General features: G+C 52.1%; 1 long non-coding RNA gene and 1 pseudogene across 1 annotated transcript; one reads left to right on the top strand and one right to left on the bottom strand.

The window, feature by feature from the left end:
- The first annotated feature begins 4,724 nt into the window (after positions 1-4,724).
- On the top strand, positions 4,725-8,090 carry LOC139279450 (uncharacterized). The gene is made up of 2 exons (XR_011596478.1): positions 4,725-4,810; positions 7,289-8,090. It is a non-coding gene; the product is annotated as an uncharacterized lncRNA (long non-coding RNA).
- A 12,453-nt stretch (positions 8,091-20,543) lies between these two features.
- Positions 20,544-72,589, bottom strand: LOC139279627 (D(4) dopamine receptor-like; annotated as a pseudogene).
- Between the last annotated feature and the right edge of the window lie 71,590 nt (positions 72,590-144,179).

A 144,179-nucleotide genomic window follows, 5' to 3' on the forward strand; every position in this document is an offset into this window, starting at 1 on the left:
CCCCCCATTCCCCGCACTGCCCCCCATTCCCCCGCACTGCCCCCCATTCCCCCGCACTGCCCCCCATTCCCCGCACTGCCCCCCATTCCCCCGCACTGCCCCCCATTCCCCCGCACTGCCCCCCATTCCCCCGCACTGCCCCCCAATCCCCCGCACTGCCCCCCAATCCCCCGCACTGCCCCCCACTCCCCCGCACTGCCCCCACTCCCCCGCACTGTCCCGTACGGGGCTCCCCCCACTGCCCCCCACTGCCCCGCACTGCCCCCCACTCCCCCGCACTGCCCCCCACTCCCCCGCACTGCCCCCCACTCCCCCGCACTGCCCCCCACTCCCCCGCACTGCCCCCCACTCCCCCGCACTGCCCCCCACTCCCCCGCACTGCCCCCCACTCCCCCGCCCTGCCCCCCACTCCCCCGCCCTGCCCCCACTCCCCCGCCCTGCCCCCCACTCCCCCGCCCTGCCCCCCACTCCCCCGCCCTGCCCCCCACTCCCCCGCCCTGCCCCCCACTCCCCCGCACTGCCCCCCACTCTCCCGCACTGCCCCCCACTCCCCCGCACTGCCCCCCACTCCCCCGCACTGCCCCCCACTCTCCCGCACTGCCCCCCACTGCTCCGCCCCCCGCACTGCCCCATACTTGCCCCGCCCCCGTACTTGCCCCGCCTTGTACTTGCCCATTTAAAAAGCTCTGCTTTCAGGCAAAGTCAGGTCTTTCAGTGTTTTCAAACAGCTGTTTGCCGTTGGATTGTGCGATGACCTGAGTGATGATATTCTGAATGTAACTGTGTACAAGTAGGAGAAGCAGTCGGTAAATGAGAATTAATGTTTTAAAAAAAACATTGGATGCGTTGCTTTGGTTTTATTGTCCACCGCGTTTCTCAGAAAAATGGCGGCAAAATCGCGTTAACATCACCGTGTGGGGAAATCACCTTAATAACACTGTGTTGGAAATCACCTTAACATCATCGAGTGGGGAAATCACCTTAACAACACCATGTGGGGAAATCACCTTAACACTGTCGTGCCCACTATAAATTGTGGAGACTGTATTCTGAAACCTAATAATTGCGAAATTAACTCATTAATATTGCATCATATTTAGGTAGAAATAAAAACAAAAAATGCACAGCGAGCTGCTGAGCGTCTAGCAGGTTAATGATTTGTGATTCTTTACTCGGTGATCATTCATATTGGAGCCAGGAAGCAGCCCTCCCTCAGCTGCTGCTCACAGCTCCCCGCCTCCCAGTCTCATCTGATTTACTTTGAAATTTTAATTAAACTATTTACAGGAAACAATCTAACATTGAACATAAGAGCATAAGAAATAGGAGCAGGAGTAGGCCATATGTATCCTCGAGCATGCCCGCTCCCCATAACCCCTTATCGGTTAAGAAACTGTCTATCTCTGCCTTAAATGTATTCAATGTCCCAGCTTCCACAGCTCTCTGAGGCAGCTAATTCTACAGATTTACAACCCTCTGAGAGAAGAAATTCCTCCTCATCTCAGTTTTAAATGGGCGCCCCCTTATTCGAAGATTATGCCCCCTAGTTCTAGTCTTCCTCATCAGTGGAACCATCCTCTCTGCATCCACCTTGTCGAGCCCCCTCATAATCTTATACGTTTCGATAAGATCACCTCTCATTCTTCTGAATTCCAGTGAGTAGAGGCCCAACCTACTCAACCTTTCCTCATAAGTCAACTCCCTCATCTCCGGAATCAACCTTGTGAACCTTCTCTGAACTGCCTCCAAAGCAAGTATATCCTTTCGTAAATATGGAAACCAAAACTGCATGCAGTATTCCAGGTGTGGCCTCACTAATACCCTGTATAACTGTAGCAAGACTTTTCTGCTTTTATACTCCATCCCCTTTGCAATAAAGGCCAAGATTTCATTGGCCTTCCTGATCATTTGCTGTACCTGCAAACTAACCTTTTGTGTTTCATGCACAAGTACCCCTAGGTCCCGCTGTGTTGCAGCACTTTGCAATTTTTCTCCATTTAAATAATAACTTGCTCTTTGATATTTTTCTGCCAAAATGCATGACCTCACACTTTCCAACATTATACTCCATCTGCCAAATTTTGGCCCACTCACTTAGCCTGTCTATGTTCTTTTGCAGAATTTTGTGTCCTCCTCACACATTGCTTTTCCTCCCATTTGTATCATCAGCAAATTTGGCTACATTACACTTGGTCCTTTCGTCCAAGTCGTTAATATAGATTGTAAGTAGTTGGGGTCCCAGCACTGATCCCTGCAGCACCCACTAGTTACTGATTGCCAACCCGAGAATGAACCATTTATCCCGACTCTCTGTTTTTTGTTAGCCAATCCTCTACCCATGCTAATATATTACCCCCAACCCCATGAACTTTTATCTTGTGCAATCTTTAATGTGGTACTTTGTCAAATGCCTTCTGGAAATCCAAATACACCACATCCACTGGTTCCCCTTTATCCACACTGTTTGTTACATCCTCAAAGAATTCCAGCAACTTCGTCAAACATGACTTCCCCTTCATAAATCCATGCTGACTCTGCCTGACCGAATTATGCTTTTCCAAATGTCTTGCTACTGCTTCTTTAATAATGGACTCCAACATTTTCCCAAACACAGATGTTAGGCTAGCTGGTCTATAGTTTCCTGCTTTTTGTCTGCCTCCTTTTTTAAATGGGGGTGTTACATTTGCAGTTTTCCAAGCTGCTGGGACCTCCCCAGAATTCAGGGAATTTTGGTAAATTACAACCAATGCATCCACTATCCCTGCCGCTACTTCTCTTAAGACCCTAGGATGATAACCATCAGGTCCAGGGGATTTATCAGCCTTTCGTCCCGTTATCTTACTGAGTACCACGTCCTTAGCGATTGTGATTGTGTTAAGTTCCTCCCCCCTATAGCTCCTTGACTATCCACTGTTGGAATATTGTTAGTGTCCTCTACCGTAAAGACTGATACAAAATATTTGTTCAGAGTTTCTGCCATCTCCATGTTCCCCATTACTAATTCACCGGTCTCATCCACTAAGGGACCAACATTTACTTTAGCCACTCTTCCTTTTTATATACCTGTAGAAACTCTTGCTATCTGTTTTTATATTTCATGCTAGTTTACTTTCATAGTCTATCTTCCCTTTCGTAGTCATTTTTTTGTCATTCTTTGCTGACTTTTAAAAGCTTCCTAATCTTCTGCCCTCCCATTAGTTCTGGCCACTTTGTATGCCCTTGTTTTTAATTGGATACCATCCTTTATTTCTTTAGTTACCCACGGATGTCCATCTTTTCTTTTATACCCTTTCCCCCTCACTGGAATATATTTTTCTTGAGAGTTGTGAAATATCTCCTTAAATGTATACCACTGTTCATCAACCGTCCTACACTTCAATCTATTTTCCCAGTCCACTTTAGCCAACTCTGCCCTCATACCTTCATAGTCTCCTTTATTTAAGCTTAGTACACTGGTTTGAGATCCAACTCTCACTCTCCATCTGAATCTGAAATTTAACCCTGCTATGATCACGCATTCCAAGGGAATCCTTTACTAGGAGATTGTTTATTAATCCTGTCTCATTACACACGACCAGATCGAAGATAGCCTGCTCCCTGGTTGGTTCTATTACATACTGCCAAGGAACCCGTCCCTTATGCACTCTATGAACTCTTCCTCAAGACTACCTTGACCAATTTGATTTGTCCAATCAATATGGAGGTTAAAAATCACCCATGATTATTGCTGTTCCCTTTTTACAAGCCCCCCACTATTTCTTGGTTTATGCTGCGACCAACAGAGTTGCTATTGTTAGGCGATCTATAGACTACGCCCACCAATGACTTTTTCCCCTTATTATTCCTTATCTCCACCCAAACTGTTTCAACATCCTGATCATTTGAGCCAATATCATTTCTCCTGGGTGAGTTGCACAGGTGGGAACCACAAACACCAACAGTTATGGCCCTGGGTGTGTTCATACCTTCAGCAGGGGCCTAAGAACTGGCTGAAATACATCCAAAAGCAGCGGTCAGCCACTGATGATATCCTGAACTATACTCGCGGTGCACAGACAAATACTTCATGGGATATGAGCTCAATCCTAACTTGTGCCTTCATCGAATCTAAATATTTGCAGCCCACACATGTAAATAGGCATCTTTTAATCGCCCTTCCAATGCTTCCTTTCCTTTGTGGTCAGAATGTAAGGGGAAGCTCAATAAACACGCATGGGAGAAAGGAATAGAAGGTTATGCTGATAGGGCGAGAGGTGGTGGGGTGGGAGGAGCCTCGTGTGGAGCATAAACACCGGCACGGACCAGTTAGCCAAATGGTCTGTTTCTCTGCTGTAAAATCTGTGTAAAATACACTTTGTTGTTGTGGTGCATTTGGCCAAATAAATTTCTAACACAGAACACGAGTCAGGGGCAGGGTTATGAGAGTCCAGGGAATAAGCCTGGGGACTGAGAACAATTGATGCATCATACTGTGTGAACCTTCGCCTTGCCGCTAAACATTTCCTGCTGTAATTACCTGGTCGGGTTTCATTCGCCTTTTTCTGAAGAGGCTGGGCTGCTTTTCACGGTGTGTATCTCTTTACGTTGCATTCCATTTACATGCTCGTGAAGAAAATAGTCTCTTTTGTTGAAATGTAGTTCATGGTTTGGACCAAACATATGAACAAAGTTCCTAGGCACGTCTGTAACTGGTCTTTTTTTCCTAACTGATTGTTTACAGCAAACCTGTGTGAACTGTGGTCGTGAGGCGATGAATGAGTGTACCGGCTGTCACAAGGTTCATTACTGCTCAACATTCTGTCAGCGAAAGGTGAGCATGAAAGACTTGCATTTATATAGCGTCTTTCACAACCTCTCCCCGTCCCACAGCGCTTCACAGCCAATGAAGTACTTTTGGAGTGTAGTCACTGTTGTAATGTGGGAAACGCGGCAGCCAATTTGCACACAGCAAGCTCCCACAAACAGCAATGATCAAGGCCAGATCATCTGTTTTAGTGATGTTGTTTGAGGGATAAATATTGGTCACGACACCGGGGAGAACTCCCCTGCTCTTCTAATAATGCCATGAAATCTTTTACATCCACCTGAGAGGGCAGACGGAGCCTCGGTTTGACGTCTCATCCGAAAGACAGTGACATGCTCCCTCAGCACTGCACTGGGATTGTCGGCCTAGATTATATGCTCGAGTCTCTGGAGTGGGACTTGAACCCACAATCTTCTGACACAGAGGCCAGAGTGCAACCCACTGAGCCACAGCTGACACCTTCTTTACTCCAACAAACTTTATAGTACAGATTGGACCTCTGTGGCCCGGCATCCTCGGGACCTGACCGGTGCTGGATCAGGCAATTTTCAAAACCACAGGAGGTCACGCTAAGCCTGGGCTTACCGGTACCTGAACACAGCGCTTGGGCTCCTGAACACCTCCGCCACATTCCGGCTGCGAAACTCGGGCCTCTCTCTCTCTCTCTCTCCCTCCGAGCTGGTTTGATGCTGGGTTTTTTAAGGTCGTACCCCCACTCCAAGCAGGTCGAAACAAGGAGGGGCTGTCGGGTCCCGATCCCAAAGTTGGATTTGCGCGGTTTCTGTGTGCAGTCCAGTCGCAGGGTGTGACGCTGTTGGGACCAACAACCTGGAAGCGTTCTGTGCATGTGTTGTGCAGAAGGCCGCTGCACAGCATTTAGTCGTTGTCTACAATCACTCCTCACTGAACAGCCCAGGAAACCGGGATGCCACCCACGCCGGGAATGATGTTTCCGGATTAGAGAGTCCCGAACTGCAGAGGTACAACCTGTAACAGTGTTAGTATCAATTACCCAGGGTCAGGTACAACACGGGTTAGATACAGAGTAAAGCTCCCTCTACACTGTCCCAGAGACATGAGTTTAAATCCCACCATGGCACCTGGGGAATTAAATTTAAATAAATCGGGAATTAAAAGCTAACATCAGTAATGGTGACCATCAGACTACCGGATTGTCGTAAAAACCCCTCTGGTTCACTCATGTCCTTTAGGGAAGGAAATCTGCCGTCCTTACCCGGTCTGGCCTATATGTAACTCCAGACCCACAGCAATGTGGTTCATAGAATGATTACAGCACAGAAGGTCATTTGGCCCATCAAACCCGTGCCAGCTCTCTGCAAGAGCACTTCAGCTAGTCCCATCCCCCACCCTTTCTCCGTAGCCCGACAAATATCTTTCTTTCAGGTACCTTTGGTTCTTCTGCCAATCACCTTAAATCTGTGTCCTCTGGTTCTCGACCAATGTGAACAGTTTCTCTCTATCTACTCTGTCCAGAGCTCTCATGATTTTGAACACCTCGATCAAATCTCCTCTCAACCATCTCTGCTCCAAGGGGAACAACCCCAGCTTCTCCAGTCTATCCATATAACTGAAGTCCCTCATCCCTGGAATAATTCTCATAAATCTTCTCTGCACCCTCTCTAAGGCTTCCTAAAGTGTGGTGTTCAAGAATTGGACACATTACTCCAGTTGGAGCCGAACCAGTGTTTTATATAGGTTCAGCATAACTTCCTTCCTTCTGTACTCTATTCCTCTATTTATGAAGTTTAGGATCTCGTAAGCTTCTTTAACTGTTTTTTCAACCTGCCCTGCCACCTTCAACAATTTGTGCACATATACCCCCAGGTCTCTCTCATGCACCTCCTTTAGGACTGTACCATTAGTTTATATTTTCTCTCCTCATTCTTTCTACCAAAATGTATAACTTTGCACTTTCCTGTGTTAAATTACATCTGCCAAGTGTCCGCAGAAGACATAGACAGGCGAGCGAGTGGTTAGGATCTGGAATTCACTGCCCAAAAGGGTGGTGGAGGCAGAATCAATTGTGGCTTTCAAAAGGGAGTTAGATACGTACCTGAAGGAAAAGAAATGCAGGGTTCCGGGGAAAGGGGGGGGGGAGTGGGACCAGCTGAAGTGCTCTTGCAGAGAACCAGCACGGGCTTGACGGGCCGAATGGCCTCTTCTTGTGCTGTGACCATTCTGTGTGTTGCAGTTGAGTAGGAACTGTGTTCAAATTCCCAGCTACAATATCATGTGGGACCCTTACAGGCAGCAGAGGAGGTGAAGGGTCTGTGTCGGACCCACACAGTCCAGCTACACTATCCTGCTGACCTCAGATTGTGGCAGGTGATGTTTTTTTTAAATAATGTGGATTAAACAAGTGGCCTTGAATGTTTCAGTGCAACAAAAGCTGAATGAAGCGATTCCCCGAGCTTCCAGTCAGGCTGATCAGACTGCTGATTGTCTCCATTGATTTTCTGCTAGGACTGGAAGGACCACCAGCACGTGTGTGGGCAGCCGACAGCAATCACTGTGCAGGCCGAGGAGGTGCAGGTGACAGAGGTCGATGTGGAGAAAGTTAAAGTCTGAGTCTTCTCTCCGAGTGTCCAATGCATTGACTGTGGAGAGCGGGATGATGGAGAGCTACAGCTCCAGGCTGATCCAGGCTGCGAGGATAGCGAGCTCCTGTCTGGCAGGCTGCACCGTTCATCGATCGATACTCGTGGTCTCAGGGAGGGTTGCTGACCCCTCGCCAGCGAGTGTTGTGTGCCCAGGGAAGTGTGGTGAACCCGTGGGTACACATTAGCTACAATATCGCCCACTCGATGTCTGACTGCAGAAACTGCCCTGTAGAACCGTCAGGGTCTGAGCAACAATCAGGCCCTTGGCTCACAGCACGGACATTGTAGCCTTACCTCTATTTGTTTACTGTTCCTTGATCTTATACAGTGTCTCAGATACTGGCCATTGACTGGCACCACACGCTCACTGACACGCACACTGACGCATTCGCTGACGTGCTCGCTGATGCGTTCGCTCACACGCTCGCTGACTCGTTCGCTCACACGCTCGCTCGCTCACACACACATCGGCTCACTCACACACACTCGCATACACTCACACACTCACCGACACTCTCTCTCACACTCTCACTCACTCACTCACACTCTCTCTCACACTCTCACTCACTCACTCACTCTCACACTCTCACACTCTCACTCACTCTCACTCACTCTCACTCTCTCTCTCTCTCTCTCTCTCACACACACACACACACACACACACACACACACACCATACACACACCACACACACACACACACACACACACACACATGTTCCAAGCAACGTCCCGTTCTCTCGAGGTCCTGTGTAGTCCGCGAGCAGCTTTTCAAATGGCAGAAAAAATGTTGATGGTCCATGCAGCCCATTAAAGGGACCGCACACACAAAACAATTGCGAGGAGCATTGGCTCCGAGTACATTCTGCATATGAAGATGGGGGGGTCTTGTCCGGGCAAACGGGCGGTTGGGGCTGGGTCCTGCGAGGGTGAAGGGAGTTCTAATCCGGGGGAGGGAGGGGTCTGGTCTGGCGAGGTCTGGTGAGGAGGGGCGGGGTTTCTGGTTGGCGCGGGGCCGGTGAGGCAGATGGCGACTAGGCAGAGTGTCAGTGGTGGGGTGATTGTGTGTTTAGTGATGCTGAACTCCTGGCTCTGAGTTTTGCGGGTCAGGATTGCAGATCAGCGATTCTCTATCCCTCTCCCATCGATGAACCAGGTCCTGCAGTGCCTCAGTGTAAATGAAGCAGGGTTCAGTGGTGCTTTAACGAATGGAGATGGGGAGGTTCTGTAAGCAGGAGGAACACGATGTTGTGCAACAGCCTGATCAATAATTAATGGGTTCACTCCATCAGTGTGACCCCAGACCAAGCCCAAGGCACATCGTCTCCCAAATGCAATATGCCAAAAATTTTGATATCAAAGATTTGAATTTCCAGCGAGCTACATTTTTAATTCCAATGGAAGTTCGCGACTGAGCAAATCAAGTAGTGAAGAACAGTGTACAATTCAGACACAGATTGCATCAGTAACCGGGCAGAATCTGATTAGGCAGGGCACGAGAGAGTTAAATGAAATCAGGAGCAGTTTTGGGGGGGAGATTAATCACTACCGATTAAACACTAGCTGTTTCTGCAATTTCACACTTGAAGGTTTACAAAAATATTGGTGTGGATTACCTTTACTTGTTCAGGCATTAACTGGATGATTTTATTTCTTAAACCAGGGAAACTGTGTTTCCAAACGCTTCTCACGTGGAGCTGTGAAATTCACAATGAATGGAACGTCTCCGAGAGATTTACGCAAAATTCCTCCTTTCTGGGAGTGTGAGCCTAATTTGTCAGCGTAAATGAGTGCTTGTAAATAAGGGTGAGCTGCCATGGGGACGGGGTTGTATGTGCAGGGAAAGTGTGGCTTGCAGTAACGGATGCCCCTCCCACTAAGTATTACTTTTGATAAGATTGGGGTTCTCCGATGTACTTTATACAATTCCTTGCAATCTCATTATCAGGATATTCTGGTATTTTGTAAGATTTCTGTACTTTTAATTCGAGCAAAGCATGCTTGCTGTACACGTTCAGTAAACGATGATGGTGTTTTATAAAAGCTTTCTCGCTGCCTGACTATTTTCTCCCCTGTTTATCTCAGAGTGTGATTCCACCATCTGGTACTGTCTCTGGGGCGGGGGGGGTGGGGTGTACCTTGGAAAATGGGCACGCTCAGTGGCTCGGAGGTGATGAGTTGTGTATCCAAGGTGCGCTCCCTTCGAATCCCAGGTCACAAAATCAGCCTCGTCCTGGAGTATTCCATTCAGTTCTGGGCCCCGTCCCTCAGGAATGATATATCGGCCTCGGAGGGGGAACAGAGTCACCAGAATGATACCGGGGCTAAAAGGGTTAAATTATGAGGACAGGTTGCACAGACTGGGCTTGTATTCCCTGGACTATAGAAGATTGGGGGCGATCTAATTGAGGTGTTTAAGGTGATCGAAAAAGGTTTGCTAGGGTCGATAGAGAGAAACTACATCCTCTGGAGTGGGGAGTCCAGTACAAGGGGGCATCACCTTAAAATTAGAGCCAGGACGTTCAGGGGTGATGTCAGGAAGCACTTCTTCACACAAAGGGTAGTGGGAATCTGGAACTCTTATTCCCCTAAAATGCTGTTGAAGTTGGGGGTCAATTGGAAATTTCAAAACTGAGATTGATAAGATTTTTGTTGGGTAAGGGTATTAAGGAATATGGAAGGTAGGTTGATGGAGTTAAGATACAGATCAGCCATGATATTATTGAATGGCGGAACAGGCTTGTGGGGCAGAATGGCCTCCTGTTCCGATGTGTGAAATCTTCTTTGGAAGTCTTTAAGTTTATGAAGAGGCTTGATAGGATAGATGTAGAGAAGATGTTTCTTGTGGGGGAGACCAGAACTAGGGGCCATCAATATAAGATGGTCATTAATAAATCCAATGGGGAATTCAGGAGAAAATCCTTTACCGGGAGAGTGGTGAGAATGCAGAACCCGTTCGCACAGCGGGTGGCTGAGGCGAATAGTATCGATGCATTTAAGGGGAAGCTGGATAAAAACATGAGGGAGAAAGGAGTAGAAGGAGATTCTGATGGAGTGAGATGAAGAGGGGTGGGAAGAGGCTCGTGTGAAGCATAAACACCAGCATGGACCTGTGGGGCCGAATGGCCTGTTTCTGTGCTGTAACATTCTGTGTAAAGGGATCATGTGCTGGCAATTCCCCAATGTGAGTTTTGCCCCAATACCCACCTGTAAAGCTTACAAAGGCAGATGTGGAATGGGTGATCATTAGGCAGTGCAGGGGTCCCCTGCAGTCAACCCCGCTCCAAACCAGATATACCGTTTTGGGTACTGTTGGGGGTGATGGCCCATCAGGGGAACGCAGCAGCAGCCAAGTTCATGGCACCATGGGTGGCTCTGCTGCACAGAGGGCAGGAAAAAGAGTGGGAGAGCTATAATGGTAGGGGATTCTATTGTAAGGAGAATAGATAGGCGTTTCTGCGGCCGCAGTCGAGACTCCAGGAAGGTATGTTGCCTCCCTGGTGCAAGAGTGAAGGATGACTCGGAGCGGCTGCAGGGCATTCTGGAGGAGGAGGGTAAACAGTCAGTTGTCGTGGTGCATATAGGTACCAACGATATAGGTAAAACATGGGATGAGGTCCTACAAGCTGAATTTAGGGAGCTAGGAGTTAAATTAAAAAGTAGGACCTCAAAGGTAGTAATCTCAGGATTGCTACCAGTGCCACGTGTTAGTCAGAGTAGAAATTGCAGGATAGTTAAGATGAATACGTGGCTTGAGGAATGGTGCTAGAGGGAGGGATTCAAATTCCTGGGACATTGGAACCGATTCTGGGGGAGGTGGGACCAGTACAAACCGGACGGTCTGCACCTGGGCAGGACCTAGGGGAAGTGTTTGCTAGTGCTGTTGGGGAGGGTTTAAACTAATATGGCAGGGGGATGGGAATCTATGCAGGGAAATGGAGGGAAGTGAAGCAAAGGGTAGAAAGGAGATAAGGAAAAGTGGAGGGCAGAGAAATCAAACGCAAAAATCAAAAAGGGCCACATTACAACATAATTCTAAAAGGACAAAGGGTGTCAAAAAAACAAGCCTGAAAGCTCTGTGTCTCAATGCGATATGATGTAATTGGGATTACGGAGACATGGCTCCAGGGTAACCAAGGCTGGGAACTCAACATCCAGGGTTATTCAATATTCAGGAAGGATAGACAGAAAGGAAAAGACGATGGGGTAGCGCTGCTGGTTAAAGAGGAGATTAACGCAATAGTAAGGAAGGACATTAGCTTGGATGATGTAGAATCTGTATGGGTAGAGCTGCGGAACACCAAAGGGCAGAAAACGTAGTGGGAGTTGTGTACAGATCACCAAACAGTGGTAGTGAGGTTGGGGACAGCATCAAACAAGAAATTAGGAATGCGTGCAATAAAGGTACAGCAGTTATCATGGGTGACTTTAATCTACATATAGATTGGGCTAACCAAAGTGGTATGGTTTTCTAGACCAATATGTCGAGGAACCAACTTGAGAGCTGGCCATCCTAGACTGGGTGTTGTGCAATGAGAGAGGATTAATTAGCAATCTTGTTATGCGAGGCCCCTTGGGGAAGAGTGACCATAATATGGTAGAATTCTTTATTAAGATGGAGAGTGACACAGTTAATTCAAAGATTAGGGTCCTCAACTTAAAGAAAAGTAACTTTGATGTATGAGACGTGAATTGGCTAGGATAGACTGGCGAATGATACTTAAAGGGTTGACGGTGGATAGGCAATGGCAGACATTTAACGATCACATGGATGAACTTCAACAATTGTACATCTCAATCTTGCGTACAAATAAAACGGGGAAGGTGGCTCAACCGTGGCTAACAAGGGAAATTAGGGATAGTGTTAAATCCAAGGAAGAGGTATATAAATTGGCCAGAAAAAGCAGCAAACTTGAGGACTGGAAGAAATTTAGAATTCAGCAGAGGAGGACAAAGGGTTTAATTAGGAAGGGGCAAATAGAGTATGAGAGTAGGCTTGCAGGAAACATAAAAACTGACTGCAAAAGCTTCTATAGATATTTGAAGAGAAAAAGATTAGTGAAGACAAATGTAGGTCCCTTGCAGTCAGAATCAGGTGAATTTATAATGGGGAACAAAGAAATGGTAGACCAATTGAACAAATACTTTGGTTCTGTCTTCATTAAGGAAGACACAAATAACCTTCCGGAAATATTAGGGGGCCGAGGGTCTAGCGAGAAACTGTGTTAGGGAAATTGATGGGATTGAAGGCCAATAAATCCCCAGGGCCTGATAGTCTGCATCCCAGAGTACTTAAGGAAGTGGTCCTAGAAATAATGGATGCATTGGTGATCATTTTCCAACATTCTATAGACACTGAATCAGTTCCTATGGAATGGAGGGTAGCTAATGTAACCCCACTTTTTAAAAAAGGGGGGAGAGAGAAAACGGAATTATAGACCGGTTAGCCTGTCATCTGTAGTGGGGAAAATGTTGAAATAAATTATTAAAGATGTAATAGCAGCGCATTTGGAAAGCAGTGATAGGATCGGTCCAAGTCAGCATGGATTTATGAAAGGGAAATTATGCTTGACAAATCTTCTAGAATTTTTTGAGGATGTAACTGGTAGAGTGGATAAGGGCGAACCAGTGGATGTGATGTATTTGGACTTTCAAAAGGCTTTTGACAAGGTCCCACACAAGAGATTAGTGTGCAAAATTAAAGCACATGGTATTAGGAGTAATGTATTGACGTGGATTGAGAACTAGTTGGCAGACAGGTCCTTTTCAGAATGGCAAGCAGTGACTAGTGGGGTACTGTAAGGTTCAGTGCTGGGAACCCAGCTATTTACAATATACATTAATGATTTAGACGAAGGAATTGAATGTAATATCTCCAAGTTTGCTGATGACACTAAGCTGGGTGGCAGTGTGAGTTGTAAGGAGGATACTAAGAGGCTGCAGGGTGACTTGGACAGGTTAGGTGAGTGAGCAAATGCATGGAAGATGCAGTGTAATGTAGATAAATGTGAGGTTAAACACTTTGGTGGCAAAAACAGGAAGGCAGAAAATTATCTGAATGGTGACAGATTAGGAAAAGGGGAGGTGCAACAAGACCTGGATGTCATGGTACATCAGTCATTGAAAGTAGGCATGCAGGCAGTGAAGAAGGCAAATGGTATGTTGGCCTTCATAGTGAGAGGATTTGATTATACGAGCAGGGAGGTCTTACTGCTGTTGTACAGGGCCTTGGTGCGGCCACACCTTGAATATTGTGTACAGTTTTGGTCTCCTAATCTGAGGAAGGATATTCTTGCTATTGAGGGAGTGCGACGAAGGTTCACCAGACTGATTCCTTGGATGGCAGGACTGACATATGAAGAACAACTGGATCAACTAGCCTTATATTCACTGGAATTTAGAAGAATCAGAGGGGATCTCATAGAAACATATAAAATTCTGACGGGATTGGACAGGTTAGATGCAGGAAGAATATTCTCGATGTTGGGGAAGTCCAGAACCAGGGGTCACAGTCTAAGGATAAGGGGTAAGCCATTTAGGACCGAGATGAGGAGAAACTTCTTCACTCAGAGAATTGTTAACCTGTGGAATTCTCGACCACAGAAAGTTGTTGAGGCCAGTTCGTTAGATATATTCAAAAGGGAGTTAGATGTGGCCCTTACGGCTAAAGGGATCAAGGGGTATGGAGAGAAAGCAGGAATGGGGTACTGAAGTTGTCTGATCAGCCATGATCATATTGAATGGTGGTGCAGGCTTGAAGGGCCGAATGGCCTACTGCACCTGTTTTCTATGTGTCCTGCACAGTGAGATTCCCATGGCTTTTCTGGGTCTGCCCATTTCCCATTGATGTGAAACCACTGTAACTTGGGTTTAAGCAGCAGAATCACTTGGAGCTCTTGTCGAGCCTGCAGTCTCCAGGCTGAGCATTGCTTCACTCTCCAATAACACCATAGACATTTTTTATTGTACTTGTACTGAATTATTATATCACAGACACCTATCTGGACCAAGAGGGCAGCGGGACCTAGCACTCAGAGCCTCGGGGATTCAGACCGCTGGGCCCTCCTGGAGATTGAAGGCAGGATGTGCAGACCCCTGGGTGTGTGTGCCACAGATCACACGAAAAATGTAACTTATAGCAGCTGGAGTTCAATGATCTCACCAGATGTGGCAAGGTAAGCACACTAGGCACCTCTCCTTCCTTGGCCACCCTGAACAGCAGCGCAGTCTTCACCCCCACAACAACAGCCGATGATCTCTTTTGACAGCTCTGGAGAAATGGGACAGAGACTGGATAGGAGCTGTGCCTGACCACAGACTCTCAATGGTGGGCAAGGAAGCTGGAGCTGGTGCAAAACTGAAGGCTAAATGTCAACGTATCAAGCAGACTAGCAGTTTCATAGTGTTCACTGTATTTTACATCAAGATGCTCCGTGATTAAACTTTGAAAATGAATCATGTTATGGATATGGTTATTAAAACTGTAAAAATGGAGAAGCGATGAGTTATATCCCACTGAAAGATGATCAATTATATCACACGATAGTGAAGGCCGGTCATAGATTCAATCCCCACTCCAGAGACTTGAGCACATGAACCAGGCTGACACGCCAGTGCAGTACTGAGGGAGTGGTGCACTGTCGGAGGGGCAGTACTGAGGGAGTGCAATACTGAGGGAGCGCTGCACTGTCGGAGGGGCAGTACTGAGGGAGCGCCGCACTGTCGAGGGGCGGGGGGGGGGCAGTACTGAGGGAGCGCCGCCCTGTTGGAGGGGCAGTACTGGGGGAGCGCCACACTGTCGGAGAGGCAGTACTGAGGAAGCGCTGCACTGTCAGAGGGGCAGTGCTGTGGGAGAGCTGCACTGTCAGAAGGGCAGTACTGAGGAAGCGCTGCACTGTCGGAGGGGCAGTACTGTGGGAGTGCAGCACTGTCAGAAGGGCAGTCCTGAGGGAGCGCCGCACTGTCGGAGGGGCAGTACTGAGGGAGGGCTGTACAGTCAGAGGTGCCGCCTTTCATTTGGGACGATAAACCGAGTCCCTGTCTGCCCTCTTGGGTGGATGTTATAGATACCATAGAACTATTTTGAAGAAGAGCAGGTGAGTTATCCCCGTTGTCCCAGTCAATATTGATCTCGCAACCAACATTACTAAAAACAGACTATCTGTTCATTATCACATTGCTGTTTGTGGGAGCTTGCTGCGCAGATTGACTGCCACGTTTCCCACATTACAACAGTGACTACACTCCAAAAGTGCTTCATTGGCTGTGAAGCATTTTGGGATGTGCTGAGGTTGTGAAAGGTGTTATAGAAATGCACGTTGCTGTAACTTAATACCTTTTAACGAGAGCAGCATGTTTCATTGAGTTGTTGCAGATTGTGTGAAGTATCGATTATTGCGGCTCATGCCCTTGTACGGGCCAATTAATTTCCACCATTAATCCCCAAATGTGGCAAATCCCCACCCTTTAGGGTTAGCAGAAGGTCAGAGAATATCACGGTAGGAAACAACTTTAATCATCTATACAAAACAGGGAGACCGCACGCTATGTGTTGTGTTTCTGTAAAGCATGCACTCTCATGTTCCACCACCAGGGAGCTCATCCCCTGAAGTCCCAAGGGATCCCAGCATCCCTTGGGAGCACTGTTTATAAGCTGGCCCCGAAGGCCTGTTCCTCTCTCTGGAGTGTCTTATTAAAGACAGAGGACATTGTTACTTTAACCTCCCTGTGTGCAGCCTCATCTGTGTTAGGAACACAATAACTGGCGACGAGAATATGAATCCAACGCAAAGATGCAGCAAACTGTGGGCGTCCTGGAGAAGTTCTCGGAGGGTGAGGACTGGGAAGCCTATGTCGAACGGCTATACCAGTACTTTGTAGCCAACGAGCTGGACGGAGAAGGAAGCGCTGCAAAGAGGAGAGCGGGGCACCGACCTACAGCCTCATGAAGAATCTTCTGGCTCTGGTGAAACCCATAGATAAGTCGTATGAAGAGCGGTGTACGCTGGTTCGGGAGCATCTCAACCCGAGGAAGAGCGTGCTGATGGCGAGGTATCTGTTCTACACGTCTCAGCAATTTGAAGGTCAGTAAGTGGCGAGCTACGTTGCCGAGCTAAGGCGACTTGCAGGACAATGTGAGTTTGATGGCTACCTGGAGCAAATGCACAGAGACATTTTTGTACTGGGCATTGGCCACGAGACCATCCTACGAAAATTTTTTACTATAGAGACACCTACCCTCAGCAAGGCCATTGCGCTAGCACAGGCGTTTATGTCCACCAGTGATAACACCAAACAAATCTCTCAGCACACAAGTGCGAGCAATGTTCATAAATTAACTGGAACTGTGTTTGCGAGCAGAAATGTACAGGACAGAAACCACGAGTCTGCAACTGCCAGCAGGCCTCAGGTGACCCAGATGACTCAGAGTTCCCAATAAAGGATGAATGCAAGACAATTCACACCTTGTTGGCGTTGTGGAGGCTTCTATTCAGCCTATTCATGCCGCTTCAAAGGGTATGTTTGCAAGAGCTGTGGAACAATGGGGCACCTCCAACGAGCTTGCAAACAAGCTGCAAGCTCTGCAAAATCTGCTAAGCACCACGTGGCAGAGGAAGATCGGTCCATGATGAATCAAAGCAATTTCGAGCCTCAGAGAGAGGAGGCAGATGCTGAAGTACACTAGGTGCACACATTTTCGATGAAATGTCCACCTATAATGCTAAACGTAAATTTGAATGGCTTACCCGTTCTGGAACTGGACACTGGCGCTAGCCAATCCATCATGAGTAAAAAGATGTTTGAGAGACTGTGGTGCAACAAAGCATTCAGACCAGCCCTGAGCCCCATCCACATGAAACTGAGAACGTACACCAAAGAGCTTATCACTGTCCTGGGCAGCGTCAAGGTCACCTACGAGGGCATGGTGCACGAGCTGCCATTCTGGATTGTCCCGGGCGATGGCTCCACACTGCTTGGAAGGAGCTGGCTGGGCAAAATCCGTTGGAAATTGGGTGACATCCGAGCGCTATCACATGTCGATGAGGCCTCATGTACCCAGGTTCTTAACAAATTTCCTTCCCTTTTTGAGCCAGGCATTGGAAACTTTTCCAGGGTGAAGGTACGGATCCACTTGGTCCCAGAGGCACGACCCATTCACCACAAAGCGCAAGCGATATCTCACATGATGAGGGAGAGAGTGGAAATCGAGCTGGACAGGCTACAACGCGAGGGCATCATCTCCCCAGTTGAATTCAGCGCGTGGGCCAGTTCGATTGTTCCAGTACTCAAAAGTGATGGCACGGTCAGGATTTGCGGCGATGATAAAGTAACTATTAATCGTTTCTCGCTACAGGACCAATACCCGCTACCTAAGGCAGAAGACCTATTTGCGACGCTGGCAGGAGGCAAGACATTCACCAAGCTCGACCTGACTTCGGCCGACATGACGCAGGAGCTGGAGGAGTCTTCGAAGGGCCTCACCTGCATCAACACGCACAAAGGACTGTTCATCTACAACAGATGCCCGTTTGGAATTCGGTCGGCTGCAGCGATCTCCCAGAGAAACATGGAGAGCCGACTCAAGTTGGTACCACACATGGTGGTCTTTCAGGACGACATATTGGTCACGGGTCGGGACACCGCCGAGCACCTACAAAATCTGGAGGAGGTCCTCCAGTGACTGGATCACGTTGGGCTGCGGCTGAAGAGGTCGAAATGCGTCTTCATGGCAACAGAAGTGGAGTTTTTGGAGAGAAAGATCGCGGCGGACGGCATTCGGCCCACAGGCGCCAAGACAGAGACTATCAGGAACGCGCCCAGGCCACAGAACATCATGGAGCTGCGGTCGTTCCTGGGACTCCTCAACTATTTTCCTACCGGGGTTAAGCACCCTTTTAGAGCCCCTACATGTGTTATTGTGCAAAGGTGAGAACTGGGTATGGGGAAAAAAAACAAGTAATTGCTTTTGAGAAAGCCAGAAACATTTTATGCTCCAACAAGCTGCTTGTTTCGTATAACCCGTGTAAATGACTTGTGCTAGCATGTGACACGTCGTCGTATGGAGTCGAGTGTGTATTACAACAAGCTAACATTGCGGGGAAGTTGCAACCTGTCGCCTATGCTTCCAGGGGCTTGTCTAAGGCCGAGAGGGCCTACAGCATGATTGAGAAAGAGGCATTAGCATGTGTGTTTGGGGTAAAGAAAATGCATCAGTACCTATTTGGCCTCAAATTTGAGCTGGAAACCGATCACAAGCCCCTCGCATCCCTGTTCGCTAAAAACAAGGGGATAAATACTAATGCCTCAACCCGCATACAAAGATGGGCATTCGCGCTATCAGCGTATAACTATTCCATCCGCCACAGGCCAGGCACCGAGAACTATGCGGATGCTCTCAGTCGGCTACCATTGCCCACCACTGGGGTGGAAATGGCACAGCCTGCAAACTTGTTGATGGTGGCGCAGCCCGCAGACTTGTTGATGGTCATGGAAGCATTTGAAAATGATAAATCACCTGTCATGGCCCGCTAGGTTCGGACTTGGACCAGCCAAGTTCCTCTGCTGTCCCTAGTAAAAAACTGTGTACTGCATGGGAGCTGGGCCAACATCCCCGTTGAAATGCAAGAGCCAATCAAGCCATTCCAGCGGTGAAAGGATGAGCTGTCCATTCAGGCAGACTGCCTGTAACAGCGTAGTGCTACCAAAAAAGGGCAGGGAGACGTTCATCTCGGATCTCCACAGCACACGCCCAGGTATTTAAATGATGAAGGCGATTGCCAGATCCCACATGTGGTGGCCCGGTATCGACTCTGTCTTAGAATCCTGTGTATGGCAATGCAGCGTGTGTGCTCAGTTGAGCAACGCGTCCAGAGAGGCACCACTAAGTTTGTGGTGCTGGCCCTCCAGACCATGGTCGAGGATCCATGTCGATTATGCGGGCCCGTTTCTCGATAAAATGTTCCTGGTGGTGGTGGATGCTTTTTCAAAATGGATTGAATGTGAAATAATGTCGGGAAGCAGCGCCACTGCCATCATTGAAAGCCTGAGGGCCATGATTGCCATCCATGGCCTGCCTGACATACTGGTCAATGACAACGGGCCATGTTTCACTAGTGCCGAATTTAAAGAATTCATGACCCGCAATGGGATCAAACAGGTCACCTCGACCCTGTTTAAACCAGCCTCCAATGGGCAGGCAGAGCGGGCAGTACAAACCATCAAACAGAGCCTTAAACGAGTCACACAAGGCTCACTCCAAACCCGCCTGTCCTGAGTACTGCTCAGCTACCGCACAAGATCCCACTCGCTCACAGGGGTGCCCCTGGCTGAGCTACTCATGAAAAGGACACTTAAAACCAGACTCTCGCTGATTCAACCCAACCTGCAAGATCAGATAGAGAGCAGGCGGCAGCAACAAAATGTAAACGATGGTCGCGCCACTGTGTCATGGGAAATTGATCTGAATGACCCTGTGTATGCGCTAAACTATGGACATGGTCCCAAGTGGATCACGGGCACGGTGATAGCTAAAGAAGGGAGTAGGTTGTTTGTAGTCAAATTAGACAATGGACAAATTTGCAGAAAGCACCTGCACCAAACGAGGCTGCGGTTCACAGACTGCCCTGAACAACCCACAGCAGACACCACCTTTTTCGAGCCCACAACACACACCCAAAGGATCAACGTCACCATCCTGGACCAGGAAATCAAACCCAGCACGCCCAACAGCCCAGCAAGGCCAGGCTCACCTAGCAGCCCTGCAGGACCAACAACACGCCAGCCCAGCGAGGGCACAGCCAACACACCAGAACAGACATTTGTACCGAGGCGGTCCACCAGGGAAAGAAAGGCTCCCAACCGCCTCACCTTGTAAATAGTTTTCACTTTGACTTTGCGGGGGGGAGTGATGTTGTGTATCTGTAAAGCATGCACTCCCATGTTCCTCCACCAGGGAGCTTATCCCCTGAAGTCCCAAGGGATCCCAGCATCCCTTGGGAGCACTGTATATAAGCTGGCCCCAAAGGCCTGTTCCTCACTCTGGAGTGTCTTATTAAAGACTGAGGTCACTGTTACTTTAACCTCCCTGTGTGCAGCCTCATCTGTGTTAGGAACACAATACTATGTATCGTTCCAGTAATATGGAGGTGGCCGCCAGCAACAGGGGTGCAGGACCTTGCGGAAGAAGTTCCTGAATTCCATGTTGAAGATGGTGTAGATGATGGAGTTGACGGACTGTTCTCATATCTCAGCCACGTCACGATGCTGATGAGGTGAGGAGAGATTTTGCACGACTCACGGGTTACTCTCGTTAAAACGGAGTCCAGCAAACGAGAAAAGCACCTGAAATAAAAAGGAGGAGAATTGCTGAAGGAATTCCGGAACATTCTCATTGCCATTGTTTGCTTGGAGCACTGGCAAACCACCTGTGGCATTGCTGACGGTACATTGTGGACAGGAAGACCAGACCAGGGATTGACCAATGGAGGATTTGCTGCTAAAGACTAACTGTTATGTCTGAAGCAAGAGTCAGACTGAACACTGTGAGCTCAAAGTAAAGTGTGACCGCAGTCTTTTATTGCAGGTCTCCTGAGTGCCTCTCCATCGTGTGAGGCCTTTTAAATACCTGTGCTCCCAAGGGATTATGGAATCCCTTGGGACTCCAGGGGATGAGCCCTCTGATGGCTGTACTGAGCAAATACAAGTTTACATATATGACAACACTCCCCCGCAAAGTCAACAGTGTAACTATTTACAAGCTGAGTCAATCTGGGGCCCTGGTTGATTGTCTCGGTGTGAATGCTGGTATTGGTGTCTTATCTGTTGGGCACTCGGTGGGCAGCTATGCAACTGGCCTTGCTGGGCTACCTGGTGTGGTGAGTCCAGCTGGGCTGCTGTGGATGATGGGTTCTGCTTTGCGGCCAACCGTGGTGCCAGTTGCCATTGGTGTGTAGTTTGGGGGTCAAAGAAGGTAGGGTCCAAAGTGGGTTGCTCAGGATAGTCCGTGAAACTGAGTTTGATTTGGTCCAAGTGTTTCCGGTGAATGAGTCCATTTGAAAGTTTGACCCAAAACACCCTGCTCCCCTCTTTGGCCACGACAGTGCCGAGAAGCCACTTGTGACCTTGTCCATAATTCAATACAAATACAGGTTCATTGATTTCAATCTCGCGTGACACATTTGCGCTATCATGGTGTGCACTTTGCTGAAGCCGCCTGCCCTCTACCTATTCATGTAGATCAGGGTGAACTAACGAGAGCCTTGTCTTAAGTGCTCTTTTCATGAGCAGTTCAGCAGGTTGGATCCCAGTGAGCGAATGGGGTCTTGTGCGGTAGCTAAGCAGGACTCGGGATAGGCGAATCTGCAGTGAGCCTTCTGTTACCCTCTTCAAGCCTTGCTTGATGGTTTGCACTGCTCTCTCTGCCTGACCATTGGATGCTGGTTTAAACGGGGCAGGTGTAACATGTTTGATCCCATTACGGGTCATGAATTCTTTGAACTCAGCACTGGTAAAACATGACCCGCTGTCGCTCACCAGGACATTGGGCAGGCCGTGCGTGGCAAACATGGCCCGCAGGCTTTCACCTGCTAGCCGACATTATATCACATTCAATCCATTTGGAGTACGCATCTACAACCACAAGAAACATTTTACCCAAGAACGGGCCTGCATAGTCGACATGGACCCTAGACCACGGTCTGGAGGGCCAAGACCATAAACTTAGCGGCGCCTCCCTGGGTGCATTGCTTAACTGCGAGCATGTATTACATCTGTGCACGCAGGACTCTAAGTCCGCATCGATACTGGGCCACCACACGTGGGATCTGGCTATCGCTTTCATCATTACGATGCCTGGGTGGGTACTGTGGTGGTCACTGATGAAGGTGTCTCTGCCCTTCTTGGGAACCACTACTCGATTGCCCCACAGAAGGCAGTCTGCCTGTATAGACATTGCATCTTTGCGCCGCTGGAACGGCTTTATCTCTTCCTGCATTTCTACTGGGACACTGGACCAGCTCCCGTGAAGCACACAGTTTCTGACTAGGGACAATAAAAGGTCCTGGCTCGTCCAGGTTTTAATCTGCCGGGCTATGACGGGTGATTGCTCACTCTCAAATGCTTCCATATCCGTGACTAAATCTGCGGGCTGCGCCATTTTCACCCCCGTGGTGGGCAATGGCAGCCTACTGAGAGCATTGGCGCAGTTTTCTGTGGCGGACGGCGTAGTTGTATGCGGACAAGGTGAGCGCCCATCTCTAGATGCGGGCCGATGCATTAGTATTTATCCTCTTACTCTCGGAAAACAGGGATACAAGTGGCTTATGGTCAGCTTCCAATGGAATTTTAGCCCAAACAGATATTGATGCATTTTCTTTACCCCATAGACACACGCTAACGCTTCTTTTTCAATCATGCTGTAGGCGCTCTCAGCCTGAGACAGACACCTGGATGCATAAGCAACCAGTTGCAATTTCCTAAAATCATTAGCTTGTTGAAATACACACCCGACGCCATATGACGATGCATCACATGCTAGTACCAGACGCTTACATGGATCGTACAACACAAGAAATTTGTTTGAGCATAACAATTTTCTAGCTTTTACAAAGGCATTTTCTTGGCTTTTACCCCATGCCCATTCGTCCCCTTTACGCAGTAAGATGTGCAGTGGTTCTAATAGTGTGCTGAGACCCAGTAAGAAGTTACCAAAGTAGTTCAGAAGTCCTAGAAACGACCGCAGCTCCGCACGTTCTGTCACCTTGGTGCGTTCTCGATTGCCTCCGTCATCGAATCAGTGGGTCTGATGCCGTCCGCCGTGATCCTCCTCCCCAGGAACTCCACTTCAGGCGCCAGGGAAACGCACTTCAAGCATTTTAACCTGACCCCCATGAGTCGACTAAGAACCTCCTCCAGGTTCTGCAGATGCTCGACTGTGTCCCAACCTGTAACCAAAATGTCGTCCTGGAAGACCACGGTGTGCGGGACCGACTTCAGCAAGCTTTCTATGTTCCTCTGGAATATAGCTGCCGCTGATCGAATTCCAAATTGGCATCTGTCATAAATGAAAAGACCTTTGTGTGTGTTGATGCAGGTGAGGCCCTTCGATGATTCCTCCAGTTCCTGCGTCATGTAGGCTGAAGTCAAATCCAGCTATGTGAATGTCTTTCCTCCCGTCGGCGCTGCAAAGAGGTAGTCGGCCTTTGGTCGTGGGTATTGGTCCTGAAGGGAGAAATGATTGATAGTTACTTTGTAATCGCCACAGATTCTGACGGTGCCGTCTCCTTTGAGGACTGCGCCAATCAGACTGGCCCACTTGTTGAATTCGATCGGTGAAATGATGCCCTCTCTTTGCAGCTGGTCTAGTTCGATCTCTACCCTTTCTCTCATCATGTATGGTACTGCTCTTGCCTTGTGATGAATGGGTCATGCCCCCGGAATTAGGTGGATCTGCACTTTTGCTCCTTGGAATTTCCCGATGCCTGTTTAAGACCTGGACACACGAAGTGTCGTCAGCGGATGATAGCGCTTAGACGTCGTCCCAGTTCCAGTGTATCTTTCCCAGCCAGTTCCTGCTGAACAGCGTGGGACCATCGCCCGGTACCAGCCAGAGTGGTCGCTTGTGCACTGCTCCATCATAGGAAACCTTTATGGTAGCACTGCCGATTACGGGAATCAGTTCCTTTGTGTAAGTTCTTAGTTTCATGTGAATTGGAGTTAAGACTGGCCTTGAGGCCTTGCTGCACCTCAATTTCTTGAAAGTCTTTTTGCTCATGATGGACTGGCTTGCGCCCGTGTCCAGCTCCATTGACACCGGGAGTCCATTTAGTTCAACATTCAGCATTATCGGGGGACACTTTGTGGTAAATGTGTGCACCCCATGTACCTCTGCCTCCTTGGCCTGAGGCTCTGGTTCATCGTGATCTGCCATGGATCTGTCCTCCTCTGCAACATCGTGGTTTGCAGCTAGCCTGCACATATCTTGGAGGTGTCCCATTGTTCCACAGCCCTTGCAAACGTACCCTTTGAAGCAGCATGAATGGAAACGATGATAACCCCCGCAACGCCAACAAGGTGTTAATGGCCCTGCATTCATCACCCTTGATGGAGGACTCTGAGACATCTGCGGACGTGCAGCTGTGTGACCTGCCCTGTACGTTGCGATTTGAAAACAACATCACCTTGTTCACAGTACTTGTAGCAGCAATCGTGTGCTGAGAGATTTGCTTTGTATTGTCACTGGTTGCAATGAACGCCTGGGCTATCGCTATGGCCTTACTCAAAGTTGGGGTCTCTACAGTCAAAAATTTGTGAAGTATGGTTTCGTGGCCAAGGCCAAATACGAAAAAGTCTCTGAGCATGTGTTCCAAATGTCCTTCAAATTCGCAATGTCCTGCAAGGCATCTTAGCTCGGCGACATAACTCGCCACTTCCTGGCCTTATGACCTTTTGTAGGTGTTGAACCGGTACTTCGCCATCAGAATGCTTTCCTTCGGGTTCAAATGCTCCCGGACCACTGTGCACAAATCATCGTATGATTTCTCCGTGCGTTTCGCTAGAGTAAGCAGATTTTTCATGAGGCCATACGTTGGTGCCCCACAGACGGTGAGGAGAATCGCCCTTTGTTTGGCAGTGTTCTCTTCTCCATCCAGCTCGTTGGCCACGATGTATTGGTTGAGTCGCTCCACAAAAATTTCCCAATCATCTCCCTCCGAGAATTTCTCCAGGATGCCCACTGTTCTCTGCATCTTTGGGTTCGCTATCTGTATCTCGTCGCCAGTTGTTATGTATGAAGAAAGAGTCAGACTGAACACTGTGAGCTGAAAGTAAAGTGTGATCTTAGTCTCTTATTGCTGATCTCCAGAGTGCCTCTTCAACCCGTGAGGCCTCCTTAAATACCTGTGCTCCCAAGCGATTATGGGATCCCTGGTGGCTGTACAGAGTAACCATGTGCCCCAATACATATTCCAAGCCTAACTGTTGAATATTTGCTGTGTGGGTTCATAAAGAGGCTGCAGATAAGCACCATCTAATGAAATGTAAGCAGTGGACACTGCTAGGATTTGCGGAACTCCCTCCCATTTCACCATTGAAACATAAAATTCAGCGGGGATTGATTGGGTAGATGCTGAGAGGCTGTTACCACCCTGGCTGGAGTGTCAGGATAAGGGGTCGGCCATTTAAGACTGAGATGAGAAATTTCTTCACTCAGAGGTGTGGAAATGTATTTTTATCTAAGCTGATACCAAACGGTATTTGTGTGCCTTTTGATTAAAATGGAGTCCTGGCCCTTCCAGAACTTTCTGCATTTTAGCAGCCAGCTTATTTTAAACAGCTAAACCTGCTGTTAGATGACTGATGGCCATCAGACAGCTAGGAGACAAGTCATGCTGAGACAAGTAACCCCCATGGTGCTCTCCTATTGTCTACACTACAGGAGTTCCATGTCACCCCACCCTTATCTTCTAGCCATTATCTCTTTCCTTTACCTCATCCATTTGAAGCAAACAGGTAAACTGACCAGGAAATTGGATAATCCTGATACAATACAAGACAGGTGATAGCCCATTACCTATGACTCATGGAGTAATGGCCGTTTGGCTTTCTGATAACCCTGACAAAAGGAAATATCTTGACACCATTTCAGTACCAGGATATAGTAATTAACTCTTTATCTGTATTCACTGACTGTGAGACAGAGCAATACACAGGGAGAGGCCAGAACTTGGGTTTTACTGTATAAATATCTTGTGAAGCTGTACCATTGCGGAGGTTTCATTTTGCCCTTGACTGAGTGAAACCTACCCCTTGCGAGCAAGTAAATTAAAAGGGAAACTTCCATCGGAGCTGTAAGTGTCGGAGTCATTCTTTTCTGAGGTCGAGATTTCGACAGTTATTGGAGGTTCCACCGAGATGCATACTCTCTGTTCTGTGAGTAAAACGGATACAGGCATAGTGCCTCTCCAGTGAAAGGCTTCGGTGGCCAAACAAGGTGAGCCTTTGCTCACAAGAGGTTTCTTCACTGTTGAATCGCAGATGTAATCTGTTGTCCACAGCTGAGGTACTGCATCTACAAGACTCGGCATTTAAAAGTTAAAGGTATTTTTTTTATAACCATTTCTTTCTCAGCTCGCCAGCAGAAGAGAACAGGTTCTGGAAAAAATCTCGAGACAGCCCGGGGAAGGTTTCAGTAGGTAAAAGAAAGCGCTAGTCGATCGAAAAGGGTTCCAGGTTCTTATATGATAAGATTTTTATTGTTTTTAATTCGGAAGGGGTTCTTATGTGATAAGACTATTAAAAGAAAAGAAAAAAGAAAGCGCTAATAATCGATCGAAGGTTCTTATGTGATAAGATTTTTATTGTTTTTAATTCGGAAGGGGTTCTTATGTGATAAGACTATTAAAAAAAAAAGAGCGCAATCGATCAAAGAGTTTGGGTACGGAACCTTAAGTTTTATCAGCTGTAATTAGGATAAGTTAAGGACTCGGTCTGTAGTGGCGTACAACGCAGACTGAGAATTTGTTTAGAGGTTATGATTTGTGTACTCACGGGAATATTGTTTGTTGTCCTTGTATTACTGTTGGTTGCAATACCTTTGTGAGTCATTGCCATTAGAGAAACGGGAAGAGTCACTAGGGAAAATTGTGATTCGGAAAAAAAAAAACCACAAGGATTGATTAAGAAAAGAAACAGTAACTGATTGATCAACTACGGTTGGTTCGTGCCAACATATCTCACACACCCAGACTGAGCCCGAATTAAGAGCCTTTTCAGGCCACGTAACGGCCAGGAGAAGTGGGCGTAGAGAACTCGGTTGGCCGAAAGGATTGTGAGATCAGAAACTGTGGGAAAATCTTAATCATCCAGAATGGGTGCCGGAGCAAGTTAAAACACCACAAAAGGCACACCAGCCTATGTCATGCTCCAGAATTGTGGTCAGTCTTCAATTGACCAAAGAAACAAAAACGGTAAAGTGGACTAAGGGTGAAAACAGGCCATTTCCACCCGATGGGTCATTTAATTTAGAGAGAACAACTTGTCTCCAGGAGTGTCTTATAAACAGAGATCCAGGTAAAAAAAAAAAGGAAAGTAATAGAAAAGTCCTGGGTTCCGATTCTTCAAGCCCATGTAAAATTAACAGAGGAAGTAAATCAAATGAAAAAAAAAGAGAACCTGATAGTGACTTATGAAAAAAAAAATGAAGCTAGTAAAAGAAAAAGCTTTATTGAATGGAGAGAGACTTGTGAATGTCTTGTCTTTGAATGAGAGTGCGTGAATGTCTTGTCTTTGAATGAGAGTGCTTCTGTCTTTTTTCCTTGTGTCTGGAAACCTGTTTGGAAAAGTTGTGGAGCTGCCTGTTTGTTTTAGCTCCACCCACTTTTTCAAACAAAGTGAAGTTTTTTAACCCTTCATAGTGTTGTCCTGTATGTGGGAAGTTTAAGACATTTTAAGTTAGAAGCGCAGGTGTGGATTTATTCGGATGAGAGGTTACGGAGCTAGGAAATGCACAAAGGATAGGTTTGTTGAGACATGGTCCCGGTGGTTAAAAGTTGTAATGCTTTTTTTTTAAAAAGCCTTTGTGGGTCTCTCGAGGTGCAGGCTGGGGGAGTACACTCTCATTGTCCTTGGTGTAAAATCTTGGTACAAAAGCTTCTAACTCAGTAGGGGGAAATTTTTTTGGATAAAGAGTGGCAGTACAATAATTGAATTGGGATTTTGAGATATTTCAGGTGATCTCCTTGATCAACATTTTGAGTGTATTGGAAAAATCTTGGGTTTGGAGGCCTTTTAATAAGATTAGAAAACAAGTACTTTACATTCTGTGATCTGTGAATCACTATAAGCATAAATGAGAAGTCCGTGTAACACACAGATTTGTCCAGTTCAGAAGCCCACATAAATGGAGGTTTGTCCATGACCTACGAGCTGTGAATGAATCTACTATATTCTCACAATGCTTAAAGGATGTGGAATGAAGTATCCCGGAATGCTTTCCAGAACCTTAAGCAGTCCCTCACTTCAGCACCAGCCTTGGGATTATCAGATTACACTAAGCTATTCAACTTATTTGTGCATCACAAGTCGGGTTTTGCACAATCTGTTTTGACTCAGTTACATGGGGACAGGCAGCGACCGGTAGTGTATTTCAGTACCCAACTAGACCCAGTGGCACCGGACTACCAGGATGTCTTCCTTCATTGGCAGCAGCTTATTATGCTATGCAACAGGCTCAGACAATAACTCTAAATCATCAGACCATTTTATATATCCCACACTCTGTCGAGATTTTACTTACTAAATGTGCCACCCAACACCTAACCTCCGCAAGAACCACCAAATACGAGGTCGAACTGTTATCAAATCCGAACCTTGTCATCAAAAGATGCACTACCTTAAATCCAGCCACTCTACTCCCCACGGAAGACGACGGTGAACCCCATTCATGTGAAATGGTAACCGAATTAGTGACTAAACCACGTATCAATCTAACAGATGTACCAATGTGTAACCCTGATCTAGTGTACTATGTTGACGGATCAGCCTTACGAAATGATAGGGGCCAACCTAGAGCGGCTTATGCAATTGTAACTCAGTTTAATGTTGTCGAAACAGCCTCTCTTCCAGACTCCTTTTCAGCCCAACAAGCCGAATTGTTTGCGTTAACTCGAGCCTGTATTCTGGCTGAAGGACACACAGTTAATATCTACACTGACTCCAGGTATGCTTTTGGGGTATCACATGACTATGGACAAATTTGGAAGATTCGCGGGTACCTGACTTCTTCAGGAACCCCTATCAAAAATGCAGAACAAGTGGAAAATCTCCTGCGAGCCATTCAATGCCCCTTAAAACTTGCCATTATCAAATGCCAAGCACATACAGGCCAGTCGAATGAGGTGGCACTTGGGAATGCCAGAGCTGATAATGCAGCTAAGTCAGCAGCTCTGTCGAAAGGGGGGATGCAGGTGTCATTGTTCCCACTAAGGAAAAATAATTGCTCAGACCCGCCACCCACTATTAATGACGTGCTGGCCTTTCAGACACAGGCCAGTACGGAGGAGGTGGTGACCTGGACGAAGGATCAATGTTATAAAAATCCAGAGGGAATATGGGTTCACCATGACGGCCGCGTGGTGGCCCCTAGATCCTTACTTCCATGGATTGCCCGATGTGTTCATACATTCACACATGCAGGCAAAGGGGGATTGGCAGATTATATTTTGGCAACTTGGTATGCACCAGGTATTTCGGCAATTGCAAAACAAATCTGTGAAAATTGTGTTACCTGTCAGACAATGAATCCGGGTAAGACGGAAAAAGTAGAATCTGCCTCCCACCCAAATCCAGTCGGGCCTTTTGTACATTTACAAATGGATTTTATTGAATTACCTATGTGTATGGGATTCAAGTATGTTATTAGTTATTGTAGATGTGTTCTCTAGATGGATTGAAGCCTTTCCATGTAAAAAGGCCGATGCCACTACTGTTGCTAAATGTTTGTTAAAAGAAATTGTACCGCGCTTCGGAATCCCTGCTAAGCTTTCCAGTGATAACGGGTCACATTTCACGGGAACTGTCATAAGAGAAATGTGTAAAGCTTTACAGATTAATCAACGTTTTCATTGCAGTTATCATCCACAATCAGCTGGACTTGTTGAAAGATATAATGGAATGCTTAAAAATAAGCTGGCAAAACTATGCAATGACACTGGACTGAAATGGACAGAACTGCTGCCCTTAGCTTTGATGGTAATGCGATCTGCAACCAACAGAACAACAGGCCTGTCACCACATGAGATAGTTATGGGACGTCCCCAACGACTACCTTTTACAGCACCATTTACTGCAAAACAGATGGACATCCACAAAATGGAGGAAAATATGTTGAATTATTGTATTGCACTAACCAAATGTATTTCCAGCTTTCATTCACAGGTAAAGGAAGCCCAAGTCAAGCCAGCGGAAGGGAAGTGTCATAACCTGGAGCCAGGGGAATTCGTTTACATCAAGATTTTTAAAAGGAAAAGCAGTCTACAGCCAAGATTCGAAGGACCATACCAGGTCCTGCTGGCGACCAATACTGCAATCAAGGTAAAGGAAAGACCAACATGGATCCACGCATCCCATTGCAAACGGGCACCCGACCAGGAGGAAGGGACGAAGGAATCAGAGGAACAGAAAAAGGAAGACTGAATAAGGAACTGTATGGACTATGGGGACTGATGGTGCTGGGCTTGACAGGGTTTTACTTCGCATTATTGATTACACCAGGGGTACAGACCCACCACCGAAGGGAATTGCACGTAAACGTATTTATGGCACTGAGTCATAGGTATGCTCAAGAAAGAAACTTGTCGAGTTGCTGGATATGTTCCCATGTACCTGTCCACTCCAGTGAGGGTATTCCCCTGAGATCTGTCCCCTTTAACGAATCAGAAATGGTAGAATGGTTGACAGTGCAAAACAGGACAAAACTAACTAAGGGGTCAGAAACAAAGGAGCAAACAGAATGGAGGTCGGCAGGGTATAAACTTACAGCCTTCCAGGGATGGTACCAGCCCAATTATGATAATAACCATCAGCCTCCCTTCCTAAGCATTACTCCCAGAATAAGAAATCCTGAGGGTATAATATGCCGAGTGAGTAATGAGACAAAAGGACCAGAAATGGGACGCAGCAAGTGTTCCCAAATGATTAAATGGCAAGCCACAACTAATCCCACTGAGAGAAAGATAGCAACCGTTGGCTGGACAACGGTCCATAACAAAGCCCCAGGTGAAGGGTGGGAAGGTGAGACCACTCGAGTAGGGACAGTGCGAAAGGACCAGGAGCTGACGTCCTATAATTGCACCTACTTTATTTGTGGCCATAAAGCCTACCCATGGTTACCAGCCAACTGGACAGGGTCCTGTTACTTAGGATATGTGGTACCCCTTATCAGATCAGTAAGGACTCTAAGGGAGGCCTATGGAAGCCACAGATTTAAACGGGATTTAACGTGGCTAAACGGAATATTCAAGGTAATGGTGCCACCCTATGGAATAGCATCGACCGAATGGCAGTTACGGGAACTGGCTAACTTAGTAGAATCAGTAGCCAACGCAACTTCCCAAGCCTTTGAAGGGATAAATGACGAAATGGTAGCTATTCGAACAGTGGCTCTCCAAAATCGTATGGCCTTAGATTATCTCCTAGCCAAGGAGGGAGGGACATGCGCATTAATAGGTGAAGAATGCTGTACATATATCCCAGATAAATCAGAAGATATCGGCAGTCTAGCTGAAAACATCAGGATGGTTGGGAGCCCTGGGGAAATCTGTGGTACAGGGTTTGATCATATTCCTGCTGATAGTCTTCGCCCTGTATCTATTATTTGTCGTCATTAAGTGTTGCTGTGCCAGGGTTGGAGAAACTATGTTACCTACCGAGACCACGGCTAGAGTTATGGTCGCAACAACTGCTGAAGGCTCTTGTGTAGAAATGGAAATGGAGAGACTGTACAAGATCAGAATGGATTGAGTTGTCCTTGTGAAGGACAAAATGGGGGAATGTGGAAATGTATTTTTATCTAAGCTGATACCAAACGGTATTTGTGTGCCTTTTGATTAAAATGGAGTCCTGGCCCTTCCAGAACTTTCTGCATTTTAGCAGCCAGCTTATTTTAAACAGCTAAACCTGCTGTTAGATGACTGATGGCCATCAGACAGCTAGGAGACAAGTCATGCTGAGACAAGTAACCCCCATGGTGCTCTCCTATTGTCTACACTACAGGAGTTCCATGTCACCCCACCCTTATCTTCTAGCCATTATCTCTTTCCTTTACCTCATCCATTTGAAGCAAACAGGTAAACTGACCAGGAAATTGGATAATCCTGATACAATACAAGACAGGTGATAGCCCATTACCTATGACTCATGGAGTAATGGCCGTTTGGCTTTCTGATAACCCTGACAAAAGGAAATATCTTGACACCATTTCAGTACCAGGATATAGTAATTAACTCTTTATCTGTATTCACTGACTGTGAGACAGAGCAATACACAGGGAGAGGCCAGAACTTGGGTTTTACTGTATAAATATCTTGTGAAGCTGTACCATTGCGGAGGTTTCATTTTGCCCTTGACTGAGTGAAACCTACCCCTTGCGAGCAAGTAAATTAAAAGGGAAACTTCCATCGGAGCTGTAAGTGTCGGAGTCATTCTTTTCTGAGGTCGAGATTTCGACAGAGGGTTGTGAATCTTTGGAATTCTCTGCCCCAGAGGACTGTGGATGCTCAATCATTGCATATATTCAAGGTTGAGATCGCTAGATGTTTGGATTCTAGGGGAATCAAGAGATCTGGAGATCGGGTGGGAAGATGGAGTTGAGGTTGATAATCAGCCATGATTTCATTGAATGGTGGAGCAGGCTCGAAGGGCCGTAAGGCCTATTCCTGCTCCAAATATGCTCTTATAAACCAATCTTCTTCCCACTGACACACCAACACCTTTCAGCAACTGCTGCAGCTGGGAATGAGAGCTGGATCGTTCCCACATAGCAAATCTCAGGCTGCGATTCTCAGTGTATATTGGTCCAATGATGCTCTGATCTGGGCCAGTGTTGGCAAGGTTACAGATTCCTCCCCCCTTCCCTTCCTTGTCCTCCTCCATCTCAGTACTTCACATGGTCTACATCATCTTCCTTCTCCATCACCTCTTCCCCTCCATGGTGCTATTCCCACTGATTCAAACACAGCTGGAGAGAGTCTCCAGCAATGGCTTCTCTTCCTGCCCTGCACAATTACCTCTGGAGTCCCCCAAAGCTCAATCCTTGGCTCTCGTTCCTTCCTGGTTTACACGGCGTCACCTGATGACACACGTTTCTCCCTCTCCAGCATTCCCCTGCAACCTGTCCTGTCCGACATCACATCAGGAATGCAACTAAATACCCTCCTGCTCAACACCGGGGAGACTGCAGACATCATGCCATGGACTTTGCTACTTCTCTATTACCTCCGTCCTCCTCCCTGGCCACACACTCAGACCGACACACGCCGTCGAATCTGGGTTCCACTCTGCGTTGTGTTTCAAACCCCACATCCTATCCATTCCAAGGTTGCTAGCTCCCATCTCTCCAACACCTCCAGCCTCCGCCCTTACCTTACCCTCCTGCCTCATGAACACCTGTTTACCGTTACACCTGATATCTCGTTCCCAGTCTCCTCCCACCATCAACTCATCTGCCTGTCCCCTGTCCTCGCCGACTTACACTGGCTCCCTTTCACCCAATGCATGAAATTTAAATTCCTCCTCCTGACTCAGGTCTCCACTGCCTCATTCCACCTCAACCTCACACCAACGTTAGCTTTGTGGCCCCATCCCACACACTTCCCATCTTGTCTATTCTGCTCACCCTCGCTCCACTCTCACCCCACCCTCGCCTTGCCCCGCCCCACCCCCACTCTCGGCCCACCCTAGCCCCGCTCCATCCCTGCCCTCACCTCACTCCCTGCCCTTGTCCCACTCCCTGCCCTCACCCCACCTCCTGCCCTCGCCCCACCCCCACTCTCGCCCAACCCTCCGCTCTCGCCCCACCCCTGCCCTCGCCCCACCCCCTGCCCCACCCCACTCTCGCCCCACCCCCCACTCTCGCCCCACCCCCCTACCCTCGCCCCACCCCCTGCCCTCGCCCCACCCCCACTCTTGCCCACCCCCCACTCTCACCCCACCATTATGGTGGAGCAGTTAATTTCCTCCACCCAACGCTCTGGAAATCCCTCCCTAACATAACAACATAAGAAGATAAGAAATAGGAGCAGGAGTCGGCCATTTGGCACCTTGAGCCTGCTCCGCCAATCAATAAGGTCATGGTTGATCTGATCATGGACTCAGCTCCACTTCCCTGCCCGCTCCCCATAACCCCTTATTCCCTTATAGCTCAAAAATCTGTCTATCTCCGCCTTAACTATATTCAATAACCCTCCTCCTCTGCAGCAAACATTCTTAAATTCTCATTCTCATTTTCAAACCCCTCCATGGTCTCGCCCTTCCCTGTCTCTGTAATCTCCTTCAGCCCCACAATCCCCCGAGATCTCTGCGCTCTCCAATCCTAGTCTCTTGTGCTTCCTCAATGCCAACTTTCAAAAGGTAATTATTTGTTTTTATCCATTCACGGGTATCGCTGGCAAGGCATTGGTCACTAACATTTGGAGAATGTATGATTCATGATCAAACTGTGACACTCGCTCATTCCTACCCTCTCAATTTCAGAGCAATTGCGAGCACATGTCTGCTCAGTACTATCCATCTGTCATCTCCGATCACCAAGTCCAGTTTCCTGGTGCTAAGTTCATCACCTTATTGTTGTCTGCAGCATCAGAATGAGATTGGGTTCACACGGAGTGAACTGAGCAAGCACCAGGTTTCGGGGGATGTCTAGCCTGCTTTTGGCCTCCTGCCCCTCACACAGTTAGGTGTCAAAGAGAACACATGTCTTTATTCCTTGATGTGGCGAGTCTCACAGCAATTAAAGCAGAGAAGCTTAACGGGAGATTTGAAGGAGGTGGACAAGATTATGAGGAGGTTTGATCGAGTAAATAAGGAGAAACTGTTTCCAGTGGCTGGGGGGAGGTCAGTAACCAGAGGACGCAGATTGAAGGTAATTGCCAAAAGAACCAAACGAGAACAGATAGGGTAGATTGAGAGAAACTATTCCCGCTGGTTGGGGAGTCTAGGGCTAGGGGGCAGAGTCTAAAAATTAGAGCCAGACCTAGGGGAGTGGAATTAGGAAACATTTCTACACACAAAGGGTGGTAGAAGTTTGGAACTCTCTTCCCCAAACAGCAATTGATGCTGGCTCAATAGTTAATTTTAAATCTGACATTGATAGATTTTGTTAACCATGGCATTAAGGGATAAGGACCAAAGGCGGGTATATGGAGTTAGGTTGCAGATCAGCCATGATCTCATTGAATGGCGAACAGGCTCGAGGGGCTGAATGGCCTCTTGATGTTCCTATGTAACAGGCTCGAGGGGCTGAATGGCCTCCTCCTGTTCCTGTGTAACAGGCTCGAGGGGCTGAATGTCCTCTTCCTGGTATTGGTGAATCCATATCTAGAGTACTGCGTACAGTTTTGGTCTCTGTATTTAGTAAGGATATACTTGCATTGGAGGCTGTTCAGAGAAAGTTCACTAGGTTACTTCCGAAGATGAGGAGGTTGACTTATGAAGGTTGGTTGGGCCTATATTCATTGGAGTTGAGAAGAATGAGAGGTGATCATATCAAAACATATAAGATAATGAGGGGGCTCGACAAGTTGGATGCAGAGAGGATATTTCCACTCACAGAGGAAACTAAAACTAGGGGGCATAGTCTCAGAATAAGGGGCCGCCCATTTAAAACTGAGATGAGGAATTTCTTCTGTCAGAGGGTTGTAAATCTGTGAAATTCCCTGCCCCAGAGAGTTATGAAGGCTGGGTCATTGAATATATTTAAGGCGGAGATGGACAGATTTTTGAGCGATAACGGAATAAAAGATTATGGGCAGTGGGCAGAGAAGTGGGCAGAGAGTAGGAGTAAATGGGGACTTTTCAGAATGGCAGGCAGTGACTAGTGGGGTACCGCAAGGTTCTGTGCTGGGGCCCCAGCTGTTTACACTGTACATTAATGATTTAGACGAGGGGATTAAATATAGTATCTCCAAATTTGCGGATGACACTAAGTTGGGTGGCAGTGTGAGCTGCAAGGAGGATTCTATGAGGCTGCAGAGCGACTTGGATAGGTTAGGTGAGTGGGCAAATGCATGGCAGATGAAGTATAATGTGGATAAATGTGAGGTTATCCACTTTGGTGGTAAAAACAGAGAGACAGACTATTATCTGAATGGTGACAGATTAGGAAAAGGGGAGGTGCAACGAGACCTGGGTGTCATGGTACATCAGTCATTGAAGGTTGGCATGCAGGTACAGCAGGCGGTTAAGAAAGCAAATGGCATGTTGGCCTTCATAGCGAGGGGATTTGAGTACAAGGGCAGGGAGGTGTTGCTACAATTGTACAGGGCCTTGGTGAGGCCACACCTGGAGTATTGTGTACAGTTTTGGTCTCCTAACCTGAGGAAGGACATTCTTGCTATTGAGGGAGTGCAGCGAAGGTTCACCAGACTGATTCCCGGGATGGCGGGACTGACCTATCAAGAAAGACTGGATCAACTGGGCTTGTATTCACTGGAGTTCAGAAGAATGAGAGGGGACCTCATAGAAACGTTTAAAATTCTGACGGGGTTAGACAGGTTAGATGCAGGAAGAATGTTCCCAATGTTGGGGAAGTCCAGAACCAGGGGACACAGTCTAAGGATAAGGGGGAAGCCATTTAGGACCAAGATGAGGAGGAATTTCTTCACCCAGAGAGTAGTGAACCTGTGGAATTCTCTACCACAGAAAGTTGTTGAGGCCAATTCACTAAATATATTCAAAAAGGAGTTAGATGAAGTCCTTACTACTAGGGGAATCAAGGGGTATGGTGAGAAAGCAGGAATGGGGTACTGAAGTTGCATGTTCAGCCATGAACTCATTGAATGGCGGTGCAGGCTAGAAGGTCCGAATGGCCTACTCCTGCACCTATTTTCTATGTTTCTAAGTGGAGCTGAGTCCATGATCAGATCAGCCATAATCTTATTAAATGGCGGAACAGGCTCGAGGGGCCAAATGGCCTACTCCTGCTCTTATTTCTATGTTATGTTCCTCTGACAAGGTAGATGCAGAGAGGATGTATCCCCTCGTGGAGGAATCTAGAACTAGGGGGCATAGTTTCAGAATAAGGGGACGCGCATTAAAAATGGAAATGAGGAGGAATTTCAGAGGGTTGCGAATCTGTGGAATTCTCTGCCCCAGGGAGCTGTGGAGGCTGGGTCATTGAATATATTTAAAGTGGAGATCGACAGATTTTTGAATGATAATGGAGTCGAGGGTTATGGGGAGCGGGCAGGGAAGTGGAGCTGAGGCCAGGATCAGATCAGCCATGATCTTATTAAATGGCGAAGCAGACTTGAGGGGCCAAATGGCCGACTCCTGCTCCTCTTTCTTATGACCAGACCCACAGCAAAGTTGTTGATTCTTAACTTCCCTCTGAAATGGCGGCTCACCACCACCTTCTCAAAGGGCAATTAGGGTTGGGCAGTAAATGCCGGCCTTGCCAGCGACGCCCACATCCGACAAATGAATAATTTCAAATAAACCCCTCCATGGCCTAGCCCCCTTCCTATTTATGTAAGCTCCTCCAGCCCCACAACCTCCCCCGCACATTACTCTCTGTTCCTATGACTCTGGCTCTGTTGCATTACCTCGCTCCCTTTGCCCCAACATTTGTGCCTAAGCCACATGCTCTGGAATTCCCTCCCTAAACATCTCCGCCTCCATCTCTTTCTTTGAGTCGCTCCTTAAAACCCATCCCTTCGATCAGTCTCAAACACTTCAAAATTCAGTGCCCCTCGATAACCGTTCACCAGTCAGTGGGAGCAGTCTCTCGTTGCTTACTCTCTCAAACACTTCACAATTCAGTAAACCATATCGATTGCCCTCAATATTCACTGTTCCAAAGAGAGAAAACTCCATTTTATCAAATCTTTCTTTATACTGAGGGAGTGCTGCACTGTTGGAGGGGCAGTACTGAGGGAGCGCTGCACTGTCGGAGGGGCAGTACTGAGGGAGCGCTGCACTGTCGGAGGGGCAGTGCTGAGGGAGCACTGCACTGTCGGAGGGGCAGTGCTGAAGGAGTGCCACACTATCGGAGGGGCAGTACTGAGGAAGCACTGCACTGTCGGAGGGTTAGTACTGAGGGAGCGCTGCACTGGCGGAGGGGCAGTACTGAGGGAGCACTGCACTGTTGGAGTTGTTGTTTTTCGGATGAGACAATAAACCGAGGCCCCATCTGCCCTCTCACGTGGACATAAAAGGTGGGGGGGGGGCGGAAGGGGGGGAATGGAGCGGTGGAGGGAGGAGTTCCCCCCACCCCCTGATGTCCTGGCCAATATTTATCCCTCAACCAACGTTACTAAAACAGATTATCTGGTCATTATCACATTGCTGTTTGTGGGAGCTTGCTTTGCGCAAATTGGCTGTCGCGTTTCCTAAATTACAACAGTGACTACACTCCAAAACTTACTTTATTGGCTGTAAAGCCCTTTGGGTCGGCCGGTGGTATAGAAATATAAGTCCTTCTTACCATTTCAACTTCTGTCAGATTTTGCCAGTGGTGGAGAATCCCTCCGGTCCTATTCTCCAGAAACTTCAGGAAGTTTTGTTTTATTTTATTTTAGACTCCTTTTGATTTCAGTTGATTTCTTCAGACCCAAATTCAGGATCAAGAAAAACCCAACATTTTGAATGCAGCTCATAAAAATGTAGGCTTAACAAAGAGCGGCTCACTTGATCAGTGCCTGTGTCCCTCGCCTCGATATCCACTCCCTCCATCACCTTAAACCTTCACTCCCTCCAACACCGGCGCACCGTGGCTGCAGTGTGCACCATCTACAAGATGCACTGCAGCAACTCGCCAAGGCTTCTTCGGCAGCACCTCCCAAACCCGCGACCTCTACCATCGAGAAGGACAAGGGCAGCAGGTGCATGGGAACATCATCACCTCCATGTTCCCCTCCAAGTCACACACCATCCTGACTTGGAAATATATCGCCGTTCCTTCATTGTCGCTGGGTCAAAATCCTGGAACTCCCTCCCTAACAGCACTATGGGAGCACCTTCACCCACGGGACTGCAGCGGTTCAAGAAGGCAGCTTACCACCATCTTCTCAAGGGGCAATTAGGGACGGGCAATAACGACAGCAACGCCCACATCCCAGGAACGAATAAAACAAATCCTTGCTCTCCGAACTTTAGTGTCCATGAGCACGGAGCGCTTGTTTAACTCATGTGGGGATCGGGCGGGAAAGTGGAGTTGAGGTTGAAGATCAGCCATGAACTTATTGAATGGCGGAGCAGGCTCGAGGGGCGAATGGCCGACTCCTGCTCCCGAATTCTTATGTTCTTATTTTAAATGTGGCCAGGGGATGTAGGACCAAGCCATTGCTGAGAGTTTTCAGATGACACTAAGCTGGGTGGCAGTGTGAGCTGTGAGGAGGATGCTAAGAGGCTGCAGGGTGACTTGTTAGGTGAGTGGACAAATGCGTGGCAGATGCAGTATAATGTAGATAAATGTGAGGTTATCCACTTTGGTGGCAAAAACAGGAAGGCAGAATATTATCTGGATGGTGACAGATTAGGAAAAGGGAAGATGCAGCGAGACCTGGATGTCATGGTACATCAGTCATTGAAAGTTGGCATGCAGGTACAGCAGGCAGTGAAGAAGGCAAATGGCATGTTGGCCTTCATGGTGAGAGGATTTGAGTATAGGAGCAGGGAGGTCTTACTGCAGTTGTACAGGGCCTTGGTGACACCACATCTTGAAAATTGTGTGGAGTTTTGGTCTCCTAATCTGAGGAAGGACATTCTTGCTATTGAGGGAGTGCAACGAAGGTTCACCAGACTGATTCCTTGGATGGCAGGACTGACATATGAAGAAAGACTGGATCGACTAGGCTTATATTCACTGGAATTTAGAAGAATGAGAGGGGATCACATAGAAACATATAAAATTCTGACGGGATTGGACAGGTTAGATGCAGGGAGGATGTTCCCGATGTTGGGAAAGTCCAGAACCAGGGGTCACAGTCTAAGGATAAGGGGTAAGTCATTTAGGACCGAGATGAGGAGAAACTTCTTCACTCAGAGAATTGTGAACTTGTGGAATTCTCGACCACAGAAAGTTGTTGAGGCCAGTTTGTTAGATATATTCAAAAGGAAATTAGATGTGGCCCTTACAGCTAAAGGGATCAAGGGGCATGGAAAGAAAGCAGGAATGGGGTACTGAAATTGCATGATCAACCATGATCATATTGAATGGTGGTGCAGGCTCGATGGGCCGAATGGTCTACTCTTGCACCTATTTTCTATGTTTCTATGTTTATCGAATGTTGGAGATGTGACGAAAATAAAGTTTGCTGCAGAGAATTAATGTTCTTCAGCCTGGCAAAGGTCGGCATTCTGCGAAATGTCACTGCATTTTTTAAAAGCAATATTAATAAAGTGATTGATGTGGAGTGTGCTGCTGGTAAATTGGAAGCTTTAACAGGGTATGAGCAGGGATTGACACAAAACTGTAGGGATTAGTGAACAAATAATATGACATGAGAGCTTTTTAAATGACATTTATAAAATAAATTTTACAAGTAGAAAAGTCTAATGTAATGTAAGAGGCATTAAGTTACTGTGGTGTCTTATTATCAAGTTAAAAGTCCCGTTTGCCAGACAATGTTAACTAATCAAGATATCACAGAGTGTGGGCTGAGTTTCCAGATCTGACGTTGCCGGCTCTGGGATCCCAGTCTCAAGTGGAGTCATTGCTGGGTCTCTGGCTCCAGCTGCTCAGTTTGGGCTTGTGAAAGGCTGCTCATATCTGACCAATTTGATTGCATTTTTTGAAGAGGTGGCTAAAGTCGTGGACAGGGGAATGCCTGTGGATGTTATTCATAGGGACTTCCAAAAGGCATTGATAAAGTTCCACATAGACTGTTATCTAAGGCAGAAGACCGTGGAATTGAAGGCAAATTATTGACCTAGTTCGGAGATCGTCTGAGTAGCAGGAGACTGAGGGGCTGAAATTCCCCATCGCCTCGGTCGGGGGAGGTAACCTCTCCGGGGACGGACATTCGGCGCCCAGCGCGGAAGTCCCACCCCAGAAGCGGAATTGGGGTCACTGCCCCTCACAGGAAGTGGAGCTAAACATCACGGGCTCCACTTCCCCTCGGGGCAGGATCGGGGGCGCTACCCGGCCTCCCCAACGCCCCACCCCTCCACCGGGCCCCCAGGGCCGCAGCCTGGCACCGAAACAGAGTTTGCTCAGCGGCCCGACCGGTGAGTCCGGCCCGTGATGGGTGCATAGCGCGGTTCACGACCGGCGAGGCTGGCACGGGAATCACCCGCGAGGCCTCCCGGGGCGCTGTGAAATTTCTGCCGTGGGATGAATAGGGGTCGCTTCGCATGCCGATGACATCATCATCGCTGGCATAGCGGCCCGGGGCACTACCAGCAGGGCAGTGCTAATGGATGAATGCCTCCGCTAACTCCCGCGCAATTCTGCGGTAGCCGGTAGCCCCCCCGGCCAAAACACTTCGCGCCCCGTCGACGCGCTCTGGAAGTGCTAATGGGAGGGGCACAACGAGGTAATTTCGGCCCCAGATGAAGGATAATGAGCAGTGACACTAATTGGCAGGATGTGACTAGTCGTGTCCTGCAGGGATCTGTGTTGGGGCCTCAACTATTCACAGTATTTTTTAACGACTTAGATGACGGGATAGAAATCCACATATCCTCCTTTGCCATTGACACAAAGTTAGGCGGCATTGTAAGCAATATAGATGAAAGTATAAGATTACAAAGAGATATTAATAGACTAAGTGAATGGACAAACTCTGTCAAATGGATTTCAATATAAGCAAGTGTGGGGTCATCCACTTTGGACATGAAAAGGGTAGAACAGGATACTTTCCAAACGTTGAAAAGCTAGAACATAAGATAAGAATTAGAATCAAGAGTGGGCCATTTGGCCCCTCTAGCCTGCTCCACCATTCAATAAGATCACGGCTGATCTTCAATCTCAACTCCACCTTCCTGCATTATCCTCATATTCCCTTGATTCCCTTAATATCCAAAATCTATCGATCTCTACCTTGAATATACCCAACGCCTGAGCCTCCACAGCCCTCCGGAGCAGAGATTCCAAAGATTCACCACCCTCTGAGTTAAGATGTTTCTCATCACAGTCCTATATGGCCGGCCTCTTATTCTGAGACTGTGACCCCTAGTTCGAGACTTCCCAGCCCAGCCAGGGGAAACATCCTCCTTGCATCTACCCTGTATCGCTTTCTAATAATTTTGTACTTTTCAGTGAGATCACCTCTTATTCTTCGAAACTCTAGAGAATATAGGCCTAGTCTACTCAATCTCTCCTCATAGGACAATCTCCCCATCCCAGGAATGAGTCTGGTGAATCTTGCACTCCCTCTATGGCAAGTATATCCTTCCTTAGGTAAGGAGACCAAAACTGTACACAATACTCCAGGTGTGGCCTCACCCAGACCCTATATAATTGCAGTAAGACGTCTTTACTCATACTCCAAGCATTTGTAATAAAGGCTTGAAACAGAGAGGTCCAAAGAGACTTAGGAGTCCACGTAGATAGATGGTTAAAATGTCACGGTCAGGTACAGAAAATATCACAGGCCAATGGAATGCTGGTCTTTATATCGTGAGGACTCGAATACAAGGGGGTAGAACTTATGCTGCAGCTGTACAAACCCTGGTTAGACCACACCTGGAGCACTGTGAGCAATTCTGGACACCACACCTTAGGGAGGATATTGGAGGGAGTGCAGTGTAGGTTTACCCGAATGACACCTGGATTCCAATAGTTAAATTATGAAGAGAGATTGCACAAACTAGGGTTGTATTCCCTGGAATTTATGAAGGATAAAGGATGATTTGATTGGATTTTTCAAGATATTTAGCGGAACTGATAGAATAGAGAGAAACTATTTCTGCTGGTTGGGGATTCTTGAACTAGGGGACATCGTCTAAAAATTAGAGCCAGACCTTTCAGGATTACATAGGTTTACTTAGGATATACGGCACAGAAATAGGCAATTTAGCCCAACCAGTCCATGCCGGAGTTTATGCTCCACTCGAGCCTCCCATCTTTCTTCATCTAAATCTATCAACATAACCCTCGATTTCCTTCACCCTCATATACTTGTCTATCCTCCCCTTAAATGCATCAATATCATTCGCCCCAACCACTCACTATGGCAACGAGTCCAGCAACAGTAAGAAACGATATTGGCTCCAATGATAAGGGTGTTGAAACAGTTTGGGTGGAGATAAGAAACAAGGGGAAAAAGTCATTGGTGGGCGTAGTCTATAGGCCCCCTAACAGTAGCAACTCTGTTGGTCGGTGCATAAACCAGGAAATAGTGGGGGCTTGAAAAAAGGGAACAGCAATAATCATGGGTGATCTTAACCTCCATATTGATTGGACAAATCAAATCAGTCAGGGTAGCCTTGAGGAGGAGTTCATAGAGTGCATAAGGGACTGGTTCCTTGAGCAGATCTGGTCCTGTGTAATGAGACAGGATTAATAAACAATCTCCTAGTAAAGGATCCCCTCGGAATGAATGATTATAGCATGATTTAATTTCAAATTCAGATGAAGGAGACTATGAAGGTATAAGGGCAGAGTTGGGTAAAGTGGACTGGCAAAATAGATTGAAGTATTGGACGGTTGATGAACAGTGGTATACATTTAAGGAGATATTTCACAACTCTCAAGGAAAATATATTCCAGTGAGGAAGATAGGGTGTAAGAGAAAAGATAGCCATCCATGGATAACTAAAGAAATAAAGGACGGTATCCAATGAAAAACATGGGCATACAAAGTGGCCAAAACTAGTTGGAGGACAGAAGACTGGGAAGCTTTTAAAAGCGAGCAAAGAACGACTAAAAAAATGATTAAGAAAGGGAAGATAGACTATGAAAGTAAACTAGCACAAAATATAAAAACAGATATCAAGAGTTTCTATATGTATATAAAAAGGAAAATTGTGGCTAAAGTAAATGGTGGTCCCTTAGAGGACGAGACCGAGGAACTAGTAATGGGGAACATGGAGATGGCAGGAACTCTGAACAAATATTTTGTATCAGTCTTTTACGATACAAAATTCCAACAGTGATAGTCAAGGGGCTATAGGGGGGGGTGGGGGGGGGGTGGAACTCAACACAATCACTATCACTAAGGAGGATAATGGGACCAAAGGCAGATAAATCCCCTGGACCTGATGACTTGCATCCTAGGGTCTTAAGAGAAGTAGCAGGAGGGATTGTGGATGCATTGGTTGTAATTTACCAAAATTCCCTGGATTCTAGGGAGGCCCCAGCAGATTGGAAAACTGAAAATGTAACGCCTCTATTTAAAAAAGGAGGCAGACAAAAAGCAGGAAACTATAGACTAGTTAGCCTAACATCTGTGGTTGGGAAAATGTTGGAGTCTATTATTGAAGAAGCAATAGCAGGACATTTGGATAAGCAAAATTCGGTCAGCCAGAGTCAGCATGGATTTATGAAGGGGAAGTCATGTTTGACAAATTTGCTGGAGTTCTTTGAGGATGTAATGAACAGGTGGATAAAGGGGAACCAGTGGATGTGGTGTATTTGGACTTCCAGAAGTCATTTGACAAGGTGCCACATAAAAGGTTACCACACAAGATAAAAGTTCGCAGGGTTGGGGCTAATATATTAGCATGGATAGAGGATTGGCTTACTAACAGAGAACAGAGAGTCGGGATAAATGGTTCATTCTCGGTTTGGCAATCAGTAACTGGTGGGGTGCCCTAGGGATCAGTGCTGGGACCCCAACTATTTACAATCTATATTAATGACTTGGAAGAAGGGACCGAGTGTAACGTAGCCAAGTTTGCTGATACAAAGATGGGAGAAAAAGCAATGTGTGAGGAGGACACAAAAAATCTGCAAAAGTACATAGACAGGCTAAGTGAGTGGGTAAAAATTTGGCAGATGGAGTATAATGTTGGAAAGTGTGAGGTCATGTACTTTGGCAGAAAAAAATCAAAGAACAAGTTATTATTTAAATGGAGAAAGATTGCAAAGTGCTGCAGTACAGCGGGACCTGGGGGTACTTGTGAACAAAACACAAAAGGATAGTATGCAGGGTAAACAAGTGATCAGGAAGGCGAATGGTATCTTGGCCTTTATTGCAAAGGGGATGGAGTATAAAAGCAGGGAAGTCTTGCTACAGTTATATAAGGTATTGGTGAGGCCACACCTGGAATACTGCGTGCAGTTTTGATTTCCATATTTAAGAAAGGATATACTTGCTTTGGAGGCAGTTCAGAGAAGGTGCACGAGGTTGATTCCGGAGATGAGGGGTTTGACTTATGAGGAAAGGTTGAGTAGGTTGAGCCTCTACTGATTGGAATTCAGATGAATGAGAGGCGATCTTATAGAAATGTATAAGATTATGAAGGGGCTTGACAAGGTGGATGCAGTGAGGATGTTTCCACTGATGGGGGAGACTAGAATTAGAGGGCATGATCTTAGAATAAGGGGTTGCCCATTTAAAACAGAGATGAGGAGGAATGTCTTCTCTCAGAGGGTTGTAAATCTGTGGAATTTGTTGCCTCAGAGAGCTGTGGAAGCTGGCATATTGAATAAATTTATGACAGAAATAGTTTCTTGAATGATAAGGGGATAAGAGATTATGGAGAGCGGGCGAGGAAGTAGAGCTGAGTCCATGACTCCACTTCCCTGCCCACTTCCCATACCCTTGACTCACTTATCATTCAAAAATCTGTCTATCTCCACCTTAAATATATTCAATGACCCAGCCTCCACAGCTCTCTGGGGCAGAGAATTCCAAAGATTCACGACCCTCTGAGAGAAGAAATTCCTCATTTCCGTTTTAAATGGGCGACCCCTTATTCTGAAATGATGTCCCCTAGTTCTAGATTCCCCATGAGGGGAAACATCCTCTCTGCATCTACCTTGTCGATCCCTTTCAGAATCTTATACGTTTCAATAAGATCACCTCTCATTCTTCTGAACCCCAATGAGTATAGACCCAACCTATCTTCATAAGTCAACCTCCTCATCTCCGGGATCAACCTAGTGAACCTTCTCTGAACGGTCTCCAATGCAAGTATATCCTTTCTTAAATACGGAGACCAAAACTGTACGCAGTATTCCATGTATGGCCTTACCAATATCCTGTACAGTTGTAGCAGGACTTTTCTGCTTTTATACTATATCACTCTTGCATTAAAGGTCAACATTCCATTTGCCTTCCTAATTGTTTGCTGTACCTGCATGCTAACTTTTTGTGTTTTATGTGCAAGAATCCCCAGGTCCCTCTGTACCACAGCATTTTGGAATTTCTCCCCATTATATAATAATTTGTTTTATTTATTTTTCTATCAAAGTGGATAACCTCACATTTTCCCACATTACATTCCACCTGCCAAATTATTGCCACCTCACTTAGCCTATCTATATCCCTTTGCAGATTCTTTGTGTTCTCATCACAACTTGCTTTCTTACTTATCTTTGTATCATCAGCAAATTTGACTACATTGCACTCAGTCCCTCCATCCTAGTCATTAATATATATTGTAAATAGTTGAGGCCCCAGCACTGATTCCTGTGGCATTCCATTAGTTACAGTTTGCCTTCCTGAAACTTACCCATTCATCCTGACTCTGTTTTCTGTTAGTTGGCCAATCCTCTATCCATGCTAATATATTACCTCCAATCCCGTGAGCTCTTATATTGTGCAGTAACCTTTTATGTGCATCTTATCGAATGCCTTCTGGAAATCCAAATACACTACATCTACTGGTTCCCCCTTATCCATCCTGCTCGTTACATCTTCAAAGAACTTGAGCAAATTTGTCAAACATGATTTCCCTTTCATAAAACCATGCTGACTCTGCTTGATTGAATTATGATTTTCTAAATGTCCCGCTACTGCTTCCTTAATGGGAGGGAGGAATTTAAAATCATCAGTTTCACTAGAGAAAAAGTACTAGGCAAACTGATGGGACTAAAGCTGGACAAGTCCCCTGGACTTGATGGCCTGCATCCTAGGGTCTTAAAAGAAGTGGCTGCAGAGATAGTGGATGCATTGGTTGTAATCTACCGAAATTCCATGGATCCTGGAGAGGTCCCAGCGGACCGGAAAACCGCAAATGTAATGCCCCAATTTACAAAAGGAGGCAGACAGAAAGCAGCATTTTCCCAATGACAGATGTTAGGCTAACTGGTCTATAGTTTCCTGCTTCCAATAGCCCCTTGATTATCAATTATTGGGATGCTTTTAGTGTCTTCTGCCGTGAAGACCGATACAAAATATTTATTCAAAGTCTCTGCCATTTCTCTGTTTCCCATTATTAATCCCCCAGACTCATCCTCTAAGGGACCAACGTTTACTTTCGCTACTCTCTTCCTGTTTATATACCTGTAGAAGCTCTTCCTGTCTGTTTTTATATTTCTTGCCAATTTACTCTCATAAATTATCTTCTATCTCTTTTATTATTTTTTTAGTCCTTTGCTGGTTTCTAAAAATTTCCCAATCCTCTGGCCTTCCACTATTCTTCGCAACATTGTATGCCTTTGTTTTCAATTTTATCCCATCCTTTACTTCCTCAGTTAGCCAGGGATAGTTCCTCCTTCTCTTAGAGTCTTTCTTTCTCTGCAGAATATATCTTTGCTGAGAGTTGTGAAATATCTCCTTAAATGTTTGCCACTGCTTATCCACTGTCTAAACATTCAATCTATTTTCCCAGTCCACTGTGCCTTCATAGCTTTGTAATTGCCTTTATTTAAGTTCAAGACACTAGTTTGAGACCTACCTTTCTCACCATCAGACTGAATTTAAAATTCTACCTTGTTATGATCACTCTTCCCAAGAGGATCCTTTACTAGGAGATCATTGATTAATCCAGTCTCATCACACATTACCAGATCTAAAATAATCTGCTCCCTGGTTGATTCAACACTGCATACACTCTATGAACTCTTCCTCAAGGCTACCTTTGCCAATTTGATTTGTCCAATCAATATGAAGATTATGATCGCCCATGGTTATTGCTGTACCTTTATTGCAAGCCTCCATTATTTCTTGATTTATACTCTGTCTAACAGTGTAGCTACTGTTAGGGGGCCTATTGACTATGCCCACCAGTGACTTCTTTCCCTTATTATTCCTTATCTCCACCCAAACTGATTCTACATCTTGATCTTCTGAGCCAATATCATTTCTCACTGCTGCACTGATCTCATCCTTTATTAACAGAGCTACCCCACCTCCTGTTCCTTTCTGCCTATTATTCCCAAATGGCAAATACTGTACGCATTGCTCTAAATGTGGTCTAACCAAGGTTCGATACAGGTTTAGCATAACTTCCCTACTTTTCAATCTGATACCACTAGAAATAAATCATAGTGCTTGGTTTGCTTTTTATGGCCTTGCTAACCTGTATTACAACTTTTAGTGACTTGTGTATTTGTACTCTGAGATCCCTTTGTTCCTCTACCCCACCCAGACTCTCACCCTCTAAGTAATAAGTGACCTCCCTATTTTTCCTACCAAAATGTAATGCCTCACACTTATCTGTGTTGAACTCATTTGCCAATGATATGCCCAATCTGCAAGTTTATTAATGTCTTCCTGTAATTTGTTGCAGTCTTCCTCAGTGCTGACTATCCCCCCAGTTTTGTGGCATTTGCAAATTTAGAAATTGTGTTTTTGGTTCCGAAGTCTAAACCGTTAATGTAAATTGCAAACAACAGTGGTCCCAGCACTGATCCTTGTGGAACACCACTACCCACCTTCTGCTACTGTGACTAGCTACCCTTTACTCCGACTCTCTGCTTTCTGCCTTGAAGCCAGCTAGTTATCCATTCTGCTACTTATCCCCTGACTCTGCATTCCCTGACCCTGATCATCAGTGTATTATGGGATACATTATCGAAGGCCTTTTGAAAATCTAGATCAATTACATCTACTGCATCACCCTTGTCTACTCTCTCTCTTACCTCTTCAAAAAATTCAATGAGTTTGGTCAAGCAAGACTTTCTCTTTTGAAAGCCATGCTGACTATTTGTTATTATATTTTTGGTTTCTAGATGTTCCTCTATTTTCTCCTTTAGTAGGGATTCCATTATTTTTCCTACCACTAATGTTAAACTGACTGGTCTATAATTCCCTGGACATGTTCTATCTCTCTTCTTAAATATAGGCATTGCGTTAGCAATCTGCCAGTCCTCTGGCACTACACCCGAGGGGCTCAGGTCTCACAAAGTCACTCTGAATTTGTCGGGAGCACTGGTTCGACCCCACCTGGAGCACAGGGGTCAATTCTGGGGGTCACACCATGGGAGAGACGTCGGGGCATTGGCGAAGTGCCGTGATGAACAGAGTGAGCAAAGGGAGAGCTGGGATAATCAGCGAGTCCTGGGGAGAGGCTGCAGAAACTGGAGAAGAAATAATCCTACTGAAGGCATTAACATCCTAAAGGAGACAGAGACCAGATCAATGTCAAAGCGTTTCGTGGTCACAATCCAACAACATGCGGACAGAGCCTCAGGGTGAGAAGAGGGAGGGTGAAGAGATGATTCAGGTTTAACTCAGAGGGTGGGGAATGGCTGGAATGGTCAGTCCAGGGCGGCAGAGAGGGCTGATTTTCAGCAAATTCGGGAGCATCGGGAGAGACATTTGAGGTGGGTGAGAGAGGGTGGAATGTGATATTTCCTGGACACTGGGATCGGTGAGAGCATATTCCGGTCCCCCATATTCCGGTGTCCAAGTGAGGGATCAGGCTGACCTTGGGGCAGTGTGGCTGAGATTTACGCTGACCTGTGATTTCCCCCTTTTTCCTTTCATTCTTGGGATGTGGGCGCGCTGGCAAGGCCGGCATTTATTGCCCATCCCTAATTGCCTTGAGAAGGTAGCGATGAGCCACCTTCTTCAACTGTTGCAGTCCGTGTGGTGAAGGTGCTCCCACAGTGCTGTTAGGGAGGGAGTTCCAGGATTTTGACCCAGCGACGACGAAGGAATGGCCGATACATTTCCAAGTCAGGATGGTGTGTGACTTGGAGGGGAACTTGGAGTCAATAATGTGAGGTTCACTATATAGTGTTGATAATCTCTATGGGGTAGTTTTCCATCTCCTAGGCCTGGACGGTAATCTGGTGAGCGATCATCCGCCTGTTAAAGAATGAGTTCTGCTTGAGCATCCGAAAGATGCGAGAGAAATCCTTTATAATCAAGTGTCTCCCGGGCGTGACTTTCCTCACTGCTGGAAACCGGTTTACGCGTCGGAGTGCGGGAGCCCGAGAAAATTCTCTGATTGTACATCTGCTATCGTAACATAAATCTAACTATCTAGCAATTAGGAAAGCAAATGGTATGTTGGCCTTAATTACAAGAGGATTTAAGTATAAGAGTAAAGACGTCTTATTGCAATTATATAGGGCCCTGGTGAGTCCGTACCTGGAGTATTGTGTACAGTTTTGGTATCCTTACATAAGGAAGTATATACTTGCCATAGAGGGAGTGCAACGAAGGTTCACCAGACTGATTTCTGGAATGGGGTGATTGTCCTATGAGGAGAGATTGAGTAGACTAGGCCTATATTCTCTAGAGTTTAGAAGAATAAGAGGTGATCGCATTGAAATATATAACATTCTTACAGGGTTTGACAGGGAGGATGTTTCCCCTGGCTGGGGAGTCTAGAACCAGGGGTCATAGTCTCAGGATAAGGGGTCGGCCATTTAGGACTGAGATGAGGAGAAATTTCTTCACTCAGAGGGTGGTGAATCTTTGGAATTCTCTAGCCCAGAGGGCTGTGGAAGCTCAGCCTTTGAGTATATTCAAGACAGAGATCGATAGATCTTTGGATATTTAGGGAATGAAGGGATATGGAGATAGTGCAGGAAAGTGGAGTTGAGGTAGATCAGCCATGATCTTATTGAATGGCTCGAGGGCCCAAATGGCCGACTCCTGCTCCTAATTCTTATGTTCTAACAGAACACTGTGCTGCTCCCTGACTGATGACATGCGCTGAGAACAGTGACTAATCCGATCCTCTCCCCCACCCCTCTGTACTTTAAAGGTAACGTCAGTCTCTGGGGATGTGACTTTGAAAGTCTGACATCTCAATAAACATTCAACAAGATATAATTCTAATATGGTTCACAGTTCCTCACCTTCAGAGAGAACTGAGTGTTAATGGAAGGTTCGCTGGGCTCTGATCTCAATGCAGCAGGATCCAGATAAGTTGCACTGTCCTTCGATAGATAAATACAGAATGATACCGGATGTTCAGCAATTCACGGTTAATAAACCGCTCGATATCATGCTGTCTGTCCTCAGAACCCTTTGCCCAGAATAATATACAAACACAAACCAACATTCAGTTTATAAACACCACTTTCAATCACTAATAACCTTACAATCAGATCAGAAAGCTGATTAATGACAATCCCCCAGCTCAGGCTCCCGCTGCTTGGGACACTGAGAAGGACCATCTCACGCGACTGAAGATTGGGTGCTCATGGGAAGTCGCTGATCAGCCTAGTCGTCAACATCTGAACTACAGCCAGGGACTCGGGCTTCATCCTCATTCTACTGAGGTTCTAATCGCAGCCAGGCTGCACTGTGGAGCGCCAAGTCCCTCAGTGCTGCCTCTCCAACAGTGCAGCACTCCCTCAGTACTCCCTCAGTACTTCCCCTCCGACAGTGCGGCGCTCCCTCCGTACAGGCCCATTGACAGCGCAGCGCTCCCTCAGTACTGCCCCTCTGATAGTGCGGCATTCCCTCAGTACTGTCCCTCTGACAGCGTAGCATTCTCTCAGTACTGCCCCTCCAACTGTGCAGCGCTCCCTCAGTACTGCCCCTCTGACACAATAGCGCTCCCTCAGTACTGCCCCTCCAACAGTGTGGCACTCCATCAGTACTGCCCCTCCGACAGTGCAACGCTCCTCAGTACTGCCCCTCCGACAGTGCAACGCTCCCTCAGTACTGCCCCTCCGACAGTGCAGCGCTCCCTCAGTGCTGCCCTTCCGACAGTGCGGCGCTCCCTCAGTAGTGCGCTGGGAGTGTTGGCCTGGATTGTATACTGAAAACTCTGGAGTGGGGCTTAAACCCACGACCTTCTGATTTGAAACCTTGCAGCCTGCCTGACCTCTCAGTTGAGAGGACTGAAGGTGAAAGTTTAAAGGTTGGCAGGTGGGAGGGTCATCGACCCGAAACGTTAACTTTTCTCTCCACAGATGGGTGAGCGGGACTTGGTGTGCGTTAGAACACGGTCAGTGAGCACAGGGTGTGATGGGTGGGCGAGACTAGGTCCGAGTTAGGACACGGGCAGCGAGCACAGGGGTGATGTGTGAGTGGGTCTTGGTGCGAGTTAGGACATGGTCAGCGAGCACAGGGGGTGATGGGTGATCGGGACTCGGTCCGAGTTAGGACACGGGGCAATGAGCACGGGGGTGATAGGTGAGTGGGACTCGGTGCGAGTTAGGACACGGACAGTGAGCACAGGGGGTGTGATAGGTGAGTGGGACTTGGTGTGAGTTAGGACACGATCAGCGAGCACAGGGGTGATGGGTGAGCAGCACTTGGTGCGAGTTAGGACACGGCAGCGAGCACAGGGGTGATGGGTGAGCAGGACTTGGTGCGAGTTAGCACACGGCAGCGAGCACAGGGGTGATGGGTGAGCAGGACTCGGTGTGAGTTAGGACACGATCAGCGAGCACAGGGGTGATGGGTGAACGGGACTCGGTGTGAGTTAGGACACGATCAGCGAGCACAGGGGTGATGGGTGAGCGGGATGGTGCGAGTTAGAACACGGCAGCGAGCACAGGGGTGATGGGTGAGCAGGACTCGGTGTGAGTTAGGACACGGCAGCGAGCACAGGGGTGGTGGGTGAGCAGGACTCGGTGTGAGTTAGGACACGGGGCAGCACAGGGGTGATGGGTGAGCAGGACTCGGTGTGAGTTAGGACACGGCAGCGAGCACAGGGGTGATGGGTGAGCGGGACTCAGTGTGAGTTAGGACACGGGGCAGCACAGGGGTGATGGATGAGCGGGACTCGGTGCGAGTTAGGACACGGGACAGCACAAGGGGTGATGGGTGAGCAGGACTCGGTGTGAGTTAGGACACGGCAGCGAGCACAGGGGTGATGGGTGAGCAGGACTCGGTGTGAGTTAGGACAAGGGGCAGCACAGGGGTGATGGGTGAGCAGGACTCAGTGTGAGTTAGGACACGGCAGCGAGCACAGGGGTGATGGGTGAGCGGGACTCGGTGTGAGTTAGGACACGGGACAGCACAGGGGTGATGGGTGAGCAGGACTCGGTGTGAGTTAGGACACGGGGCAGCACAGGGGTGATGGGTGAGCGGGACTCGGTGTGAGTTAGGACACGGGACAGCACAAGGGGTGATAGGTGAGCAGGACTCGGTGCGAGTTAGGACATGGGGCAGCAGAGTTTTGGATGAGCTCACATCGCAAATTGAGCCCAAGGTGATCTCATTTGGGGTTCAATGGGAAACAGTCAACTATTCACACCCTGGGATCCATCACCTTCGCCGAGAATGGTTTACACAAAGGAATGATTGGGTCTCTCACCGGACTCAACCAGAGCCGGTGTTAATCTGGTGCTATCTCCCTCCCAGATCCTGAGTCTCACATTAACAAGATGGTGCAGTTCCCTTTCTTGCAGCTTGCTAATTAAGAAAATTCAGGCCACAGTGTTAAAATAAATGTTACTATTATTGAAGCAGTAATTGCACTAAAGGAACATTTAGTAAATCACTGGTCTGGCCCCAGCTGGAGTATTGTGAGCAGTTCTGGGCCCCACACTTCAGGAAGGATGTCAAGGCCTTAGAGCGAGTGCAGAGGGGATACCAGAGTGGTTCCAGGGATGAGGGACTTCAGTTGTGTGGACAGTCCAGAGAAGCTGGGATTGTTCTCCTTAGAGCAGAGAAGATTAGGAGACATTTAATAGAGGTGTTCAAAATGATGAGGGGTTTTGTTAAGAGTAAATAAGTCGGAACTATTTCTAGTGTCAGGAGGGTCGGTAACCAGAGGGCACAGATTGAAGATACAAAAGCAAAATACTGCAGATGCTGGAATCTGGAATAAAAACAGAAAATGCTGGAAATGCTGCCTGACCTGCTGAGATTTCCAGCATTTTCAGATTTAAGATAATTGGCAAAAGAACCAGAGGGGGAGATGAGGAGATAATGAGTTGTGATCAGGAACGCGCTGCCTGAAAGGGCGATGGGAGCAGATTCAACAGTAACTTTCTGAAGGGAATTGGATAAATACTTGAAGGGGAGAAATGTGCAGATCTGTGGGGAAAGAGCAGGGGGAGTGGGACTGATTGGATCGCTCTTTCACAGAGCCGGCACTGGCACGATGGGCCGAATGGCCTCCCTCTGTGCTGTGAGATTATACTTTGAATGCATCACTGGAACCAATTGAAATTTCCTGTTGGTCTCAAGCAGAGCTGGAGGATAAGAGTTTAAACAGGCAGCAATGGAATGAAATGCAGTAATGACTTAGAGCGAGATACAATGGATGTGGAGCCCGACAGGACAGTGACTCACCTACGGCCATTGGCAACACTTTCATTGCTTTACGTTCTCTCCCGTTGATCTTTGCACGCTTCCTTCTGATCACTGAGGGAGACTGAACGTACTTGACTTCTGAAAGAGTTACGGGGCTAGATTTTCCATTATTTTGGCATGCATAATGTCCATTTAACGTCCATTTTAACGCTGAAATGAGGTGTAACGCCCAGATATTGCCCATTTAGCCACAAAATGGAAACTGACGCCCATTTTTCAGACACTTATCGCTGAGCATTACTTTAGCTATGTACGCGGAAAAAATAATACCGTCCGCCCACTTTTTTGGGGCGGAATCATCAGAATGGGTGAAACCAATGCCCATAATATCGGCCAGCATTACTTTCCGCACGTAGTTAACGCCGAGATTCAATAATACCGACTGCACACTTTCTTTTGTCGTAAAGATCACATTTGCCGAAATTAACGCCCAGTATATCGCCCAGCTTTCACCACCTTGCACACATCTTGCCCACAATATCGCTCGCCCAAAACACCGCTCTGAAAAAGTTGAACTGTTCTGAACGAATCACAGCGGTGTGGACACCATTTTTTAAATCGCAGGTCGCTTCATTGAAAAGGCTGCTTCAACTTCAGGGGAGTTTGGATTGACTCTGGAGTTATTCTCAGGTGAAGTGACCATCTCAACAGACATCTTTTTAGACTGTGGATGATTGGGTTTTACTGTAGATGTCTTTTAGTGTGGAAATTTATTGCTTGTGAACAATCGGCATTATACTTTTATTGGAATGGGGCCAGCCATTTCTCAGCCTGCATTGATTACTCCGCAGATGCTGCAGAGTGCAAATGGCACAACGTCTAATGCACAGCATTATGTGCCCAATCTAAGACGTGCCAGACTGAGGAGGAGGTCCAGACCATACACACCCCGCACTTACAGGGAGAAGCGGTCTTACCTCGACTTATTCGAGAACACGTGCCTTCAGAGACTGCGCTTCCACAAAGTGGTGATCAGTGAAAAAGCCAGCTCATCAGAGCAGATCTGCAGCCTGCCAGCACCTTCAGGACATCACAGTCCGTCGAGGTCAAGGTCACCGCGGTACTGTCATTCTACGCGTTCGGTTCCTTTCGGGCCTCCATGGTCGACATTTCCCCTCTGTCTCAGCATGCCACACATCACTGCAATAAACAGGTCACGGAGGCTCTGTACGCTCATGGGATGGACTTTATCAGCTTCCCTATGACCAAAGAGGCTCAGACTGACAGGGCTGGAGTATTCTACCACATGAATACTGTTGGGGGGGATGAGTCATCAGGGGAGGGCAGCAGCAGCCAAGTTCATGGCATCGTGGCTGGCTCTGTTGCACAGAAGGGCAAGAAAAAGAGTGGGAGAGCAATAGTGATAGGGGATTCAATGGTGAGGGGAATAGATAGGCGTTTCTGCGGCCGCAACCGAGACTCCAGGATGGTATGTTGCCTCCCTGGTGCAAGGATCAAGGATGTCTCGGAGCGGGTGCACGACATTCTGAAAAGGGAGGGAGAACAGCCAGTTGTCGTGGTGCACATTGGTACCAACGACATAGATAAAAAAAGGAATTTAAGGAGCTAGGAGCTAAATTAAAAAGTAGGACCCCAAAAGTAGTAATCTCGGGATTGCTACCAGTGCCACGTGCAAGTCAGAGTAGGAATCACAGAATAGCGCAGATGAATACGTGGCTTGAGCAGTGGTGCAGCAGGGAGGGATTCAAATTCCTGGGGCATTGGAACCAGTTCTGGGGGAGGTGGGACCAGTACAAACCGGACGGTCTGCACCTGGGCAGGACCGGAACAAATGTCCTAGGGGGAGTGTTTGCTAGTGCTGTTGGGGAGGAGTTAAACTAATATGGCAGGGGGATGGGAACCAATGCAGGGAGACAGAGGGAGACAAAAAAGAGGCAAAAGCAAAAGACAGAAAGGAGATGAGGAAAGGTGGAGGGCAGAGAAACCCAAGGCAAAGAACAAAAAGGGCCACTGTACAGCAAAATTCTAAAAGGACAAAGGGTGTTAAAAAAACAAGCCTGAAGGCTTTGTGTCTTAATGCAAGGAGTATCCGCAATAAGGTGGATGAATTAACTGTGCAAATAGATGTTAACAAATATGATGTGATTGGGATTACGGAGACGTGGCTCCAGGATGATCAGGGCTGGGAACTCAACATCCAGGGGTATTCAACATTCAGGAAGGATAGAATAAAAGGAAAAGGAGGTGGGGTAGCATTGCTGGTTAAAGAGGAGATTAATGCAATAGTTAGGAAGGACATTAGCTTGGATGATGTGGAATCTATATGGGTAGAGCTGCAGAACACCAAAGGGCAAAAAACGTTAGTGGGAGTTGTGTACAGACCTCCAAACAGTAGTAGTGATGTTGGGGAGGGCATCAAACAGGAAATTAGGGGTGAATGCAATAAAGGTGCAGCAGTTATAATGGGTGACTTTAATATGCACATAGATTGGGTTAACCAAACTGGAAGCAATACGGTGGAGGAGGATTTCCTGGAGTGCATAAGGGATGGTTTTCTAGACCAATATGTCGAGGAACCAACTAGGGGGGAGGCCATCTTCGACTGGCTGTTGTGTAATGAGAGAGGATTAATTAGCAATCTCATTGTGCGAGGCCCCTTGGGGAAGAGTGACCATAATATGGTGGAATTCTGCATTAGGATGGAGAATGAAACAGTTAATTCAGAGACCATGGTCCAGAACTTAAAGAAGGGTAACTTTGAAGGTATGAGGCGTGAATTGGCTAGGATAGATTGGCGAATGATACTTAAGGGGTTGACTGTGGATGGGCAATGGCAGACTTTTAGAGACCGCATGGATGAACTACAACAATTGTACATTCCTGTCTGGCGTAAAAATAAAAAAGGGAAGGTGGCTCAACCGTGGCTATCAAGGGAAATCAGGGATAGTATTAAAGCCAAGGAAGTGGCTTACAAATTGGCCAGAAATAGCAGTGAACCCGGGGACTGGGAGAAATTTAGAACTCAGCAGAGGAGGACAAAGGGTTTGATTAGGGCAGGGAAAATGGAATACGAGAAGAAGCTTGCAGGGAACATTAAGGCGGATTGCAAAAGTTTCTATAGGTATGTAAAGAGAAAAAGGTTAGTAAAGACAAACGTAGGTCCCCTGCAGTCAGAATCAGGGGAAGTCATAACGGGGAACAAAGAAATGGCAGACCAATTGAACAAGTACTTTGGTTCGGTATTCACTAAGGAGGACACCAACAACCTTCCGGATATAAAAGGGGTCAGAGGGTCTAGTAAGGAGGAGGAACTGAGGGAAATCTTTATTAATCGGGAAATTGTGTTGGGGAAATTGATGGGATTGAAGGCCGATAAATCCCCAGGGCCTGATGCACTGCATCCCAGAGTACTTAAGGAAGGTGGCCTTGGAAATAGTGGATGCATTGACAGTCATTTTCCAACATTCCATTGACTCTGGATCAGTTCCTATGGAGTGGAGGGTAGCCAATGTAACCCCACTTTTTAAAAAAGGAGGGAGAGAGAAAATGGAACAGCCTGACCTCAGTAGTGGGTAAAATGATGGAATCAATTATTAAGGATGTCATAGCAGTGCATTTGGAAAATGATGACATGATAGGTCCAAGTCAGCATGGATTTGTGAAAGGGAAATCATGCTTGACAAACCTTCTGGAATTTTTTGAGGATGTTTCCAGTAAAGTGGACAGGGGAGAACCAGTTGATGTGGTATATTTGGACTTTCAGAAGGCTTTCGACAAGGTCCCACACAAGAGATTAATGTGCAAAGTTAAAGCACATGGGATTGGAGGTAGTGTGCTGACGTAGATTGAGAACTGGTTGTCAGACAGGAAGCAAAGAGTAGGAGTAAATGGGTACTTTTCAGAATGGCAGGCAGTGACTAGTGGGGTACCGCAAGGTTCTGTGCTGGGGCCCCAGCTGTTTACACTGTACATTAATGATTTAGACGAGGGGATTAAATGTAGTATCTCCAAATTTGCGGATGACACTAAGTTGGGTGGCAGTGTGAGCTGCGAGGAGGATGCTATGAGGCTGCAGAGTGACTTGGATAGGTTAGGTGAGTGGGCAAATGCATGGCAGATGAAGTATAATGTGGATAAATGTGAGGTTATCCACTTTGTGGTAAAAACAGAGAGACAGACTATTATCTGAATGGTGACAGATTAGGAAAAGGGGAGGTGCAACGAGACCTGGGTGTCATGGTACATCAGTCATTGAAGGTTGGCATGCAGGTACAGCAGGCGGTTAAGAAAGCAAATGGCATGTTGGGATTTGAGTACAGGGGCAGGGAGGTGTTGCTACAGTTGTACAGGGCCTTGGTGAGGCCACACCTGGAGTATTGTGTACAGTTTTGGTCTCCTAACTTGAGGAAGGAAATTCTTGCTATTGAGGGAGTACAGTGAAGATTCACCAGACTGATTCCCGGGATGGTGGGACTGAACTATCAAGAAAGACTGGATCAACTGGGCTTGTATTCACTGGAGTTCAGAAGAATGAGAGGGGACCTCATAGAAACGTTTAAAATTCTGACGGGTTTAGACAGGTTAGATGCAGGAAGAAAGTTCCCAATGTTGGGGAAGTCCAGAACCAGGGGTCACAGTCTAAGGATAAGGGGTAAGCCATTTAGGACCGAGATGAGGAGAAACTTCTTCTCCCAGAGAGTGGTGAACCTGTGGAATTCCCTACCACAGAAAGTAGTTGAGGCCAATTCATTAAATATATTCAAAAGGGAGTTAGATGAAGTCCTTACTACTCGGGGGATCAAGGGGTATGGTGAGAAAGCAGGAATGGGGTACTGAAGTGCATGTTCAGCCATGAACTCATTGAATGGCGGTGCAGGCTAGAAGGGCTGAATGCTCTACTCCTGCACCTATTTTCTATGTTTCTATGTTTCTATTGCTAAGTTCCCCAAGGTGAAGGGAACAATATAGTGTACTCACATCACCATGCGGGCACCTTCACAGGAGCCAGAGATTTTTCAGGACCTTCAGGGAGTGAAAAGGATTTCACTCCCTGAAGGTCCAACTAGTTGTCGACTACAACCAGATAATTATGGCAGTGAATGCGAAATGTCCGGGCAGCTTCGATGAGGCTCACATCCTGCGTGAGAGCGCTGTCTCTGACATGTTTACCAGTTAGGACAATGCTGGATGCTTGGTGACAAACGATATGGCCTAGCCACCTGGCTGATGACCCCCTGCGTGACACCCACACCGAGGCTGAGAAGCAATACAAGAGCCAGAGAGCCAGACTGCTATGTATGTAATAACTTGATAGACTGAATACTGTAAAACTAACACAAGTACAAACCTGGCTCTGCTTTATTAGGGCCCAAAGTGATTACATTACATGATGGATTGCCTTTTATACCTGGGCCGCACACGTGCGTACAGCCCAATGACCTCCAACAGTGGTGGCACCTGGTGACTAGTAACCCCAAGCATACATACATGACAATATTCCCCTTTAAGATATTAGTAACAGTCTTTTTACAAATTGAGAGGGTCCGGAGCTTTACGCTCCCGAGTTGATCGTCTCAGTTCAACTCCAGCCTTGGACGAGTGTTCTGAGTCTGTTATGACTGGGGGCTGCGTAGCCGATCTGATGGGAGTGGCAATGACCATGTCAGGGATTGAAAGTCCACGTTCATTGATGACAGCGGAGTCCTCTGATGACTGAGGGTAGATTGGTTGGTCACTGATTGTGTCTTCCTCAGACTGTTCCGTTTCATCCGTGTGCCGCAGCTTTATCTGGTCAACATGTTTCCTGCATGTCTGCCATTCTTGAGCTTGACAATAAACACTCTGTTACCCTCTTTGGCCGTAACAGTACTGACGATGCACTTGGGACCTTGACCATAATTTAGTACATACACAGGATCGTTAACAAAAATATCGCGTGACACAGCAGCGCGACCATGATACCACTGCTGACTTTGACGTCTGTATTCAACATGATCGTTCAAGTCAGGGTGGACAAGAGAGGGTTTGGTCTTGAGACCTCTCTTCATCAATAGTTCAGCAGGGGAGACCCCAGTAAGCGTGTGGGGTCCTATAACTAAGCAATATGCATGACAAGCGTGTCTACAGTGAACCTTGAGTTACACGGTTCATACTCTGCTTGATGGTTTGAACAGCACGCTCTGCTTGACCATTAGATGCTGGGTTTGAATGGAGCTGACCTCACATGTTTGATATCATTGAGTTTCATGAACTCTTGAAACTCCAGACTAGTGAAGCAAGGTCCGTTGTCACTTACAACGATGTCGGGCAGACCATGAGTGGCAAACATGACACAAAGGCTCTCAATGGTAGCTGTGGATGTACTGGATGACATGATTATACACTCTATCCACTTGGAATATGCATCCACCACAACTAAAAACATCTTTCCCAGGAAGTTGGCTGCAAAGTCGATGTGGATCCTGGACCATGGTTTAGATGGCCACGACCACAGACTCAGCGGTGATTCTACTTGTGCTTTACTTAGCTGCACGCAAGTGTTGCACTGATGCACACATGATTCCAGATCAGAGTCAATTCCAGGCCACCATACATGAGACCTGGCAATGGCTTTCATCATGACAATACTGGGATGAGTGCTATGTAGATCATGTACAAATATTTCTCTGCCTTTCTTGGGCATATCAACACGATTACCCCACAGTAAACAATCTGACTGAATGGATAGTTCGTCTTTGTGACGGTTGTAAGGTTTGGTCTCATCACCCATTTACTTGGGTATGGCAGACCAATCACCACTAAGGACACAACGTTTCACAACCGATAATATCGGGTCCTGGCTGGTCCAGGTCTTAGCTTGTTGAGCCGTGACAGGGGTTCCTTCACTTTCAAAAGCATCCATAACTAACAGTAGGTCTGCAGGTTGTGGCGTTTCCATCTCTGGTGTGGGCAACGGCAGACGCCTCAGTGCATCGACACAATTCTCGGTGCCAGGTCTATGGCGAATGACATAATCATAAGCAGATAATGTCAGCGCCCACCTCTGGATGCGGGACGATGCATTGGTATTGATACCTTTGTTTTCTGAAAACAATGAAATGAGTGGCTTGTGATTTGTTTCCAATTCAAACTGAAGACCAAACAGATACTGATGCATCTTTTTAACCCCATACAGACAGGCTAATGCTTCTTTTTCTACCATGCTGTAGGCTCTTTCCACCTTTGACAAACTTTTAGAAGCATATGCAACAGGTTGTAGTTTACTCGACTCATTAGCTTGTTGGAGCACGCAACCAACTCCATATGACGAAGCATCACAGGCCAATACTAGATGCTTGCACTGATCATAATGTACCAGCAGCTTGTTAGAGCAAAGCAGATTAGTAGCTTTCTCAAAAGCTCTATCTTGCGACGCACCCCAAACCCAGTTGTCGCCTTTTCTTAGCAACATGTGCAGTGGCTCTAATAAAGTGCTCAATCTAGGTAGGAAATTACCGAAGTAGTTGAGTAGACCAAGGACCGAACGCAGTTCCGTCATATTCTGAGGCTTGAGTGCATTTTTGATGGCCTTGGTTTTCAAGTCCGTAGGCCTGATGCCGTCAGCAGCAATTTTCCTCCCCAGGAATTCGACTTCCGGTGCCATGAATACGCACTTCAAACATTTCAGTCTGAGTCCCACTTTGTCCAGACGGTGTACAACCTCTTCCAGGTTGTTCAGATGTTCGGCGGTGTCACGACCTGTGACCAAGATGCCATCTTGGAACACCAAGGTTCTAGGGACAGACTTCAGTAGACTCTCCATGTTCCTCTGAAATATGGCTGCAACCGAGGGAATTCCGAAAGACACCTGTAGTAGATAAACAGTCCTTTATGAGTGTTGATGCACGTAAGTTTCTTCGATGTCTCGACCAGCTCCTATGTCATGAGGGCCAACATCAGATCCAGTTTAGTGAATGACTTCCCCCCAGCTCGTGTTGCAAACAGGTCACCAGCGCTCGGTAACGGGTATTGATCCTGTTTCGAAACTCGGTTGATCGTAACCTTGTAGTCTCCACAAATCCTGACAGTGCCATCACTCTTCAACACAGGAACAATGGGGCTGGCCCATTCGTTAAATTCGACCGGTGATATAAACCCTTCACTCTGGAGTCTATCCAGTTCGATTTCATCATGTATGGAACTGCCCGAGCTTTATGATGGACGGGTCTTGCATCCGAGTCCACATGGATTTGCACCTTGGCTCCCGTGAAATTGCTGATGCCTGGTTCAAACAGCGAGGGAGCTTGCTCAGCACTTGAGCACATGGAGTATCATCCTCCGACGACAGTGCTTTGATATCGTTCCAATTCCATTTGATTTTTTCTAGCCAATTCCTGCCCAACAGCATTGGACCATTGCCTGGAACAATCCATAACGGTAAATCATGAACTGCACCTTCATACGACACCTTGACTACTGCACTGCCAATCACCGTTATGAGTTCTTTAGTGTACATACACAAGTTGGCATTGACTGGACTCAGCTTAGGCCTCACAGCCTTAGTATCCCACAGCTTGTCGAATGTCCTCTGGCTCATTATTGATTGACTCGCACCCGTGTCCAATTCTATCAGTACCAGCACACCGTTAAGTTTTACATTAACATTATCGGTTGGCTCTTTGTTAGGAACGAATACAGTCCATACACTTCCTCCTCTGGTATCTCAGATTGCATATCCGGATCCGCGCTATATTGGTCATCATCCTCCACGTGGTGTGTCGCAGCACGCTTGCTCAGTTGCGGATACATGCGCTGGAGATGCCCCAGTCTCGAACAGCCTTTACAAATGTACTGTTTAAACTGCCACTGATGAGGCTGATGATTGCTCCCATAACTCCAACACGGTGAAATCGGATTCATTCCCTTTGGTAGACTTTGAGCAGCCATAGGTTTCGCATATGCAGTCGAGTAGGCCCTGCCATATGCAGCTCTGCCAAACAACGATACAATCTTGTTTACAATCTTGCCGAGTTCCAATTTTTCGATGATATCTGCTTCAAGTTTTTATCCGTCGTCATGCATGCCTGTGCAATTGTGATGGCCTTGCTCAAATCCAGCGTCTCCACCACCAGCAGCTAATGCAGGATCACCTCATGGTTGATGCCGATTACAAAGAAGCCCCGCAGCATGTCTCCCAATGCATTTTTGAACTTCCACGGTCCAGCTAGACATCTTAGGTCGGCAACAAATTCCGACACATCCGGCCCTCAAAACGAACATGCTTGTAGAATCGATATCATGAGATGATGATGTTTTCTTTTGCTTTGAGATGGTCATGTACCAGAGCACACAATTCCTCATAGTCCTTGTCCATTGGAGAAGATTCTTTATGAGTCCATAGATTTTCGGACCGCAAACCGTGAGGAAAACCGCCCTGCGCCTAACTGCGTCACTGGGTTCCTCCATTTTGTTTGCCACGAAGTACTGATCCAGGCGAGCTATAAAATCTGCCCAGTCCTCTCCCTGCATGAATCTCTCCAGAATTCCAATTGTGCTCATTTTTGCATGCAAATGTTCTTAAGTTACCTCGTTGCCAAATGTTATGGATGTAATAACTCGATAGACTGAATACTGTAAAACTAACACAGGTACAAACCTGGCTCCGCTTTATTAGAGCTCAACGTGATTACATTACATTGCCTTTTATACCTGGGCCGGACACGTGCATACAGCCCAATGACTTCCAACAGTGGCGCCATCTGGTAGCTAGTAACCCCAAGCATAGATACAAGACACACATGCAATGTGGTCCAGAAAACAATTAGTGTGCTTAGGCAGTGCTTTAAATGCCTGGAGCATTCAGAAGGGGAGCTACAATACAACCCTGAGCAAATAGCTCAATTCGTGGTCGTGTGCTCCATGCTGCACAACCTGGCTATTAGAAGGGGACAAGAATTGCCAGCAAGGGGATTGATGGTCCACCTGAGGAGAGAGAGGAAGAGCAGGACGAGGGGCTGGATGCTGAACTCGGCCACACAATAAGACTGACTATGCAACCATGCCCACACCCACCTCCAGACCGCAAGAACGGGCCCTTGGTGGCTACATAGCTGCAAGACTCTTACGTCAGGAGCTCATAAATGAGCGATTTGACTGAAAGAACGTTGCTGTTATTGACAAAGCTGACACACTGCTGTGTGTGTGCAGCTCAGACATCAATGGTGGGTATCACCTTGGGGACAGTTAAAGTTTGAGTTGATTCAAGTTAAGTGTAATTATACCCTTTCATGTTAAGGAATCACCAATGTGTAATGGTCCAGCTATCTGAGACAATGCGCAACAAGGTTATGTTGAATAAAAAACATTTAATACAACCATTGGTCTGAAATCATAAGTATCACGGGCAAAACCACCCCACCCCGACCCCACTTTTTTGACCATTGACATTAATCAAATGGTCAACATGTCCAGCAACACAGAACACAAATGCAAACCAGGAGGGTAGAGGGTAGCCCCCTCCCCCACATACATTACAACAAATTGCATACACAGAGATGGAGATATAATAAAGTCATCACCTGCGGACATGAACCTCACTTTCCCCCCCCATCCCCTTCTTCTCCTCACCTCTACCCCTTCCCCTCCTCGCTCCACACCGCCTGGCCGAAGAGCTCCTCAGGCAGTGCCTCAGTGGGGGGGATGAAGGCAGAGCCAGTAGGTACACGGGTACGGGAGTGGGGGGTACCGAGATGGGAACATTCTCAGATTCAGAAGCAGAATCTTGCTCCTGCCTCTCAGCTGTCGTTGGCTCTGGGGGTGCGGAACCAAGGGGCGAAGTGCCGCAGTCCGGGACTACTGGGAGGCCTGTGCCACGAGTGTTCCTGGCTATTGCCTCCAGGGCCTCCGCCATCCGTGGAACGTACTCTGTCATGGTGCTGGAGATGCTGGCCAGCTGTCAGGATATGCCCCCCAATGCATTTAGTGTTATGTATGTTAACTGGGTTTTACCTGCCACCGGAGGGCGCGACTGTCAGAGTCCTAATGGTCACTGGCAGATACGTGCAAGCCGTGTATATAATGTTGGCAGCCATGTTGAATCCTCACTGTGAGAATAAATAAACTGGAGTAAGGTCATGCCTGAACTAGCTCACTGTACTTAGCCTTGTGTAGTTATTTGATACTTAACAATTGGCAACAAGTTAAAAATACGAACTTTCACGCAACCATGTCTGTTGGAATTTTGGAGAGATTCGTGGAAGGGGAAGACTGGGAAGATTTCACTGATCGCCTCGACCAGTACTTCGTAACCAACGGATTGGAAGGAACCGATAACACAATTAAGTGCAGGGCGGTTCTCCTCACCGTTTGTTGGTCAAAAATTTATGGCCTTATCAAGAATCTACTCTCACCAACTTGACCAATGGATAAGACTTACGATGAATTGTGTACGCTGGTTTGGAACCAATTTAAACTGAAGGAAAGCATCATCATGGCGAGGTATCATTTCTAAACGCACAATCGCTCTGAGGGCCAAGACGTGGCGGAATTTGTTGCCGACCTGAGACGTCACGCTGGGCCGTGCAACTTCGGAGCTGCATTGGAGGAAATGCTGCGAGACTTTTTTGTGCTTGGCATTGGTCACAAGGTCATCCTTCAAAAGCTACTGGCTGCTGAATTGCTAGACCTGAGCAGGGCCATCATGATCGCCCAGGCATGCATGTCCACGGACGAAAACTCGAAACAGATATCTTCCCAGCATCGAAACTCACCAGCAAGTAATGTGCATAAAATAATATCATCGGCAGGCAGAGCTGCACATGATAGGGCCTATTCGTCCGTGATCATACGACCTGTAAGTGTTCAAAGTCCGCCATCGGGGGTGAATCAAATCTCGCCTTGTTGGCATTGCGGGGGCTATCATCGGGCCCATCAATGCCGAATCAAGCACTATGTGTGCAAAGGCTGTGCAACAATGGGGCACCTTCAGCAAATGTGTCCACAACTGAGCAAGCATGCTGCAACACACCACGTGGCTGAGGATGATCGATCCAGCGAGGATCAAGCGGCACAGGCAACTCAACCCGAGGTACAGGACGAAGAAGAGTACGGGGTACATTCTCTTACCAAAAGTCCTCCGATAATGCTGGAAGTTAAATTAAATGGGGTTCCAGTATCCCTGGAATTGGACACGGGTGCAAGTCAGTCAATCATGAGCCAGAGGGCTTTCGAAAAGCTGTGGGACACTAAGGCAAAAAGACCCAAACTGAGCCCAATCAATGCGAAGCTGCGTACCTACACCAAAGAGCTCATACCAGTCATTAGCAGTACGGTATCGTACGATGGAGATGTGCATGATTTATCGTTGTGGATCATTCCAGGCAATGGCCCAACGCTGTTCGGCAGGAGTTGGCTTGAGAAAATTAAATGGAACTGGAACGATATTAAAGCCTTACCATCAGTGGATGACGCTTTGTGTGCTCAAGTGCTGAGTAAGTTTCCCTCGTTGTTCGAACCAGGCATCGGCAACTTCACGGGAGCCAAGGTGCTGATCCACCTAAGCCCGGATGCATGACCTGTCCATCACAAGGCTCAAGCGGTTCTGTACATGGTGAGGGAGAAGGTCGAGATCGAACTGGACAGACTTCAATGGGAAGGAATCATATCACCAGTCGAGTTCAGCGAATGGGCCAGTCCAATTGTCCCGGTGTTGAAAAGTGATGGCACGGTCACGATCTGCAGCGACTACAAGGTAACGATCAACCGAGTCTTGATCAGTATCCGTTACCCAAGGCTGACGACCTGTTTGCAATGCTAGCGGGGGGGGGGGGGGGGAAGTCGTTCACCAAATTGGACCGGACCTCCGCTTACATGACACAGGAGCCGGTCGAATCTTCACAAAAACTGACGTGCATCAACACGCACAAAGGACCATTTATATATGACAGATGCCCTTTCGGAATTCGCTCGGCGGCAGCCATATTTCAGAGAAACATGGAGAGTTTGCTGAAGTCTGTCCCGAGAATCGTCGTGTTCCAAGATGACATCCTGATCGCCGGTTGCGATGCACCGAACACCTGCACAACCTGGAAGAGGTTCTATGTCGTCTGGACAGAGTGGGACTCAGGCAAAAACGCTCCAAGTGCATTTTCATGGCACCAGAAGTCGAATTCCTGGGGAGAAAGATTGCAGCAGACAGCATCAGGTCTACTGACTCAAAGACAGAGGCCATCAAAAATGCACCCAGACCCCAGAGTGTGACGGAGCAGCATTCGTTCCTGGGTCTTCTCAACTATTTCGGTAACTTTCTACCTAGTTTGAGCACATTGCTAGAGCACCTTGCACATGTTGCTGAGAAAGGGTAACGACTGGGTTTGGGGAAAATCTCAAGACAGAGCCTTAGCGAAGGCCAAGAACCTGCTATGTTCCAATAAATTTCTGGTACCCTATGACCCATGTAAGCGGTTAGTGCTGGCCTGCGACGCCTCATCATATTGGGTCAGTTGTGTGCTCCAGCAAGCCAATGTATCAGGCAAACTCCAACCAGTTGCATACGTGTCCAGAAATCTGTCTAAGGCTGAAAGAGCCTATACTACGGTAGAGAAAGAGACTTTAGCATGCGTATATGGGGTTAGGCATATGCACCAATACCTGTTTGGGCTTCGTTTTGAGCTTGAAACAGACCACAAGCCACTCATTTCATTGTTTTCTGAGAGCAAAGGTAGAAACAGCAATGCCTTGTCCCGCATCCAAAGATGGGCACTGACATTATTCGCTTATAATGATGTCATCTGCCACAGACCAGGCACTGAAAACTGTGCTGATGCGCTTAGCCTGCTACCATTGCCCACAACCAGGGTGGAAATGCCGCAGCCCGCGGACTTGCTGCTGGTCATGGATGATTTTGAGAGTGAGGGGTCACCCGTCACGGCTCGCCAAATTAGGACCTGGACCAGCCAGGAACCTGTACTGTCAAACATAAAAAGGTGTGTCCTAAATGGAAATTGATCTGCCATTCCCAGGGAAATGCAGGATGAAATGAAGCCTTATAGCCCCCGCAAAAATGAATTGTTTACTCAGTCTGATTGTCTGTAATGGGGTAATCATATTATTATGCCAAAAAAGGCAGGGAAACTTTTGTGTGAGATTTACACAGTACCCACCCAGGCATTGTCATGATGAAGGCCATTACCAAGTCTCATATTTGGTGGCCCGGCATTGACTCGGATTTGGAGTCATGCGTGTATCAGTGCAACACTTGCATGCAACTGAGTAACGCACCTGTGGAGGCTCTGCTGGGTCTGGGTCATGGCCATCCAAACCGTGGTCAAGGATCCACATAGACCTTGCCAGCCCCTTTTTAAGCAAAATGTTTTTAGTAGTAGTGAACGCTTACTCCAAATGGATTGAATGTGTAATCATGTCATCCAGCACGTCCACAGCCACCATTGAAAGCCTCCAGGCCATGTTCACCACCCATGGCCTGCCCGACGTCCTTGTCAGCGACAACGGACCGTGGTTCGCCCGTTGGGAGTTCCACGAGTTTATGGCATCAAGCATGTCAGGTCTGCCCCTTTCAAATCCGCGTCTAACGGTCAAGCGGAGCGGGCTGTCCAAACCATTAAGCAGAGCCTAAAACGCGTGACTCACGGCTCCCTACAGACCCACTTGTCCCGCATTCTGCTCAGTTACCGGACGAGACTACACTCACTCACCGGGGGTTCCTCCTGCCGAGCTGTTAATGAAGAGAGGCCTCAAAACCAGTCTCTCCCTTGTACCTGGATCTCAATGATCACGTCGAATTCAGAAGACAACGGCAGCAATGGTACCACAATCGCGTGGCCGTATCACATGACATTGATGTTCATGACCCTGTGTTTGTCCTGAATTATGTTCATGGTCCAAAGTGGGTTGCTGGCACGGTTTTGGCTAAGAAGGGGAACAGGATGTTTGTCGTCAAACTGTTAAATGGACAAACATGCAAGAGGCACATTGACCAAACTAAACAGCGATTCACAGACAACCGAGAACAAATTGAAGATGACATCATCATCGACCAACCAACACGCATCCAATCATCAGTTGATCCTTGTGTCATTCACGAAGACGAATCTATCATCCCCGACAGTCCTGTCAGACCGACTGCTCCGCAATGCAGCAATGGTCCTAATAACTCAACCAAGCTTGGGTTCGAACAGAGAAGTTCAACCAGGGAGCGGAAGGCCCCGCACCGTCTCAACTTGTAAATATAACGTGTACCAAGGACTTTGGGGGGGAATGATGTTATGTATGTTAATTGGGTTTTATCTGCCACCGGAAGACACGACTGTTGGAGTCCGAATGGTCACTAGCAGACACGTGCAAGCCGTGTATATAATGTTGGCAGCCATGTTGAATCCTCGCTTTGAGAATAAATAAACTGGAGTAAGGTCATGCCTGAACTAGCTCACCGTACTTAGCCTCGTGGAGTTATTTGATACTTAACATTTAGGTTCTGGTCAGCTATGTTTACAGTTCTTCTGGACAACTTTACCATCTCTCCGCACTCATCTGCACCAGATCTGCCGCCTCCACAAAACATCCGCAAGGTCCTGGGGACAAATGGGGTGCCCTGTGGCGAGGTGCTTGGGCCCGGTATCTCCAGAATGGAGGGAGGAATGACCGGAGGACCACTAGCTGGCCTTGGGGTGGAATGGCTGCTGGAGCGTGGTGATGCAGGTTCCTCGAAGTCCATGCTCTCATCCGTAGACAATAGACCCAACGGATTGACGGGCGAGAATCGGAGCTCCTCAGCACCAGATGTAGGATCATCCGGAGAGTCGGGCCCTGTGCCCCCACCTTCTGGCATTTGTGGTCTTGCCTTGGAACATGCTGCTGGCTGAGCTACAAAACACAAATGAGGTTATTAGAGGAGAAGGGGGTGCTATGGCCACAAGGTGATTCCAGCGCTACACACAGCATATACGCGACAAAAGCACCACCGCTATCAAAATCATCACAGACATCACATTTCATGACCATCAATACATTCTGTATTGCAATGATTCTCATGAGGCCAGCATTATTTATAGGACAATTTTAGAAATCATCTATCATATATGATTGTTCGGATATGAGTGGGTGTGGCATCTATTGACTTTACATCACGCAATGGTATATAATTTACTCACGTGGCATCACTTCAGGATCTGCAGATACGTCCATGGCTGTCCGGGGGATGCTTCCCCATGAGTGCGAGCACCGGGTCCTCCATCTCTGTGATATCGCTGGTGACTGGTGGCCCCCCCACCCGTTCGCCTCTGCACGGACCTCATCGTCGATAGCTTCTTCTGTAAAAGGTAACAGGACGACACGGCATGAGATCATTGTGTGATATCATTGCTAGGTACTGTCAGAGACTGATACAACACATAACCGACAGATGTAATCATCATTATTATGATAATTATCATTCTTTATCTAAAGACGTATACTGTGACTGCAGGCTTTGAGCACAACATTCCCGATAAAAGTGAAAGACCTCACATCTGCTGATAGTCATGACTGTTACAAATCAAATTATATAAATACATAAGTACACGTAAATAAATGTAATATTTACTCTTGCGGATCCCACAAGTTCGTTCCATCGTTTGTGGCATTGGTTGCTCTCACGCACCTCGTTGGTCGCCGACGAGACTACCTCTGCTATCTCGGTCCATATCTTCTGGTAGGCCTTTGGGGTGGGCTTCCCACGCCCTCCCTGGGTCAAATCACCCCAGCGTAACTCGATCTCCTGCAGGAGAGAGGCATTTGCCTCATCCGAGAACCTCCTCGCTCTTTTGCTTCCTCCAATGTGCTCCTCTCCCAGCTCACTGCTCTCGCCAGCGTCAGTCTCCACAGTATGCTGTGTCGCCTCCTCCTCTCCCTCCATTATAGGCACCAAATTCGGGAAAATATCTGGCTGGTAGCAGCTAATTTTTTTTGGCACAAATTGCTTAAAGCTCGAAACTCCCCCTCCTTCCTCCCAAAGCAGCCACACCACACCCACGCACACCTTCACTCCCTCTCAGCTCCCTCGCTATCTGTCTCCTCTTATGCGCATGTAATATTGACCCTTGACCTCCTGAATCACGGGAATCGAGCGTTGCCATGTCATTGCTAAGGATGGCGACACTTTACGGCAGAAGGTCAGAGAGATTTAACGCCAACGCCCATTTCAGATCACTCGCAGTAATGCCAAATTTTTTAAATGGAGACTCGGGGCTTTGAAAATGGGCGACAAACTGACGATCTGAAAACCCATTTTTACCGCCCACACCGGAAATACCGCCCATTTTTGGTCGATCTGCAGAAAAGTGTAAAATCTAGCCCACAGTCTGTAGCGACTGGTCGGCGCACTGTTTCGATAAATCGCAGTCAGACTTAGGGAAGAGGTGCAGCCATCCGGCAGCCTCCGTTCGATTAGCAAAGGAGGTGTCTGCGACTCCGAGGGCTTTCCGTTAATCTTCCTGAATCCGTGCAAGTTATGTCTCAGTTTGCGTTTCCGGGCTTCTCCCATCGTTTCAGGCCCCGAAACATTCCACAGTACAAGAGTAGCATGATGGGGCAGGGGAGGAAGAAGGAGCAGACCGAGGTGTAAATGACATAGTTATCGTCCTCTAACCGGCACACCATCAGATCGCGGCCTGGGACATTGTTCAGGACCCCTGTGAGCGAGCGGGGTCGTGTCTGATAAGCGAGCAGAACGCGAGTTAAGCGGGTCTGCAAGGAGCCATCCATCACTCGCATCAGGCTCTGCTTAATCGTTTGGGACTGTCCTCTCCGCTTGGCCATTAGAGGCAGCCTGAAAGGAGCAGACCTGACATACTTGATGCCGTTGCGGGTCATGAACTTGCTGAACTCGGAGCTAGCGAAACAGGGTCCACTGTCACTGACAAGGACGTCGGGCAGGCCATGGGTGACAAACATTACCCTGAGGTTTTCAATGGTGGCTGTGGACGTGCTGGATGACATTATCACACATTCAATCCATTTAGAGTAGGCATCCACAACTATGAGAAACATTTTCCCGAGGAAAGGACCGGTATAATCCACATGAATCCTGGACCATGGTTTGGAGGGCCATGACCACAGGCTCAGGGGAGCCTCCCTGGGCGCATTGCTCATTGTGAGCAACTGTAGCATTGGTGCACGCATGATTCAAGATCTGAGTCGATGCCAGGCCACCACACATGTGATCTGGCAATGACCTTCATCATGACTATGCCTGGGTATGTCCTGTGGAGGTTGCGTATAAAGGTCTCCCTGCCTTTCTTTGGCAAAACCACGCGATTACCCCATAATAAGCAGTCAGACTGAATAGACATTTCATCTTTGCGACAGTGAATAAAAGGCTTAAATTCGTCCTGCATTTCCCCCTGAATGGCTGACCAGTTCCCATTTAGGCGGAGGCGGAGCGGAACGCCGAGGAGGCCTACAGAAGGCCCAACAGTCGTCGAGCAGCCAGCTGGTGCAGGGTGAGAAGGAAATTTAAGGGTGACGTCACAGCCAAGGGGTAAGTGATTGGCTGGTGATTGGTGAGGTTTTTCTTTTTCTTTTCTTTATCAGTAGGTAACCTTTATCATTGTTGTTGCCAAATTAAGTTAATCTAGGGGTTAAGTCATGGCAGGAGAGCTTGGACACATGTCATGCTCCTCCTGTGCTATGTGGGAACTCAGGGACGCTTCCAATGTCCCTGATGACTGCATGTGCGGGAAGTGTATTCTGCTACAGCTCCTGACAGACTGCATTGCGGCACTGGAGCTGCCGGTGGATTCACTCTGGAGCATCCGCGATGCTGAGGATGCCGTGAATAGCACATTTAGTGAGTTGTTCATACCACAAGTAAAAGTTACACAGACAGATAGGGAATGGGTGACCAACAGGAAGAGCAGTGGAAGGAAGGTAGTGCAGGGGTCCCCTGCGGTCATTCCCCTCCGAAACAGATATGCCATTTTGGGTGCTGTTGGAGGGGATGACTCATCAGGGGAGGGCAGCAGCAGCCAAGTTCATGGCACCGTGGGTGGCTCTGCTACATAGGAGGGCAGGAAAAAGAGTGGGAGAGCTATAATGGGGGGTCTATTGTAAGGGGAATAGACAGACGTTTCTGTGGCCGCAATCGAGGCTCCAGGATGGTATGTTGCCTCCCTAGTGCAAGGGTCAAGGATGTCTTAGAGCGGCTGCAGGACATTTTGGAGGGGGAGGGTGAACAGCCAGTTGTCGTGGTGCATATAGGTACCAACGATATAGGTAAAAAATGGGATGAGGTCCTGCAAGCTGATATTAGGGAGGTAGGAGTTAAATTAAATGTAGAACCTCAGAGGTAGTAATCTCAGGATTGCTACCAGTGCCATGTATTAGTCAGAGCAGGAATCACAGGATAGCTCAGATGAATACGTGGCTTGAAGAGTGATGCAGAAGGGATTCAAATTCCTGGGACATTGGAACCGGTTCTGGGGGAGGTGGGAACAGTACAAGTCGGATGGTCTGCAACTGGGCAGGACCGGAACCAATGTCCTAGGGGTGTGTTTGCTAGTGCTGTTGGGGAGGGGTTAAACTAATATGGCAGGGGGATGGGAACCTATGCAGGGAGACAGAGGGAAGTAGTATGGGGGCAGAAGCAAAAGATAGAAAGAAGAAAAGTAAAAGTGGAGGGCAGAGAAACCCAAGGCAAAAAGGGCCACATTACAGCAAAATTCTAAAGGAGCAAAGTGTGTTAAAAAGACAAGCCTGAAGGCTCTGTGCCTCAATACGAGGAGTATTCATAATAAGGTGGACGAATTAACTGCACTGACAGCAATAAATTAATATGGCTCCAGGGTGACCAAGGCTGGGAATTCAACATCCAGTGGTATTTAACATTCAAGAAGGATCGACAGAAAGGAAAAGGAGATGGGATAGCGTTGCTGGTTAAAAAGGAAATTAATGCAATAGTAAGGAAGGACATTAGCTTGGATGATGTGGAATCGGTATGGGTGGAGCTGCGGAATACCAAAGGGCAGAAAACGTAGTGGGAGTTGTGTACAGACGACCAAACAGTAGTAGTAAGGTTGGGGACGGCATCAAACAAGAAATTAGGGATGCGTGCAATAAAGGTACAGCAGTTATCATGGGCGACTTTAATCTACATATAGACTGGGCTAACCAAACTGGTAGCAATACGGTGGAGGAGGATTTCCTGAAGTGCATTAGGGATGGTTTTCGAGACCAATATATCGAGGAACCAACTAGAGGGTTGGCCATCCTAGACTGGGTGATATGTAATGAGAAAGGACTAATTAGCAATCTTGTTGTGCGAGGCCCCTTGGGGAAGAGTGACCATAATATGGTAGAATTCTTTATTAAGATGGAGAGTGACACAGTTAATTCAGAGACGAGGGTCCTGAACTTAAGTAAAGGTAACTCCGATGGTCTGAGGCGTGAATTGGCTAGAGTAGACTGGCGAATGATATTTAAAGGGTTGACGGCGGATAGGCAATGGCAAACATTTAAAGATCACATGGATGAACTTCAACACTTGTACATCCCTGTCTGGAGTAAAACTAAAACGGGGAAGGTGGCTCAACCGTGGCTAACAAGGGAAATTAAGGATAGTGTTAGATACAAGGAAGAGGCATATAAATTGGCCAGAAAAAGCAGCAAATCTGAGGACTGGGACAAATTTAGAATTTAGCAGAGGAGGACAAAGGTTTTAATTAGGAGGGGGAAAATCCTTATCAGGCGGGAAATTGTGTTAGGGAAATTGATGGGATTGAAGGCCGATAAATCCCTGGGGCCTGATAGCCTGCATCCCAGAGTACTTAAGGAAGTGGCCCTAGAAATAGTGGATGCATTGTTGATCATTTTCCAACAGTCTATCGACTCTGGATCAGTTCCTATGGACTGAAGGTAGCTAATGTAACACCACTTTTTAAAAAAGGAGGGAGAGAGAAAATGGGTAATTATAGACCAGTTAGCCTGGCATCAGTAGTGGGGAAAATGTTGGAATCAATTATTAAAGATGAAATAGCAGCGCATTTGGAAAGCAGTGACAGGATCGGTCCAAGTCAGCATGGATTTATGAAAGGGAAATCATGCTTGACAATCTTCTAGAATTTTTGAGGATATAACTAGTAGAGTGGACAAGGGAGAACCAGTGGATGTGGTGTATTTGGACTTTCAAAAGGCTTTTGACAAGGTCCCACACAAGAGATTGGTGTGCAAAATGAAAGCACATGGTATTGGGGGTAATGTACTGACGTGGATAGAGAACTGGTTGGCAGAGAGTCGGGATAAACGGGTCCTTTTCAGAATGGCAGGCAGTGACTAGTGGGGTGCCGCAGGGCTCAGTGCTGGGACCCCAGCTATTTACAATATACATTAATAATTTAGATGAAGGAATTGAATGTAATAGCTCCAAGTTTGCAGATGGCACTAAGCTGGATAGCGGTGTGAGCTGTGAGGAGGATACTAAGAGACTGCAGTGTGACGGACAGGTTCGGTGAGTGGGCAAATGCATGGCAGATGCAGTATAATGTAAATAAATGTGAGATTATCCACTTTGGTGGCAAAAACACGAAGGCAGAATATTATCTGAATGGTGGCAGATTAGGAAAAGAGGAGGTGCAACGAGACCTGGGTGTCATGGTACATCAGTCATTGAAAGTTGGCATGCAGGTACAGCAGGCGGTGAAGAAGGAAAATGGTATGTTGGCCTTCATAGCTAGGGGATTTGAGTATAGGAGCAGGGAGGTCTTACTGTAGTTGTACAGGGCCTTGGTGAGGCTTCACCTGGAATATTGTGTTCAGTTTTGGTCTCCTAATCTGAGGAAGGACGTTCTTGCTATTGAAGGATTGTAGTGACGGTTCACCAGACTGATTCCTGGGATGGCTGGACTGACATATGAGGAGATACTGGATCGACTGGGCCTGTATTCACTGGAGTTTAGAAGGAGGAGAGGGGATCTCATAGAAACATATAAAATTCTGATGGGACTGGACAGGTTAGATGCTGGAAGAATGTTCCCGATGTTGGGGAAGTTCAGAACCAGGGGACACAGTCTAAAGATAAGGGGTAAGCCATTTAGGACTGAAATGAGGAGAATCTTCTTCACTCACAGAGTTGTTAACCTGTGGAATTCCCTACCGCAGAGAGTTGTTGATGCCAGTTCATTGGATATATTCAAGAGGGAGTTAGATATGGCCCTTACGGCTAAAGGGATCAAGGGGTATGGAGAGAAAGCAGGAAAGGGGTACTGAGGTGAATGATCATCCATGATCTTATTGAATGGTGGTGCAGGCTCGAAGGGCCGAATGGCCTACTCTTGCACCTATTTTCTATGTTTCTATGTTTCTATGTTTATGTTTCTATGTTTGAGATAGCACCGGGTCCTGGCTGGTCCAGATTTTGATCTGGCGAGCCATGACGGGTGACCCCTCGCTCTCAAAAGCCTCCATGACCAGTAGCAAGTCTGCGGGCTGTTCCGTTTCAACCCCGGTGGTGGGTAGTGGAAGCCGGCTGAGTGTATTAGCACAGTTGTCGGGGCCTGGTCTGTGGCGAATAACATAGTCGTACGTGGATAGTGTCAGTGCCCATCTTTGGATGTAGGCTGAATCATTAGTGTTTGTACCTTTGCTTTCAGAGAACAGTGAAATTAGCGGCTTGTGGTCAGTTTCGAGCTCAAATCGCAGGCTGAATAGGTACTAGTGCATTTTCTTAACTGCATAAACACATGCTAAGGCCTCTTTTTCAACCATACTGTAGGCTCTTTCAGCCTCGGAAAGACTCCTGGACGCATATGCAATCGGGTGGAGCTTCCCCGATACATTGGCTTGATCTAGCACACAACCGATCCCGTACGATAAGGCATCACAAACTAGTACTAATCGTTTGCATGAGTCATATAGTACAAGTAACTTATTAAAGCATAACAGGTTCCTAGCATTCTCGAAGGCTGCCTCTTGAGATTTACCCCAAACCTAGTCATTACCCTGATGTAGCAACATGGGCAATGGTTCTAATAACGTGCTCAACCCAGGTAGAAAATTACTAAAGTAATTGAGGAGTCCCAGGAACGAACGCAGCTCCATCACATTTTGGGGTCTAGGTGCATTCTTGATGGCCTCCATCTTGGAGTCTGTGGGCCTGATGCCATCAGCTGCGATCTTCCTCCCCAAAAATTCAACATCTGGCGTCAGGAAAACATACTTGGAGCGTTTCAGCCTGAGTCCCACTCTGTCCAGGCGACGCAGGACTTTTTCCAGGTTGTGTAGGTGTTCTGTGGTATCACGACCGGTGATCAGGATGTCGTCTTGGAACAAGACAGTCCTCGGGACAGATTTTAGCAAAGTCTCCATGTTCCTATGGAATATTGCAGCAGCCGAACGAATCTCAAAGGGGCATCGGTGGTAAATAAACGGTCCATTGTGCGTGTTAATGCACATCAGCTTTTTCGAGGATTCAGCCAGCTCTTGAGTCAGGTAGGCAGAAGTTAGGTCCAACTTGGAGAACGATTTCCCACGGTAGTGGGTACTGGTCCTGTAGTGAGACTTGGTTGATTGTCACCTTGTAGTCTTTGCAAATTCGGACCGTGCTGTCGCTTTTCAAAACCGGGACGATGGGACTGGCCCATTCATTGAACTCGACAGGCGAAATGATTCCTTCATGTTGAAGTCGGTTCTGCTCGATCTCGACTTTCTCCCTCATCTTATAAGGGACTGCCCGAACCTTGTGATGGGCAGGCCGTGCATCCGGGACTAGGTAGATTTGCACCTTGGCTCCCGTGAAGTTGTCGATGCCTGGCTCAAATAGCGAGGGGAACTTGCTCAAGACCTGAGCACATGAGGCATCATCCACTGATGACAAGGCTTTGATGTCGTCCCAATTCCATCTGATTTTTTGGAGCCAACTTCTGCCAAACAGCGTTGGGCCATTGCCTGGAACAATCCATAAGGATAAATCATGCACAGCTCTGTCGTACGACACCTTCACAGCCGCACTTCCAATGACTGGAATGAGTTCCTTGGTGTAGGTACGAGGTTTTGCATTGACGGGGCTCAGTTTAGGCCTCTGTGCTTTGTTGACCCACAATTTTTCGAAAGTCTTCTGGCTCATTATTGACTGACTCGCACCCGTGTCTAACTCCATAGATACTGGAACTCCATTTAGCTTTACTTCCAGCATGATAGGAGGGCTCTTAGTGGTGAAGGTGTGCACCCCATGCACTTCTTCCTCAGGTTGAGTTGCCTGTTCTGTGTGATCCACGCCGGATCGATCATCCTCTGCCACGTGGTGTGTTGCAGAACATTCGCTGGAGCTGCCCCATTGTTGCACAGCCTTTGCACACGAAGTGCTTGAACCGGCATTGATGGGCCCGATGATTGCCGCTGCAGCGCCAACAAGGTGCTAATGGATTCGCATTCACCATGGTGGCGGACTCTGAGTCACTCCAGGTCTTGTAGCAGCAGATAAACTGGCCCAGCCATGAGCAGTTTGGCCCGCTGGCGACGTTAGTTTGTGTACAGTGCTTGCCGGTCCCGTTGAGCCTCGACGTTGAGAAGAGATCACTTTAGTGTTGTCGTCCATGGACATGAATGCCTGGGCGATTGTGATGGCTCTGCTCGGGACTAGGTTTTTGGCAGCCAGCAGCTTGCGAAGAACGACCTTGTGGCTGATTCCCAGCACAAAAAAGTCCCGCAGCATTTTCCCCAACGCAGCTCCGAATTCGCAGAGCCCAGCAAAACGTCTCAGGTCGGCGACAAATCCTGCCACATTCTGGCCCACAACGCGATGGTGCGTGTAAAAACAATACCTGGCCATGAGGATGCTCTCCTTCGGTTTTAAGTGGTTGCGGACCAGAATGCACAGCTCGGTGCAATCCTTCTGTGATGGCTTCGTTGGGGAGAGGAGATTCTTGATGAGTGTGTATATTTTGGGCCCACAAACGGTGAGGAGGACAGCCCTGTGTTTAACGGCGTTGTCGGCTCCTTCCAGTCCGTGGTCGATTGTTTAAGTGCTAATGTTTTCTGGGAGCCTGACTATGGGTAAACAGCTCCCCCAGACAAACTGATTAGCTACAATATCCAAATTCTAAATCCCACCCCTCTGTCACTGCAGCTTTTCCCCACAGGCCCAAACATGCCTTTTAAAATCCCAAACTTGGTTAAAACTCATAGATTTCTTCCATATGCATTTTAGGATCCCAAACTTTCTGTTCAATAGGCCCAAATCGAATTTCCTTTTCAGTAAGTCCAAACACTGAGGAGTTTCCACGAATTTTGGAATCTTACAGTTTCTTCATCCACCACTCTTCCAGGCAGTGAGTTCCAGATCCCCACAATCTTCTGTGTAAAGAAGCCTCCCCTCAAATCCCCTCTAAACCTTCCACCAACTACCTTAAAACTATGCCCCCTCATAATAGACCCATCCACCAATGGAAATAGGCCCTTACTATCCACTCTGTCCAGGCCCCTCAATATTTTGTACACCTCAATGAGGTCTCCTCTCAACCTCCTCTGTTCCAATGAGAACAAACCCAGCCTATCCTATCTGCTCATAGCTAAGATTTTCCATTCCAGGCAGCATCCTAATAAATCTCCTCTGAACCCTCTCTAGTGCAATCATGTCCTTCCTATAATACGGCGACCAGAACTGCATGCAGTACTCCAGCTGTGGCCTAACCAAAGTATTATACAATTTAAGCATAACCTCCCTGCTCTTATATTCTATGCCTCGACCAATAAAGGCAAGCATTCCTTATGCCTTCTTAACCACCTTATTCACCTGGCCTGCTACTTTCAGGGATCTGAGGACAAGCACTCCAAGGTCCCTTTGTTCATCTACACTATTAAGTGGCCTACCGCTTAATGTGTATACCCTTTCCCTATTCACCCTCCCAAAGTGCATTATCTGACACTTCTCTGAATTAAGTTCCATTTTCCATTGCTCTGCCCACCTAACCAGTAGATTGATATCCTCCTGCAGCCCACGACTTTCTTCTTCATTATTAACCACACAGCCAATTTTAAATCTAAATCGTTGATATATACTACAAAAAGCAAGGGACCCAGTACTGAGCCCTGCGGACCACTACTGGAAACATACTTCCAGTCACAAAAACATCCATCAACCACTACCCTTTGCTTTCTACCTCTAAGCTAAGTTTGCATCCAACTTGCCACTTTGCCCTGGATCCCATGGGCTTTAACCTTCGTGACCAGTCTGCCATGTGGGACCTTATCAAAAGCTTTGCAAAAGTCCATATACACCACATGTTGCGCACTACCCTCATTGACCCTCTTGGTTACTGAATATATTTAAGTTGGAGATCGACAGATTTTTGAGCGATAAGGGAATAAATGGTTATGGGGAGTGGGCAGGGAAGTGGAGCTGAGCCCAAGATCAGATCAGCCATGATCTTATTAAATGGCGGAGCAGGCTCGAGGGGCCATATGGCCTACTCCTGCTCCTATTTCTTATGTTCTTATGTTCTTATGTTACCTCCTCAAAAAATTCAATCAGGTTAATCAAACACGATCTTCCCTTAACAAATCCGTGCTGACTATCCCTAATGAATCCTTGCCTTTCCAAATGTAGATTTATCCTGTCTTTCAGGATATTTTCCAATAATTTTCCCACCACTGAGGTTAGGCTGACAGGCCTGTAATTTCTCAGCCTATCCCTTTCTCCCTTTTTAAACAAGGGTACTATATTAGCAGTTCTCCAATCCTCCGGCACAATGCCCCAATCCAAAGAGGACTGGAAAATGATGGTCAAGGCGTCTGCTATTTCCTCTTTTACTTCGCTCAACAGCCTGGGATTTCATCCGTGCCTGGGGACTTATCTACTTTCAAAGCTGCTAAACCCCTTAATACTTCCTCTCTCACTATATTTATTTCATCCAGGATATCACACTCCTCCTCGATAGCAGTATCTGCATTACCCCTTTCCTTTGTGAAAACAGATGCAAAGTATTTGTTAAGAACCTTACCAATATCTTCCGCCTCCACACAAAGATTACCCTCATGGTCTCGAACAGGCCCTACTCTTTCTTTAGTTACCCTCTTACTCTTAATTTATTTATAGAACATCTTAGGGTTTTCCATAATGTTACTAGCCAAGAATGTTTCGTGCTCTCTCTTAGCATTCCGAATATCCTTTTTAATTTTTCCTCTTAACTTTCTATATTCCTCTAAAGATTCTATAGTATTTAACCGTTGGTATAGGACACAAACGTCCCTTTTTTTCTTTATCCTCCCCTGTAAGTCCCTCGACATCCAGGGGTCACATGTTTAGCCTGAGCCTTCCGGATCTCCTCCTTGAATGCCTCCCACTGTTCCGACATTGATTTACCCACAAGTAGCTGTTTCCAGTCCACTATGGCCAAATCACTCCTTAACTTAGCAAAATTAGCTTTTCCCCAATTCGGGACTTTTATTCCAGGCCTATCCTTGTCCTTATCCATAATCAACTTGAGTCTGACTGAATTATGGTCACTGGCACCCAAGTGCTCTCCCACTAATACCCATTCAACCTGCCCAGCTTCATTCCCCAAAACTAAATCCAAGACCGCCTCTCGTGTGTTGGGCTTGCTACATACTGACTAAAAAAATTCCCTTGAATGCATTTCAAGAATTCCGCACCCTCTTTACCTTTCACACTATATTTGTCCCAATCATATTTGGATAGTTAAAATCCCCTACTATTACTACCCTATGGTTTTTGGACTTCACAGCAATTTGCTTACATATTTACTCCTCTATCTATCTCCCACTGTTTGGGGGGTCGATAATACACGCCCAACAGTGTGGTCTCCCCTTTTTTATTTTTCAATTCGACCCATATGGCCTCATTTGATGATCCCTCGAAGATATCATCCCCCCTCACCTGTGTAATATTTTCTTTAATCCATATCGCAACCTCCACCCTGCCTTTTTACTCCCCTCTCTGTCTTGTCTAAAAATCCTGTAGCCAGGAATATTGATCTGCCAAACCTGCCCCTCTTTCAGCCATGTTTCTGTAATGGCTATTATGTCATACTCCCAAGTGTCTACCTGTGCTCTTAGCTCATCCGCCTTATTCGCTATACTCCTTGCATTAAAGTATATACCATTTAACACAGGAATACCTCCTTGATTACTACTTACTAACCCTTGTTTCTTCTGTCTTACAGATTTGCTTTCTAAATTTTTGCTATCTACTTTCTGCTTTACTTCCTTCCCTATTGAATTTGTTCTCAGGTTCCCATCCCCCTCCTCAACAGCACTAGCAAAACTTCCTGCGAGGATATTGGTCCCGGCACTGTTGAGGTGCAACCCAACCAGTTTGTACAGGTCCCATCTCCCCCAGAAGCGGTCCCAATGCCTCAAGAATTTAAAATCCTCCCTCCTACACCAACTCTCCAGCCACGTGTTCATCCTCTCTATCCTTCTATTCTTGTACTCATTAGCACGTGGTACCGGTAGTAACCCGGAGATTACTACCTTTGAGGCCCTACCCTTTAATTTTATTCCTAGCTCCCTGAATTCTGCCTGTAGGACCATATCCCTCTTTTTACCTATGTCATTGGTCCCAATATGGACCAAGATCCCCACTTCCGATGTTATGATGGAGGGAAGGTCATTGATGAAGCAGCTGAAGATGGTTGGGCCTAGGATACTGCCCTGAGGAACTCCTGCAGTGATGTCCTGGGGCTGTGATGATTGACCTCCAACAACCACAATGACTTCTCCTCCTATCCCCGCGTCGTAAGCTGCAGAGTCCCCCCAAGGTTCTGTCTGCTTTTCCTCATCTACATGCTGCACCTCGGCGACATCGTCCATAGACCTGGGGTCAGGTTCCGCATGTACGCTGACGACACCCAGCTCCACCTCTCCGCCACCTCGCTCATTCACTGAACTGCCACTGTGTTGCCAGTCTGTTTGTCCAATATCCAGTCTTAGAAAACAGGCACAGTGTATCACAATGTCTACACCATTCTGACCACATTTCACATTCTCCCATTATAAATTGTTCTGCAGTGCTGGCACTGGTGGGAGGGTACAGTTATAGCATGACGGGTTTACATAGCCAGTTGTCATTCTAAATGTCGGGCGCTTATTTGCAGGAACGTTGTGCATGGCCGTCTAGGCCTGCGCGCAGTGTCCGGGAGCTACACACGCGCATCACCCAATGGTTGCGGCCTGCAGTAGGCCACGTTGCCCTTGGCTCCATGGGCCAACTGGATTCGTTGGTGGCTGGGGGAAGAAGAGAGGGAATCGAATGGGGGAGAGAAGAACTGGAGGGAAGAGGAGGTCAGGAACTGTGGGAGGCGGGGGTGGGGGGGAGCGGTGTGGCGGAGTAAAGAGCACGCAGAGCACAGTGGGGATGGGGGAAGAATGTGATCCAGTTCTACAGGGGAGGTTTGAGAGTGAGAACTTGATCCAGATGGTAAGACGAAACACATTCTTCCAGCTCACCCCCTTTACACCCACACCACGATCTCCCTCTCCTCCGCCTACACCTGGTTGATTTCTCGCAAAGCTCGGTGTGTGTGTGGCAAGTGACATAATTGGCCTGGATGAATTCCGGAAATCACGACACTATCACTATTCACTTCATACCCAATAAACCTGTTAACAATCCGTGCTCCCCACCACACACACAATGCCTCATCTATAGCGGGGGAAGTTTCAGGAATTTGTTGGGGGAGAAGGTCATGAATTCATGAGGGAGGAACTTGCGCAGGGGGATCAGGAACTTGGGCAGGGAGAGGTCATAAACTTGGGTAGGGGGAGGTCTGATATTTGGGCAGGAGGAGGTCAGACACTTGGACAGGGGGAGGTCTGATACGTGGGCAGGGGGAGTTCTGATACTTGGGCAGGAGGAGGTCAGACTCTTGGGCAGGGGGAGTCTGACACTTGGGCAGGGGGAGGTCAGACACTTGGGCAGGGGGTGGTCTGACACTTGGGCAGCAGGAGGTCAGACACTTGGGCAGGGGGAGGTCAGACACTTGGGCAGGGGGAGGTCAAACACTTGGGAAGGAGGAGGTCAGACACTTGGGCAGGAGGAGGTCAGACACTTGGGCAGGAGGAGGTCAGACACTTGGACAGGAGGAGGTCGGACACTTGGGCAGGAGGAGGTCAGACACTTGGGCAGGGGGTGGTCTGACACTTGGGCAGCAGGAAGTCAGACACTTGGGAAGGAGGAGGTCAGACACTTGGGCAGGAGGAAGTCAGACACTTGAGCAGGAGGAGGTCAGACACTTGGACAGGAGGAGGTCAGACACTTGGGCAGGGGGAGGTCAGGCACTTGGGCAGGAGGACGACTGATACTTGGGCAGGAGGAGGTCAGGCACTTGGGCAGGAGGAGGTCAGACACTTGGGCAGGGAGAGTTCAGACACTTGGACAGGAGGAGGTCAGACACTTGGGCAGGAGGAGGTCAGACACTTGGGCAGCAGGAGGTCAGACAATTGGGCAGGGAGAGTTCAGACACTTGGACAGGAGGAGGTCAGACACTTGGGCAGGAGGAGGTCAGATACTTGGGCAGCAGGAGATCAGACACTTGGGCAGAGAGAGGTCAGAACTTGGGCAGGAGGAGGTCAGACACTTGGGCAGGGAGAGGTCAGACACATGGGCAGGAGGAGGTCAGACACTTGGACGGGAGGAGGTCAGACACTTGGGCAGGGGGAGGTCAGACACTTGGGCAGGGAGAGGTGAGACACTTGGGCAGGGAGAGGTGAGACACTTGGGCAGGGGGAGGTCAGACACTTGGGCAGGGAGAGGTGAGACACTTGGGCAGGGAGAGGTGAGACACTTGGGCAGGGAGAGGTGAGACACTTGGGCAGGGAGAGGTGAGACACTTGGGCAGGGGGAGGTCAGACACTTGGGCAGGAGGAGGTCAGACACTTGGGCAGGGAGAGGTGAGATACTTGGGCAGGGAGAGGTGAGACACTTGGGCAGGCAGAGGTGAGACACTTGGGCAGAGGGAGGTCAGACACTTGAGCAGGGAGAGGTCAGACACTTGGGCAGGGGGAGGTCAGACACTTGGGCAGGGGGAGGTCAGGAACTTGGGCAGGAAGAGGTCAGACACTTGGGCAGGAGGAGGTCAGACACTTGGGCAGGTGGAGGTCAGACACTTGGGCAGGGAGAGGTCAGGAACTTGGGCAGGGGGAGGTCAGACATTTGGGCAGGAGGAGGTCAGACACTTGGGCAGGTGGAGGTCAGTCACTTGGGCAGGGAGAGGTCAGGAACTTGGGCAGCGGGAGGTCACACACTTGGGCAGGAGGATGTCATGATCGTGGGCAGGGTGTGGTCAGACACTTGGGCAGGAGGTGGTCAGACACTTGGGCAGGAAGTGGTCAGACACTTGGGCAGGGGGAGGTCATACACTTGGGCAGGAGGAGGTCAGGAACGTGGGCAGGGTGTGGTCAGACACTTGGGCAGGCAGTGGTCAGACACTTGGTCAGGGGGAGGTCAGACACTTGGTCAGGGAGAGGTCAGACACTTGGGCAGGGGGAGCTCAGACACTTGGGCAGGGGGAGGTCAGGAACTTGGGCAGGAAGAGGTCAGACACTTGGGCAGCGGGAGGTCAGGAAGTTGGGCAGGGGGAGGTCAGACACTTGGGCAGGGAGAGGTCAGATACTTGGGCAGGGGGAAGTCTGACACTTGGGCAGGGGGAGGTCAGGAACTTGGGCAGGTAGAGGTCAGACACTTGGTCAGGGAGAGGTCAGACACTTGGGCAGGGGGAGGTCAGACACTTGGGCAGGAGGAGGTCAGACTCTTGGGCAGGGGAAGGTCATGAACTTGGGCAGGATGAGGTCAGGAACTTGGGCAGAGAGAGAACAGACACTTGGGCAATGGGAGGTCTGACACTTCAGCAGGGGGAGGTCAGGAACTTGGGCAGGGAGAGGTCAGACACTTGGGCAGGGAGAGGTCAGACACTTGGACGGGAGGAGGTCAGCCACTTGGGCAGGGAGAGGTGAGACACTTGGGCAGGGAGAGGTGAGACACTTGGGCAGGGGGAGGTCAGACACTTGGGCAGGGAGAGGTGTGACTCTTGGGCAGTGAGAGGTCAGACACTTGGGCAGGAGGATGTCAGACACTTGGGCAGGGAGAGGTCAGGAACTTGGGCAGCGGGAGGTCACACACTTGGGCAGGAGGATGTCACGATCGTGGGCAGGGTGTGGTCAGACACTTGGGCAGGGGAGGTCATACACTTGGGCAGGAGGAGGCCAGCATCGTGGGCAGTGGGTGGTCAGACACTTGGGCAGGAGGTGGTCAGACACTTGGGCAGGAAGTGGTCAGACACTTGGGCAGGGAGAGGTCAGACACTTGGGGAGGAGGAGGTCAGGAACTTGGGCAGAGAGAGAACAGACACTTGGGCAGGGACAGGTCAGACACTTGGGCAGGGGGAAGTCTGACACTTGGGCAGGGGGAGGTCAGGAACTTGGGCAGGTAGAGGTCAGACACTTGGTCAGGGAGAGGTCAGACACTTGGGCAGGGGGAGGTCAGACACTTGGGCAGGGAGAGGTCAGACACTTGGGCAGGGGAAGGTCATGAACTTGGGCAGGAGGAGGTCAGGAACTTGGGCAGAGAGAGAACAGACACTTGGGCAATGGGAAGTCTGACACTTCAGCAGGGGGAGGTCAGGAACTTGGGCAGGGAGAGGTCAGACACTTGGGCAGGGAGAGGTCAGACACTTGGACGGGAGGAGGTCAGCCACTTGGGCAGGGAGAGGTGAGACACTTGGGCAGGGAGAGGTGAGACACATGGGCAGGGGGAGGTCAGACACTTGGGCAGGGAGAGGTGTGACTCTTGGGCAGGGAGAGGTCAGACACTTGGGCAGGAGGATGTCAGACACTTGGGCAGGGAGAGGTGAGACGCTTGGGTAGGGAGAGGTGAGACACTTGAGCAGGGAGAGGTCAGACTCATGGGCAGGGTGATGTCAGGAACTTGGGCAGGAAGAGGTCAGACACTTGGGTTGAGGGAGGTCAGGAAGTTGAGCAGAGGGAGGTCAGACACTTGGGCAGGGGAAGGTCAGGACCTTGGGCAGGGGGAGGTCAGACACTTGGGCAAGAGGAGGTCAAACACTTGGGCAGGTGGAGGTCAGACACTTGGGCAGGGAGAGGTCAGGAACTTGGGCAGCGGGAGGTCACACATTTGGGCAGGAGGATGTCACGATCGTGGGCAGGGTGTGGTCAGACACTTGGGCAGTGGGAGGTCATACACTTGGGAAGGAGGAGGCCAGGATCGTGGGCAGTGGGTGGTCAGACACTTGGGCAGGAGGTGGTCAGACACTTGGGCAGGAAGTGGTCAGACACTTGGGCAGGGAGAGGTCAGACACTTGGGGAGGAGGAGGTCAGGAACGTGGGCAGGGTGTGGTCAGACACTTGGACAGGGGGAGGTCAGACACTTGGGCAGGGAGAGGTCAGACACTTGGGCAGGAAGAGGTCAGACACTTGGGCAGGGAGAGGTCAGACACTTGGGCAGGGGGAGGTCAGACACTTGGGCAGGGGGAGGTCAGACACTTGGGCAGGAGGAGGTCAGACAATTGGTCAGGTAGAGGTCAGACACTTGGTCAGGTAGAGGTCAGACACTTGGGCAGGGGGAGGTCAGACACTTGGGCAGGAGGAGGTCAGACACTTGGGCAGCGGGAGGTCAGACACTTGGGCAGGGGGAGGTAAGGAACTTGGGCAGGAAGAGGTCAGACACTTGGGCAGCGGGAGGTCAGACACTTGGGCAGGGAGAGGTCAGACACTTGGGCAGGAGGAGGTCAGACACTTGGGCAGGGAGAGGTGAGACACTTGGGCAGGGAGAGGTGAGACACTTGGGCAGGGGGAGGTCAGACACTTGGGCAGGGAGAGGTGAGACACTTGGGCAGGGAGAGGTGAGACACTTGGGCAGGGAGAGGCGAGACACTTGGGCAGGGAGAGGTGAGACACTTGGGCAGGGGGAGGTGAGACACTTGGGCAGGAGGAGGTCAGACACTTGGGCAGGGAGAGGTGAGACACTTGGGCAGGGAGAGGTGAGACACTTGGGCAGGCAGAGGTGAGACACTTGGGCAGAGGGAGGTCAGACACTTGAGCAGGGAGAGGTCAGACACTTGGGCAGGGGGAGGTCAGGAACTTGGGCAGGAAGAGGTCAGACACTTGGGCAGGAGGAGGTCAGACACTTGGGCAGGTGGAGGTCAGACACTTGGGCAGGGAGAGGTCAGGAACTTGGGCAGGGGGAGGTCAGACACTTGGGCAGGAGGAGGTCAGACACTTGGGCAGGAGGATGTCACGATCGTGGGCAGGGTGTGGTCAGACACTTGGGCAGGAGGTGGTCAGACCCTTGGGCAGGAAGTGGTCAGACACTTGGGCAGGGGGAGGTCATACACTTGGGCAGGAGGAGGTCAGGAACGTGGGCAGGGTGTGGTCAGACACTTGGGCAGGCAGTGGTCAGACACTTGGTCAGGGGGAGGTCAGACACTTGGTCAGGGAGAGGTCAGACACTTGGGCAGGGGGAGCTCAGACACTTGGGCAGGGGGAGCTCAGACACTTGGGCAGGGGGAGGTCAGGAACTTGGGCAGGAAGAGGTCAGACACTTGGGCAGCGGGAGGTCAGACACTTGGGCAGGGGGAGGTAAGGAACTTCGGCAGGGAGAGGTCAGACACTTGGGCAGCGGGAGGTCAGGAAGTTGGGCAGGGGGAGGTCAGACACTTGGGCAGGGAGAGGTCAGATACTTGGGCAGAGAGAGAACAGCCACTTGGGCAGGGACAGGTCAGACACTTGGGCAGGGGGAGGTCAGACAATTGGGCAGGGAGAGGTCAGACACTTGGGCAGGGGATGGTCATGAACTTGGGCAGGAGGAGGTCAGGAACTTGGGCAGAGAGAGAACAGACACTTGGGCAATGGGAGGTCTGACACTTCAGCAGGGGGAGGTCAGCAACTTTGGCAGGGAGAGGTCAGACACTTGGACGGGAGGAGGTCAGCCACTTGGGCAGGGAGAGGTGAGACACTTGGGCAGGGAGAGGTGAGACACTTGGGCAGGGGGAGGTCAGACACTTGGGCAGGGAGAGGTGTGACTCTTGGGCAGGGAGAGGTCAGACACTTGGGCAGGAGGATGTCAGACACTTGGGCAGGGAGAGGTGAGATGCTTGGGTAGGGAGAGGTGAGACACTTGAGCAGGGAGAGGTCAGACTCATGGGCAGGGTGATGTCAGGAACTTGGGCAGGAAGAGGTCAGACACTTGGGTTGAGGGAGGTCAGGAAGTTGAGCAGAGGGAGTTCAGACACTTGGGCAGGGGAAGGTCAGGAACTTTGGCAGGGGGAGGTCAGACACTTGGGCAGGAGGAGGTCAAACACTTGGGCAGGTGGAGGTCAGACACTTGGGCAGGGAGAGGTCAGGAACTTGGGCAGCGGGAGGTCACACACTTGGGCAGGAGGATGTCACGATCGTGGGCAGGGTGTGGTCAGACACTTGGGCAGGGGGAGGTCATACACTTGGGCAGGAGGAGGCCAGGATCGTGGGCAGTGGGTGGTCAGACACTTGGGCAGGAGGTGGTCAGACACTTGGGCAGGAAGTGGTCAGACACTTGGGCAGGGAGAGGTCAGACACTTGGGGAGGAGGAGGTCAGGAACGTGGGCAGGGTGTGGTCAGACACTTGGACAGGGGGAGGTCAGACACTTGGGCAGGGAGAGGTCAGACACTTGGGCAGGAAGAGGTCAGACACTTGGGCAGGAGGAGGTCAGACACTTGGGCAGGGAGAAGTCTGACACTTGGGCAGGGGGAGGTCAGGAACTTGGGCAGGTAGAGGTCAGACACTTGGTCAGGGTGAGGTCAGTCATTTGGGCAGGGAGAGGTCAGGAACTTGGGCAGCGGGAGGTCACACACTTGGGCATGAGGATGTCACGATCGTGGGCAGGGTGTGGTCAGACACTTGGGCAGGAGGTGGTCAGACACTTGGGCAGGAAGTGGTCAGACACTTGGGCAGGGGGAGGTCATACACTTGGGCAGGAGGAGGTCAGGAACGTGGGCAGGGTGTGGTCAGACACTTGGGCAGGCAGTGGTCAGACACTTGGTCAGGGGGAGGTCAGACACTTGGTCAGGGAGAGGTCAGACACTTGGGCAGTGGGAGCTCAGACACTTGGGCAGGGGGAGCTCAGACACTTGGGCAGGGGGAGGTCAGGAACTTGGGCAGGAAGAGGTCAGACACTTGGGCAGCGGGAGGTCAGACACTTGGGCAGGGGGAGGTAAGGAACTTCGGCAGGGAGAGGTCAGACACTTGGGCAGCGGGAGGTCAGGAAGTTGGGCAGGGGGAGGTCAGACACTTGGGCAGGGAGAGGTCAGATACTTGGGCAGAGAGAGAACAGACACTTGGGCAGGGACAGGTCAGACACTTGGGCAGGGGGAAGTCTGACACTTGGGCAGGGGGAGGTCAGGAACTTGGGCAGGTAGAGGTCAGACACTTGGTCAGGGAGAGGTCAGACACTTGGGCAGGGGGAGGTCAGACACTTGGGCAGGGAGAGGTCAGACACTTGGGCAGGGGATGGTCATGAACTTGGGCAGGAGGAGGTCAGGAACTTGGGCAGAGAGAGAACAGACACTTGGGCAATGGGAGGTCTGACACTTCAGCAGGGGGAGGTCAGGAACTTTGGCAGGGAGAGGTCAGACACTTGGGCAGGGAGAGGTCAGACACTTGGACGGGAGGAGGTCAGCCACTTGGGCAGGGAGAGGTGAGACACTTGGGCCGGGGGAGGTCAGACACTTGGGCAGGGAGAGGTGTGACTCTTGGGCAGGGAGAGGTCAGACACTTGGGCAGGAGGATGTCAGACACTTGGGCAGGGAGAGGTGAGACGCTTGGGTAGGGAGAGGTGAGACACTTGAGCAGGGAGAGGTCAGACTCATGGGCAGGGTGATGTCAGGAACTTGGGCAGGAAGAGGTCAGACACTTGGGTTGAGGGAGGTCAGGAAGTTGAGCAGAGGGAGGTCAGACACTTGGGCAGGGGAAGGTCAGGAACTTGGGCAGGGGGAGGTCAGACACTTGGGCAGGAGGAGGTCAAACACTTGGGCAGGTGGAGGTCAGACACTTGGGCAGGGAGAGGTCAGGAACTTGGGCAGCGGGAGGTCACACACTTGGGCAGGAGGATGTCACGATCGTGGGCAGGGTGTGGTCAGACACTTGGGCAGGGGGAGGTCATACACTTGGGCAGGAGGAGGCCAGGATCGTGGGCAGTGGGTGGTCAGACACTTGGGCAGGAGGTGGTCAGACACTTGGGCAGGAAGTGGTCAGACACTTGGGCAGGGAGAGGTCAGACACTTGGGGAGGAGGAGGTCAGGAACGTGGGCAGGGTGTGGTCAGACACTTGGACAGGGGGAGGTCAGACACTTGGGCAGGGAGAGGTCAGACACTTGGGCAGGAAGAGGTCAGACACTTGGGCAGGAGGAGGTCAGACATTTGGGCAGCGGGAGGTCAGACACTTGGGCAGGGGGAGATAAGGAACTTGGGCAGGAAGAGGTCAGACACTTGGGCAGCGGGAGGTCAGGAAGTTGGGCAGGGGGAGGTCAGACACTTGGGCAGGGAGAGGTCAGACACTTGGGCAGGGAGAAGTCTGACACTTGGGCAGGGGGAGGTCAGGAACTTGGGCAGGTAGAGGTCAGACACTTGGTCAGGGTGAGGTCAGTCATTTGGGCAGGGAGAGGTCAGGAACGTGGGCAGCGGGAGGTCACACACTTGGGCATGAGGATGTCACGATCGTGGGCAGGGTGTGGTCAGACACTTGGGCAGGAGGTGGTCAGACACTTGGGCAGGAAGTGGTCAGACACTTGGGCAGGGGGAGGTCATACACTTGGGCAGGAGGAGGTCAGGAACGTGGGCAGGGTGTGGTCAGACACTTGGGCAGGCAGTGGTCAGACACTTGGTCAGGGGGAGGTCAGACACTTGGTCAGGGAGAGGTCAGACACTTGGGCAGTGGGAGCTCAGACACTTGGGCAGGGGGAGCTCAGACACTTGGGCAGGGGGAGGTCAGGAACTTGGGCAGGAAGAGGTCAGACACTTGGGCAGCGGGAGGTCAGACACTTGGGCAGGGGGAGGTAAGGAACTTCGGCAGGGAGAGGTCAGACACTTGGGCAGCGGGAGGTCAGGAAGTTGGGCAGGGGGAGGTCAGACACTTGGGCAGGGAGAGGTCAGATACTTGGGCAGAGAGAGAACAGACACTTGGGCAGGGACAGGTCAGACACTTGGGCAGGGGGAAGTCTGACACTTGGGCAGGGGGAGGTCAGGAACTTGGGCAGGTAGAGGTCAGACACTTGGTCAGGGAGAGGTCAGACACTTGGGCAGTGGGAGCTCAGACACTTGGGCAGGGGGAGCTCAGACACTTGGGCAGGGGGAGGTCAGGAACTTGGGCAGGAAGAGGTCAGACACTTGGGCAGCGGGAGGTCAGACACTTGGGCAGGGGGAGGTAAGGAACTTCGGCAGGGAGAGGTCAGACACTTGGGCAGCGGGAGGTCAGGAAGTTGGGCAGGGGGAGGTCAGACACTTGGGCAGGGAGAGGTCAGATACTTGGGCAGAGAGAGAACAGACACTTGGGCAGGGACAGGTCAGACACTTGGGCAGGGGGAAGTCTGACACTTGGGCAGGGGGAGGTCAGGAACTTGGGCAGGTAGAGGTCAGACACTTGGTCAGGGAGAGGTCAGACACTTGGGCAGGGGGAGGTCAGACACTTGGGCAGGGAGAGGTCAGACACTTGGGCAGGGGATGGTCATGAACTTGGGCAGGAGGAGGTCAGGAACTTGGGCAGAGAGAGAACAGACACTTGGGCAATGGGAGGTCTGACACTTCAGCAGGGGGAGGTCAGGAACTTTGGCAGGGAGAGGTCAGACACTTGGGCAGGGAGAGGTCAGACACTTGGACGGGAGGAGGTCAGCCACTTGGGCAGGGAGAGGTGAGACACTTGGGCAGGGAGAGGTGAGACACTTGGGCAGGGGGAGGTCAGACACTTGGGCAGGGAGAGGTGTGACTCTTGGGCAGGGAGAGGTCAGACACTTGGGCAGGAGGATGTCAGACACTTGGGCAGGGAGAGGTGAGACGCTTGGGTAGGGAGAGGTGAGACACTTGAGCAGGGAGAGGTCAGACTCATGGGCAGGGTGATGTCAGGAACTTGGGCAGGAAGAGGTCAGACACTTGGGTTGAGGGAGGTCAGGAAGTTGAGCAGAGGGAGGTCAGACACTTGGGCAGGGGAAGGTCAGGAACTTGGGCAGGGGGAGGTCAGACAATTGGGCAGGAGGAGGTCAAACACTTGGGCAGGTGGAGGTCAGACACTTGGGCAGGGAGAGGTCAGGAACTTGGGCAGCGGGAGGTCACACACTTGGGCAGGAGGATGTCACGATCGTGGGCAGGGTGTGGTCAGACACTTGGGCAGGGGGAGGTCATACACTTGGGCAGGAGGAGGCCAGGATCGTGGGCAGTGGGTGGTCAGACACTTGGGCAGGAGGTGGTCAGACACTTGGGCAGGAAGTGGTCAGACACTTGGGCAAGGAGAGGTCAGACACTTGGGGAGGAGGAGGTCAGGAACGTGGGCAGGGTGTGGTCAGACACTTGGACAGGGGGAGGTCAGACACTTGGGCAGGGAGAGGTCAGACACTTGGGCAGGAAGAGGTCAGACACTTGGGCAGGGAGAGGTCAGACACTTGGGCAGGAGGAGGTCAGACATTTGGGCAGCGGGAGGTCAGACACTTGGGCAGGGGGAGGTAAGGAACTTGGGCAGGAAGAGGTCAGACACTTGGGCAGCGGGAGGTCAGGAAGTTGGGCAGGGGGAGGTCAGACACTTGGGCAGGGAGAGGTCAGACACTTGGGCAGGGAGAGGTCAGACACTTGGGCGGGGTGAGGTCAGACACTTGGGCAGGGGGAGGTCAGACACTTGGGCAGGCGGAGATCAGACACTTGGGTAGGGGAAGGTCACGAACTTGGGCAGGAGGAGGTCAGGAACCTGGGCAGAGAGAGAACCGACACTTGGGCAGGGGCAGGTCAGACACTTGGGCAGGGGGAAGTCTGACACTTGGGCAGGGGAGGTCAGACACTTGGGCAGGAGGAGGTCAGACAATTGGTCAGGTAGAGGTCAGACACTTGGTCAGGGGGAGGTCAGACACTTGGGCAGGGGGAGGTCAGACACTTGGGCAGGAGGAGGTCAGACAATTGGTCAGGTCGAGGTCAGACACTTGGTCAGGTAGAGGTCAGACACTTGGGCAGCGGGAGGTCAGACACTTGGGCAGGAGGAGGTCAGACACTTGGGCAGCGGGAGGTCAGACACTTGGGCAGGGGGAGGTAAGGAACTTGGGCAGGAAGAGGTCAGACACTTGGGCAGCGGGAGGTCAGGAAGTTGGGCAGGGGGAGGTCAGACACTTGGGCAGGGAGAGGTCAGATACTTGGGCAGCGAGAGGTCAGACACTTGGGCAGGGAGAGGTCAGACACTTGGGCAGGGGGAAGTCTGACACTTGGGCAGGGGGAGGTCAGGAACTTGGGCAGGTAGAGGTCAGACACTTGGTCAGTGAGAGGTCAGACACTTGGGCAGGGGGAGGTCAGACACTTGGGCAGGAGGAGATCAGACACTTGGGCAGGGAAAGGTCAGACACTTGGTCAGTGAGAGGTCAGACACTTGGGCAGGGGGAGGTCAGACACTTGGGCAGGAGGAGATCAGACACTTGGGCAGGGAAAGGTCACGAACTTGGGCAGGAGGAGGTCAGGAACTTGGGCAGAGAGAGAACAGACACTTGGGCAGGGACAGGTCAGACACTTGGGCAGGGGGAAGTCTGACACTTGGGCAGGTGGAGGTCAGGAACTTGGGCAGGTAGAGGTCAGACACTTGGTCAGGGAGAGGTCAGACACTTGGGCAGGGGGCGGTCAGACACTTGGGCAGGGAGAGGTCAGACACTTGGGCAGGGGAAGGTCATGAACGTGGGCAGGAGGAGGTCAGACACTTGGGCAGGGAGAGGTCAGACACTTGGGCAGGAGGAGGTCAGACACTTGGGCGGGAGGAGGTGAGACACTTGGGCAGGGGGTGGTCAGACTTTTGAGCAGGGAGAGGTCAGACTCATGGGCAGGGGGAGGTCAGACTCTTGGGTGGGAGGAGGTCAGACACTTGGGCAGGGGGATGACAGGAACTTGGGCAGGAAGAGGTCAGACACTTGGGTTGAGGGAGGTCAGGAAGTTGGGCAGAGGGAGGTCAGACACTTGGGCAGGGGAATGTCAGGAACTTGGGCTGGGGGAGGTCAGACACTTGGGCAGGAGGAGGTCAGACACTTGGGCAGCGGGAGGTCAGACACTTGGGCAGGAGGAGGTCAGACAATTGGTCAGGTAGAGGTCAGACACTTGGTCAGGGGGAGGTCAGACACTTGGGCAGGGGGAGGTCAGACACTTGGGCAGGAGGAGGTCAGACAATTGGTCAGGTAGAGGTCAGACACTTGGTCAGGTAGAGGTCAGACACTTGGGCAGCGGGAGGTCAGACACTTGGGCAGGAGGAGGTCAGACACTTGGGCAGCGGGAGGTCAGACACTTGGGCAGGGGGAGGTAAGGAACTTGGGCAGGAAGAGGTCAGACACTTGGGCAGCGGGAGGTCAGGAAGTTGGGCAGGGGGAGGTCAGACACTTGGGCAGGGATAGGCCAGGAACTTGGGCAGAGAGAGAACAGACACTTGGGCAGGGACAGGTCAGACACTTGGGCAGGGGGAAGTCTGACACTTGGGCAGGTGGAGGTCAGGAACTTGGGCAGGTAGAGGTCAGACACTTGGTCAGGGAGAGGTCAGACACTTGGGCAGGGGGCGGTCAGACACTTGGGCAGGGAGAGGTCAGACACTTGGGCAGGGGAAGGTCATGAACGTGGGCAGGAGGAGGTCAGACACTTGGGCAGGGAGAGGTCAGACACTTGGGCAGGAGGAGGTCAGACACTTGGGCGGGAGGAGGTGAGACACTTGGGCAGGGGGTGGTCAGACTTTTGAGCAGGGAGAGGTCAGACTCATGGGCAGGGGGAGGTTAGACACTTGGGTGGGAGGAGGTCAGACACTTGGGCAGGGGGATGACAGGAACTTGGGCAGGAAGAGGTCAGACACTTGGGTTGAGGGAGGTCAGGAAGTTGGGCAGAGGGAGGTCAGACACTTGGGCAGGGGAAGGTCAGGAACTTGGGCTGGGGGAGGTCAGACACTTGGGCAGGTGGAGGTCAGACACTTGGGCAGGGAGAGGTCAGGAACTTGGGCAGCGGGAGGTCACTAACTTGGGCATGATGATGTCACGATCGTGGGCAGGATGTGGTCAGACACTTGGGCAGGGGGAGGTCATACACTTGGGCAGGAGGAGGCCAGGAACTTGGGCAGGGTCTGGTCAGACACATGGGCAGGGGCAGGTCAGACACTTGGGCAGGGAGAGGTCAGGATCGTGGGCAGTGGGTGGTCAGACACTTGGGCAGGAGGTGGTCAGACACTTGGGCAGGAAGTGGTCAGACACTTGGGCAGGGAGAGGTCAGACACTTGGGCAGGGAGAGGTCAGACACTTGGGGAGGAGGAGGTCAGGAACGTGGGCAGGGTGTGGTCAGACACTTGGGCAGGGGGAGGTCAGACACTTGGGCAGGGAGAGGTCAGACACTTGGGCAGGGGGAGGTCAGACACTTGGGCAGGTGGAGGTCAGACACTTGGGCAGGGAGAGGTCAGGAACTTGGGCAGCGGGAGGTCACGAACTTGGGCATGATGATGTCACGATCGTGGGCAGGGTGTGGTCAGACACTTGGGCAGGAAGTGGTCAGACACTTGGGCAGGGAGAGGTCAGACACTTGGGGAGTAGGAGGTCAGGAACGTGGGCAGGGTGTGGTCAGACACTTGGGCAGGGGGAGGTCAGACACTTGGGCAGGGAGAGGTCAGACACTTGGGCAGGAAGAGGTCAGACACTTGGGCAGGGGGAGGTCAGACACTTGGGCAGGGGGAGGTCAGACACTTGGGCAGGAGGAGATCAGACACTTGGTCAGGTAGAGGTCAGACACTTGGTCAGGTAGAGGTCAGACACTTGGTCAGGGAGAGGTCAGACTCTTGGGCAGGGAGAGGTGAGACACTTGGGCAGGGGAGGTCAGACACTTGGGCAGGGAGAGGTGAGACACTTGGACAGGAGGAGGTCAGACACTTGGGCAGGAGGAGGTCAGACACTTGGGCAGCAGGAGGTCAGACAATTGGGCAGGAGGAGGTCAGACACATTTGGCAGGAGGAGGTCAGACACTTGGGCAGCAGGAGGTCAGGCACTTGAGCAGGAGGAGGTCAGACACATTTGGCAGGAGGAGGTCAGACACTTGGGCAGGGGGAGGTCAGACACTTGGGAAGGAGGAGGTCAAACACTTGGGAAGGAGGACGACTGATACTTGGGCAGGAGGAGGTCAGGCACTTGGGCAGGAGGAGGTCAGACACTTGGGCAGGGAGAGTTCAGACACTTGGACAGGAGGAGGTCAGACACTTGGGCAGGAGGAGGTCAGACACTTGGGCAGCAGGAGGTCAGACAATTGGGCAGGGAGAGTTCAGACACTTGGACAGGAGGTGGTCAGACACTTGGGCAGGAGGAGGTCAGACACTTGGGCAGCAGGAGGTCAGACACTTGGGCAGGGAGAGGTCAGAAACTTGGGCAGGAGGAGGTCAGACACTTGGGCAGCAGGAGGTCAGACACTTGAGCAGGAGGAGGTCAGACACATTTGGCAGGAGGAGGTCAGACACTTGGGCAGGGGGAGGTCAGACACTTGGGAAGGAGGAGGTCAAACACTTGGGAAGGAGGACGACTGATACTTGGGCAGGAGGAGGTAAGGTACTTGGGCAGGAGGAGGTCAGACACTTGGGCAGGGAAAGTTCAGACACTTGGACAGGAGGAGGTCAGACACTTGGGCAGGAGGAGGTCAGACACTTGGGCAACAGGAGGTCAGACAATTGGGCAGGGAGAGTTCAGACACTTGGACAGGAGGAGGTCAGACACTTAGGCAGGAGCAGGTCAGACACTTGGGCAGCAGGAGGTCAGACACTTGGGCAGGGAGAGGTCAGACAGTTGGGCAGGAGGAGGTCAGACACTTGGGCGGGAGGAGGTCAGACACTTGGGCAGGGGGAGGTGAGACACTTGGGCAGGGGGAGGTCAGACACTTGGGAAGGAGGAGGTCAAACACTTGGGAAGGAGGACGACTGATACTTGGGCAGGAGGAGGTAAGGTACTTGGGCAGGAGGAGGTCAGACACTTGGGCAGGGAGAGTTCAGACACTTGGACAGGAGGAGGTCAGACACTTGGGCAGGAGGAGGTCAGACACTTGGGCAACAGGAGGTCAGACAATTGGGCAGGGAGAGTTCAGACACTTGGACAGGAGGAGGTCAGACACTTAGGCAGGAGCAGGTCAGACACTTGGGCAGCAGGAGGTCAGACACTTGGGCAGGGAGAGGTCAGACAGTTGGGCAGGAGGAGGTCAGACACTTGGGCGGGAAGAGGTCAGACACTTGGGCAGGGGGAGGTGAGACACTTGGGCAGGGAGAGGTGAGACACTTGGGCAGGGAGAGGTCAGAAACTTGGGCAGGAGGAGGTCAGACACTTGGGCAGCAGGAGGTCAGACACTTGAGCAGGAGGAGGTCAGACACATTTGGCAGGAGGAGGTCAGACACTTGGGCAGGGGGAGGTCAGACACTTGGGAAGGAGGAGGTCAAACACTTGGAAAGGAGGACGACTGATACTTGGGCAGGAGGAGGTAAGGTACTTGGGCAGGAGGAGGTCAGACACTTGGGCAGGGAGAGTTCAGACACTTGGACAGGAGGAGGTCAGACACTTGGGCAGGAGGAGGTCAGACACTTGGGCAACAGGAGGTCAGACAATTGGGCAGGGAGAGTTCAGACACTTGGACAGGAGGAGGTCAGACACTTAGGCAGGAGCAGGTCAGACACTTGGGCAGCAGGAGGTCAGACACTTGGGCAGGGAGAGGTCAGACAGTTGGGCAGGAGGAGGTCAGACACTTGGGCGGGAGGAGGTCAGACACTTGGGCAGGGGGAGGTGAGACACTTGGGCAGGGAGAGGTGAGACACTTGGGCAGGGAGAGGTGAGACACTTGGGCAGGGGGAGGTCAGACACTTGGGCAGGGAGAGGTGAGACACTTGGGCAGGGAGAGGTGAGACACTTGGGCAGGGAGAGGTGAGACACTTGGGCAGGGGGAGGTCAGACACTTGGGCAGGAGGAGGTCAGACACTTGGGCAGGGAGAAGTGAGACACTTGGGCAGGAGGAGGTCAGACACTTGGGCGGGAGGAGGTCAGACACTTGGGCAGGGGGAGGTCAGACACTTGGGCAGGGAGAGGTGAGACACTTGGGCAGGGAGAGGTGAGACACTTGGGCAGGGGGAGGTCAGACACTTGGGCAGGGAGAGGTGAGACACTTGGGCAGGGAGAGGTGAGACACTTGGGCAGGGAGAGGTGAGACACTTGGGCAGGGGGAGGTCAGACACTTGGGCAGGAGGAGGTCAGACACTTGGGCAGGGAGAAGTGAGACACTTGGGCAGGGACAGGTGAGACACTTGGGCAGGCAGAGGTGAGACACTTGGGCAGAGGGAGGTCAGACACTTGAGCAGGGAGAGGTCAGACACTTGGGCAGGGGGAGGTCAGACACTTGGGCAGGGGGAGGTCAGGAACTTGGGCAGGAAGAGGTCAGACACTTTGGCAGGAGGAGGTCAGACACTTGGACAGGTGGAGGTCAGACACTTGGGCAGGGAGAGGTCAGGCACTTGGGCAGGGGGAGGTCAGACACTTGGGCAGGAGGAGGTCAGACACTTCGGCAGGGAGAGGTCAGGAACTTGGGCAGCGGGAGGTCACACACTTGGGCAGGAGGATGTCACGATCATGGGCAGGGTGTGGTCAGACACTTGGGCAGGCAGTGGTCAGACACTTGGTTAGGGGGAGGTCAGACACTTGGTCAGGGAGAGGTCAGACACTTGGGCAGGGGGAGCTCAGACACTTGGGCAGGGGGAGGTCAGGAACTTGGGCAGGAAGAGGTCAAACACTTGGGCTGCGGGAGGTCAGACACTTGGGCAGGGGGAGATAAGGAACTTGGGCAGGAAGAGGTCAGACACTTGGGCAGCGGGAGGTCAGGAAGTTGGGCAGGGGGAGGTCAGACACTTGGGCAGGGAGAGGTCAGATACTTGGGCAGGGAGAGGTCAGACACTTGGGCAGGGAGAGGTCAGACACTTGGGCAGGGACAGGTCAGACACTTGGGCAGGGGGAAGTCTGACACTTGGGCAGGGGGAGGTCAGGAACTTGGGCAGGTAGAGGTCAGACACTTGGTCAGGGAGAGGTCAGACACTTGGGCAGGGGGAGGTCAGACACTTGGGCAGGGAGAGGTCAGACACTTGGGCAGGGGAAGGTCACGAACTTGGGCAGGAGGAGGTCAGGAACTTGGGCAGAGAGAGAACAGACACTTGGGCAATGGGAGGTCTGACACTTCAGCAGGGAGAGGTCAGGAACTTGGGCAGGGAGAGGTCAGACACTTGGGCAGGGAGAGGTCAGACACTTGGGCGGGAGGAGGTCAGCCACTTGGGCAGGGGGAGGTCAGACACTTGGGCAGGGAGAGGTGAGACACTTGGGCAGGGAGAGGTGAGACACTTGGGCAGGGGGAGGTCAGACACTTGGGCAGGAGGATGTCAGACACTTGGGCAGGGAGAGGTGAGACACTTGGGTTGGGAGAGGTGAGACACTTGGGCAGGGAGAGGTGAGACACTTGGGCAGGGGGTGGTCAGACACTTGAGCAGGGAGAGGTCAGACTCATGGGCAAGGGGAGGTCAGACACTTGGGTGGGAGGAGGTCAGACACTTGGGCAAGGGGATGTCAGGAACTTGGGCAGGAAGAGGTCAGACACTTGGGTTGAGGGAGGTCAGGAAGTTGGGCAGAGGGAGGTCAGACACTTGGGCAGGGGAAGGTCAGGAACTTGGGCAGGGGGAGGTCAGACACTTGAGCAGGAGGAGGTCAGACACTTGGGCAGGTGGAGGTCAGACACTTGGGCAGGGAGAGGTCAGGAACTTGGGCAGCGGGAGGTCACACACTTGGGCAGGAGGATGTTACGATCGTGGGCAGGGTGTGGTCAGACACTTGGGCAGGGGGAGGTCATACACTTGGGCAGGAGGAGGCCAGGATCGTGGGCAGTGAGTGGTCAGACACTTGGGCAGGAGGTGGTCAGACACTTGGGCAGGAAGTGGTGAGACACTTGGGCAGGGAGAGGTCAGACACTTGGGGAGGAGGAGGTCAGGAACGTGGGCAGGGTGTGGTCAGACACTTGGTGCAGGGGAAGGTCAGACACTTGGGCAGGGAGAGGTCAGACACTTGGGCAGGAAGAGGTCAGACACTTGGGCAGGGGGTGGTCAGACACTTGGGCAGGAGGAGGTCAGACAATTGGTCAGGTAGAGGTCAGACACTTGGTCAGGTAGAGGTCAGACACTTGGGCAGGGGGAGGTCAGACACTTGGGCAGGAGGTGGTCGGACACTTGGGCAGCGGGAGGTCAGACACTTGGGCAGGGGGAGGTAAGGAACTTGGGCAGGAAGAGGTCAGACACTTGGGCAAGGAGAGGTCAGACACTTGGGGAGGAGGAGGTCAGGAACGTGGGCAGGGTGTGGTCAGACACTTGGGCAGGGGGAGGTCAGACACTTGGGCAGGGAGAGGTCAGACACTTGGGCAGGAAGAGGTCAGACACTTGGGCAGGGGGAGGTCAGACACTTGGGCAGGGGGAGGTCAGACACTTGGTCAGGTAGAGGTCAGACACTTGGTCAGGGAGAGGTTAGACTCTTGGGCAGGGAGAGGTGAGACACTTGGGCAGGGAGAGGTGAGACACTTGGGCAGGGGGTGGTCAGACACTTGGGCAGGAGGATGTCAGACACTTGGGCAGGGAGAGGTGAGACGCTTGGGTTGGGAGAGGTGAGACACTTGGGCAGGGAGAGGTGAGACACTTGGGCAGGGGGTGGTCAGACACTTGAGCAGGGAGAGGTCAGACTCATGGGCAGGGGGAGGTCAGACACTTGGGTGGGAGGAGGTCAGACACTTGGGCAAGGGGATGTCAGGAACTTGGGCAGGAATAGGTCAGACACTTGGGTTGAGGGAGGTCAGGAAGTTGGGCAGAGGGAGGTCAGACACTTGGGCAGGGGAAGGTCAGGAACTTGGGCAGGGGGAGGTCAGACACTTGAGCAGGAGGAGGTCAGACACTTGGGCAGGTGGAGGTCAGACACTTGGGCAGGGAGAGGTCAGGAACTTTGGCAGCGGGAGGTCACACACTTGGGCAGGAGGATGTTACGATCGTGGGCAGGGTGTGGTCAGACACTTGGGCAGGGGGTGGTCATACACTTGGGCAGGAGGAGGCCAGGATCGTGGGCAGTGAGTGGTCAGACACTTGGGCAGGAGGTGGTCAGACACTTGGGCAGGAAGTGGTGAGACACTTGGGCAGGGAGAGGTCAGACACTTGGGGAGGAGGAGGTCAGGAACGTGGGCAGGGTGTGGTCAGACACTTGGGCAGGGGGAGGTCATACACTTGGGCAGGGAGAGGTCAGACACTTGGGCAGGAAGAGGTCAGACACTTGGGCAGGGAGAGGTCAGACACTTGGGCAGGGGGAGGTCAGACACTTGGGCAGGGGGTGGTCAGACACTTGGGCAGGGGGAGGTCAGACACTTGGGCAGGAGGTGGTCAGACACTTGGGCAGCGGGAGGTCAGACACTTGGGCAGGGGGAGGTCAGACACTTGGGCAGGGAGAGGTCAGACACTTGGGCAGGGGGAGGTCAGACACTTGGGCAGGGGGAGGTCAGACACTTGGTCAGATAGAGGTCAGACACTTGGTCAGGGAGAGGTTAGACTCTTGGGCAGGGAGAGGTGAGACATTTGGGCAGGGGGAGGTGAGACACTTGGGCAGGGAGAGGTGAGACACTTGGGCAGGGAGAGGTGAGACACTTGGGCAGGGGAAGGTCAGACACTTGGGCAGGAGGAGGTCAGACACTTGTGCAGGGAGAGGTGAGACACTTGGGCAGGGAGAGGTGAGACACTTGGGCAGGGGGAGGTCAGGAACTTGGGCAGGAAGAGGTCAGACACTTGGGCAGGAGGTCAGACACTTGGGCAGGTGGAGGTCAGACACTTGGGCAGGTGGAGGTCAGACACTTGGGCAGGGGGAGGTCAGACACTTGGGCAGGAGGAGGTCAGACACTTGGCCAGGAGCAGGTCAGACACTTGGGCAGGTGGAGGTCAGACACTTGGGCAGGAGGAGGTCAGACACTTGGGCAGGAGCTGGTCAAACACTTGGGCAGGGGGTGGTCAGACACTTGGGCAGGGGGAGGTCAGACACTTGGGCAGGGTGAGGTCGGACCCTTGGGCAGGGGGAGGTCAGACACTTGCGCAGGGGGTGGTCAGACATTTGGGCAGGGGGAGGTTGGACACTTGGGCAGGGAAAGGTCAGACAGTTGGGCATGGGGATGTCAGATTTTTGGGCAGGGGCTGGTCTGACACATGGGCAGGAGGAGGTCAGACACTTGGGCAAGGGGAGGTCAGGAACTTCGGCAGGGCAGATCAGACACTTGGGCAATGGGAGTTCTGATACTTGGGTAGGGGGGAGGTCAGACACTCGGGCGGGAGGAGGTCAGCAACTTGGGCATGGGGAGTTCTGACACTTGGGCAGCGGGGAGGTCAGGAACTTGGGCAGGGAGAGATCAGACACTTGGGCAGGGGGAGGTCAGACACTTGGGCAGGGGGAGGTCAGACACTTGGGCAGGGGGAGGTCAGACAATTGGGCAGGGAAAGGTCAGACACGGGCAGGGGAGGTCAGACACTTTGGCAGGGAGAGGTCAGTCACTTGGACTGGGGGTGGTCAGACACTTGGGCAGGAGGAGGTCAGTCACTTGGGCAGGAGGAGGTCAGACACTTGGGCAGGGAGAGGTCAGACACTTGGGCGGGGGGTGGTCAGACACTTGGGCAGGGGGTGGTCAGAGTCTTCGGGAGGGGGTGGTCAGACACTTGGACAGGGGGTGGTCAGAGGCTTGGGCAGGGGGAGGTCAGACACTTGGGCAGTGAGAGGTCAGGAACCTGGGCAGGGAGAGGTCAGGCAGTTGGGCAGGGGGTGGTCAGTCACTTGGGCAGGGGGAGGTCAGACACTTGGGCAGGGGGTGGTCAGACACTTGGGCAGGGGGAGGTCAGACTCTTGGGCCGGGGGATGTCAGGAACTTGGGCAGCAGGAGGTCAGTCACTTGGGCAGGCGGAGGTCAGACACTTGGGCATGGGGAGGTCAGTCACTTGGGCAGGGAGAGGTCAGTCACTTGGGCAGGGGCAGGTCAGACATTTGGGCAGGAGGAGGACAGACACTTGGGCAGGGAGAGGTCAGTCACTTGGGCAGGGGGAGGTCAGACTCTTGGGCAGGTGATGTCAGGAACTTGGGCAGCGGGAGGTCAGACACTTGGGCAGGAGGAGGTCAGACACTTGGGCAGGAGGAGGTCAGACACTTGGGTAGAGGGAGGTCAGACACTTGGGCGGGTGGTGGTCAGACACTTGGGCAGGGGGTGGTCAGAGTCTTCGGCAGGGGGTGGTCAGACACTTGGACAGGGGGAGGTCAGACACTTGGGCAGGGGCATCTCAGACACTTGGGCAGTGGGAGGTCAGGAACTTGGGCAGGGAGAGGTCAGGCAGTTGGGCAGGGGGTGGTCAGTCACTTGGGCAGGGGGTGGTCAGTCACTTGGGCAGGGGGTGGTCAGACTCTTGGGCAGGGGGATGTCAGACACTTGGGAAGAGTGAGGTGAGACACTTGGGCATGCAGTGGTCAGACACTTGGGCAGGGGGAGCTCAGACACTTGGGCAGGGAGAGGTCAGTCACTTGGGCAGGGGCAGGTCAGGCACTTGGGCAGGAGGAAGTCAGACACTTGGGCAGGGAGAGGTCAGACACTTTGGCAGGGAGAGGTCAGACACTTTGGCAGGGTGAGGTCAGACACTTGGGCGGGGGGTGGTCAGACACTTGGGCAGGGGATGGTCAGAGTCTTCGGCAGGGGGTGGTCAGACACTTGGACAGGGGGTGGTCAGAGTCTTGGGCAGGGGCAGGTCAGACACTTGGGCAGTGGGTGGTCAGACACTTGGGCAGGGGGAGGTCAGACACTTGGGCAGGGAGAGGTCAGTCACTTGGGCAGGGGCAGGTCAGACACTTGGGCAGGAGGAGGTCAGACACTTGGGCAGGGAGATGTCAGTCACTTGGGCAGGGGCAGGTCAGACACTTGGGCAGGAGGAGGTTTGTGCAGGGGTAGGTCAGACACTTGGGCAGGAGGAGGTCAGATACTTGGGCAGTATGAGGTCAGACACTTGGGCAGAGGGTGGTCAGACACTTGGACAGGAGGATGTCAGACTCTTGGGCAGGGGGATGTCAGGAACTTGGGCAGCGGGAGGTCAGACACTTGGGCAGGCAGTGGTCAGACACTTGGGCAGGGGGAGGTCAGACACTTGGGCAGGGAGAGGTCAGTCACTTGGGCAGGGGCAGGTCAGACACTTGGGCAGGAGGACATCAGACACTTGGGCAGGGAGAGGTCAGACACTTTGGCAGGGAGAGGTCAGACACTTTGGCAGGGTGAGGTCAGACACTTGGGCGGGGGGTGGTCAGACACTTGGGCAGGGGGTGGTCAGAGTCTTGGGCAGGGGCAGGTCAGACACTTGGGCAGTGGGAGGTCAGGAACTTGGGCAGGGAGAGGTCAGGCAGTTGAGCAGGGGGTGGTCAGTCACCCGGGCAGGGGGAGGTCAGACACTTGGGCAGGGGGTGGTCAGACACTTGGGCAGGGGGAGGTCAGACTCTTGGGCCGGGGGATGTCAGGAACTTGGGCAGCAGGAGGTCAGACACTTGGGCAGGCGGAGGTCAGACACTTGGACAGGGGGAGGTCAGACACTTGGGCAGGGAGAGGTCAGTCACTTGGGCAGGGGCAGGTCAGACATTTGGGCAGGAGGAGGACAGACACTTGGGCAGGGAGAGGTCAGTCACTTGGGCAGGGGTAGGTCAGACTCTTGGGCAGGGGAATGTCAGGAACTTGGGCAGTGGGAGGTCAGACACTTGGGCAGGCGGAGGTCAGACACTTGGGCAGGAGGAGGTCAGACACTTAGGCAGGAGGAGGTAAGACACTTGGGCAGGAGGAGGTCAGACACTTGGGCAGAGGGAGGTCAGACACTTGGGCGGGGAGTGGTCAGACACTTGGGCAGGGGATGGTCAGAGTCTTCGGCAGGGTGTGGTCAGACACTTGGACAGGGGGAGGTCAGACACTTGGGCAGGGGCATCTCAGACACTTGGGCAGTGGGAGGTCAGGAACTTGGGCAGGGAGAGGTCAGGCAGTTGGGCAGGGGGTGGTCAGTCACTTGGGCAGGGGGAGGTCAGACACTTGGGCAGGGGGTGGTCAGACACTTGGGCAGGGGGTGGTCAGACTCTTGGGCAGGGGTATGTCAGACACTTGGGCAGGGGGTGGTCAGACATTTGGGCAGGGGGAGGTCAGACACTTGGGCAGGGGGTGGTCAGACATTTGGGCAGGGGGAGGTCAGACACTTGGGCAGGGGGACGTCGGACTCTTGGGCAGTGGGAGGTCAGACTCTTGGGGAAGGGGAGGTCAGACACGTGGGAATGAGGAGGTCAGACACTTGGGCAGGAGGACGTCAGACACTTGTGCAGGGGTAGGTCAGACACTTGGGCAGGAGGAGGTCAGATACTTGGGCAGTATGAGGTCAGACACTTGGGCAGAGGATGGTCAGATACTTGGACAGGAGGATGTCAGACACTTAGGCAGGAGGAGGTCAGATACTTGGGCAGGGAGAGGTCAGACACTTTGGCAGGGACAGGTCAGACACTTGGGCAGAGGGTGGTCAGAGTCTTCAGCAGGGGGTGGTCAGGCACTTGGACAGGAGGTGGTCAGAATCTTGGGCAGGGGGAGGTTAGACATTTGGGCAGGGGGAGGTCAGACACTTGGGCAGGGGGTGGTCAGACACTTTGGCAGGGAGAGGCCAGACACTTGGGCAGGGGCAGGTCAGACACTTGGGCAGTGGGAGGTCAGGAACTTGGGCAGGGAGAGGTCAGGCAGTTGGGCAGGGGGTGGTCAGTCACTTGGGCAGGGGGAGGTCAGACACTTGGGCAGGGGGTGGTCAGACTCTTGGGCAGGGGGATGTCAGGAACTTGGGCAGGGGGTGGTCAGACACTTTGGCAGGGAGAGGCCAGACACTTGGGCAGGGGCAGGTCAGACACTTGGGCAGTGGGAGGTCAGGAACTTGGGCAGGGAGAGGTCAGGCAGTTGGGCAGGGGGTGGTCAGTCACTTGGACAGGGGGAGGTCAGACACTTGGGCAGGGGGAGGTCAGACTCTTGAGCAGGGGGATGTCAGGAACTTGGGCAGGGGGTGGTCAGACACTTTGGCAGGGAGAGGCCAGACACTTGGGCAGGGGCAGGTCAGACACTTGGGCAGTGGGAGGTCAGGAAATTGGGCAGGGAGAGGTCAGGCAGTTGGGCAGGGGGTGGTCAGTCACTTGGGCAGGGGGAGGTCAGACACTTGGGCAGAGGGTGGTCAGACACTTGGGCAGGGGGATGTCAGACACGTGGGAAGAGGGAGGTCAGACACTTTGGCAGGGAGCGGCCAGACACTTTGGCAGGGAGAGGTCAGTCACTTGGGCAGGGAGAGGTCAGTCACTTGGGCAGGGGGATGTCAGACTCTTGGGCAGGGAGATGTCAGGAACTTGGGCAGTGGGAGGTCAGACACTTGGGCAGGCGGAGGTCAGACACTTGGGCAGGAGGAGGTCAGACACTTAGGCAGGAGGAGGTCAGACACTTGGGCAGAGGGTGGTCAGAGTCTTCGGCAGGGGGTGGTCAGTCACTTGGGCAGGGGGAGGTCAGACACTTGGGCAGGGGGTGGTCAGACACTTGGGCAGGGGGATGTCAGACACTTGGGAAGAGGGAGGTCAGACACTTTGGCAGGAGGAGGTCAGACACTTGGGCAGGAGGAGGTCAGACACTTGGGAAGAGGGAGGTCAGACACTTTGGCAGGGAGAGGTCAGACACTTTGGCAGGGAGAGGTCAGACACTTGGGCGGGGGGTGGTCAGACACGGGCAGAGGGTGGTCAGAGTCTTCGGCAGGGGGAGATTAGACATTTGGGCAGGGCGAGGTCAGACACTTGGGCAGGGGGTGGTCAGACACTTTGGCAGGGAGAGGTCAGACACTTGGGCAGGGGCAGGTCAGACACTTGGGCAGTGGGAGGTCAGGAACTTGGGCAGGGAGAGGTCAGGCAGTTGGGCAGGGGGTGGTCAGTCACTTGGGCAGGGGGAGGTCAGACACTTGGGCAGGAGGAGGTCAGACACTTAGGCAGGAGGAGGTCAGACACTTGGGCAGAGGGTGGTCAGAGTCTTCGGCAGGGGGTGGTCAGTCACTTGGGCAGGGGGAGGTCAGACACTTGGGCAGGGGGTGGTCAGACACTTGGGCAGGGGGATGTCAGACACTTGGGAAGAGGGAGGTCAGACACTTTGGCAGGAGGAGGTCAGACACTTGGGCAGGAGGAGGTCAGACACTTGGGAAGAGGGAGGTCAGACACTTTGGCAGGGAGAGGTCAGACACTTTGGCAGGGAGAGGTCAGACACTTGGGCGGGGGGTGGTCAGACACGGGCAGAGGGTGGTCAGACACTTTGGCAGGGAGAGGTCAGACACTTGGGCAGGGGCAGGTCAGACACTTGGGCAGTGGGAGGTCAGGAACTTGGGCAGGGAGAGGTCAGGCAGTTGGGCAGGGGGTGGTCAGTCACTTGGGCAGGGGGAGGTCAGACACTTGGGCAGGGGGTGGTCAGAAACTTGGGCAGGGGGTGGTCAGACACTTGGGCAGGGGGATGTCAGACACTTGGGAAGAGGGAGGTCAGACACTTTGGCAGGGAGAGGTCAGACACTTTGGCAGGGAGAGGCCAGACACTTTGGCAGGGAGAGGTCAGTCATTTGGGCAGGGAGAGGTCAGTCACTTGGGCAGGGGGAAGTAAGACTCTTGGGCAGGGGGATGTCAGGAACTTGGGCAGCGGGAGGTCAGACACTTGGGCAGGCGGAGGTCAGACACTTGGGCAGGAGGAGGTCAAACAGTTAGGCAGGAGGAGGTCAGACACTTGGGCAGGAGGAGGTCAGACACTTGGGCAGAGGGAGGTCAGACACTTGGGCAGGGGGTGGTCAGACACTTGGGCAGGGGGTGATCAGAGTCTTCGGCAGGGGGAGGTCAGACACTTGGGCAGGGGGTGGTCAGACACTTGAGCAGGGGGTGGTCAGACTCTTGGGCAGGGGTATGTCAGACACTTGGGCAGGGGGTGGTCAGACATTTGGGCAGGGGGAGGTCAGACACTTGGGCAGGGGGTGGTCAGACATTTGGGCAGGGGGAGGTCAGACACTTGGGCAGGGGGACGTCGGACTCTTGGGCAGTGGGAGGTCAGACTCTTGGGGAAGTGGAGGTCAGACACGTGGGAATGAGGAGGTCAGACACTTGGGCAGGAGGACGTCAGACACTTGTGCAGGGGTAGGTCAGACACTTGGGCAGGAGGAGGTCAGATACTTGGGCAGTATGAGGTCAGACACTTGGGCAGAGGGTGGTCAGACACTTGGACAGGAGGATGTCAGACACTTAGGCAGGAGGAGGTCAGACACTTGGGCAGGAGGAGGTCAGACACTTGGGCAGGGAGAGGTCAGACACTTTGGCAGGGAGAGGTCAGACACTTTGGCAGGGAGAGGTCAGACACTTGGGCAGAGGGTGGTCAGAGTCTTCAGCAGGGGGTGGTCAGACACTTGGACAGGAGGTGGTCAGAATCTTGGGCAGGGGGAGGTTAGACATTTGGGCAGGGGGAGGTCAGACACTTGGGCAGGGGGTGGTCAGACACTTTGGCAGGGATAGGCCAGACACTTGGGCAGGGGCAGGTCAGACACTTGGGCAGTGGGAGGTCAGGAACTTGGGCAGGGAGAGGTCAGGCAGTTTGGCAGGGGGTGGCCAGTCACTTGGGCAGGGGGAGGTCAGACACTTGGGCAGGGGGAGGTCAGACTCTTGGGCAGGGGGATGTCAGGAACTTGGGCAGGGGGTGGTCAGACACTTTGGCAGGGAAAGGCCAGACACTTGGGCAGGGGCAGGTCAGACACTTGGGCAGTGGGAGGTCAGGAAATTGGGCAGGGAGAGGTCAGGCAGTTGGGCAGGGGGTGGTCAGTCACTTGGGCAGGGGGAGGTCAGACACTTGGGCAGGGGGTGGTCAGACACTTGGGCAGGGGGATGTCAGACACTTGGGAAGAGGGAGGTCAGACACTTTGGCAGGGAGAGGTCAGACACTTTCGCAGGGAGAGGCCAGACACTTTGGCAGGGAGAGGTCAGTCACTTGGGCAGGGAGAGGTCAGTCACTTGGGCAGGGGGAGGTCAGACTCTTGGGCAGGGAGATGTCAGGAACTTGGGCAGCGGGAGTTCAGACACTTGGGCAGGCGGAGGTCAGACGCTTGGGCAGGAGGAGGTCAGACACTTAGGCAGGAGAAGGTCAGACACTTGGGCAGAGGGTGGTCAGAGTCTTCGGCAGGAGGAGGTCAGACACTTGGGCAGGAGGAGGTCAGACACTTGGGCAGTATGAGGTCAGACACTTGGGCAGAGGGTGGTCAGACACTTGGACAGGAGGATGTCAGACTCTTGGGCAGGGGGATGTCAGGAACTTGGGCAGCGGGAGGTCAGACACTTGGGCAGGCAGTGGTCAGACACTTGGGCAGAGTGAGGTCAGACACTTGGGCAGGGAGAGGTCAGTCACTTGGGCAGGGGCCGGTCAGACACTTGGGCAGGGAGAGGTCAGACACTTTGGCAGGGAGAGGTCAGACACTTGGGCGGGGGGTGGTCAGACACTTGGGCAGGGGGTGGTCAGAGTCTTCGGCAGGGGGTGGTCAGACACTTGGACAGGGGTTGGTCAGAGTGTTGGGCAGGGGCAGGTCAGATACTTGGGCAGTAGGAGGTCAGGAACTTGGGCAGGGAGAGGTCAGGCAGTTGGGCAGGGGGTGGTCAGTCACTTGGGCAGGGGGAGGTCAGACACTTGGGCAGGGGGTGGTCAGACACTTGGGCAGGGGGAGGTCAGACACTTGGGCAGGGAGAGGTCAGTCACTTGGGCAGGGGCAGGTCAGACACTTGGGCAGGAGGAGGTCAGACACTTGGGCAGGGAGAGGTAAGTCACTTGGGCAGGGGCAGGTCAGATACTTGGGCAGGAGGAGGTTTGTGCAGGGGTAGGTCAGACACTTGGGCAGGAGGAGGTCAGTCACTTGGGCAAGGGCAGGTCAGACACTTGGGCAGGAGGAAGTCAGACACTTGGGCAGGGAGAGGTCAGACACTTTGGCAGGGAGAGGTCAGACACTTTGGCAGGGAGAGGTCAGACACTTGGGCGGGGGGTGGTCAGACACTTGGGCAGGGGGTGGTCAGAGTCTTCGGCAGGGGGTGGTCAGACACTTGGACAGGGGGTGGTCAGAGTCTTGGGCAGGGGCAGGTCAGACACTTGGGCAGTGGGAGGTCAGGAACTTGGGCAGGGAGAGGTCAGGCAGTTGGGCAGGGGGTGGTCAGTCACTTGGGCAGGGGGAGGTCAGACACTTGGGCAGGGGGTGGTCAGACACTTGGGCAGGGGGAGGTCAGACTCTTGGGCCGGGGGATGTCAGGAACTTGGGCAGCAGGAGGTCAGACACTTGGGCAGGCGGAGGTCAGACACTTGGGCAGGGGGAGGTCAGACACTTGAGCAGGGAGAGGTCAGTCACTTGTGCAGGGGCAGGTCAGACATTTGGGCAGGAGGAGGACAGACACTTGGGCAGGGAGAGGTCAGTCACTTGGGCAGGGGGAGGTCAGACTCTTGGGCAGGGGGATGTCAGGAACTTGGGCAGTGGGAGGTCAGACACTTGGGCAGGCAGAGGTCAGACACTTGGGCAGGAGGAGGTGAGACACTTCGGCAGGAGGAGGTCAGACACTTTGGCAGGGAAAGGCCAGACACTTGGGCAGGGGCAGGTCAGACACTTGTGCAGTGGGAGGTCAGGAACTTGGGCAGGGAGAGGTCAGGCAGTTGGGCAGGGGGTGGTCAGTCACTTGGGCAGGGGGAGGTCAGACACTTGGGCAGGGGGTGGTCAGACACTTGGGCAGGGGGATGTCAGACACTTGGGAAGAGGGAGGTCAGACACTTTGGCAGGGAGAGGTCAGACACTTTGGCAGGGAGAGGTCAGACACTTGGGCGGGGGGTGGTTAGACACTTGGGCAGAGGGTGGTCAGAGTCTTCGGCAGGGGGTGGTCAGACACTTGGGCAGTCGGAGGTCAGACACTTGGGCAGGGAGAGGTCAGTCACTTGGGCAGGGGCAGGTCAGACACTTGGGCAGGAGGAGGTTTGTGCAGGGGTAGGTCAGACACTTGGGCAGGAGGAGGTCAGATACTTGGGCAGTATGAGGTCAGACACTTGGGCAGAGGGTGGTCAGACACTTGGACAGGAGGAGGTCAGATACTGAGGCAGGAGGAGGTCAGACACTTGGGCAGGAGGAGGTCAGACACTTGGGCAGAGGGAAGTCAGACACTTTGGCAGGGAGAGGTCAGACACTTGGGCGGGGGGTGGTCAGACACTTGGGCAGGGGGTGGTCAGAGTCTTTGGCAGGGGGTGGTCAGACACTTGGACAGGGGGTGGTCAGAATCTTGGGCAGGGGGAGGTTAGACATTTGGGCAGGGGGAGGTCAGACACTTGGGCAGGGGGAGGTCAGTCACTTGGGCAGGAGGAGGTCAGTCACTTGGGCAGGGGGAGGTCAGACACTTGGGCAGGGGGAGGTCAGTCACTTGGGCAGGAGGAGGTCAGACACTTGGGCAGGGGGAGGTCAGTCACTTGGGCAGGGGGTGGTCAGACACTTGGGCAGGGGGAGGTCAGTCACTTGCGCAGGAGGAGGTCAGACACTTGGGTAGGGGGAGGTCAGACACTTGGGCAGGGGGAGGTCAGACACTTGGGCAGGGGGAGGTCAGTCACTTGGGCAGGAGGAGGTCAGACACTTGTGCAGGGGGAAGTCAGTCACGGGCAGCGGGAGGTCAGTCACTTGCGCAGGAGGAGGTCAGACACTTGGGCAGGGGGAGGTCAGCCACTTGGGCAGGGGGAGGTCAGACATTTGGGCAGAAGGAGGTCAGACACTTGGGCTAGGGCAGGTCAGATATTTGGGCAGGGGGAGGTCAGTCACTTGGGCAGGGGGAGGTCAGACATTTGGGCAGAATGAGGTCAGACACTTGGGCAGGGGCAGGTCAGACATTTGGGCAGAAGGAGGTCAGACACTTGGGCAGGGGCAGGTCAGACATTTGGGCAGAAGGAGGTCAGACACTTGCGCAGGAGGAGGTCAGACACTTGGGCAGGGGCCGGTCAGACACTTGGGCAGGGGGAGGTCAGTCACTTGGGCAGGGGGAGGTCAGACATTTGGGCAGAAGGAGGTCAGACACTTGGGCAGAGGCAGGTCAGACATTTGGGCAGAAGGAGGTCAGACACTTGGGCAGGGGGAGGTCAGTCACTTGCGCAGGAAAGGTCAGAAACCTGGGCAGGGAGAGGTCAGTCACTTGGGCAGGGGCAGGTCAGTCATTTGGGCAAGGGCAGGTCAGGCACTTGGGCAGGGGCAGGTCCGACACTTGGTCAGGGGGTGGTCAGTCACTTGGGCAGGTGGAGGCCAGACTCTTCGGCAGGGGGTGGTCAGACACTTGGGCAGGGGGACGTCGGACTCTTGGGCAGTGGGAGGTCAGACTCTTGGGGAAGGGGAGGTCGACACGTGGGAATGAGGAGGTCAGACACTTGGGGAGGAGGACGTCAGACGCTTGGGCAGGAGGAGGTCAGACACTTGGGCATGAGGAGGTCAGACACTTGGGCAGGGGGAGGTCAGACACTTGTGCAGGAACAGGTCAGACACTTGGGCAGGGGGTGGTCAGACACTTGGGCAGAGGGAGGTCAGGCACTTGGGCAGGGGGAGGTCAGACTCTTGGGCAGGGGGATGTCAGACACTTGGGCAGGAGGAGGTCAGGCACTTGGGCAGGGAGAGGTCAGGCATTTGGGCAGGGGTAGGTCAGACACTTGGGCAGGAGCAGGTCAGACACTTGGGCAGGGGGAAGTCACACTCTTGGGCAGGAGGAGGTCAGACACTTGGGCAAGGGGAGGTCAGGCACTTGGGCAGGGAGAGGTCAGGCACTTGGGTAGGGGTAGTTCAGACAATTGGGCAGGGTTATGCCAGACACTTGGGCAGGGGTAGGTCAGACACTTGGGCAGGGGGAGGTCAGAATCTTGGGCAGGGGCGGTCAGGACCTTGGGCAGGGGGAGGTCAGACACTAGGGCAGGGAGAGGTCAGGAACCTGGGCAGGGTGCGGTCAGGAACTTGGGCAGGGGGCGGTCAGACACTTGGGCAGGAGGAGGTCAGACACTTGGACAGGACGAGGTCAGACACTTGGGCAGGGAGAGGTCAGTCACTTTGGCAGGGAGAGGTCAGACACTTGGGCAGGGGCAGGTCAGACACTTGGGCAGGGGCAGGTCAGACACTTGGGCAGGGGGTGGTCAGACACTTGGGCAGGGGAGGTCAGACTCTTGGGCAGGGGGAGGTCAGACTCTTGGGCAGGGGGAGGTCAGACTCTTGGGCAGGGGGAGGTCAGACTCTTGGGCAGGGGGAGGTCAGGCAGTTGGGCAGGGGGAGGTCAGACACTTGGACAGGGGCCGGTCAGACACTTGGGCAGGCAGAGGTCAGGCACTTGGGCAAGGGGAGGTCAGACACTTGGGCAGGGGGAGGTCAGACACTTGGGCAGGGGGAGGTCAGACTCTTGGGCAGTGAGAGGTCAGTCACTTGGGCAGGGGGTGATCAGACACTTGGGCAGGAGGAGGTCAGACACTTGGGCAGGGAGAGGTCAGTCACTTGGGCAGGGGGAGGTCAGACACTTGGGCAGGGGGAGGTCAGACACTTGGGTACGGGGAGGTCAGACACTTGGGCAGGGGGAGGTCAGACACTTGGGCAGGAGGAGGTCAGGCAGTTGGGCAGGGGGTGGTCTGACATTTTGTCAGGGGGAGGTCAGACACTTGGGCAGGAGGAGGTCAGGCACTTGGGCAGGGGGTGGTCTAACACTTGGGCAGGGGAAGCTCAGACACTTGGGCAGGGAGAGGTCAGTCACTTGGGCAGGGGGAGGTCAGACACTTGGGCAGGGGGAGGTCAGACACTTGGGCAGGGGGAGGTCAGACACTTGGGCAGGGGGAGGTCAGACACTTTGGCAGCGGGAGGTTAGAGACTTGGGCAGGGAGAGGTCAGTCACTTGGGCAGGGGGAGGTCAGACACTTGGGCAGGGGCAGGTCAGACACTTGGGCAGTGGGTGGTCAGACACTTGGGCAGGGGGAAGTCAGACTCTTGGGCAGGGGGAGGTCAGACTCTTGGGCAGGGGGAGTTCAGACTCTTGGACAGGGGGAGGTCTGACTCTTGGGCATGAGGAGGTCAGGCACTTGGGCAGGGAGAGGTCAGGCAGTTGGGCAGGGGAAGGTCAGACACTTGGGCAGGGGCCGGTCAGACACTTGGGCAGGGGGAGGTCAGACACTTGGGCAGGGCGAGGTCAGACACTTGGGCAGGGAGAGGTCAGTCACTTGGGCAGGGGGACGTCAGGCTCTTCTGCAGGGGGAGGTCAGTCACTTGGGCAGGGAAAGGTCAGACATTTAGGCAGGAGGATGTCAGACACTTGGTAAGGGGGAGGTCAGGCTCTTGGGCAGGGCGAGGTCAGTCACTTGGGCAGGGGGAGGTCAGACACTTGGGCAGGACGAGGTCAGACACTTGGGCAGGGAGAGGTCAGTCACTTGGGCATGGGGTGGTCAGACACTTGGGCAGAAGGAGGTCAGACACTTGGGCAGGGGCAGGTCAGACATTTGGGCAGAAGGAGGTCAGACACTTGGGCAGGGAGAGGTCAGACACATGGGCAGGGGGAGGTCAGTCACTTGCGCAGGAGGAGGTCAGACACTTGGGCAGGGGCCGGTCAGACACTTGGGCAGGGGGAGGTCAGACTCTTGGACAGGGGGAGGTCTGACTCTTGGGCATGAGGAGGTCAGGCACTTGGGCAGGGAGAGGTCAGGCAGTTGGGCAGGGGAAGGTCAGACACTTGGGCAGGGGCCGGTCAGACACTTGGGTAGGGGGAAGTCAGACTCTTGGGCAGGGGGAGGTCAGACTCTTGGGCAGGGGGAGTTCAGCCTCTTGGACAGGGGGAGGTCTGACTCTTGGGCATGAGGAGGTCAGGCACTTGGGCAGGGAGAGGCCAGGCAGTTGGGCAGGGGAAGGTCAGACACTTGGGCAGGGGCCGGTCAGACACTTGGGCAGGGGGAGGTCAGACACTTGGGCAGGGCGAGGTCAGACACTTGGGCAGGGAGAGGTCAGTCACTTGGGCAGGAGGAGGTCAGACACTTGGGCAGGACGAGGTCAGACACTTGGGCAGGGAGAGGTCAGTCACTTGGGCATGGGGTGGTCAGACACTTGGGCAGAAGGAGGTCAGACACTTGGGCAGGGGCAGGTCAGACATTTGGGCAGAAGGAGGTCAGACACTTGGGCAGGGAGAGGTCAGACACTTGGGCAGGGGGAGGTCAGTCACTTGCGCAGGAGGAGGTCAGACACTTGGGCAGGGGCCGGTCAGACACTTGGGCAGGGGGAGATCAGTCACTTGGGCAGGGGGAGGTCAGACATTTGGACAGAAGGAGGTCAGACACTTGGGCAGAGGCAGGTCAGACATTTGGGCAGAAGGAGGTCAGACACTTGGGCAGGGGGAGGTCAGTCACTTGCGCAGGAAAGGTCAGAAACCTGGGCAGGGAGAGGTCAGTCACTTGGGCAGGGGCAGGTCAGTCATTTGGGCAGGGGCAGGTCAGGCACTTGGGCAGGGGCAGGTCCGACACTTGGTCAGGGGGTGGTCAGTCACTTGGGCAGGGGGTGGTCAGACACTTGGGCAGGGGGACGTCGGACTCTTGGGCAGTGGGAGGTCAGACTCTTGGGGAAGGGGAGGTCAGACACGTGGGAATGAGGAGGTCAGACACTTGGGCAGGGGGAGGTCAGACACTTGGTAAGGGGGAGGTCAGACTCTTGGGCAGGGAGAGGTCAGTCACTTGGGCAGGGGGAGGTCAGACACTTGGGCAGGAAGAGGTCAGACACTTGGGCAGGGAGAGGTCAGTCACTTGGGCATGGGTTGGTCAGACACTTGGGCAGAAGGAGGTCAGACGCTTGGGCAGGAAGAGGTCAGACACTTGGGCAGGGGGAGGTCAGACACTTGGGCAGGGGGACGTCAGGCTCTTCGGCAGGTGGTGGTCAGTCACTTGGGCAGGGAAAGGTCAGGCACTTGGGCAGGGGGAGGTCAGACACTTGGGCAGGGGGAGGTCAGACACTTGGTAAGGGGGAGGTCAGACTCTTGGGCAGGGAGAGGTCAGTCACTTGGGCAGGGTGAGGTCAGACACTTGGGCAGGACGAGGTCAGACACTTGGGCAGGGAGAGATCAGTCACTTGGGCAGGGGGTGGTCAGACACTTGGGCAGGGAGAGGTCAGATACTTGGGCAGCGAGAGGTCAGATACTTGGGCAGGAGGAGGTCAGACACTTGGGTAGGGGGAAGTCAGACACTTGGTCAGAGGAGGAGAGACACTTGGGCAGGGAGAGGTCAGACACTTGGGCAGCGAGAGGTCAGACACTTGGGCAGGCGGAGGTCAGACACTTGGTAAGGGGGAGGTCAGGCTCTTGGGCAGGGAGAGGTCAGTCACTTGGGTAGGGGGAGGTCAGACACTTGGGCCGGACGAGGTCAGACACTTGGGCAGTGAGAGGTCAGTCACTTGGGCAGGGGAGGTGTCGAAATCTCGACCTCAGAAAAGAATGACTCCGACACTTACAGCTCCGATGGAAGTTTCCCTTTAAATTTACTTGCTCGCAAGGGGTAGGTTTCACTCAGTCAAGGGCCAAGTGAAACCTCCGCAATGGTACAGCTTCACAAGATATTTATACAGTAAAACCCAAGTTCTGGCCTCTCCCTGTGTATTGCTCTGTCTCACAGTCAGTGAATACAGATAAAGAGTTAATTACTATATCCTGGTACTGAAATGGTGTCAAGATATTTCCTTTTGTCAGGGTTATCAGAAAGCCAAACGGCCATTACTCCATGAGTCATAGGTAATGGGCTATCACCTGTCTTGTATTGTATCAGGATTATCCAATTTCCTGGTCAGTTTACCTGTTTGCTTCAAATGGATGAGGTAAAGGAAAGAGATAATGGCTAGAAGATAAGGGTGGGGTGACATGGAACTCCTGTAGTGTAGACAATAGGAGAGCACCATGGGGGTTACTTGTCTCAGCATGACTTGTCTCCTAGCTGTCTGATAACCATCAGCCATCTAACAGCAGGTTTAGCTGTTCATAATAAGCTGGCTGCTAAAATGCAGAAAGTTCTGGAAGGGCCAGGACTCCATTTTAATCAAAAGGCACACAAATACCGTTTGGTATCAGCTTAGATAAAAATACATTTCCACATTCCCCCATTTTGTCCTTCACAAGGACAACTCAATCCATTCTGATCTTGTACAGTCTCTCCATTTCCATTTCTACACAAGAGCCTTCAGCAGTTGTTGCTACCATAACTCTAGCCGTGGTCTCGGTAGGTAACATAGTTTCTCCAACCCTGGCACAGCAACACTTAATGACGACAAATAATAGATACAGGGCGAAGACTATCAGCAGGAATATGATCAAACCCTGTACCACAGATTTCCCCAGGGCTCCCAACCATCCTGATGCCCAACCCCACAAGGTGATACCGTCCTGGCCAACTGTCTGTTTATACTTTATTACCTTTTTCCTGATGTTTTCAGCTAGACTGCCGATATCTTCTGATTTATCTGGGATATATGTACAGCATTCTTCACCTATTAATGCGCATGTCCCTCCCTCCTTGGCTGGGAGATAATCTAAGGCCATACGATTTTGGAGAGCCACTGTTCGAATAGCTACCATTTCGTCATTTATCCCTTCAAAGGCTTGGGAAGTTGCGTTGGCTACTGATTCTACTAAGTTAGCCAGTTCCCGTAACTGCCATTCGGTCGATGCTATTCCATAGGGTGGCACCATTACCTTGAATATTCCGTTTAGCCACGTCAAATCCCGTTTAAATCTGTGGCTTCCATAGGCCTCCCTTAGAGTCCTTACTGATCTGATAAGGGGTACCACATATCCTAAGTAACAGGACCCTGTCCAGTTGGCTGGTAACCATGGGTAGGCTTTATGGCCACAAATAAAGTAGGTGCAATTATAGGACGTCAGCTCCTGGTCCTTTCGCACTGTCCCTACTCGAGTGGTCTCACCTTCCCACCCTTCACCTGGGGCTTTGTTATGGACCGTTGTCCAGCCAACGGTTGCTATCTTTCTCTCAGTCGGATTAGTTGTGGCTTGCCATTTAATCATTTGGGAACACTTGCTGCGTCCCATTTCTGGTCCTTTTGTCTCATTACTCACTAGGCATATTATACCCTCAGGATTTCTTATTCCGGGAGTAATGCTTAGGAAGGGAGGCTGATGGTTATTATCATAATTGGGCTGGTACCATCCCTGGAAGGCTGTAAGTTTATACCCTGCCGACCTCCATTCTGTTTGCTCCTTTGTTTCTGGCCCCTTAGTTAGTTTTGTCCTGTTTTGCACTGTCAACCATTCTCCCATTTCTGATTCGTTAAAGGGGACAGATCTCAGGGGAATACCCCCCCTGGAGTGGACAGGTACATGGGAACATATCCAGCAACTCGACAAGTTTCTTTCTTGAGCATACCTATGACTCAGTGCCATAAATACGTTTACGTGCAATTCCCTTCGGTGGTGGGTCTGTACCCCTGGTGTAATCAATAATGCGAAGTAAAACCCTGTCAAGCCCAGCACCATCAGTCCCCATAGTCCATACAGTTCCTTATTCAGTCTTCCTTTTTCTGTTCCTCTGATTCCTTCGTCCCTTCCTCCTGGTCGGGTGCCCGTTTGCAATGGGATGCGTGGATCCATGTTGGTCTTTCCTTTACCTTGATTGCAGTATTGGTCGCCAGCAGGACCTGGTATGGTCCTTCGAATCTTGGCTGTAGACTGCTTTTCCTTTTAAAAATCTTGATGTAAACGAATTCCCCTGGCTCCAGGTTATGACACTTCCCTTCCGCTGGCTTGACTTGGGCTTCCTTTACCTGTGAATGAAAGCTGGAAATACATTTGGTTAGTGCAATACAATAATTCAACATATTTTCCTCCATTTTGTGGATGTCCATCTGTTTTGCAGTAAATGGTGCTGTAAACGGTAGTCGTTGGGGACGTCCCATAACTATCTCATGTGGTGACAAGCCTGTTGTTCTGTTGGTTGCAGATCGCATTACCATCAAAGCTAAGGGCAGCAGTTCTGTCCATTTCAGTCCAGTGTCATTGCATAGTTTTGCCAGCTTATTTTTAAGCATTCCATTATATCTTTCAACAAGTCCAGCTGATTGTGGATGATAACTGCAATGAAAACGTTGATTAATCTGTAAAGCTTTACACATTTCTCTTATGACAGTTCCCGTGAAATGTGACCCGTTATCACTGGAAAGCTTAGCAGGGATTCCGATGCGCGGTACAATTTCTTTTAACAAACATTTAGCAACAGTAGTGGCATCGGCCTTTTTACATGGAAAGGCTTCAATCCATCTAGAGAACACATCTACAATAACTAATACATACTTGGATCCCATACACATAGGTAATTCAATAAAATCCATTTGTAAATGTACAAAAGGCCCGACTGGATTTGGGTGGGAGGCAGATTCTACTTTTTCCGTCTTACCCGGATTCATTGTCTGACAGGTAACACAATTTTCACAGATTTGTTTTGCAATTGCCGAAATACCTGGTGCATACCAAGTTGCCAAAATATAATCTGCCAATCCCCCTTTGCCTGCATGTGTGAATGTATGAACACATCGGGCAATCCATGGAAGTAAGGATCTAGGGGCCACCACGCGGCCGTCATGGTGAACCCATATTCCTTCTGGATTTTTATAACATTGATCCTTCGTCCAGGTCACCACCTCCTCCGTACTGGCCTGTGTCTGAAAGGCCAGCACGTCATTAATAGTGGGTGGTGGGTCTGAGCAATTATTTTTCCTTAGTGGGAACAATGACACCTGCATCCCCCCTTTCGACAGAGCTGCTGACTTAGCTGCATTATCAGCTCTGGCATTCCCAAGTGCCACCTCATTCGACTGGCCTGTATGTGCTTGGCATTTGATAATGGCAAGTTTTAAGGGGCATTGAATGGCTCGCAGGAGATTTTCCACTTGTTCTGCATTTTTGATAGGGGTTCCTGAAGAAGTCAGGTACCCGCGAATCTTCCAAATTTGTCCATAGTCATGTGATACCCCAAAAGCATACCTGGAGTCAGTGTAGATATTAACTGTGTGTCCTTCAGCCAGAATACAGGCTCGAGTTAACGCAAACAATTCGGCTTGTTGGGCTGAAAAGGAGTCTGGAAGAGAGGCTGTTTCGACAACATTAAACTGAGTTACAATTGCATAAGCCGCTCTAGGTTGGCCCCTATCATTTCGTAAGGCTGATCCGTCAACATAGTACACTAGCTCAGGGTTACACATTGGTACATCTGTTAGATTGATACGTGGTTTAGTCACTAATTCGGTTACCATTTCACATGAATGGGGTTCGCCGTCGTCTTCCGTGGGGAGTAGAGTGGCTGGATTTAAGGTAGTACATCTTTTGATGATAAGGTTCGGATTTGATAACAGTTCGACCTCGTATTTGGTGGTTCTTGCGGAGGTTAGGTGTTGGGTGGCACATTTAGTAAGTAAAATCTCGACAGAGTGTGGGATATATAAAATGGTCTGATGATTTAGAGTTATTGTCTGAGCCTGTTGCATAGCATAATAAGCTGCTGCCAACGAAGGAAGACATCCTGGTAGTCCGCGTGCCACTGGGTCTAGTTGGGTACTGAAATACGCTACCGGTCGCTGCCTGTCCCCATGTAACTGAGTCAAAACAGATTGTGCAAAACCCGACTTGTGATGCACAAATAAGTTGAATAGCTTAGTGTAATCTGGTAATCCCAAGGCTGGTGCTGAAGTGAGGGACTGCTTAAGGTTCTGGAAAGCATTCCGGGATACTTCATTCCACATCCTTTAAGCATTGTGAGAATATAGTAGATTCATTCACAGCTCGTAGGTCATGGACAAACCTCCATTTGTGTGGGCTTCTGAACTGGACAAATCTGTGTGTTACACGGACTTCTCATTTATGCTTATAGTGATTCACAGATCACAGAATGTAAAGTACTTGTTTTCTAATCTTATTAAAAGGCCTCCAAACCCAAGATTTTTCCAATACACTCAAAATGTTGATCAAGGAGATCACCTGAAATATCTCAAAATCCCAATTCAATTATTGTACTGCCACTCTTTATCCAAAAAAATCCTCCTACTGAGTTAGAAGCTTTTGTACCAAGATTTTACACCAAGGACAATGAGAGTGTACTCCCCCAGCCTGCACCTCGAGAGACCCACAAAGGCTTTTTAAAAAAAAAAGGCATTACAACTTTTAACCACCGGGACCATGTCTCAACAAACCTATTCTTTGTGCATTTCCTAGCTCCGTAACCTCTCATCCGAATAAATCCACACCTGCGCTTCTAACTTAAAATGTCTTAAACTTCCCACATACAGGACAACACTATGAAGGGTTAAAAAACTTCACTTTGTTTGAAAAAGTGGGTGGAGCTAAAACAAACAGGCAGCTCCACAACTTTTCCAAACAGGTTTCCAGACACAAGGAAAAAAGACAGAAGCACTCTCATTCAAAGACAAGACATTCACGCACTCTCATTCAAAGACAAGACATTCACAAGTCTCTCTCCATTCAATAAAGCTTTTTCTTTTACTAGCTTCATTTTTTTTTCATAAGTCACTATCAGATTCTCTTTTTTTTTTCATTTGATTTACTTCCTCTGTTAATTTTACATGGGCTTGAAGAATCGGAACCCAGGCCTTTTCTATTACTTTCCCTTTTTTTTTTTGGATCTCTGTTTATAAGACATTCCTCTAGACACGTTGTTCTCTCTAAATTAAATGAACCATCGGGTGGAAATGGCCTGTTTTCACCCTTAGTCCACTTTACTGGTTTTTGTTTCTTTGGTCAATTGAAGACTGACCACAATTCTGGAGCATGACATAGGCTGGTGTGCCTTTTGTGGTGTTTTAACTTGCTCCGGCACCCATTCTGGATGATTAAGATTTTCCCACAGTTTCTGATCTCACAATCCTTTCGGCCAACCGAGTTCTCTACGCCCACTTCTCCTGGCCGTTACGTGGCCTGAAAAGGCTCTTAATTCGGGCTCAGTCTGGGTGTGTGAGATATGTTGGCACGAACCAATCGTAGTTGATCAATCAGTTACTGTTTCTTTTCTTAATCAATCCTTGTGTTTTTTTTTTCGAATCACAATTTTCCCTAGTGACTCTTCCCATTTCTCTAATGGCAATGACTCACAAAGGTATTGCACACAACAGTAATACAAGGACAACAAACAATATTCCCGTGAGTACACAAATCATAACCTCTAAACAAATTCTCAGTCTGCGTTGTACGCCACTACAGACCGAGTCCTTAACTTATCCTAATAACAGCTGATAAAACTTAAGGTTCCGTACCCAAACTCTTTGATCGATTGCGCTCTTTTTTTTTAATAGTCTTATCACATAAGAACCCCTTCCGAATTAAAAACAATAAAAATCTTATCACATAAGAACCTTCGATCGATTATTAGCGCTTTCTTTTTCTTTTCTTTTAATAGTCTTATCACATAAGAACCCCTTCCGAATTAAAAACAATAAAAATCTTATCATATAAGAACCTGGAACCCTTTTCGATCGACTAGCGCTTTCTTTTACCTACTGAAACCTTCCCCGGGCTGTCTCGAGATTTTTTCCAGAACCTGTTCTCTTCTGCTGGCGAGCTGAGAAAGAAATGGTTATAAAAAAAATACCTTTAACTTTTAAATGCCGAGTCTTGTAGATGCAGTACCTCAGCTGTGGACAACAGATTACATCTGCGATTCAACAGTGAAGAAACCTCTTGTGAGCAAAGGCTCACCTTGTTTGGCCACCGAAGCCTTTCACTGGAGAGGCACTATGCCTGTATCTGTTTTACTCACAGAACAGAGAGTATGCATCTCGGTGGAACCTCCAATAACTGTCGAAATCTCGACCTCAGAAAAGAATGACTCCGACACTTACAGCTCCGATGGAAGTTTCCCTTTAAATTTACTTGCTCGCAAGGGGTAGGTTTCACTCAGTCAAGGGCCAAGTGAAACCTCCGCAATGGTACAGCTTCACAAGATATTTATACAGTAAAACCCAAGTTCTGGCCTCTCCCTGTGTATTGCTCTGTCTCACAGTCAGTGAATACAGATAAAGAGTTAATTACTATATCCTGGTACTGAAATGGTGTCAAGATATTTCCTTTTGTCAGGGTTATCAGAAAGCCAAACGGCCATTACTCCATGAGTCATAGGTAATGGGCTATCACCTGTCTTGTATTGTATCAGGATTATCCAATTTCCTGGTCAGTTTACCTGTTTGCTTCAAATGGATGAGGTAAAGGAAAGAGATAATGGCTAGAAGATAAGGGTGGGGTGACATGGAACTCCTGTAGTGTAGACAATAGGAGAGCACCATGGGGGTTACTTGTCTCAGCATGACTTGTCTCCTAGCTGTCTGATAACCATCAGCCATCTAACAGCAGGTTTAGCTGTTTAAAATAAGCTGGCTGCTAAAATGCAGAAAGTTCTAGAAGGGCCAGGACTCCATTTTAATCAAAAGGCACACAAATACCGTTTGGTATCAGCTTAGATAAAAATACATTTCCACAGAGGTCAGACTCTTGGGCAGGTGTAGGTCAGACTCTTGGGCAGGGGGAGGTCAGACACTTGGGCAGGGGCCGGTCAGACACTTGGGCAGGGGGACGTCAGGCTCTTCGGCAGGGGGAGGTCAGTCACTTGGGCAGGGAAAGGTCAGGCACTTGGGCAGGGGGAGGGCAGATACTTGGGCAGGGGGAGGTCAGACACTTGGTAAGGGGTTGGTCAGACTCTTGGGCAGGGAGAGGTCAGTCACTTGGGCAGGGGGAGGTCAGACACTTGGGCAGGATGAGGTCAGACACTTGGGCAGTGAGAGGTCAGTCACTTGGGCAGGGGAGGTCAGACTCTTGGGCAGGTGGAGGTCAGACTCTTGGGCAGGGGGAGGTCTGACTCTTGGGCAGGGGGAGGTCAGGCACTTGGGCAGGGAGAGGTCAGGCAGTTGGGCAGGGGGAGGTCAGACACTTGGGCAGGGGCCGGTCAGACACTTGGGCAGGGGGACGTCAGGCTCTTCGGCAGGGGGAGGTCAGTCACTTGGGCAGGGAAAGGTCAGGCACTTGGGCAGGGGGAGGGCAGATACTTGGGCAGGGGGAGGTCAGACACTTGGTAAGGGGTTGGTCAGACTCTTGGGCAGGGAGAGGTCAGTCACTTGGGCAGGGGGAGGTCAGACACTTGGGCAGGCGGAGGTCAGACACTTGGGCAGGGAGAGGTCAGTCACTTGGGCAGGGGGAGGTCAGACACTTGGGCAGGGAGAGGTCAGACACTTGGGCAGGAGGAGGTCAGACACTTGGGCTGTGAGAGGTCAGTCACTTGGGCATGGGGTGGTCAGACACTTGGGCAGGGGGAGGTCAGACACTTGGGCAGGGGGAGGTCAGACTCTTGGGCAGGGGAGGTCAGACTCTTGGGCAGGTGGAGGTCAGACTCTTGGGCAGGGGGAGGTCTGACTCTTGGGCAGGGGGAGGTCAGGCACTTGGGCAGGGAGAGGTCAGGCAGTTGGGCAGGGGGAGGTCAGACACTTGGGCAGGGGCCGGTCAGACACTTGGGCTGGGGGACGTCAGGCTCTTCGGCAGGGGGAGGTCAATCACTTGGGCAGGGAAAGGTCAGGCACTTGGGCAGGGGGAGGGCAGACACTTGGGCAGGGGGAGGTCAGACACTTGGTAAGGGGTTGGTCAGACTCTTCGGCAGGGAGAGGTCAGTCACTTGGGCAGGGGGAGGTCAGACACTTGGGCAGGACGAGGTCAGACACTTGGGCAGGGAGAGGTCAGTCACTTGGGCAGGGGGAGGTCAGACACTTGGGCAGGGAGAGGTCAGACACTTGGGCAGCGGGAGGTCAGACACTTGGGCAGGAGGAGGTCAGACACTTGGGTAGGGGGAGGTCAGACACTTGGACAGAGGAGGACAGACACTTGGGCAGGGAGAGGTCAGACACTTGGGCAGGGGGAGGTCAGACACTTGGGCAGGACGAGGACAGACACTTGGGCAGGACGAGGACAGACACTTGGGCAGGGAGAGATCAGTCACTTGGGCACGGGGTGGTCTGACACTTGGGCAGAGAGAGGTCAGACACTTGGGCAGCGAGAGGTCAGACACTTGGGCAGGAGGAGGTCAGACACTTGGGTAGGGGAGGTCAGACACTTGGTCGGAGGAGGAGAGACACTTGGGCAGGGAGAGGTCAGACACTTGGGCAGGGGGAGGTCAGTCACTTGGGCAGGGGGAGGTCAGACACTTGGGCAGGTGTAGGTCAAACACTTGGGCAGGGGGAGGTCAGACACTTGGGCAGGGACAGGTCAGTCACTTGGGCAGAGGGAGGTAAGTCACTTAGGCAGGACGAGGTCAGACACTTGGGCAGGGAGAGATCAGTCGCTTGGGCAGGGGGTGGTCAGACACTTGGGCAGGGACAGGTCAGACACTTGGGCAGCGAGAGGTCAGTCACTTGGGCAGGGGAGGTCAGACTCTTGGGCAGGTGGAGGTCAGACTCTTGGGCAGGGGGAGGTCTGACTCTTGGGCAGGGGGAGGTCAGGCACTTGGGCAGGGAGAGGTCAGGCAGTTGGGCAGGGGGAGGTCAGACACTTGGGCAGGGGCCGGTCAGACACTTTGGGCAGGGGGACGTCAGGCTCTTCGGCAGGGTGAGGTCAGTCACTTGGGCAGGGAAAGGTCAGGCACTTGGGCAGGGGGAGGGCAGATACTTGGGCAGGGGGAGGTCAGACACTTGGTAAGGGGTTGGTCAGACTCTTGGGCAGGGAGAGGTCAGTCACTTGGGCAGGGGGAGGTCAGACACTTGGGCAGGACGAGGTCAGACACTTGGGCAGTGAGAGGTCAGTCACTTGGGCAGGGGAGGTCAGACTCTTGGGCAGGTGGAGGTCAGACTCTTGGGCAGGGGGAGGTCTGACTCTTGGGCAGGGGGAGGTCAGGCACTTGGGCAGGGAGACGTCAGGCAGTTGGGCAGGGGGAGGTCAGACACTTGGGCAGGGGCCGGTCAGACACTTGGGCAGGGGGACGTCAGGCTCTTCGGCAGGGGGAGGTCAGTCACTTGGGCAGGGAAAGGTCAGGCACTTGGGCAGGGGGAGGGCAGATACTTGGGCAGGGGGAGGTCAGACACTTGGTAAGGGGTTGGTCAGACTCTTGGGCAGGGAGAGGTCAGTCACTTGGGCAGGGGGAGGTCAGACACTTGGGCAGGACGAGGTCAGACACTTGGGCAGGGAGAGGTCAGTCACTTGGGCAGGGGGAGGTCAGACACTTGGGCAGGGAGAGGTCAGACACTTGGGCAGGAGGAGGTCAGACACTTGGGTAGGGGGAGGTCATACACTTGGTCAGAGGAGGAGAGACACTTGGGCAGGGAGAGGTCAGATACTTGGGCAGCGAGAGGTCAGACACTTGGGCAGGCGGAGGTCAGACACTTGGTAAGGGGGAGGTCAGGCTCTTGGGCAGGGAGAGGTCAGTCACTTGGGCAGGGGGAGGTCAGACACTTGGGCAGGACGAGGTCAGACACTTGGGCTGTGAGAGGTCAGTCACTTGGGCATGGGGTGGTCAGACACTTGGTAAGGGGGAGGTCAGACACTTGGGCAGGGGGAGGTCAGACTCTTGGGCAGGGGAGGTCAGACTCTTGGGCAGGTGGAGGTCAGACTCTTGGGCAGGGGGAGGTCTGACTCTTGGGCAGGGGGAGGTCAGGCACTTGGGCAGGGAGAGGTCAGGCAGTTGGGCAGGGGGAGGTCAGACACTTGGGCAGGGGCCGGTCAGACACTTGGGCTGGGGGACGTCAGGCTCTTCGGCAGGGGGAGGTCAATCACTTGGGCAGGGAAAGGTCAGGCACTTGGGCAGGGGGAGGGCAGACACTTGGGCAGGGGGAGGTCAGACACTTGGTAAGGGGTTGGTCAGACTCTTCGGCAGGGAGAGGTCAGTCACTTGGGCAGGGGGAGGTCAGACACTTGGGCAGGACGAGGTCAGACACTTGGGCAGGGAGAGGTCAGTCACTTGGGCAGGGGGAGGTCAGACACTTGGGCAGGGAGAGGTCAGACACTTGGGCAGCGGGAGGTCAGACACTTGGGCAGGAGGAGGTCAGACACTTGGGTAGGGGGAGGTCAGACACTTGGACAGAGGAGGACAGACACTTGGGCAGGGAGAGGTCAGACACTTGGGCAGGGGGAGGTCAGACACTTGGGCAGGACGAGGACAGACACTTGGGCAGGACGAGGACAGACACTTGGGCAGGGAGAGATCAGTCACTTGGGCAGGGGGTGGTCTGACACTTGGGCAGAGAGAGGTCAGACCCTTGGGCAGCGAGAGGTCAGACACTTGGGCAGGAGGAGGTCAGACACTTGGGTAGGGGGAGGTCAGACACTTGGTCGGAGGAGGAGAGACACTTGGGCAGGGAGAGGTCAGACACTTGGGCAGGGGGAGGTCAGTCACTTGGGCAGGGGGAGGTCAGACACTTGGGCAGGTGTAGGTCAAACACTTGGGCAGGGGGAGGTCAGACACTTGGGCAGGGAGAGGTCAGTCACTTGGGCAGAGGGAGGTAAGTCACTTAGGCAGGACGAGGTCAGACACTTGGGCAGGGAGAGATCAGTCGCTTGGGCAGGGGGTGGTCAGACACTTGGGCAGGGACAGGTCAGACACTTGGGCAGCGAGAGGTCAGACACGTGGGCAGGAGGAGATCAGACACTTGCTAAGGGGGAGGTCAGGCTCTTGGGCAGGGTGAGGTCAGTCACTTGGGCAGGGGGAGGTCAGACACTTGGGCAGGACGAGGTCAGACACTTGGGCAGGGAGAGGTCAGCCACTTGGGCATGGGGTGGTCAGACACTTGGGCAGGGGGAGGTCAGACATTTGGGCATGGGGAGGTCAGACTCTTGGGCAGGGGGAGGTCAGACTCTTGGGCAGTTGGAGGTCAGGCACTTGGGCAGGGAGAGGTCAGGCAGTTGGGCAGGGGGAGGTCAGACACTTGGACAGGGGCCGGTCAGACACTTGGGCAGGGGGACGTCAGACACTTGGGTAGGGGGAGGTCAGACACTTGGACAGAGGATGACAGACACTTGGGCGGGGAGAGGTCTGACACTTGGGCAGGGGGAGGTCAGTCACTTGGGCAGGGGGAGGTCAGACACTTGGGCAGGAGGAGGTCAGACACTTGGGCAGGGGGAGGTCAGACACTTGGGCAGGGGGAGGTCAGACACTTGGGCAGGGAGAGGTCAGTCACTTGGGCAGGGGGATGTCAGACACTTGGGCAGGGGCAGGTCTGACTCTTGGGCATGAGGAGGTCAGGCACTTGGGCAGGGAGAGTTCAGGCTGTTGGGCAGGGGAGGTCAGACACTTGGGCAGGGGCCGGTCAGACACTTGGGCAGGGGGACGTTAGACTCTTCGGCAGGGTGAGGTCAGTCACTTGGGCAGGGAAAGGTCAGGCACTTGGGCAGGGGGAGGTCAGACACTTGGGCAGGGGGAGGTCAGACACTTGGTAAGGGGGAGGTCAGACTCTTGGGCAGGGAGAGGTCAGTCACTTGGGCAGGGGGAGGTCAGACACTTGGGCAGGAGGAGGTCAGACACTTGGGCCGGGCGAGGTCAGTCACTTGGGCAGAGGGAGGTCAGACACTTGGGCAGCGGGAGGTCAGACACTTGGGCATGAGGAGGTCAGACACTTGGGTAGGGGGAGGTCAGACACTTGGACAGAGGAGGACAGACACTTGGGCAGAAGGAGGTCAGACACTTGGGCAGCGGGAGGTCAGATACTTGGGCAGGGAGAGTTCAGACATGTGGGCAGGGGTTAGTCAGACACTTGGGCAGGAGGAGGTCAGGAACCTTTGCAGAGAAATGTCAGACACTTGGGCAGGTTAGGTCAGACACTTGGGCAGGGGGAGGTCAGACAGTTGGGCAGGAGGAGGTCAGACACTTGGGCAGAGAGAGGTCAGTCACTTGGGCAGGAGGAGGTCAGGAATTTTGTCAGCAAGTGGTCAGACACTTGGGCAGAGGGAGGTCAGATACTTGGGAAGGATGAGGTCAGACACTTTGGGAGGGAGAGGTCAGTCACTTGGGCAGGGAGAGGTCAGACACTTGGGCAGTAGTAGGTCAGACACTTGGGCAGGGAGAGGTCAGACACTTGGGCAGGGAATGGTCAGACACTTGGGCAGGATGAGGTCAGACACTTGTGCAGGGCAGGTCAGACACTTGGGCAATGGGAGTTCTGACACTTGGGCTGGGGAGGTCAGGATCTTGGGCAGGGGAAGTCAGACACTTGGGCAGGGGGAGGTCAGACACTTGAGCAGAGGGTGGTCAGACACTTGGGCAGGGGGAGGTCAGACACTTGGGCAGGAGTAGGTCAGTCACTTGGGCAGGGGGAGGTCAGACACTTGGGCAGGGGGAGGTCAGGCACTTGGGCAGAGGGAGGTCAGACTCTTGGGCAGCGGGAGGTCAGAATCTTGGGCAGGGGGAGGTCAGAGTCTTGGGCAGGGGGAGGTCCGACACTTGGGCAGAGGGAGGTCAGACACTTTGGCAGGGAGAGGTCAGACACTTTGGCAGGGAGAGGTCAGACACTTGGGCGGGGGGTGGTCAGACACTTGGGCAGGGGGTGGTCAGACACTTGGGCAGGGGGTGGTCAGAGTCTTCGGCAGGGGGAGGTTAGACATTTGGGCAGGGGGTGGTCAGAGTCTTCGGCAGGGGGAGGTTAGACATTTGGGCAGGGAGAGGTCAGGCACTTGGACATGAGAAGGTCAGGCACTTGGGCAGGAGAGGTCAGAAACTTGGGCAGGGAGCGGTCAGTCACTTGGGCAGGGGCAGGTCAGACACTTGGGCAGGGGGATGTCAGACACTTGGGCAGAGGGTGGTCAGACACTTGGTAAGGGGGAGGTCAGACTCTTGGGCAGGGAGAGGTCAGTCACTTGGGCAGGGGGAGGTCAGACACTTGGGCAGGAGGAGGTCAGACACTTGGGCCGGGCGAGGTCAGTCACTTGGGCAGAGGGAGGTCAGACACTTGGGCAGCGGGAGGTCAGACACTTGGGCATGAGGAGGTCAGACACTTGGGTAGGGGGAGGTCAGACACTTGGACAGAGGAGGACAGACACTTGGGCAGAAGGAGGTCAGACACTTGGGCAGCGGGAGGTCAGATACTTGGGCAGGGAGAGTTCAGACATGTGGGCAGGGGGAGGTCAGACACTTGGGCAGGAGGAGGTCAGGAACCTTTGCAGAGAAATGTCAGACACTTGGGCAGGTTAGGTCAGACACTTGGGCAGGGGGAGGTCAGACAGTTGGGCAGGAGGAGGTCAGACACTTGGGCAGAGAGAGGTCAGTCACTTGGGCAGGAGGAGGTCAGGAATTTTGTCAGCAAGTGGTCAGACACTTGGGCAGAGGGAGGTCAGATACTTGGGAAGGATGAGGTCAGACACTTTGGGAGGGAGAGGTCAGTCACTTGGGCAGGGAGAGGTCAGACACTTGGGCAGTAGTAGGTCAGACACTTGGGCAGGGAGAGGTCAGAAACTTGGGCAGGGAATGGTCAGACACTTGGGCAGGATGTGGTCAGACACTTGTGCAGGGCAGGTCAGACACTTGGGCAATGGGAGTTCTGACACTTGGGCTGGGGAGGTCAGGATCTTGGGCAGGGGAAGTCAGACACTTGGGCAGGGGGAGGTCAGACACTTGAGCAGAGGGTGGTCAGACACTTGGGCAGGGGGAGGTCAGACACTTGGGCAGGAGTAGGTCAGTCACTTGGGCAGGGGGAGGTCAGACACTTGGGCAGGGGGAGGTCAGGCACTTGGGCAGAGGGAGGTCAGACTCTTGGGCAGCGGGAGGTCAGAATCTTGGGCAGGGGGAGGTCAGAGTCTTGGGCAGGGGGAGGTCCGACACTTGGGCAGAGGGAGGTCAGACACTTTGGCAGGGAGAGGTCAGACACTTTGGCAGGGAGAGGTCAGACACTTGGGCGGGGGGTGGTCAGACACTTGGGCAGGGGGTGGTCAGACACTTGGGCAGGGGGTGGTCAGAGTCTTCGGCAGGGGGAGGTTAGACATTTGGGCAGGGGGTGGTCAGAGTCTTCGGCAGGGGGAGGTTAGACATTTGGGCAGGGAGAGGTCAGGCACTTGGACATGAGGAGGTCAGGCACTTGGGCAGGAGAGGTCAGAAACTTGGGCAGGGAGCGGTCAGTCACTTGGGCAGGGGCAGGTCAGACACTTGGGCAGGGGGATGTCAGACACTTGGGCAGAGGGTGGTCAGACACTTGGGCAGGGGGAGGTCAGACACTTGGGCAGGAGTAGGTCAGTCACTTGGGCAGGGGGAGGTCAGACACTTGGGCAGGGGGAGGTCAGGCACTTGGGCAGAGGGAGGTCAGACTCTTGGGCAGCGGGAGGTCAGACTCTTGGGCAGGGGGAGGTCAGACTCTTGGGCAGGGGGAGGTCCGACACTTGGGCACTGGTGGTCAGACACTTGGGCAGAGGGAAGTCGGACTCTTGGGCAGGGGGAGGTCCAGCACTTGGGCAGGGAGAGGTCAGACACTTGGGCAGGGGAAGGTCAGACACTTGGGCAGGGGGAGGTCAGACTCTTGGGCAGGGGGAGGTCAGACTCTTGGGCAGGGGGAGGTCAGACACTTGGGCAGGAGGAGGTCAGACACTTGGGCAGGGGGAGGTCAGACACTTGGGCAGGAGGAGGTCAGACACTTGGGCAGGGGGTGGTCAGACACTTGGGCATGAGGAGGTCAGACACTTGGGCAGGGGGAGGTCAGAGACTTGGGCATTGGCAGGTCAGACACTTGGGCATTGGCAGGTCAGACACTAGGGCAGGGTGAGGTCAGACTCTTGGGCAGGAGGAGGTCAGACATTTGGGCATGAGGAGGTCAGGCACTTGGGCAGGGAGAGGTCAGACACTTGGGCAGGGGGAGGTCAGGCACTTGGGCAGGGAGAGGTCAGTCACTTGGGCAGGGGCAGGTCAGACACTTGGACAGGAGGAGGTCAGACACTTGGGCAGGGAGAGGTCAGTCACTTGGGCAGGGGGAGGTTTTTGCACGGGTAGGTCAGACACTTGGGCAGGAGGAGGTCAGATACTTGGGCAGTATGTGGTCTGACACTTGGGCAGAGGGTGGTCAGACACTTGGACAGGAGGAGGTCAGACACTTAGGCAGGACGAGGTCAGACACTTGGGCAGGAGGAGGTCAGACACTTGGGCAGAGGGAGGTCAGACACTTTGGTAGGGAGAGGTCAGACACTTTGGCAGGGAGAGGTCAGACACTTGGGCGGGGGTTGGTCAGACACTTGGGCAGGGGGTGGTCAGAGTCTTCGGCAGGGGGAGGTTAGACATTTGGGCAGGAGCAGGTCAGACACTTGGGCAGGGGGAGGTCACACTCCTGGGCAGGAGGAGGTCAGACACTTGGGCAAGGGGAGGTCAGGCACTTGGGCAGGGAGAGGTCAGGCACTTGGGTAGGGGTAGTTCAGACACTTGGGCAGGGTTATGCCAGACACTTGGGCAGGGGTAGGTCAGACACTTGGGCAGGGGGAGGTCAGAATCTTGGGCAGGGGCGGTCAGGACCTTGGGCAGGGGGAGGTCAGACACTAGGGCAGGGAGAGGTCAGGAACCTGGGCAGGGTGCGGTCAGGAACTTGGGCAGGGGGCGGTCAGACACTTGGGCAGGAGGAGGTCAGACACTTGGACAGGACGAGGTCAGACACTTGGGCAGGGAGAGGTCAGTCACTTTGGCAGGGGCAGGTCAGACACTTGGGCAGGGGGTGGTCAGACACTTGGGCAGGGGAGGTCAGACTCTTGGGCAGGGGGAGGTCAGACTCTTGGGCAGGGGGAGGTCACACTCCTGGGCAGGAGGAGGTCAGACACTTGGGCAAGGGGAGGTCAGGCACTTGGGCAGGGAGAGGTCAGGCACTTGGGTAGGGGTAGTTCAGACAATTGGGCAGGGTTATGCCAGACACTTGGGCAGGGGTAGGTCAGACACTTGGGCAGGGGAGGTCAGAATCTTGGGCAGGGGCGGTCAGGACCTTGGGCAGGGGGAGGTCAGACACTAGGGCAGGGAGAGGTCAGGAACCTGGGCAGGGTGCGGTCAGGAACTTGGGCAGGGGGCGGTCAGACACTTGGGCAGGAGGAGGTCAGACACTTGGACAGGACGAGGTCAGACACTTGGGCAGGGAGAGGTCAGTCACTTTGGCAGGGAGAGGTCAGACACTTGGGCAGGGGCAGGTCAGACACTTGGGCAGGGGCAGGTCAGACACTTGGGCAGGGGGTGGTCAGACACTTGGGCAGGGGAGGTCAGTCTCTTGGGCAGGGGGAGGTCAGACTCTTGGGCAGGGGGAGGTCAGACTCTTGGGCAGGGGGAGGTCAGACTCTTGGGCAGGGGGAGGTCAGGCAGTTGGGCAGGGGGAGGTCAGACACTTGGACAGGGGCCGGTCAGACACTTGGGCAGGCAGAGGTCAGGCACTTGGGCAAGGGGAGGTCAGACACTTGGGCAGGGGGAGGTCAGACACTTGGGCAGGGGGAGGTCAGACTCTTGGGCAGTGAGAGGTCAGTCACTTGGGCAGGGGGAGGTCAGACACTTGGGCAGGAGGAGGTCAGACACTTGGGCAGGGAGAGGTCAGTCACTTGGGCAGGGGGAGGTCAGACACTTGGGCAGGGGGAGGTCAGACACTTGGGTAGGGGGAGGTCAGACACTTGGGCAGGGGGAGGTCAGACACTTGGGCAGGAGGAGGTCAGGCAGTTGGGCAGGGGATGGTCTGACATTTTGTCAGGGGGAGGTCAGACACTTGGGCAGGAGGAGGTCAGGCACTTGGGCAGGAGGTGGTCTAACACTTGGGCAGGGGAAGCTCAGACACTTGGGCAGGGAGAGGTCAGTCACTTGGGCAGGGGGAGGTCAGACACTTGGGCAGGGGGAGGTCAGACACTTGGGCAGGGGGAGGTCAGACTCTTGGGCAGGGGGAGGTCAGACACTTTGGCAGCGGGAGGTTAGACACTTGGGCAGGGAGAGGTCAGTCACTTGGGCAGGGGCCGGTCAGACACTTGGGCAGGGGGACGTTAGACTCTTCGGCAGGGTGAGGTCAGTCACTTGGGCAGGGAAAGGTCAGGCACTTGGGCAGGGGGAGGTCAGACACTTGGGCAGGGGGAGGTCAGACACTTGGTAAGGGGGAGGTCAGACTCTTGGGCAGGGAGAGGTCAGTCACTTGGGCAGGGGGAGGTCAGACACTTGGGCAGGAGGAGGTCAGACACTTGGGCCGGGCGAGGTCAGTCACTTGGGCAGAGGGAGGTCAGACACTTGGGCAGCGGGAGGTCAGACACTTGGGCATGAGGAGGTCAGACACTTGGGTAGGGGGAGGTCAGACACTTGGACAGAGGAGGACAGACACTTGGGCAGGGGGAGGTCAGACACTTGGGCAGGGAGAGGTCAGTCACTTGGGCAGGGGGATGTCAGACACTTGGGCAGGGGCAGGTCTGACTCTTGGGCATGAGGAGGTCAGGCACTTGGGCAGGGAGAGTTCAGGCTGTTGGGCAGGGGGAGGTCAGACACTTGGGCAGGGGCCGGTCAGACACTTTGGGCAGGGGGACGTCAGGCTCTTTGGCAGGGTGAGGTCAGTCACTTGGGCAGGGAAAGGTCAGGCACTTGGGCAGGGGGAGGGCAGATACTTGGGCAGGGGGAGGTCAGACACTTGGTAAGGGGTTGGTCAGACTCTTGGGCAGGGAGAGGTCAGTCACTTGGGCAGGGGGAGGTCAGACACTTGGGCAGGACGAGGTCAGACACTTGGGCAGTGAGAGGTCAGTCACTTGGGCAGGGGAGGTCAGACTCTTGGGCAGGTGGAGGTCAGACTCTTGGGCAGGGGGAGGTCTGACTCTTGGGCAGGGGAAGGTCAGGCACTTGGGCAGGGAGACGTCAGGCAGTTGGGCAGGGGGAGGTCAGACACTTGGGCAGGGGCCGGTCAGACACTTGGGCAGGGGGACGTCAGGCTCTTCGGCAGGGGGAGGTCAGTCACTTGGGCAGGGAAAGGTCAGGCACTTGGGCAGGGGGAGGGCAGATACTTGGGCAGGGGGAGGTCAGACACTTGGTAAGGGGTTGGTCAGACTCTTGGGCAGGGAGAGGTCAGTCACTTGGGCAGGGGGAGGTCAGACACTTGGGCAGGACGAGGTCAGACACTTGGGCAGGGAGAGGTCAGTCACTTGGGCAGGGGGAGGTCAGACACTTGGGCAGGGAGAGGTCAGACACTTGGGCAGGAGGAGGTCAGACACTTGGGTAGGGGGAGGTCATACACTTGGTCAGAGGAGGAGAGACACTTGGGCAGGGAGAGGTCAGATACTTGGGCAGCGAGAGGTCAGACACTTGGGCAGGCGGAGGTCAGACACTTGGTAAGGGGGAGGTCAGGCTCTTGGGCAGGGAGAGGTCAGTCACTTGGGCAGGGGGAGGTCAGACACTTGGGCAGGACGAGGTCAGACACTTGGGCTGTGAGAGGTCAGTCACTTGGGCATGGGGTGGTCAGACACTTGGTAAGGGGGAGGTCAGACACTTGGGCAGGGGGAGGTCAGACTCTTGGGCAGGGGAGGTCAGACTCTTGGGCAGGTGGAGGTCAGACTCTTGGGCAGGGGGAGGTCTGACTCTTGGGCAGGGGGAGGTCAGGCACTTGGGCAGGGAGAGGTCAGGCAGTTGGGCAGGGGGAGGTCAGACACTTGGGCAGGGGCCGGTCAGACACTTGGGCTGGGGGACGTCAGGCTCTTCGGCAGGGGGAGGTCAATCACTTGGGCAGGGAAAGGTCAGGCACTTGGGCAGGGGGAGGGCAGACACTTGGGCAGGGGGAGGTCAGACACTTGGTAAGGGGTTGGTCAGACTCTTCGGCAGGGAGAGGTCAGTCACTTGGGCAGGGGGAGGTCAGACACTTGGGCAGGACGAGGTCAGACACTTGGGCAGGGAGAGGTCAGTCACTTGGGCAGGGGGAGGTCAGACACTTGGGCAGGGAGAGGTCAGACACTTGGGCAGCGGGAGGTCAGACACTTGGGCAGGAGGAGGTCAGACACTTGGGTAGGGGGAGGTCAGACACTTGGACAGAGGAGGACAGACACTTGGGCAGGGAGAGGTCAGACACTTGGGCAGGGGGAGGTCAGACACTTGGGCAGGACGAGGACAGACACTTGGGCAGGACGAGGACAGACACTTGGGCAGGGAGAGATCAGTCACTTGGGCAGGGGGTGGTCTGACACTTGGGCAGAGAGAGGTCAGACACTTGGGCAGCGAGAGGTCAGACACTTGGGCAGGAGGAGGTCAGACACTTGGGTAGGGGGAGGTCAGACACTTGGTCGGAGGAGGAGAGACACTTGGGCAGGGAGAGGTCAGACACTTGGGCAGGGGGAGGTCAGTCACTTGGGCAGGGGGAGGTCAGACACTTGGGCAGGTGTAGGTCAAACACTTGGGCAGGGGGAGGTCAGACACTTGGGCAGGGAGAGGTCAGTCACTTGGGCAGAGGGAGGTAAGTCACTTAGGCAGGACGAGGTCAGACACTTGGGCAGGGAGAGATCAGTCGCTTGGGCAGGGGGTGGTCAGACACTTGGGCAGGGACAGGTCAGACACTTGGGCAGCGAGAGGTCAGACACGTGGGCAGGAGGAGATCAGACACTTGCTAAGGGGGAGGTCAGGCTCTTGGGCAGGGTGAGGTCAGTCACTTGGGCAGGGGGAGGTCAGACACTTGGGCAGGACGAGGTCAGACACTTGGGCAGGGAGAGGTCAGCCACTTGGGCATGGGGTGGTCAGACACTTGGGCAGGGGGAGGTCAGACATTTGGGCATGGGGAGGTCAGACTCTTGGGCAGGGGGAGGTCAGACTCTTGGGCAGTTGGAGGTCAGGCACTTGGGCAGGGAGAGGTCAGGCAGTTGGGCAGGGGGAGGTCAGACACTTGGACAGGGGCTGGTCAGACACTTGGGCAGGGGGACGTCAGACACTTGGGTAGGGGGAGGTCAGACACTTGGACAGAGGATGACAGACACTTGGGCGGGGAGAGGTCTGACACTTGGGCAGGGGGAGGTCAGTCACTTGGGCAGGGGGAGGTCAGACACTTGGGCAGGAGGAGGTCAGACACTTGGGCAGGGGGAGGTCAGACACTTGGGCAGGGGGAGGTCAGACACTTGGGCAGGGAGAGGTCAGTCACTTGGGCAGGGGGATGTCAGACACTTGGGCAGGGGCAGGTCTGACTCTTGGGCATGAGGAGGTCAGGCACTTGGGCAGGGAGAGTTCAGGCTGTTGGGCAGGGGAGGTCAGACACTTGGGCAGGGGCCGGTCAGACACTTGGGCAGGGGGACGTTAGACTCTTCGGCAGGGTGAGGTCAGTCACTTGGGCAGGGAAAGGTCAGGCACTTGGGCAGGGGGAGGTCAGACACTTGGGCAGGGGGAGGTCAGACACTTGGTAAGGGGGAGGTCAGACTCTTGGGCAGGGAGAGGTCAGTCACTTGGGCAGGGGGAGGTCAGACACTTGGGCAGGAGGAGGTCAGACACTTGGGCCGGGCGAGGTCAGTCACTTGGGCAGAGGGAGGTCAGACACTTGGGCAGCGGGAGGTCAGACACTTGGGCATGAGGAGGTCAGACACTTGGGTAGGGGGAGGTCAGACACTTGGACAGAGGAGGACAGACACTTGGGCAGAAGGAGGTCAGACACTTGGGCAGCGGGAGGTCAGATACTTGGGCAGGGAGAGTTCAGACATGTGGGCAGGGGTTAGTCAGACACTTGGGCAGGAGGAGGTCAGGAACCTTTGCAGAGAAATGTCAGACACTTGGGCAGGTTAGGTCAGACACTTGGGCAGGGGGAGGTCAGACAGTTGGGCAGGAGGAGGTCAGACACTTGGGCAGAGAGAGGTCAGTCACTTGGGCAGGAGGAGGTCAGGAATTTTGTCAGCAAGTGGTCAGACACTTGGGCAGAGGGAGGTCAGATACTTGGGAAGGATGAGGTCAGACACTTTGGGAGGGAGAGGTCAGTCACTTGGGCAGGGAGAGGTCAGACACTTGGGCAGTAGTAGGTCAGAAACTTGGGCAGGGAGAGGTCAGACACTTGGGCAGGGAATGGTCAGACACTTGGGCAGGATGAGGTCAGACACTTGTGCAGGGCAGGTCAGACACTTGGGCAATGGGAGTTCTGACACTTGGGCTGGGGAGGTCAGGATCTTGGGCAGGGGAAGTCAGACACTTGGGCAGGGGGAGGTCAGACACTTGAGCAGAGGGTGGTCAGACACTTGGGCAGGGGGAGGTCAGACACTTGGGCAGGAGTAGGTCAGTCACTTGGGCAGGGGGAGGTCAGACACTTGGGCAGGGGGAGGTCAGGCACTTGGGCAGAGGGAGGTCAGACTCTTGGGCAGCGGGAGGTCAGAATCTTGGGCAGGGGGAGGTCAGAGTCTTGGGCAGGGGGAGGTCCGACACTTGGGCAGAGGGAGGTCAGACACTTTGGCAGGGAGAGGTCAGACACTTTGGCAGGGAGAGGTCAGACACTTGGGCGGGGGGTGGTCAGACACTTGGGCAGGGGGTGGTCAGACACTTGGGCAGGGGGTGGTCAGAGTCTTCGGCAGGGGGAGGTTAGACATTTGGGCAGGGGGTGGTCAGAGTCTTCGGCAGGGGGAGGTTAGACATTTGGGCAGGGAGAGGTCAGGCACTTGGACATGAGAAGGTCAGGCACTTGGGCAGGAGAGGTCAGAAACTTGGGCAGGGAGCGGTCAGTCACTTGGGCAGGGGCAGGTCAGACACTTGGGCAGGGGGATGTCAGACACTTGGGCAGAGGGTGGTCAGACACTTGGTAAGGGGGAGGTCAGACTCTTGGGCAGGGAGAGGTCAGTCACTTGGGCAGGGGGAGGTCAGACACTTGGGCAGGAGGAGGTCAGACACTTGGGCCGGGCGAGGTCAGTCACTTGGGCAGAGGGAGGTCAGACACTTGGGCAGCGGGAGGTCAGACACTTGGGCATGAGGAGGTCAGACACTTGGGTAGGGGGAGGTCAGACACTTGGACAGAGGAGGACAGACACTTGGGCAGAAGGAGGTCAGACACTTGGGCAGCGGGAGGTCAGATACTTGGGCAGGGAGAGTTCAGACATGTGGGCAGGGGGAGGTCAGACACTTGGGCAGGAGGAGGTCAGGAACCTTTGCAGAGAAATGTCAGACACTTGGGCAGGTTAGGTCAGACACTTGGGCAGGGGGAGGTCAGACAGTTGGGCAGGAGGAGGTCAGACACTTGGGCAGAGAGAGGTCAGTCACTTGGGCAGGAGGAGGTCAGGAATTTTGTCAGCAAGTGGTCAGACACTTGGGCAGAGGGAGGTCAGATACTTGGGAAGGATGAGGTCAGACACTTTGGGAGGGAGAGGTCAGTCACTTGGGCAGGGAGAGGTCAGACACTTGGGCAGTAGTAGGTCAGACACTTGGGCAGGGAGAGGTCAGACACTTGGGCAGGGAATGGTCAGACACTTGGGCAGGATGAGGTCAGACACTTGTGCAGGGCAGGTCAGACACTTGGGCAATGGGAGTTCTGACACTTGGGCTGGGGAGGTCAGGATCTTGGGCAGGGGAAGTCAGACACTTGGGCAGGGGGAGGTCAGACACTTGAGCAGAGGGTGGTCAGACACTTGGGCAGGGGGAGGTCAGACACTTGGGCAGGAGTAGGTCAGTCACTTGGGCAGGGGGAGGTCAGACACTTGGGCAGGGGGAGGTCAGGCACTTGGGCAGAGGGAGGTCAGACTCTTGGGCAGCGGGAGGTCAGAATCTTGGGCAGGGGGAGGTCAGAGTCTTGGGCAGGGGGAGGTCCGACACTTGGGCAGAGGGAGGTCAGACACTTTGGCAGGGAGAGGTCAGACACTTTGGCAGGGAGAGGTCAGACACTTGGGCGGGGGGTGGTCAGACACTTGGGCAGGGGGTGGTCAGACACTTGGGCAGGGGGTGGTCAGAGTCTTCGGCAGGGGGAGGTTAGACATTTGGGCAGGGGGTGGTCAGAGTCTTCGGCAGGGGGAGGTTAGACATTTGGGCAGGGAGAGGTCAGGCACTTGGACATGAGGAGGTCAGGCACTTGGGCAGGAGAGGTCAGAAACTTGGGCAGGGAGCGGTCAGTCACTTGGGCAGGGGCAGGTCAGACACTTGGGCAGGGGGATGTCAGACACTTGGGCAGAGGGTGGTCAGACACTTGGGCAGGGGGAGGTCAGACACTTGGGCAGGAGTAGGTCAGTCACTTGGGCAGGGGGAGGTCAGACACTTGGGCAGGGGGAGGTCAGGCACTTGGGCAGAGGGAGGTCAGACTCTTGGGCAGCGGGAGGTCAGACTCTTGGGCAGGGGGAGGTCAGACTCTTGGGCAGGGGGAGGTCCGACACTTGGGCACTGGTGGTCAGACACTTGGGCAGAGGGAAGTCGGACTCTTGGGCAGGGGGAGGTCCAGCACTTGGGCAGGGAGAGGTCAGACACTTGGGCAGGGGAAGGTCAGACACTTGGGCAGGGGGAGGTCAGACTCTTGGGCAGGGGGAGGTCAGACTCTTGGGCAGGGGGAGGTCAGACACTTGGGCAGGAGGAGGTCAGACACTTGGGCAGGGGGAGGTCAGACACTTGGGCAGGAGGAGGTCAGACACTTGGGCAGGGGGTGGTCAGACACTTGGGCATGAGGAGGTCAGACACTTGGGCAGGGGGAGGTCAGAGACTTGGGCATTGGCAGGTCAGACACTTGGGCATTGGCAGGTCAGACACTAGGGCAGGGTGAGGTCAGACTCTTGGGCAGGAGGAGGTCAGACATTTGGGCATGAGGAGGTCAGGCACTTGGGCAGGGAGAGGTCAGACACTTGGGCAGGGGGAGGTCAGACACTTGGGCAGGGAGAGGTCAGTCACTTGGGCAGGGGCAGGTCAGACACTTGGGCAGGAGGAGGTCAGACACTTGGGCAGGGAGAGGTCAGTCACTTGGGCAGGGGGAGGTTTTTGCACGGGTAGGTCAGACACTTGGGCAGGAGGAGGTCAGATACTTGGGCAGTATGTGGTCTGACACTTGGGCAGAGGGTGGTCAGACACTTGGACAGGAGGAGGTCAGACACTTAGGCAGGACGAGGTCAGACACTTGGGCAGGAGGAGGTCAGACACTTGGGCAGAGGGAGGTCAGACACTTTGGTAGGGAGAGGTCAGACACTTTGGCAGGGAGAGGTCAGACACTTGGGCGGGGGTTGGTCAGACACTTGGGCAGGGGGTGGTCAGAGTCTTCGGCAGGGGGAGGTTAGACATTTGGGCAGGAGCAGGTCAGACACTTGGGCAGGGGGAGGTCACACTCCTGGGCAGGAGGAGGTCAGACACTTGGGCAAGGGGAGGTCAGGCACTTGGGCAGGGAGAGGTCAGGCACTTGGGTAGGGGTAGTTCAGACAATTGGGCAGGGTTATGCCAGACACTTGGGCAGGGGTAGGTCAGACACTTGGGCAGGGGAGGTCAGAATCTTGGGCAGGGGCGGTCAGGACCTTGGGCAGGGGGAGGTCAGACACTAGGGCAGGGAGAGGTCAGGAACCTGGGCAGGGTGCGGTCAGGAACTTGGGCAGGGGGCGGTCAGACACTTGGGCAGGAGGAGGTCAGACACTTGGACAGGACGAGGTCAGACACTTGGGCAGGGAGAGGTCAGTCACTTTGGCAGGGAGAGGTCAGACACTTGGGCAGGGGCAGGTCAGACACTTGGGCAGGGGCAGGTCAGACACTTGGGCAGGGGGTGGTCAGACACTTGGGCAGGGGAGGTCAGACTCTTGGGCAGGGGGAGGTCAGACTCTTGGGCAGGGGGAGGTCAGACTCTTGGGCAGGGGGAGGTCAGACTCTTGGGCAGGGGGAGGTCAGGCAGTTGGGCAGGGGGAGGTCAGACACTTGGACAGGGGCCGGTCAGACACTTGGGCAGGCAGAGGTCAGGCACTTGGGCAAGGGGAGGTCAGACACTTGGGCAGGGGGAGGTCAGACACTTGGTAAGGGGGAGGTCAGACTCTTGGGCAGTGAGAGGTCAGTCACTTGGGCAGGGGGAGGTCAGACACTTGGGCAGGAGGAGGTCAGACACTTGGGCAGGGAGAGGTCAGTCACTTGGGCAGGGGGAGGTCAGACACTTGGGCAGGGGGAGGTCAGACACTTGGGTAGGGGGAGGTCAGACACTTGGGCAGGGGGAGGTCAGACACTTGGGCAGGAGGAGGTCAGGCAGTTGGGCAGGGGGTGGTCTGACATTTTGTCAGGGGGAGGTCAGACACTTGGGCAGGAGGAGGTCAGGCACTTGGGCAGGGGGTGGTCTAACACTTG

This window comes from Pristiophorus japonicus, chromosome 14 (genome assembly GCF_044704955.1).
Source record: "Pristiophorus japonicus isolate sPriJap1 chromosome 14, sPriJap1.hap1, whole genome shotgun sequence".
Classification (NCBI taxonomy): Eukaryota; Metazoa; Chordata; class Chondrichthyes; family Pristiophoridae; genus Pristiophorus; species Pristiophorus japonicus.